We start from the raw sequence: 133,430 nt of genomic DNA on the forward strand, positions 1-133,430 counted from the left end.
TCTTTCTCTCTGTCTCTATAATTCTCAGGGTTAGGGTTAGTTTCCACTATTTCTCTCTCCACCTCTCTATCTTTCACTATCTTGTTTTCCTTGTTTCTCTTTCTCTCCTTCTTATTCCCGATCTCTCTCCCTCTCTACCTCTCCGTAGCTCTCTCTCTGTGGTCTGTAGCTCTCAGCAGCTTGCGGTTCTGAAGGACTGGGAGTGCGACGCAGTCCACGCTTCATGGTATTATCAAAGGGCAATTTCTCGAATCATTGAAGATGCTGTAATCAGCATCAGCAAAATCTAAAGATGTGAAAATGACACAGATTCACATTTGTTTAGCTGAAGAGGTTCACTCGCGGTCTCCTCAACGGAGGGAGAAGGGAGAGGAGGAGGGCATTTGGGACGACAGGAGCCATTCTAAATCATTCTTGTAATCCCCGAGAACATGCATTAATCCCAGCATCCTGGCCTGATCCACGTCTCTCCCCCAGATTGTGCCGTTACTGCTGAAAGCAAGGTCTCCTATCAGTCACACTGTTACTATGCCTGTCTTTGTTTCAAAGCCGCACAGAATTCATGAGTTATCATTAAGTACGCCCCCACCCCTCCCCCCACTCCCTCTCCCTCCCGACCCCAACCTTCCAGTCTTTATGGTCTGGACGTGAGGGAGGTAAATCACAGAGTATTACTGTAGATGCGATGGAAAAGAAATCCAGTTTGCTTCGTTATTATTATTTGAGGCTCTTGTCTCCTGGGATAGCACATCTGTTTTAGGTGTCCTGAGACGACCCTCAGGGCTTCACGGAGCCCTGGAACCAGATGGAAAGCATATCATATGTTAGATGTGTCAGAGTGTCATAGCATTATGACAGCATCTGCCCATGTTGATATTGCCCCCGAAACACTCCAGAGGTTTTGTTTTGTTTACTTGTTTACCCCTTTACAGAAATTATAGATATGGATAACTTTGCTCAAATGGGCATCCAAACACAACAACACACGCACACAAACTGTAACATTACCCATTAGCGTGTCACAGCATATGTGTGTGTGTGTATGTTCACATTCTGTATTCGCTATTGACATCCATTTAGACACCTCTCTATGGAACAAATAGCTATAGTGATTAATTGTTTACGAGATATGCATGGCATAGCAAAAATGTTATCTCCACCATCAATCTTAGGGTACAAACTGATGTTCTCCAGCGATGGCTGCCATGTGACTGATGCCGGTCTGTGATGAAGTTGTAGAGACTCCCAGTGTTGGAGTGGGTAACTGCATGCAGTCCCCAAATGTACAGCTCAATGTTAAAAAAAGCAGACATGGTTTCACTTTCTTGTCATTTGTTACCTTTGTATTGTGTTCAGACTGAGTAATAGGGGCATCCCTCTCTCATCTTGCCTTAATTAACAAGCTGTTGGGGTCCTGTTTAGAAAATTAGCTGTTGACTTAAAGTCATGAGAATGAGACTCTTCCCTGCCGTCACCTCTAATCTAATTGTGCCCCAATTACCTCAGGATTCTGACTCCATGTTAGTCAGTTTGTGATGTGAAATGCCACGTGCATTAAAAGGCATGTTTAGCAGCTGCTTCGACCCCTGACGACCTCCCCCATACCGCTGGCACATGATTAAACGACCGAACCTTCTCCCTGTGACAAGGAGGACTGATAACTGCTCAAACAAAATGTCATAGCGAATGCAAAACTCCATCTCAAGCTGACACGCGCACGCACAGAATTACAAACAGTCCCCAGCACCACAGGGGGCTGTGCACATGGATTAAATAATGCATAATTTACAAGGCACTATTTCAGAATGAGATGCCATGGGTTTGGAGTACCAGCGACGCATGCCAGTGTTGATTTATGAAAGGTTAGGATTCTGATTGCATTGCTTCCCGCTAGCGAGGAGCAAGGTAAACGACCGCGGTGGTGTTCAGGTATTGTAAACCCGTCATAAGCCCCTTAAAAATACTCAGCCGGTAATCCTATCCCATAAAGCTCACTGGGGGCTTAAGGTGTGTGTGTTGACTACCACCATGCGGGTCTCAGCAGACCTGAAAAGGAAAACCGAGTTAATTAATTTATGTACTATTGAATTCATAACATCTGCAATGCATGAGTGTGCGCCCGCAGTAAAAAAAAAAAAAGAAAAAGAATACCAGAAGGATCAATCATAGTCTGGGTATTATATCCCTTGTGTAGGCCTAAATATGCATCTGCTACTCAAGAATCATGTACACCTCACCTCCCACCTCCAGCCTTACATCAGATGGAAATAAGGTCCTTGTACCGATAGAATATGCTCTCTGTATGTAAATAATGACACAAGCAGTGCCGTCAACTTCACCAATGCTGAAAATGTGTGCGTGTGTGCTTTTGTGAGTGTGTGTATGTTGGTGATGTGTTGGGATAGTAGGCTCAGCACTGTATTAGAAAAGATCTATACAGATGGTGTTTATGTTTTCTCTCCACAAACTTCATCCCACCATTAGTATTGTGATAGCCTACAGCGTTCATGGCTGGCTCCCAGGATGTAAATGAATTGGATTGGAGGTGTCAAGGCCGTGGGTTATTTGATTCATGAAAGGTTGTTCGTCAGTGCCATTTAACTAGATCCTAAAACTGATGGAGAGGAAAGCCTAGAGGAATGAGCTGTCTGGAGAACGCATGCTCCACTGGCTCAGACAATCTTGAAGGGGTCCTGACCGCGTGTCCCATCGACTCGTTTTCTTCCACCCGTTTGATATAGGACTCGAGCACGGTGAGAGCTTTACGTTCTGTAAACAAATTATCATACACACACACACCACAGAGAAACTAAAACGTTGCCTTGGTTTTCTGTAGTGTTAGATTGTTTTGCTTTTCACATCTCCAGCTATATCTGTGATGTTCACATCATTGTTTCACGTCCCCTTTGAAAAGGTCATTCAAAATGAACATAACTCTCTATCCCCCATTGCTAAAAAGGTCGACAGTAATATATTTCAACTACAATTGTGTAAAAGGAGGGAAAGGTTATATGAGGTTTAAAGGAGTTGACAGGTTTTCCCGAGTGTGTTTTGAATATCTTCACATTTTGTTCTGATCAATCTGTTCAAGTTGTTATGGAGACAGTTCGCTCCCTTAGAAACACTTCACAGCACAAGGGAGAAATAACCATAAATTGTAATTGCGTTACATGCCTGGCTTTGATTGTGGTCATTACTAACCACTGCCATCTTCTGATTATATTTAGTATTACAGGTTGCGATCAAGAACGATTTTTGAAGGACTGTATGATATGCATTTTGATCTATTTTTGGAAAAGGATAAATCCATTCATATTTTTCAACACCTCCCCCCCCCTACACACACACACATACACACACATATTTCACTCTTGAAATTGAAATGTAATGTGTGCAACAATTTTTACACAACTTTTTACTAATTCATTATCCAGCTTTAATCTAATGTAGGCATTAATATCACAGAACTATCCAAGGCCCCCCATCTATCGTGTCGTCATGAGATGATTTCTGATTGGACGTTTTTTTGACAAGTCGCGCATTGCACGATGGGATATCTCAGTGTTTACTCAAATGGCAGTGAACATTTCGTGACTTGACAGTTCAGGCCCCAAAACAAAAGTACTGTATCTTAGATTAAAATAAAATACCAGTATTATCAGAAATAAAGAGAAACAGAAATCCACATCGAAAGGACACTGGTTCTCAACGTGAATTAATTTGTGGAGGACTGTCAAGGAGAGGACTTACGCACCGCTGTAGAAAAATCAGTCCCCAGTAAACGAAGCTACTGTACTTTGACAGGTCGGTAGAAAAATATAAGCATACAACCTTTCGTTACTTCTCTACATTTGTGTTTGGAACTTATTTAGTACATTAGTTCACACCCCCGCTGTAAATACTGTAGTCATTTATGCCCTCGTGTTGCTTTTTGTCTCATAAATAGAGAGATTTGACTTGGAGGACATCGCTAGAATTAGCCATAAGCGGCTAAAAATGTCATTGCCCCCTTCCCCTCCCCTCTTCTCCCTGTTGACAAAACTGTGCATGTGCGATGTGAACCAATAACCGTAAACATTGTTGCAACATGATGTTCAAGCAGCATTAGCCAAGGCGACAGTGTATCCAAGCAATGCTGAATGTGACAACTAGGGGGGAATTGTGTCAACAAGTCGAGAATTAAGTTTTTAGACCGTTGTGTTGAAGGGCTATGACCTCGTAAGAGGGCTAGATAAATTGAAGCCGTTCAAACGTTTTGCATTCTTCCATCATTCAGTTGGTCTACTGGCACTAGCATCCATATGTATGGCAATGGATACCATGAATTAACATGTTTGGGCCTACCATATTTATGGCAATAGCTTGGATACTGTGGGTTAACATGTAGGCCTAGTACTACACATCAGGAAATGATACCTCTTAAGATTGCTTTCTTGTGATTTCAGAGTACCATCAAATATCACAAGAGACTCTGAATCAAGCCGAATGTAAGTAGTCTTAGTTGGCATGCCACTACTAATTCCAGTGTTGCCATGGTTTCGTACTGTACCATTGTCTTGATGTGCTTGGTCTAGGACACTGGCCCGGACCATCAGTGACAGTCTGACAAGTGTCTGTCGTTAGATGGCAACATGGGCCAGTGAAGGGCATTTAAAAACGTCCTTGATTTGTTTTAATGGCTAATTTGGATGTATGAGGAGAGCTACTATGAATAAAGTCTGCTCTCCGACACTGCATTAAACCTTCTGCCTTCCTGTTTGAATGTTTTGTGCAGGAAGAAAGCGACTGCAAAGCATCTAATCGAGCGCTACTTTCGCCAGTTAACCGAGGGCTGTGGAAATGGGGACTGCACAAATACATTCTGTGCATCGTGTCTTGATTTTCAACCCGTGGATAACAACGCAGCCGCCGTCAGGGCACTGGAGCTATATAAGATTAACGCCAAACTTTGTGATCACCCCCCCCCAAACGACGGTGCCCATCCGGACGGCGGAGCCAACGGAATCCACTCTGCCTTAACCAGAAGCGACAGCGAGATGAGTGCCAGAGAAGACTACAAAGGTAGCCTCAGATGAACGAAACGCCCTGCATGGGTCTTCTTTCACAAATATATATATATATACATATTTATTTAGCAGGTCAAATGAATAAGGGCTTTTTTTCAACATTATTTTAACCTCTCACCCCCATTTACCCACTCCAGGTCCTACAAAAGATTCCAATACACTAAAGAAAATTTAAGTAATAACAATAAATATAGCTAACTGTTCTCTTTTTCACTTACTGCATGACCTATCCTAAAATAGTTTTCTGTTCTTCCAGTCTGTTTACTCACTGACTCTGCTGGATCTGTCCTCAGAGGTGCATTACCTGACTGAACACACGGTGTACAACATCATGGACGCCTGCGAGGTGACGGGCGACTTCTCTCCCATGATCCGGGTGATCGGCAGGATCTTCTCCAACGCGGACGCCCTGGTGCACAGCTTCCGGAAGGGCCGGGTCTTCGGCAAGGACCGACGCGGATCCCGCCTCTCCGGGGACGAGGAAACGGAAGCCGGCGAGGATGAGAAGACGTTGACGGCGGCGGAGGAGGAGGAGGGGTCAGGAGCCTTTGCGGCGGCGGCGGCAGAGGCGGAGCCCTCCAGGGAGGACAGCGTCCCTTTGAGGTTGGGCCCCTTCGACGTGTCCGTGGACATAGACGCGGTGAGGAGGGTCTACGACAAGCTGCTGTCCAACGAGCTGACCGAGGCGGCCTTCCTCAACGCGCTGGTGTACCTGACTCCCAATCTGGAGCTGGACCTGACCTACCTGGACGTGTACGACACCGACCCCAACTATCTGAACATCTTCATCATCGTGATGGAGAACCGGAACCTCCACAGCCCCGAGTACCTGGAGGTGGCGATGCCCGTCTTCTGCAAGGCCATGAGCAAGCTCCCCCTGCCTGGGCTCGCCAGGCTGACGCGCCTGTGGTCCCGGTACACCGGCGCGCAGATCCGCCGCATGATGGAGACCTTCCAGCAGCTCATCACCTTCACCGTCATCACCAACGAGTACGACAGCGACAACCTGGTAAACGACGACGAGGCGGTGGTGGCCGCCGTCAAGTGTCTGAAGCTGGTCTTCTACGCCAACGTGCTGGCCGGCGACCTGGACGTGGGGCACAACGAGGAGGAGGACGAGGAGCTCGAGTCCAGCGAGCTGACCCTGCAGGAGCTGCTGGGGGAGGAGCGCACCCACCGCAAGGGCCCCCGGGTGGACCTCCTGGAGAAGGAGCTGGGCGTGCGCACCCTGGACTGCCGGACGCCCCTCGTCCCCTTCGAGGACTTTGTCAACGAGCCGCTGAACGAGGTGGTGGAGATGGACAAGGACTTCACCTTCTTCAAGGTGGACTCGGAGAGCAAGTTCTCCTTCCAGAGCTGCCCGTTCATCCTCAATGCCGTCACCAAGAACCAGGGCCTGTACTACGACAACCGCATCCGCATGTACAGTGAGCGGAGAATCACGGCGCTCTACAGCATGGTGCAGGGCCAGCAGCACAACCCTTACCTCAGGCTCAAAGTGAGGAGAGACCACATCATCGATGACGCCCTGGTCCGGGTAAGCCTCGGAATGCCACACAGAGTAACAGCATTGGGGTGATAATCATGTCATATTATCCCTTAATATTATATACTATATAATATTATTATTTAATTTAAGAATAATCTAATAATTATTATTATAGTCTGCCTGTAGACCCTTTTCTCCTGAGCAAAATATGGTACAGGGGGATTTGAACCTGCAATTTCATGATCCCAAGTGCTCTAACCGTGTTGCCTGTGTTGCGTGTTTCAGCTGGAAATGATTTCCATGGAGAACCCTTCAGACCTGAAGAAGCAGCTGTTTGTGGAGTTCGAGGGGGAGCAAGGAGTAGATGAGGGAGGTGTTTCCAAAGAGTTCTTTCAGTTGGTTTTGGAGGAAATCTTCAACATTGATATTGGTGAGAATTGTATCTTGACAGACATCACGTGTTAGTTTCTGGGTCCAAACCTCCCTTTTCCTGAACTCCTCCCTCCGTGTTGTCCGTGGCGTTCGCCCCTCAGGGATGTTCACGTACGACGACGACACCAAGCTCTTCTGGTTCAACCCCTCCTCGCTGGAGAACGAGGCCCAGTACACACTGATCGGGATCGTTCTAGGACTGGCGATTTACAACAACTGCATCCTGGACGTCCATTTCCCCATGGTGGTCTACAGGAAGCTAATGGGCAAGAAGGGGACCCATCTGGACCTGGCTGACTCGCATCCAGTACGGTAGCATGCTGGAATGTTCCGAGTCCTCCATTGATATTCCTACCTTCGCACACACGCACTTCACATGCACCGTTAGCTGAAGAGGTGATTAGCTGTGTGTGTCAGTGTGTACGCGTGTATGTGTGTGTGTGTGTGTGTGTGAAGGTGCTCGGATGATGAGTGGCCCCAGAAGAGGCGCGGCTCTGATAAGTTGTGTCGTGCCTTCCGGCAGGTTCTCTACCAGAGTCTGACGCAGCTGCTGGAGTACGACGGGAACGTGGAGGAGGACATGATGCTCACCTTCCAGATCTCCCAGACCGACCTGTTCGGAGAGCCCACCACGTACGACCTGAGGGAGGACGGAGAGAAGATTCCGGTGACGAACGAGAACAGGAAGGTGCGTAGATTCCTGGGCGAACCGGGAAACGTGCGAAACGTCTTATCAGCCTGGCTCATTCAGGTGTCCTCACAGCGGACCCTCACCTCTCTCTCTGCCTCACTTTGTTTCTCCCACCTTTTTCTCTCTAATTTCACTTCTCTCTTTCTCTGTATCTCCATCTCTATTTCTCTCTCCCCTTTCATTCTTTCTCCCTCATTTTAATCTTCCCTTTCTCTCCCTTTCTCTATCTTTTCTCTCCCCCCCCTCTCTCTCTCCTTCTCTTGGAGAGGAATCCAGGGCAGCCGTCAGCTGGAATGTCCTGTTTGTCTTGCTCTGTTTGTGCTTTTGTACCTCGTGTTTTCATTGGCTGGCTGGCATTTGTGTGTGTGTGTGTGTGTGTGTGAGAGAGAGGGCCTTTAAGAGGGGCTGGTGCTGTTTGATGTGTTCCATTGTCTGGGAGCCAAGCTGCTTCCTGCCCCTGCTTTCCCCGATAGCTGAGAGAGAGAAAGAGAGAGGGGGGGAGAGGGAGGAGAGAGAGAGAGAGAGGGACGGACGAGAGACACGGAGAGAGAAAGAGCTAGAGAGAGAGGAGAGATAGGGGGGGGGGAAGTAGTCCGCCTTCGAAGTGTTGACATTGTGTTGTTGTTTTACTGATTTGTTTCTGTCTGTGTTCGTCCGCCAGGAGTTTGTGTGTCTGTATGCAGAGTACACCCTCAACACCAGCGTGGAGAGGCAATTCAGAGCCTTCAAGAGAGGCTTCCACATGGTGACCAACGAGTCTCCGCTCAAGTATTTGTTTCGGCCGGAGGAAGTGGAGCTGCTCATCTGTGGAAGCAGGGTATGGAGAGTCATCTCAGAGAAAGCACTTTTGGTCTTGTTTTTTTCTCCGACGCTATCTTTTGTTAGCATTTGCTAACTGCGACTCCCCTGACTTCATAGAATCTTGACTTCGAGGCCCTTGAAGAGACCACAGAGTATGACGGCGGCTACAGCAAAGACTGCCAAATTATCAAGTAAACATATATGTTATTATTATACATTTCCTGTCATTACACCGTAACATAGCTTGGTTTTTGCTTTGACCAGCAAGTATGGAAAAAGTTTTTTATTTCTTTTTATTTTGCTTGCTTGCAGAGACTTCTGGGAAACGGTGCACTTGTTCGGTGTGGAGCAGAAGAGGCTGTTTCTCCAGTTCACCACAGGCACAGACAGGGCGCCCGTGGGAGGCCTGGGCAAGCTGAAGATGATCATCGCTAAGAACGGCCCTGACACAGACAGGTCAGCTCCGGTCCCTTGTTGACGTGGGCTCGTGGGTTGGTCGTCTACATCTCGGTCTCAGTCTGTCTCTTTTCTTCTTCCACCCCCTCCTCCATCTCTCCCCCCCAACCCTCCCCATCTTCTTCCTCTCCATCTCTCACTCTGTCCCTCACTCATTCATTTACTCTGTTTCTCGGTCTATTTATCTGTCGGTCTCACTCTCACTCACTCTCCCTCCCTCCCTCGCCCCCCTCCCTCGATCTTCTTTCACCCTCCCCACACCATCTCTCTCTCTGATTCACTCCCTCACTCCCATCTCTCTCTCTCTCTCTCTCTCTCTCTCTCTCTCTCTCTCTCTCTCTCTCTCTCACCCTCTCTCTCACCCTCTCACCTCCTCCTCCAGGTTACCCACCTCTCATACCTGCTTCAACGCATTGCTACTTCCGGAGTACTCCACCAAGGAGAAACTGAAAGAGAGGCTCCTCAAAGCCATCACCTATGCCAAAGGATTCGGGATGCTGTGATTGGACAGACGAGCCTGTGAACACTTCCTGGGTGCAGTTTGCTATCTTCAGAAGAGGGAAAAGTCAACGATGGGAAGTACAGTGGGTTGAAATGGAAGAACTGCAGTGATCCTGTGCCTGAATACCCCTCACTGTCCCTACACACACACACACGGACACTTTGGCAACCTACACTATAGTATGATTGCGATTATTTGAAAAGGGAGAACAATGAGCAAACCTCCTAGAAAAAAAGATTGAGAAGTTTAAGATTCAAAATATATATATTTTTACCCAGCATTCAGCTGGTTTTGTTAACAATGCAAAACTGTAAAGCAGCAAATGCTATCGCTGATATGTCGGATACATTTTTTGGTCGGCTGCTTGCCTCCTCGCCCCCCGTTGCGTTTTTGTTGTTGTTGAGGGGTTTGCTCATTGCTCAAACAGGTCGTTCTGTGCCAGGTCTTGGATGACTGTGACCCCAACCACCCCCACCCACCCTACACCCAACCCTGTTACTGCTTCAATGTTTTCCAAAGACAGTCCGCTCCCCCCCCCCCCCCCTTTTCTTTTCAATGGAGTTTTAGTTTTTTGCCGTGTAATATAATTTGAGCAAAATTTCAAGCAGTTTTCAACCGTATCTGATTGTCGTGAAACTGTGAAAGTGCACTTAACTAGCAGGTCAGTGAACGGTACAGTGTACAGTATATATACATATATATATATATACTGTCTGTCTCTCTAGGAACATGTTCTCCTGTAGATGGACCCGAAGTCTTCCCCTTTCTCTTGCCATCGGTGCGGTCCGAGGCATAGGACTGCTGTAATCAGGACACAGACCCACTGTCCCAAGGGTTGTTTATGGTGCTGCTACGCCGGTAATGTGACTTTAGCAAACCAAGCTACTAGCCTTGGCTGGAGTCCTACATCTTACTGTCGTAACGGGCTCCCTGAGGTGATTAGAGTCGGATTCAAACCTATTGTGTGTGTGTGTGTGTGTGTGTGAGGTATTTGTTTAACACCGCCATCAATCCTGGCCAGTGTTTTTTTCTTTTTTTTTGTATTCTGTTTTATGCCATGACAGAATGACTATGCTGTTTAGTTACCACACTTCACTTTACATATCATACTGACGTACTGTAGCAACTGTCTTTGCCATCTGACTTAAGTGGCTTTGCAGTACTTGCCACCACTTCACAGCTGAACTTGAGAGACTGCTTCTTATGCTTGGAAAATGAAAACGTTTTGTTTTCTTCATATTGGTTCGTATTGTTTTTAGATATGTTTTTGTGATTGATTTATTATGTGTTATGCTGCACACATTGAAGCCTCTTCACCCTCCACAAAAAGACAGTGTGTGTGTATTGGTCACAGAATGGAGATGTACAGTTGGTAAACTGTTTTATTCGGTCAAAGCCTATCTCAGGAGAGACAAGAATGTGTATTTAAATCATCATAAATCACCTGTGTGTATAAATGCTGCAAAACGGATTAAAAGTGACTACATTCTTTGACTGATGTCATACAAGTGAGAGAATGAGTGAGAACACCCTCCCTCCATACATTCTAGAACACTCCGAGAACTCCAGAACAAGCAAAGCACTGTATGTATGCAGGAGGAAAACATGACATCATTGAGTCGACTTTTGAAGCCGTCCAGTGTCACATCAACTTTCCAACCTACCTAAAACCACCACACTGTATTCAGAGAGGACAACAGCGAGCCCCGGGGCTTCAGTTGGAGGTATTTCTCTCCCAGTTGCTCTCCACCAGGTTCTCCCTGGTCTGCTGGGTTCTGTAGTGCTCCAGGGCCAGGTACTCCCCATTCACCCTCCTCAGGGTAAGACTCCTGGAGGCCTCCCCCCTGCCCACCGGCCCCCAGTGGCCCAGCTCTTCCTCAACGTCCTGGGCTTCCTTTCTTCTCGGCCTGGCCTCAGCCCGCAGCCTCCGGGCGTAGTAGTCATCCAGGATCGCCCCCTGCTGGCGGTTCTGCTGCCCCAGGACGCTCACCTGCCCTATGAATAGCCTCATCCTCTCACTAAGGTCTTTTGCTGCTCCGCCGTCCTCGTCTGGCCCTGGGTGGATGTGTCCATGGACGGCCGGGCGTTTGTCAGTGCGGCTCAGAAGGTCGCCACCTTCAGCATGTGACCTTCGCTTTAGCGGAGGGATCTCACGGAGGGGCTGAGGGACGCTTCCCACAGCTGCTGTCGATATCCCCGATCCTGCTGTGAAGGGGTGGTCTGGGGCCCGTGGACGACTCCGTTTGTGTGTTCTCTGGAGATTTGACCCTGGCCCGGTCCATTCCTGTGGGCTAGCGCTCCTCCTCGCACAAGAACCAAGCCTCGCGACGGAGGAGGAGGTCGTCGGCGTGAAGCCGACCTTGGACGGTGCTGACCCGCAGGCTCTCCCCCCGGGCTGGAGGCCGCTGCTCGCGGAGGCCAGGGTGGAGGAGGTCTCCGCCTGCCGGCTCCCGCTCACCCCGCCGCCGTGTCTCCGCCGCGTCCCACGCAGCTTGGCGAGGAAGCGGAGGCGGACGGCGCGCTGCTCCGCGCAGATGGACGCCTCCGTCTGCCTCTTGAGGATCTCCAGAGAGCGCAGGTGTTTCTCCAGCAGAGCCGCCTCTCTCCAGTGGAACAAGGTGACTGGGTGAGACAGCTCAGAGGTGGAGGTTCTCCACCCGACAGGCATGGCTCGCAACGCGTCCGATGGTCTTTACAGCCGCGCTGGCTCTGCCTTGAGCTGTGTTGACAACCTTGAAACCAAAACATGATCTGTACTCTGTTGCTGGGGAAGGAGCTGGCCCCGTATCGTGACAACAAGATTGAATAGGCTCCTTTCTCTATTCATACTCATTCTGTATTTACAGTACCTCTCCACACAGGTTAGTGATTACTTATCAGGGAACACCGCAAATGCAGCCCTACACTCTGAGCAAAGAACCCGCCACAACAAACAATGCAGTTTTTAAGTCGTTTATTCAATATTTTGTGATACGAACATCTGCTAAAACACAACATTGCATTTCATACTTGCGTCGTTTATTAGACATTGGCGTGCTTTGATGACACTGTAGCTTAAATTCATGAGTACTGTACAAGCACACAATGTGGGACATACATGAATTGGGAGCCTTTTGTATCTATTGTGTTGTTCCTTCACATCGTTTGACCTTTCCTCCAGTGACCAGATCAGCCCACAGAGTCTGACTATTGTGAGAGGGTAATGAACCCACGTGAACACACTGGCTCAAACACGTCACACGAAATGCATCGACACATACAGGAAATCAATCAATTGTGAAACATTTCATTCATAGAACTAAACTCACATGACAGGAAAACTGTACATTCCCAAAACCACTTATGGTTGTTTGATGGATTTGTCCTTGACGAAGTGTGGGTCCTCTACTCCTCAAAATGTATCTGCCGTCCCTGCAGGTAACGTCTCCACGGTGTGGTTCAGGGTGCTTGGTACATCTTAATCACAGCATACCGCAATGTATATGCACTGCATACATGGTACAGCAACGTTTTGACACATTCTTTTTTTCACACAAAGAATACATATTGCATGAATGATAATATACATACACGGTTTTAATGTATAAATGGATATAAATGGGTACAGTCGAAAAGTATCAAACTAGCTATTTATAGGTATATTAGAAAACCAAAAATCTTTCTTTTTTTTATACTGTTAAGTCTCTGGGTAAACTGCTGTGAAATTACTAGGTCTTTTTGTCCGCGACCACTTCAGACAGATCCTCGGGGCGGACTGACTTGACTGTGGCCTCCATGTCGGTGATTCTCTGCTTGACCTTCATCTGGCTGGCGGAGAACTCCGCCAGGAGCTTGGCGAACTTGGACTGCATGTTGCTCAGGTTGATCTCCAGACGGTCGATCTTCTCCTCCAGGTCCTTGGGGTCGGCCCCGGCGTTTGCCACTGCCTCATCGATCAGGTTGTCCTTCATCAGGATGGCCTTCCCCTTCTCCTCCAGGGCCTTCTTGGCATCCGGGTACTCAGTCAGAGCCTCCACCAGGTCGTCCTTCGACAGCGCAAACAGGTCAGAGTAGCCCACACTTCGGATGTTGGCGGTCCTCCGGTTTCCCGCCTTACTGCCTTTGATTCCCAGGATGCTGATCTCCCCAAAGTAGGCTCCGTCGCTAAGCACCACGAACTGGGTGACCCCGTCGTCCGCGACGACCGCCAGCTTCCCCTCCTTGATGATGTACATCTCGCGTCCGATGTCGCCCTTCTTGCAGATGTAGTCCCCGGGGCTGAACACCTGCGGCTGCAGCTTCAGCACCAGCTCAATCAGAAGACCGGCTTCGCAGTCCTGGAAGATGCGCACTTTCTTCAGGGTGTCCAAATGGACGTTGATGGCGATCTCGGCCTTCAGCTTGTCCGGGAGGTTCTTCAGCACCTCCTTCTCGTCGCAGGTCTTCTTCTCCGTCCACAGGTAGTCGAACCACTTGATGACCCGGGCCTCCAGGTCCTTGGTGACCTTACGGAACTGCATGTACTGCTTGATGGAGTCGATCTTGGCCTGGAAGTCGGCGCGCGACTTGTTCATGTTGGAGATCATGGCGCCGACGTTACCGACGATGGTGGCGAAAATCAGCACGCCGATGAGGAAGTCGGCGACGACGAACAGGTACTCGATGTCCTTGACTGGGGGCGGGGTCTCCCCGATGGTGGTCAGGGTCAGGGTGGACCAGTAAAGACAGTAGATGTATTTCCTGATCAGTCTTCCATGCTCTGGGTGACTGATGTTGGGGTACACCCAAGTGTCTGTGCCGAAACCAATCGTTTTGGAGATGGCGAAGAAGATGCACGCGTTCCAGTGGATGATGATCAGGATGTACAGTACGAGATTGCTGATACGGAAGACGTTGGGGAAACTGGTCCTGGTCTCAGTGCGGTCGAAGAACTCAAAGAGTCGGGCCATTTTGAAAAGGCGGTTGAAGCGTAGCTCAGGGTTGTTGTAGCCGAACTTTAACATCAGGATGTCTGTGGGGACCATTGACATTATGTCGTATTTGAACTGAGGCGTTTCTCTGTATTTTGCCCTCAGTTTCTTGGCATCTTTCACAATCAGGCCTTGTTCCAGAAAACCTATCGGAGGTAAGGGAAACAAAATTGTGAAAACTGTGTGATATCAAATGCACCTCAGTCTAGGCTCAGTTGATCTTAGAGAGGCAGCACGGAAGAGTACCGGACCTGTTCTCGACCTCACAAACGTGTCCATGTAGTAGATGATGTCTGAGGTGAGGTCCAAAAACATCCATAGAGTCGTGTAAGAGTTCTGAAGTTCATTAAAACAAGCCCTGGAAAAGAGGAAAAAGACAATCCCATTGGGGTCACTATGGAAACCTGATAGATGGAGAGATGAAGAGCTGAAAAACGGAAAGGAAAAGAGAAACAAAGATGATACCTTGTCACAAGCATCATCAGATTGTAGAATGTTGGAGCAGCGATGATGGTCAGCCATCTGTAGTAGTTATCATTAGCGGGGTCCATGATCCAAATTTCTTTCCTAAAATCATATTTTGGTGAAATTACAGTCCCAAATCCAAACATTTTTAAGGGTTATTTGTTATTTTGCTGTCACAGATGTCACGTTTAAATGATCCACACTGGAATGTGGAAATCCTACCCTTCACAGGTGTTTTGCACAGTCCTGGTATCGAGCTCTAAGCTACGGATACGGCAGTGAGATACTTACGGGGGCTCCACTTTCTTTTTCTCATCTTTCTTGTCATCCTTCTTCTCATCTTTCTTCTCATCCTTCTTTTCATCTTTCTTCTCATCTTTCTTCTCATCCTCTTTCTTCTCGTCCTCTTTCTTCTCGTCCTTTTTCTCATCATCTTTTTTTATTTCTTCTTTCTTGTCTTCTTTTTTGCTACGGATAACACGTTTTGCTTTTCATCTTGTTGACGAGATAGGGTACCTACGAGGCGTTGTCATGGACTACAGTGGGTGAAATACGGGACCATGCTACAGAGCTGTAACTAGTCAGGATATAGAGGGTATGGTGGAGGCTGGATATTTCTAATCAAGTTTGGTTTTGGTTTTAGCTCAGACATTGTTAGAGCTGTTAGGGTGCCAGCCACACATATGGCCACTAGATGGCAACATGACACCACCTGAGTATGCCACCTACGAAAACATGGCTTTTTTTTCTTGTTTATACTATGGTGACTTTACAGTATAACCAGCACCAACAATGTACTTATAAGGGACACAGAGTCAAGCATCTCTAGCATTAGATAATAAGGTATGGTAAACCTATCAAGCAACATCTTACCATGTCATTTGATAGGTGTTGTGACAATACTGTACTATAATACTAGTATTCTCTATTATGGTTCATAGCTAGCTCTTTCTTGGCACTTTCCAAGCAGACATTAAACTTCACAGCTTCTGGAACTATATGGCTTTTAGAACTACTACACAACTTCCAGAACATGATATGGCTTCTAGAACATTGTCTATAGCTTCTAGAACAGTACCAATTTTAGGATGGCTACATGCCTTCTAGAAAGGTCTATGGGTTCTAGAATGACTCCAGGACCACTACGTTTGGTCTCCTAGTTGCTGACCCAGTATGGGAGACTTACTCATCTGTGTTGTTGCAGTTGTTCATATTGTAAGTGGCTAGTGGCCAGTGACCGACAGCACTTGGAGAAAGATTGAAGAGAGTTTCGTTTAGATAATACCGTGTCACAGATGAGTGAGACATCTGAATAGGATAGGCATTGTCAACCCACTAGTCTGTTTGTGCTCTGTGGTGCTGTAAACACGGTTACACGGCAGGTCATGACTCATGAGAGGTGCAGCGGATCACGAGATATCTATTCCACGTCCAGGGAGGAAGGTTTACTTTGAGGCTCTTGACTATTCACCATTTTGACCATTACGAACTCTATAATCTCCCTCTGAACAGTGTTATGGGCAGTTATGGGAACATTAACAGTTGAAGACAAACATACTTTCTCTTCCTCAGACGATCGGGGTGGCCCAGAGACTGGGCGTTGCTCTCTCGACTGGAGGCTTCTTTGAGCTCGGGGCCCCTGAAGCGCTCCAGGAACGAATCGGGTCGCTCGACCTCGCCTTGCATTCTGTGAGACGCCCAGTTGCGCAGCATGAACAGGAAGTGAGAGAGCCTAGGAGATCAGCAGGAGAAAAAGAAGGTACGCGGTAACAAACGTTGTGGTTTCTGATATGAGTGTGTCTAGACTGGTGGTTGGCACTGGAGGCAGGGGCGTAGGTTTCATTATACACCTTTTTTTTTTGGCAAATCTGTCCCCCCCCCATGTTTCATTAAGAAAGTCATACAATGGCCGCATCATCGGCTATTACAAAAAATCTGTCCCTCCAACATTTGAAAACAAACCTATGCCCCTGGTTGGAGGTGGCCTCAACAAAGCTGCCTGAAATCAAACAACACTGCTGGTGGGATCTGGCGCCTTGCTGAATACCTGGCCATGGCGCCCGCCCCCGCAAAGGAGCTTCTGCGAGACTCTGGCAGCCTGCTGGTGGCCACAGACAAGACCCCCTGCATCTCTGAGGAGTTGTCCTCACACAGAGAGCGCCCCCTGGAGGAGACGGGAAAAAGGAAACACGACAGTCGAGCCACCGTCTACAGACATAACCGTTATACACACGCGTGACCTGACCGTCTCGATGAGGCAGTCCTCCTTGTCTCACACCTCCGCAAACCACAAATGAGTGTGAAATCACTGGGCGCGTTTGATTCGACTGCTGCGGCAGCCCCCGTGGTGAAGTCTGACCTGTAGGTCCCGTTCTCCACGTCGTCCAGCTCAGCATCCGGCGTGCGGATGGATGGTCGATGGCGTGTGGGGTAAGACTGCTCTGTGCAGATCTTGGCCATGGTCTCTCCTCAGGCTCTGTGGCCCAGGGACATCCAGCCTTGTACAACACTGTAGATGACACCAGTCACAGCCCTGGGGTCAACACTGTCACAAAACCCAGCACAATGTCCCAACGTCACATATGATCATGGTTGTAAGTGCCAAAGACACCTGGTAATAGCTGTAAGCCTAAGAGTAAGATTGGACACTGTCTGACATGTAGTTGATGTGGTGGTTGAAACCTATTTCCCCAATGTAGCTATCTGAGAGACTATAAATAATCAGGATGTATTTTTACGTCCCGCTCCTAAAAATACATCCTGATTATGTCCTAAACACTAAACAAGATCAGTGCCCTGTCACTCACAAAGATCACCTCAGCTTTAGAGTAAGTACACTATGGCCCTACAGCATGTGTTACCCCTCTCTTTAGGTTATGTGCTGGGTAACGACTTGTATATCTGACATGATGCACATTGTTGGACGTGAATATGTAAATTATTCAGGGTGTAGCTTTCATTACACATGGGTGGGGCATGTCCCCCCCACTTTTTGAAAACGGCAAATCTGTCCCCCCCACACTTTCTATTAAGAAAGTTATATTTAACGGCCACATCCTCAGTAATACAAAAAAAAGCAGCCCCACCCTCATTTGAAAACAAACCTGCGCCCCTTGCCATGAATACACTTGGTTGAGCTTTTCAGCAGTATGGAAAGAAAGAAACAATGTTTTCAAGTGTGTTTCTTTGTTTGTGGGTGGGCTGTTATGTATACCTGTGTACACCTGTGATGTTCTTGCAAACAATGTTTGGTGCTGTTGTGGTTTGGGATGGGATTAGGCTAATTAATATTGGCAAGCAAACTTTGTAATGTAGCCAACACTGTCTGATTGATATGTGCCCATGAATAAATGCATGAAATCAAGAGGGGCCTACTAGTTATTGTTCTCATTCGAGTTAGAAATGCATTGTTATTGAAATAATTTCAGTGACAATGTAACTGGATTACTAGTAGCCACTAGAACAAAGCAAGGACAATACATGCATTTTTTGTAACTGGCACTAAATCCAACTTCTAATAGGTCCATTTATCAGTTCATGAAGTTGTGTAGGTGAATAAAGTCTAAATTCACACAAAAATACAACATGGTTTATGACGTGTCATACCCTACACCTGCATCAGAGAGGAAGGGAGAGAGAACAAGCAGCACTCCACAGGGAGCCATATTAGCGTCACATTTTTTATAATCCCAAACCCCCTTTCATTGATTTAACTGCTTAAAGTCTTGTTGATGGGACCTTCTATGACACGTCACCATGGCGAGGATGTCTATTTACTTACAGGTTCTGCTGTTTGATTTATGGTGTAACAGATCACGGTTGTAACACGTGTGGCTGCAGATTAGCACTAATACTGTGGAGCTAAGGCCGTCTAAATAAGATCTTGCAGGAATAGTTTATGGAGATGAATAAAGCCCTGCTCATATATAATATTTGCAATTGCCTGGTGTCCTTGTCCCTGATTTAATGTCAAACAATTACTTCTCACAAAATGAAAAATTACTGTAGGATAATTAAAATAACAACACTAACAAAATTAACTATAATGCGATTGTCTCGGTGTACATTTATTGTCAGGGTGTTTTCGAACATTTTGAGTGAAACAACGGATTTGACAGAAAAACAATACAAACTTTTTTTCATCGGAGTCTGAAGCCTTAAACTCACCTGAATGTAGCCTTCTTACGCTGTTTTGCGCATATCGATGGTACAGGTCATTCCTCCCAATCTACAGTTATTCCATTCCGAATACACTTGTAATCCTGTGAATTTCTTAACCGTATTTCCTTATTGTCCGTTGGTAAAGACGCTACTTTTCCATTGCCAAAGTCGTATAATTTGTACGTGACTTTCGGTGTAGCTCACCGGAAAACCTCAGCACCGTGGACACCGGACAGCTCAACGTGTGTTCTCAAAAAGTGGGAGGAGTCCAATGCAATCATGGGCCTCTGCTGTTGAATATTCATTAGCAAGAACTTTCCCGTCTTATCCCTATCATTTTAGGGGGCCACGGAGCAGCTGTAGGCCTTTCAAGTCCAGACTGGATTATTAACTACATTTTGTACATGATCCATGTATATTTGCTCAATTTACTCTCTTGATACTATGGTAGATAAGTTAATTAAGGAACGTCCACACTAGATTGATTTATAATATCCCACTGCTATATTAACACTCAGAAAATGATTTATTTTTGAATACACAAAAATATGTCATCATAAACAGACCTTATCACTACCACATCACAATATGTGAATCACAGACCCATGTAAATATACTAAAGGTATCATTTTTATAACATCTAAATCATAAGAATAACTTGTTATGGTAGAGCTGAACCATAGTCACATTTACATTTAGTCATTTAGCAGACGCTCTTATCCAGAGCGACTTACAGTAAGTACAAGTAGGGTGAAGTGCCTTGCCCAAGGACACAACGTCATTTTTGCACATTTTTGCATTTTCCCTGACACACATAGTCACACATAGTATTAACACTAACTTGTCTAGTTTTTATGATTTAGTGGCTCAACTCAGATGAGCTGGTATTAACATCCGCCGACTCCATTTCCTCCTCTATGTCCTTCTCCTCTTCATCCTCCTATTCACCTATCGCCTTCCTCTTTTCCTTCGCCTTAGTTTGTTCACCCCGCTGCTTTCTGGAAGGCAGGATCTGGTCAGAGGCCATGAACTTGACCTCAACTTCCTGTTGGGAGCCCTCTTCTTCAGGTGTGTTTTCCTGTTTTCTTGCCTTCCTCCGAGTCTTCATATAGCTGATGTTCCCACCCTCAGCGGCCACGGAGCCTATCAGTGCACAGACACAGTCTGTCAATCATAATCAGTTCAGCAGATAGTACTATGTAATCTGTCTGTCCTCAGGGATCATAATCGTAGCCAAATCACCTGAAGCCTTGATATAGTACATATGTAAACAACATCTGGTTGTTTGTATTTATTTTTTATATATTTAATTATTTATTTTGTTCATTCCTCTGTAAAGCATCCTCGGGTGTGAGAAAATAGGTAAATATAGAACTACTTTAGGTGTTACAGCCAAGAAATAAGATGACAGATTTTGGCATCCTAGAAGTCTAAGAAAGACCTCTTAGCACTTCATCTTCAAAGGGGTTAAGATAAATCGGAAGTATTCTATGTGAATCACATTTCCATAGGTCTTGAAAATGAAAATGCATAGACCTTTTCTTTTCTTCCTACAAGCAATGTCACAGAGGGCTTCACATATACCTACAGATAAACACTTGTGACCAACCTACACCCTCAGCTCTCTGGATGTGACTGTAATGCAATGCCCATATTTAGGCTGTCAACTGTTCAGTGCAGCCTGCTTACTGTGGCTGCTGTTCTTATGGCCAGCTCACACATACCAATGAAAGAGCTGTGAAAGGGTTAACTTCTTTCTTAATCAGTCGGCGTGTATTTCCCGCAATCTAATACTGTGACAAAAAGTCTGAAATGACTAATCTTCATAAACATCGCAGGTTCTTTTTGTAAATACCGGGCTGTTTATATTTAGCTAAATAACCTAGCTGCTAGGTCATTAGCATTGCTTGTCGAGTAGTGATGAAACAGCTATCTGGGCCTGAGGAGAAAAGCACCATTTGTCTCCAGGCCGGTTTCACAAAGTATCACCTGTTTTGGCTTCAACACAGCAACCCCCTGTCATCCCAGAGAGACCTGAGCAATCCCCTTGGCAATCTTCTGAGCTTGCACTTCTAATCCCATCTTAGACCTGATCGCCTATCTGAGCCTGCTAACGCCCTTCCCCCCCCCCCCCCCCACCAGCACACAGGTCCGTCGCCTCGGGGAATCACAGCCCCCTCGACCACATCACCAGAGTCAGGATGAGATGGACAGGCTTGCGGTGGAGGAGGAACGTAAACAATGGTGCCGGTAATAGAGCCTGGGATCGTCTCTCTGGCTTGAGGAAAAGGGCTCAGCTGGACTAAGAATAGAGAGTCTGTCGGCCAGGGACCAGATTTTCTTACCTCGGACTAACTGGGGACGGAAAGACAAAGAGAGAGAAAGAGAGAGAGAGGAAGGGAGAGGAAGGGAGAGAGAGAGAAAGGAAGGAAGGGAGGGCGAAAGAAAGAAGACTAATGGAGGAGAAGAACTACACTATAGCCCTTCCTGCGGGTCTGAATCCAGCATACCAAACAAACACACTCATAAAGACATTTAAATAGTAAATAGACACAGCAGACCAGTATCTCCCCGAATTAAATCGAAATGTTCCCCTCTGATCTATAAGCCCCTTAACCCCAAGGCCATCTGTCATGAGGAGGGCTTTTTGTTGTGTGCTAGAGTGTGTGTGCTATCAGTTGTCAGCATGAACGCCACCTATATTTAAACACAGGTACAAGTGTATGATCATTTTGTGTTGAAAACCGAACTGTAGCTTCAGCTTGGTCTGCTAACCTGTCTGCAGTTTTTGGAGAGGAGCGAGGCTTAAGACCAGAATGCATTGCTTCCCTTAGCTAGCTCGGGGGGGCGGGGGGGGAGAGATAATCATCAGCAATTAGATTGCTGTTAATCTTTCGATGTCATCTCGACAGTAAATGAGCATGGCCCAGCAACTGTGGCTAGACAATGGGTAGCAGTCCGCACCTGGTTCCACCTTAACTATTCAAATCAGTCCAAAAGGCCACCAATCAAAGTGCATTATTACAGCGTCATAGGTATAGAATATGGAGGTTGGATTCATTGCATGTTGCCATGGTGAAGAATACTGAATCGAGCCATACACACATACACACACACACACACACACACACACACACCCTCCTCTACAACCTGTGTTGATTGGTTTAGGACAATGTCCAGGTGCATTGAGATCTATTGAAAGCCTCTTTACACAGACAGAAAGCAGGCCAATGGTAATTACTTTATTCAAAACCTAGGCTTACTGAGGTGTATCATTTATCATGAGCAACTCCTGTCACAGTACAGCCTCTCTCTCCCTTGATCTTCCCTCCATCCCTCCCTCCATAAAAAAGTGACGTTGTCTACTCCACACATTCCACAGTATGACAGAGTGTGAGATGGGGAGAGAGAGAGAGAGACTATGATGCTGAAACAGACATGCTACTGAGGTATGACTAAAGCCTCTCCTGCTTTCTTTCCATGTGGGTCAGAGGACGCAGACCTGCAGCTGTGGACGTCTGGCCCAGATCTACCACAGATAGAGCAGGCTGCTCACAGATACTCTTGTATCAACGATCAATTAAAAAAAATTTTTTAACTGTCAACAGTGAGGTCAGGAATGACACAGTGTCCTAAATGATTCGTGAGGAGGGAAACAATGAATCATATAGAATATAGATTGTATTGCGTTTGGTCGCTGGGACTTCATATTGGCCTTTAATCCAATGGTCTTTAATGATCTGGCAGTGTGTGATCAATTCCCTCAGGTCAGGTTTGGCTGGGCAGCTTTCACTGTATGCTGGAGGGGAGAGCCTAAATGCCTAAATGGCAGAATTGACCTGCTGTGAGTCTACAGGGTCTGCAGTACTGACCTGCTGTGTGTCTACAGGGTCTGCAGTACTGACCTGCTGTGTGTCTATAGGGTCTACAGTACTGACCTGCTGTGAGTCTATAGGGTCTGCTGTACTGACCTGCTGTGAGTCTATAGGGTCTGCTGTACTGACCTGCTGTGAGTCTATAGGGTTTGCAGTACTGACCTGCTGTGAAGTCTATAGGGTCTGCTGTACTGACCTGCTGTGAATCTATAGGGTTTGCAGTACTGACCTGCTGTGAGTCTATAGGGTCTGCTGTACTGACCTGCTGTGAGTCTATAGGGTCTGCTGTACTGACCTGCTGTGAGTCTATAGGGTTTGCAGTACTGACCTGCTGTGAGTTTATAGGGTTTGCTGTACTGACCTGCTGTGAGTCTATAGGGTCTGCTGTACTGACCTGCTGTGTGTCTATAGGGTCTGCAGTACTGACCTGCTGTGAGTCTATAGGGTTTGCTGTACTGACCTGCTGTGAGTCTATAGGATCTGCAGTACTGACCTGCTGTGTGTCTATAGGGTCTGCAGTACTGACCTGCTGTGAGTCTATAGGGTCTGCAGTACTGAGCTGCTGTGAGTCTATAGGGTTTGCAGTACTGACCTGCTGTGTGTCTATAGGGTTTGCAGTACTGACCTGCTGTGAGTCTATAGGGTTTGCAGTACTGACCTGCTGTGTGTCTATAGGGTTTGCAGTACTGACCTGCTGTGAGTCTATAGGGTCTGCAGTACTGACCTGCTGAGTCCCAACTCCCCTCAGAGGTGCTGGTATTGGAGGGCCTCTGGCTGGATGGTGGGTCTGAGTAAGACCTGGACTTGGCTGACAGGAGATGCTGCTGCAGGTCCAGGCAGGCCTGCAGGTACCTCCTCTGGCTGATCTTCACCATGCTGATCCTCTGACAGTGAACCTGGACCAGACATGCAGGGATGAGAAAACTGCAATTTTTCAATACAAAATGGAAGCGGACAACCTTGTCACATGTGAACCCCTTGAGTTGATTTTCCAGTGTGTGCATAACAAGCGTATTCGCTTTGCCTCATCAGGGAGAGTGAGAGTGGCAGCGTAAGGGGGCCCTGGATGTCAGGCGCTGGACTGGGTCCCAGCTGAGGCAGGGATGGTAAGTGGTGCTGGATCCGCCAGCCAGCCTCTCGTCCCCCCCCCCAGAAGCCCTCCACGCACCTTCTTCCCGTCGGGCTGGAGGACGGAAAACAATCTGTCCGCCCGCTCCAGGCGACAAGGGGTTGCTATGACAACCCCGGGGAAGAAGCGTCCGCCTGAGTCTTCGTCCGCCACCAGGACAAAGTCCCCCATCTGAGGAGACACGGGGGTGGACAGGAAGTTCTGGATGATGGGATTCAGATTTCTCTGTTTATTTAGGTATATAAAAACACACATTTTTCATGCATTTATAAAAAGCATCTGTGCCTGTCTCACTGTTAGACGAGGACACGGCTGGGCCCCTCCCACCAGGAAGAGGAACTCGGGAGGCACGATCTCAGAGCCTCCGCTGGTGAACTCCACCACCGCCCTCCTCCTCACACACTCTCTCACCGTACCTACGGCAAGCACGGAGGGACATAGCAGGAGCCAGAGAGGAAGCACAGTCCAGGAGTATTCAAGGTGTGTTCCGAATTGTTACGAGTAACATGTTGGTCAGACACATTCATTACATCCAGGACATTTTCAGTTCCCGTTCAAGAGGGATGGGGATGGGGGTCGCTTACCAGAGTTGTAGTACCCATCAACCTCTGACCTGGCGATTACCCTTTGACCTCTGAGAGGGTCCGGGGGTCTCCGGGATGCCTTCCTGACTGGGGTGTTCGATGAACTGTTCGTGTCGCGTCTTGCGTTCTATGTAAACAGAGGAACAGAGAGAGAACTTTCTGGAGAACAAACCATGCTACTCTCCAGCTACTTCCTCCTCGCAGGATTTGTAAACAAATAAATAAAACAACATGCAACTAGACTGATGTCAGGACATTTGGAATAAACAGAAATGACCAAATTACTGTGAGGTTTAAAGCATCCTGAAGCAGGTCTAATTTCCCATTGTACTTCAATCACCAGCTGATTACAAGAGAGATTGTGTCTTGTCCGTGTGCAAGTGTGTGTTTGTGTGCGCGTGTATGTGTTTGTGTGCAAACCTATATCAGAGGCTTAACTGATACACTGTTTGCCTTTGATTGCACAGCTGAAGAATGATTGGATTTATAACCCCCCCTCTTGAACTGCTTGTGTGACTTCAATGTCAGACAAGGTGAACAGAGTAATCCCGACAGTCTCCAGGCTCCGTTTCAGTCTGCTGCTGTCACCTTGTCGTCACCTGGCCTCAGAACCTCAGAAGCACAGAAGACGAGGAGAGCAGAAACAAACTCGAATCTCACGGGAAGGTTTCAGATTCCACAGAGGCAACGGAAGTGACTCTAGAGTCCGTCGTGAGAGTGTTCTAGAACGGCGTGACTCACGGTGTGAAGGCTCCTCCTCTCCTGGGCGGCCCGCTGCAGGTCTGAGGCCTGCTGGAGGAAGGAGAGGCCCATGTGGATCTGCTCCTCCAGGAGAGTGACGTCCTCTAAGGCCAGGGGCCAGCCCAGCCGCTCCAGGGCCCCCAGCAGGGGGGACCGGTGGACCCTGAAGGAGACCGGCTCGTCGCCACCAAACCTTCGGGTCACGTCACACAGCCAGGTCGGAATGAGATTCTGATTAGCTAGTTCTTATTCTAGCTGTTCATCAACCACCAACACAGAAACCCCAGTCTAAATACTATCGTCATAAATTCAATTAACTTTATTGATACCGTAGGAAAGTCAAGATTAGGTTTAATCCACTCATATGTAGTGTACTCACTGATCTCTCTCCTCTTGAGTCAAACATCTCCACACCATCCTGTTCAAACGCCTGATCAAGGAATGAAGAACAGCGGATGTTTAATCTTTTAGGATGAAGAAACCAACGACGCTGTCGTCAGTCACAATACAGGATGTGGTGTTCGTGTGAGGTCCACACAGAAGGGCTGGGCTTTCAGGACCTTTCATATGCATTCAGAACCTTCTGGAGCTTGATCTTGTAGCCCTCCAGGTTCAGGGCCAGAGGGTTGATCACAGCCATGCGCTGCTTGCTGCCAAGGCTGATGTGCAGGAGAGGACAGGCCTGAAGTGGAGAGAAAAGAAACGGCTCACACACACATCATCCCAGGGAGTGGTGAACATGCAAACAGAATGGTGTGCGTGTGTGTCAATAAGACGAGAGCGAGCGAGAAATTATTTTACAATTCCGAGTCCATCAACACTACACTACACATTGTCTCCAGTCTGCTCATCATGGCTCCGTTGCCATGGCAGCGTGGTTTGTCATCCTTCTAGGCCATTGAGCCTTAAGAGTGTCATCCACGTGAACCCACACCGCCATCATCATCACGCTACATACTTGTGCGCTGCTTCTAGAGAGCAGGCAGACACAGGCGCTTGTTTGCAGCCAATTGTCTCTGCTCGGAATGAATAGGAGGTTTTGGACAGTTAGTTGGGCTCATTTGAATAGAAATGGAAGAAACCAAACACGAGGAATGCTGTGTACCTCAGGTGGTCCTTCTACTCTCTCGGTGGAGGACAATAGCTGAGTGTGGACAATGGGAGCCGTGCAGCCGTGCTGCTGCAGAAAAACACCAGAGTGTTGAGTAGCACACAGAGGCTTCATCCACACTGAGCACGTGCGCTGGGGCTGTACACCCAATCAGGCTCGGCATAGACGTCAGGAAACACCAAACTCTGAGTAGTAGAGCTGACTGAGTTGTTTGGATTACTGTCAAGATGTATCTTGTGGTGTTTCTGTTTCATTGGGATAGAAAACCGTGTAGAATGACAGGAAATATAAGGTTGAGAGAGAGGGAAGGACATGTAGGAAATGGCCCGGGATGGAATCGAACCTGGGACCCTGTGGTGAGGCCTTTGTGGTTTTCTGCGTGGATTTCTTGGTAAAATATTTTTTTTTATCTTTATATAATATCTGATTATAGCGTTGATGAGTGTTTGCCTTGATTTGTTCCAACTTTTACTCATCCTCCCACTCTGAAACACTGAATCATCTGTGGCAACCGGACCTATTTCAATCACAACGCTGCCCCCTGCAGGATCTCAAAGGAAACACGGACATAGAAACGGAATAGCTGTTGGCCGGGTTACCGACAGTGAACCAATCATGACCAGGCGGACACACAAACCCATGTAGCTGTTCAGATCCACTGGCTTGGTGGTGGGTGGCACACTGGCAGATGACGTGCAAGCATACCTCATCGAAAACTTTGGAGAAGACCTGTTTGTCCAGCAGGGGGAGGTGTTTGGGGGTGTGGAGGATGGAGGCGGGAGTCACGGCCTCTCTGAAGGTGAGTCTCCTGGCCTCCAGACTGTTGCTCTTCAGCCACTCAGCGGACGACACATCCAGGGACCTGGGACACACGTGTAGGTTTAATGTGAGCCAACCCCCGTGACCGTTTGGGGGAAACCCCTTAAAAGTGAGAAGATGTTGAACCAAAGGGGGTCCTTTATTTTTGGTGTTACCCACTCCTCAGCCCTCCGTCCAACTTGTGAACCATCCATGACGCTTCATGCAAAATCAAGCCCCTCACTTCACCCTATATAATTCCTATCGTTTTTGGTTTTAGAATAAGTTACTAGGATACAGAGAGAACGTAGAATATAACAGACCAAAAGGCACCAGACTAGACCAGTCAAAAAGGCAATCCAAACCCCCAAATGAATCAGCTCGACACATAATACTCACTGCCTTGGTTTGATCTTTTCCTGACCTGTTGTGTCCCCATCCGAGGACCCCAACCTCAGTTCTGTCAGGAAATCAGGAAGGAACACTTCAGGTAATCAACAAAACTTCTCTCCAACGCTGCACTCACCTGAAATTACCGCTCATTACATTTCAAAAGGAGCCTCGGGGAAACTTCTATTTTGAATTATCGACTATTACAGTCAAAAGGATGTTTTAGGAATTACAGCCAATCGTGGGTCTCCTGGAAACCGCAGTACATGATTGGATGTTACAGAAGACCCTGCTCATGAGTCTGATTATAGCCTCTCTGTGCCTCTCCTCCTCACTGTATAGCTTTACTTGAAAATGGAAACACAAAAATGGCTTCCAGGAAAGTCATTTATTTGGGGGTGGGGGAGTCCATCCCCAGGTAGGCCTTGTTATTGTAGCAGCGTGCTGACTCACTCTGGAGGACTTGCTCCTGCTTTTCAGCGTTCCTCTGGAGGAGGAGCTGGGTCTCGGACAGCATCCAGTCCTGGGTGGGGCTGGGGGGCCTGTCGGTCAGGGTGGGGTCCTGGTCACTCCCAGCCAGACCGCTCCTCACAAGCCCAAGTATGCCGGCGGCAGTTTGTCCTTTGCAGGTTAAACAGACACTGATGATGGGATTCTGAGAGCTGCTTGTTAGGTACGTTTGTTTTGTTGCACTTTGTTGGGGTGAGCGATGGTTGGTTTTATAATAACCTTTATGTTCCTCTGGTTTGGGTTGGCACCTCTCCGAATGTGGTCGTTTGACGGCACTTCCGAGAGGTTCCTCTTTTTGGTGCCGTGTGCTGTTCTGCCAGGTGGGGGCGCTGTTACCCTTCTGACGTGCTCTTCCACTGTAGAAACAGCTGGGAGATTGTCTAAGCTTTTCCCTAAAATCACAGTGTCAGGGGTCAAACAGTTACGTCGACAAATAACGATCTCACCTATTGATTTCTCTCCTGCTCTCATGGTGGAACGCATCCAACATCACACACTCTGCCCGGAGACTCCGGACCCGTCTGAGGTCTCCCTCCCCTCTCTTCATCTCACACTTCAAAAGGTGGATATCCTCACTCTTCATGGGAAACATATGACAACAAACTATTCGTTGACCGTTTTGAAATTTTTTTCAACGTTTGTTTACCGTCAAACCGATCTAGGGGGCTATGGGACCGTGTCGTCGCTCGAATGAGCTGTGTATCAGAGTGTCACTGTCTGGTGATGATTTTAAACAAAGACAACTACAGCCTGCTTGTTGTACAGCGTGCTAAACACAAAGCGTACGCCGCTCAGAGGTTTCGATAAAGGCTGTGACATCGAAACGATGTGTCTCTGTTGGCTCACCTCATAGTGCTGGGGGAGAGGGGAGCCCTGAGTGGCAGGGTGATAGCAGTGGAACCTTCCCTGTGTCTCCCTGGCCAGATCAAGCAGGAAGTCGTTGGCCTCCTGGTCATCACAGTTAAAGGAGATCGTGTGCACTGGTATACTGGTAGGGCCCCAGCGACGAACCTGCTCCAAGATGCTCCCGATTGGCTGAGAGGTGTTAGTGACGAAACGTTACACTCAATGGGCTGAGGTTAAACTGTTATGACCTTTGAAAGGCTGTCGGCCCCTTGTGTCGGGGCAGTTATCTGCTCCATGCAAAGAATCACAGGCCAACAGTGACAAGGGGTGGCTTTTGATCTTTGACCTTGCGGTAAGTTAAGCCTGACAAACTGATCTCCTGCCACTGAGATAAGGCCGTACCTGGTCAGGCCTCCCATCTGTCAGAAGGTAAACAGCTTGCATGTCCCGGTCAGTGAAGGCCTGACCTAACGCTTCCAAAGTATTGGTTGAACCTGCAGCCTAAAAACAAGATTTTGTTTGAGCCATAATAGTAAACATGCATGATAAATGAAGAAAATTTGCTAATCTAATGTAGTTAAATGCTTTACAGTTATATCATTATCTAACTGAATTTCCCCTTTGTAATTCCATCCACTCTGAGATAACTCAGTTTGCATATTTCCATACAATACCGAAATGGAAGTAAACACAGGCTCATTTATAATGCTCACTCATCTGATAAAGTCTGTATCTGTGTCGACATAAAGCCTGTTTTACTGGTGTAGGTTAGAAATAGGCTACCTCTTCTAATTCTCCACACTGGGAAATCCAAAGCAACTGTTAACTTCCTGTTATCTTTGTGGGTGAGCACCAAGCTTTAGCAGATCTACAGCAGCTGTTTTTAGAGTCGGACCTAGCTCACCTGCAGCCCTTTGATCCACCAACAAACACTGTCCAGGCTGTGTGGGTTCACGTCTGTCAGCCTGCTCCTCCAACACGCTACCCGCGACCCGAAGGCCACAACGTTAATCTTTGACTTATGACAAAGTTGTTCCTGCAAGGATGAAATCCACATTGTTATGAACTCTGAAACAATGGGGGTGTAACTGTACCATTTAAAAAAATATATTTTTAAAATAAATTGTCACTTTTATTAGTTGGTGGATCTTGTCTTTAAGCAGAGGCAGGTGGTCTTTCATTGACTCGGAGGTATCGATGAGGAGGTAGAGGTGATCTTCTAGAACAGTCCCAAACAAGTCTTTGCTTCCACTTCTTAGCTCCGTTAATCTGAGCAGAGACCAAACATCTTTCCTTCAGAAAACCCCTTGTTGACCAACGGCAGATGGGACCTCGTGCCGCTTTATACTCTACCTCCTCTCGACGTTTTGAAGGAACGCGGCCATCCTCTCTTCATACCGCCGGAGCTTCTCCGCCGGGACGTAGACGTGAACGAGAGAGCCGTCACGCCACTTCGTGTGAGCGAAGCCTTCACAGTACTTAGCGTTCACCAGCATCTTTCTCCTTACCTTTTTGAGAAAAGTATCAGAGTGGAGGAAGGGATGACGGGTGATTGAACTATAATAATGACAAGCTATTCCATCGGGCGCAAATAAAACTGTATTTATCGATAATAAACCAGTTCACTCACGGCATCTGATTGGGTGGTCTTGTTTGTCGGTTGGCATTTGACGTCAACGACACCGTCAGAGTGGCGGAAGGCACAGTCTGCCAGAGCCCCGAAGACATCTAGTTTCTGAGGGATCAATCCAAACCTCGACAGCCACTCCCTGGAGCTGAGGCTCTCAACCGGTGAACACACATCTGGACACATGGAGTCTGTTCATATTGAGGTGAAGTTCAGTACTGTGTAAAAGTAAGGCTTCCAAGATTTTTCACATGAATATTGTTTACGTTTTTGGGGGCAGTATAGAAGTGGAACACTGAGAAATTTTTGGTAAATTATTTTCATTTTGTGATTATTTTTTGACAAATGTTTTTATCTGTGCCTAAGACTTTTGCAATGTGATGTATGTGGGCCATTTCCATTTGCTTGCTAGACCACTAGTGACGCTAGGCAGAGATCTCACCAGGGTGTGTCTGATCGGCGATGGTCTGTCTCTGGATGTCCAGAACCACGTCCCTGGCTCTTAGAGCCTCCTGTCTCTCCCACCACACCAGATAAACATCCTCTCTGACCCCACCTCCTCACACACACACACACCCACACACACACACGTGTTTTCAACACCCTCATGACATTCCATAATATGAAACTAAATGTATTTGAACTTGATTCATAACGACCTTAACGAAGAGGGACATTCAGCGGCCAGGAGAGCAGAGGTACCGTACCTGGGGGACGGCCTGCAGGCTGGGATGCTACCTCACTGCTTCCCCGCTTCTCTGCGGAGACTAATGGCTCGCCTTCGCCCCCTCTCATCCCTGTGTGAGCATGAAACCTCCAGGAAAGGACAGAGGCAAGGTCGATGGTGAGGATCCCCCTTAGGGATTCAGCTGAGGGACCTTCCGTCAACATTCAAAAGTCGACGGTAAAGATCCTTTCAGGTTTGATTCATGAGTTTGGTGCTCTTGTGGTAAGGCGGTAAATCCCAATGATCATCTTGTTTAGGAAAAATGCTTTTAGCTGCAGTTGTCCTCATAGCTGGACCACTCAGCACAAACAACAGGACATGACGAGTCAATGTCAAGTAATCTGATTGACTAACCTTTTCTTCAGTATTGATTGGTGGAAATTTGAGGAACTTACTTTATTGAGTTGGTGGGTTATTAGCAATGCACTTCGATCGAATGCATTAGAAAAGACTCAAGAACAGGACAGTGCAAACTGGGTACAAATACATAACCGAAGACAATGTTGCATGAATCATAACATTGCAAAAATAAAAAGTGTTGTTATGGATGGTTTGACCCCGAGTGGAGGTTCAGGTCTTTACCTCCCAGCAGTGAGCTGTGATAACTCTCTCAAAGCAGCAAGGGTTTCTTCCTCTTTGGACAGGAACAACACTGTATGAACTGGTTTCATGTTCCCTGGAGGTCTGTTCCGCAGCACGTCTGTGACACTGCCTTCGAAATCTCCAACAACAAACAAGTAGACTGCTTGAATCTGTTGGAGAAAAAATGGAGAGCTATATGTTATGTTACGTTTTTCAACTCTGGTACACAAGTGGCAACAAATTGAGAGCAGTGCTCAATTTGAGGGGGTGGTGGGGAAGGGCTGGGGAGGTCCTGTAACCGCCGTAAGATATATGGGGGAGTACAAATTCCAAACTGGGGGGTACCATGCTATTGTTATTCCCATCAACCCATCCACCATCAGGGACCCCCAGGGACCCAGGTCACACACCCACCGTCGGATCCTCCATGGCCTTCTGCAGGGCAGCAGTGGTGGAGGCCGGGCAGGACGGCTCCGGGGCTAGGCCACGCAGCCACCTCTCCGCAGCCCGGATGTGGTACTCTGAGGCGGCCACAGCTCTCCTCATCCACGACCTCACAGTGATGCCAGAGCTGCCGACAAACAACGTCAGGGGCGTAGGTTTGTTTTCAAATGTGGGTGGGACAGCCCCCGAACAGTGTGACAGCTAGGCTACGATTCAGTTACATCACACACAGAAAAAGAAAAGAGAAGAAAAAAAACTAGCCTATTTTATGTGAGGTTTTTTTATAGGTCTAGTGATTCATGCAACAATCCTTTTCTAGGCCCTGTTGATAACAGGTCTACGGAAGCACTAACTCAGACATGGTGAAGAGGTTCCTCACCAGATCAGGTTGAACTTGGCGACCCGTGACACCTGCTCTTTGAGGACCCTGCACACAGCATCCTTCCCCAGCTGGTCCTGAGACCCAATCCCACCACCAAGGTCCAGAACCAGGCTGACAGCATCTTCCTGGATCACCCCAAACACCTGTCTGCTGCCTGTGGTGAGCCAGGCCACCCTGCAGTGGTACAACTGGGCTTTTTCCTCCAACAAGAAGCACAGTTCCTGCAGTCGCTCTGGAGTGGCTGTCAGCTTAAGAAGAAGAAAAAGATACTAAACATGTTCTGAGGCCATCAGTTACAACTATACAGTTAGGCTATGAATTAATTTACGTTGTAACAGCTTCCATCTTTGTTGAACTGGGGAAATAAACCTTCGCCATACTGAGAAGCTACAGACTTCCTCAGAGACTGGACATAATCTGGAAGGAAACAACACGAATTACAATGAGGGATAGGTCAATACACCTTGTGTTTAATGTATGATATGAGATATGATGTTTTGCTACCTTCGCTGTGCCTAAAGCTGATTTGGTTGATGATCTTCGAGAGACAGAGTTTGCCTTCCTTTAGTCCGTGTGTCTTCAACCACACAGGCGAGGAACTCATCTGTTCCACGTCCTCCATAAACTCGTCCATTTTCTACGAAAGCTTCTCAAGTTCCTACATTTTTTATTTGCACTGAGAAACAAGTAATCAGCCGGCCTGTTGTTGACGCTAGAAACAGTGGAGTTGCTAGGCTTTGTCCAATCACCTTTCACTCTACTTCTGACCACCCCCCCCCCCCTCCCCCCCCCACACACACACACACACACACACAAACCCCAAATACACACACACACACGCAACATTAACTTTCGCCAATATTTTCAAAGTAATAAACATTTATTATTTTTGCCCAAAGTATTTCAGATGGCATTCCCATTGAGTAGCTATAATGGAAGTCAATAATACATTTTCACAAAAATTTAAGTTTGTATACTGATTTGGGTTATAAATTATGTAGCCTAATCCTGTTTTATACTTGCAAAACTAGTTGCATCAATTTGGAGACAAAACTGGATAGGATTAATATTGCGTACTGAAGTGCCAGCATAGCACATCCGACAGACAGCGACTTTCCACAGCTCTAGTAGGGAGGACAAACCCGTTTGAGCGTTTTTCCTGAAATACGTTTTAATAGTTATTCCTGGGGAAATTATGGAATTAAATTACATATTAACTATACTGAAATACGTGTGCACAATAATATCAACAATATTTGCTCAATTTAGACGTTTTTAAAGGTTTTTAATTTTACCTCGAAGCTACTTCCGTTAATCAGCTGTTTGTGAAAAAGAGGCTAGTTTTACGACAGTGACTTTGGATGTAGCCTACTTTAACATGCTAGCTGATTAGCCAGTACGAGTGAGATATGTAAACAGCTACGTTAACAAACATCTTGTTTGTAAAATATGTAGTCTTAAATACGATGGGAACACATCACATAAACAACTCTAAAACGTCCGACACGCCAAATGTTGTCATTTTTTGACAAGCGTCCCTGAAGCTCAAATTCCGAGTCAGAGTTCCATGAAGCTTTTCATTGCAGTGAATGGGGCGGAGAAGCGTTTCTTCTCTTATCTGTACTCTTGTATTGTCCAGTCGATTTATAATAACATGTTATCAAAAGTGGACCTCTAAATTACTTTTTGTTGTCTTTATTCAAATGAATGTAATTTTAATTAAGTTATTCCATTGAAACATAATACATGTAATATAATAATGACACGACTTAAATTTGTTCAAGAACAACAATGTTTAATATGCATATTTAATAGGAAACCTAACTCATTTTCCAGAGGGAATCAAAAAACCAGTTAACCCATTTTAGCCAATATGGGATACTGGAAAATTATTCCCCGACCCCTAGCAAAAAGGCGATCGAGCAAGCTCCTGGAAAATGTGTAGCTAATTGAAGGCACGTTCATCTGAAAAAGAGAGAGAAAAAAGTGCACATTTGTAACATACTTATTGACAATAAGTTACTTATAAACATATTTATGAAAACTTCATTTTACTATACAACCTCACTGCAAACGGAATGTGCTGCTACTGTTTCATTTTCTCTTCATACCTGAAATTAGAAATACATAAATTATTAAATATCAATATCAAACCTGATCAACAGCCTTACTAGAGTAAAACTGCCAATATTTAGCTATATAAACATCCTATAAGAGATACGAATATATGCAGAGGGAACTATTTACATCAGAAATCTTACATGAAAGAAAAAGATTATATTAGATACACAATAGTTACAAATAATTATACAGCTAACTTCAACCTAAAAGAAAAGATTAATATTAGAAGATACACAATAACTACAAATTATAGCCAATGCCCTACTCTATACTGTTGGCTTTTAAAGCCCGCTCAACAGTCTAACTGCCAATGCCCTACTCTATACTGTTGGCCTTTAAATCCCGCTCAACAGTCTGCCAATGCCCTACTCTATACTGCTGGCTTTTAAATCCCGCTCAACAGTCTGCCAATGCCCTACTCTGTTGGCTTTTAAATCCCGCTCAACAGTCTGCCAATGCCCTACTCTATACTGTTGGCTTTTAAATCCCGCTCAACAGCCTTGCTTTACAACCTATGTAAATCTGACTTCATGATTTAAATAATCATCTAAAAGAGGACATTCGTAAACCCCCTCCTCTTCGTCCTCACCCTCGTACTCTACAACAAGTAAACTACCTGTGCTACAGCCCACTACTCTACCTGGATACCAGCACTCCAACCCATCATCACTATCTATGTACATGTGCTTTATTTTCCTGCCTATCATGTCTGCAGCACTGACAGACAACAACTCCACATACCCCTCCTGAAAATCGGACCATAAATCAAACCACCACAGTCTCTTTTCCCCATCATATCTTACATGGGAAATGGTCTTACCATTTACCTCCTTTTCCCCTATAACTGTGGCTCTGTACCAGACTTTAGTCCCATCTTCATCAAACCCATGTCTGATGATTTTACCAAGGAGCTGGTCTGCCGACTGCACATCAGGTACTATGACCTTTGAGAGCCCCCCCCTCTTCCTACCTGAATCCCGAACAAGTGCCTGCTGCTTCTCAGCAAGGCGTATAAATTCAGCCTTTGCCTCTGCAAAAACATGTGCTGATGCACACCCATACTGCCTATCCTCAGTGTCCTCCAACTCTAGAGGTGCCTGAACTACACTCATAAGATTCCTAGTGAGAGTCTCTAAAGGCAATCTTCTCCTGTCCTTACTTAGATTGAAGACACCATTCTCATTTTTCATCCCTAGTACCACCCGTCTAAACCTCAACTGTGCTGATACAGCTAACAGTTTGGATCTCTCACCTAAACTCTCTAGTTGCTCATCTATTTCATCTAAAGTTGTCCACAAGCCCCCATACTTACCGATCTCCAATGTCAGCTTTTGCTTTGTGGCAACATCCCTAACTTCCCTCTCTCTCTCTTTGACCCTAGACGCCTGCAAAATTCTAAGTCTCTCATCCCTAATTTGTCTTTAGACTTTACTTACCAACAATTATGGAAAACAAACTCCAACTCCTTCGAAAGCCACGCGTGTGGATAATCGGCAGCTCGCTGATTTACTGGCTTGAACGCCACCTGACCGCCACGGGACACAGCCACCCTCGGCTTGATGTGCCAGATTGAGTGGATGGGGAAGAGGGGTATGAGATGGGAGCAGCTCCTGCCTCTTCTCCAGAGAACACCGGGTCCAGGTCCCGACGTAATGATCGTACATCTAGGCGGAAACAACCTGGCCTCTCAAACGTCGTGTTCTCTGATGATCCAAATGAGGAACGATCTTGGATGGTTACTGCAAAAGTACCCCAGTACCAAGATCATATTTTCAGATATTATCCAGCGATGGGTCTATCGGAACCATGTACCTGGCACCAGTGTGTATGGGATTGAACGGGCCCGAAGGCGTGTGAATGCCGGCATAGCCGCCTTTCTGGCTGATAGGGGCATGTCTGGCATCCGAAACAGCAACATCCATCATAAGGATGATTGTTATTTTAGGGACGGCGTTCACCTAAATTTCAGGGGAAACGAAATGTTTCTTTTGAATGTCCACTCAGGTCTGAGCAAGATATTGTGAAGACTCCCGCCTAAAAGCAACAAAGGCTCTTTTAAGAGCCACCTAAATAACCCCAAAATAAACTTTCACTAATGCACTCAGTGAAAGTCACATTGAGCTGATCACTGTCACTCAATACACACAATAGCCTACTTAAATTTGGGATTGGCTAAATTTGTTGTTTAATCTATGTGATATATAATTGTCTCATTATGTGCTGGTGATTGAAGATAATGCAGATCAGTTCACAAAAAAAGTCACTAGATGGCGGAGTTGAGGGGAATATAAAAACGCGCCTTTTTACGAGTATGAACATACTTTTTTTTTTAATAGTAAACCTTGCAAGATACAAGTATACTCAAAATACAAATGTTATATGAAGCCCAATGTACCAAAAACGTCAAAACGCAACCATGTCATGCCACTTAGGCACTGTAAAACTAAAACAAAGCCAGTATACCATCAGTCTGTCGTGGGCATTCCAAGCTAGGTAGCTAGCTACTGTCAGAATTCAGTAAATCACAGGCACTCCTCGGACTTAAGCTCGATTATAAAAAAACCCCCAGCTGGGAAATGTTAGAGGTTTTCACAGTCCTGTAGAGGAGACCTTCATGAACAGAATGACATCAAATTGAGGCTGTGGCATTGAAGTTCAGGTTAGTAGCCAATGGCTCAAAGTACTCTCAGCCCATTACAGACGTCTTAAAATGGGAAAACCTCTGTGCCACATACGGGATGGTATTGGCACAGGGATTGGCTCTAATTTGAGTGACAGGTTGATTCACCAATTGAAAAACTCATCTGGGAATTTTGATTTTTGTAAGGGGAGGGCCGAGATTTTACTGTCGCCGTTTGGCTTCCTAAACAGCAATAGAATTACAAGTTTCTCTAAACCGCGTCGCGTACAGCATAACAGTGAGCTACACTGGCTTAAAACTACAGGTATATAATGATAATTGTACCCATTAACTGTTTACTAGTAATATTATCTCATAATAAATCATAAAACGTTCATTGATATGTGAGCCATGTTTATTATTTTAACGATGGAAAACGGATGTATCACAGACCGCTATCGTATATGTCGTCCAACAGAGGCTAATTATGCTAACGTCTCAGTCAACAAGCAAAAATTGACTACTGTTTTCGAAAGTAAATGTACTAATAATATCATCGTACATCGTATTGTACATTAAATCTCACAAGTGTGTTTTTTATGACAATTTTAAATGAGCAATAAGTTCAGTTTAGCATTTGTTGACGCTTGGAACTCTCCGTTGTGATTACATTGAGAGCAGAACGTTTGTCCTCCCTAGCTCTAGTTGTCGTGTCATCGGACTGAGCAGTGTTTATAATATCGGCATGCAATCAGCCGCAGCAGCATTCTGATAGCCAGCGACCGAACAGAAGCATGAGCATGGATAGCCAGAAAGGAGTACAGAGTTTACTTCAGTCATCAATAAGGTCAAAAACAGTATGTATTGGAATCGTGCGGATTTTATTTATTGCCTTCGTTCACGCGGCGCAGGCAAACAAACAAGGTTCGTACGTTTTCAATTGGCATAATTTTCACTACTGTACTGGCGTGTGTAGACAGCTAGCTATATAGCTGGCATAAAGTCTCAACTGAACTGGCTTGCTAGCGAGCTATGCAAAGACTAGTACTACTGTTTCAGGCTGCATTGTGTAATATGTCCAATGGCCTATCTGCCTAGCAGGTTGTTTAATTAAACAGACAGCTCAGTTAACTTCTAACTTAAAAACCGACTTCTAATATTTGACAGCAAATCACTTATTTCGCCTGCCATTAAGCAGAGTACGGCCTTTCAATGGGCAGCTGAGCTAGCTCGCTAACTAGCTCGCTAGTAGTCTTTGAAGAACTGCATTGCCAACGCGGACAAAACTATACGTACAACGATAACATATCTTTATACATTTTGGTTCTATGGGTTGTTAGAGCTCGGGCTAAAATGTGACACCTGGTTCAGGGTAACATGTGTTTCAAATCAATTACACGCGTTAATTAGTTCTGAAATGTATTCAGCAACATGACTAGCCTGCTAACTAGCTAGTAGTTCAATCTGTGGGGATGTTTTTGTCTTGAGCTAAGTGGGTACAGAACCTTTTTAGATAGTTCGTTAAATATAAGTTTCTTTAAAAATAATTAAACAGGCTATGCTGGTTAGGGACATTTCCAACTATGTTAATCTGGCATTGGTTGTTGCATAGTTAGCTAGCTGTCAGGACCATCCAAAGTCATGCTAACATCTTGATTGACCGTCAGGATCACCCGAATACCGACGCAGCCATTCAATTTACAGCCTTGTCTTTAATGATCTAAATAGGCTAAAACAGAAAGCTAAACCAGTGCTTTAGGTAATTAGACAGCCAGCTCAATTGCGAAGTCAATTGTATCTTGTGAGGTTGGAGCAGCCTTCCTATCAGTGTTGATAACGGTGGTCGTGTCGTGTTAACTAATGAATAGCAGCTCCCTCTGGCTAGTGGACAAATTGACTGAAACTGCCAAAGCATCTTCGGCGGTATAGGAAAGATTTGGTTATATTCGTTTAGAACTGTAATTTTTTTGTATTCTGTGCTCTTCTCTCTGAACCTTCCTCTCGCATGTTGTATGGAGTGTACAGTACTAGGTTTTGACGTTCATTATCACCAGGGGAAACCTGTCCTTATCCTTACAAACTATTATTTGATTCTCTTGTAATAGCGACAATATGGTTATTTGGTCTACTACAACATGTATGATTTAAATGTTACATTGCATCCTGTGAACTTTAACACCTACCATTTGAATATACTGTACCCCCCCCCCCCCCCCTTTCTCTCTCTCTCTCCAACCTATAATTTTGTATCGTGTTCAAAACTGTGGCTGGTCTTGTAAAACAGTGTCGGAGTTACAGGCGTATCCATTGTGTGCTGTGCACTGTATCTTTGACCAAGAATTGGGTGTGATCCTTGCCCTCACCACTGTCACTGAATGGCTTAGTCCGAGCAGGATTAGGCTGACTGTGACTCATGTCCACCTTGAGAGGTAGCTACCTCTAAGCATACCTTGTGTGGGAGTGCAGGCCTATCTTGGTCCAGGATTAGGCTAGTGCCTGCCCAGAACATTATTCTACTGCCATGTAAGATTTTAAGAATCTAAAAGATAGAGTAGTCCGAGATGGCAACCATACATCATGATTATGACCTTGTGATATGCTATTCTTATAGAGTTTTAGGGCTTTGTTAGCTCTTAGTTTGTTGGTCTACTGTCAGCCACACTAAAACCCAAGTGAGCTTAGATTCACACCCATGTCTGAGGGACAAGACCACAACTTCCTGATTTAACTGTGGTGTGTTCAAATACAACGTACACGATTTGAGTTGTTTTGTCCTTCACACAATCTGTTTATTATATGTTCATTTAAAAACGTTTCTTAAAAAAATAAAAAAATCTTAAGATGCAATGATTTGTGGGAGCGTTGCCATGGCATTGGCCCATGCAGCCCTGTCACACAGTGTACTTATTAGATTAGAAGATTGTCCTATACAGCATAAATTCAAGAGAAAGTACATTCAAAGTTCATCCTCACTCCTGTTTCAATTTCACTTTAAACATGCTGAATTCTGTAGGCTGGAAAGTGTGAGTGAGAGAGTGTGTCTGGCTGTAGAGTGTTAATGTGTAAATGTGATAACCATTAGCAGCATGTGGAGGTGATTATTAATGTTGGACTGTTGGAAGGCGTATTAGGAGGGGCAACTAGTTCAGAGAGTCTTGAACAGAATGGAATCTCAAAGGTCAGAGGGCAGGGACACGTTTACATTTGATGTTGACGTTACGTTTGATTCGTTTAGCAGGTGCTTTTATCCAAAGCAACGTACCAAGTGGTGCATGAAAAAGTACAGCCGAAGATCAAGGATCAGAAGTTTAACAGCACAAGGCCCATGTTTATCATCAGGTGTTAGAGCAGATAGCAGGATTGTTATCAGGCTGACAATTGAATATCGTCTATATTTAACTTTGAACAAAATAATCATTCATATCACGTGGGCACATTTGAGTTCAACAACAACTTAGTAATTCGATTGAAGTACCTAATGTCTCTGTAGGGCCTGATTTTATATTTATATAAAATATTTTTCTGACTGCAGGTTACAGTACAAGCACTGTTTGTCTATGCAAAGCAACAGTAATATTGCTGTCTATGGGGGTAGTTCCAAACCAGATGACTCACAAACCACCCTCAGGCAAAATTGAGTTTCTTGTTTCTCTTTATCAAAGGCAAACGGCTAGTATCAATAACAAGCAGATCGTAGCCATGTGGAAAAACACAGTAGATTCCCATCTAATACTCCTCTCTGCAGTGGGTTTGATCGGTGGGTAATCAATTACCATGCAGTCAATCGATTTAGTGGCTAATCGATCATCATGACCTTTTCAGATCCATGTCCATGAAGCGAATTATTGATATCCAAATGGCCCCTAGATCACTGTCCGCCCAACAGGGTTGTCTGGTTGAAATCTAACCAGAAAACAAAAATACTTTCTACTTTTCTTCACAGCATTTATTCAGTCGGACACAATTCTAGAAGTGCTTCATTTCGGTGAAGGAGAACTCTTGCAGGTAAGAGGGACATTTTAGATCTCATATTCTCTTTTTTTTTTTTTTTTTACTGGTTTCAACTGCCACACCAAACTGTTGAGCAAACGCTGGGTGTATTTTGTTATTGTAGTAGTGTAGTGTTGAATGCTTATAAATACACCAGCAGCACGGTGCTGCGCCACCACCCGGGCTAATTTTAGCCCTGTAGAAGTGTGGGGGGGGGGATGTCTTGTACGCTTGTCTGTGGTGAGGGTGGCTTACTTGGCACTGGTGTAGCTAGTACAGGGATTTCACTGCACAAGATGATACCACACACACCCACACACGCGTGTGCCACACACACACTGTACCCATACTGTCAGATGCCAGAAAGTTGCCTCAAACAGATCTCTCTAAAAGTCTCTTATTTCTGCTGCCTAATGTGATGGCTAGATCCAAAAGGACTCTTATCTATTTTCCACCAAGCCCACCAAATCCTGCACATTTAGAATAGACGGTATAAATTTTAGGATGTTCATTGTTTCCTCTTTGCTTTCACAGACAGAGTCCGACATTGATCTTAGTTTATATCATCAAAAAAGGTATGTGTTTATTTGTCATACTAATACCTATAATCTCGTAGACTTTTATATTCAAATGTAAGTAATGTATGTGGTTTTCCTTGTCTCTCTCCATGTAATTCTTTAAGAACACCTTTTAGTGTCGTTTACAAAAAGACAGATGGGACAAAATGTCCTTTTCCTGTGTCATGCCTGTGGATATTCTACTTCCTCCTTATTTCCCTAAAGCTATTTTAACAACCACCGTATATAATGGCTTTCCATTCAAATCCATCAACCAATCACAACCTCCCACCACGTTGGAACATGGGCTGTCATTCCACACCTGCTCTTTGCCCTGCTGTGATTGGCCGGGTGTTTACAACACGCCCACCCGAACAAGGCCGCGCTCCTCAAGAAGAGAGACTTCCGCTGTCATGTCAGCGGAAAGTCTTTCAAACTCAACACAGCCTGTGTCACCATCTTTAGCCCCTACCCAGTTGAGGAATAGGTCTTCTTGTGTTTCCTACTTTTCTCTTGTCTGCACTGCCATCGTGGGGAAATTCTGCTGGGGTGCTTCCTTGCTTGGGTCATTATCTGTGTGTGAACAACAGTGTTTGTTGTGTGGCCCCATACATTCACCCTATGTCATACTGCGTCATAATCTATCAGTGTTCTCCTTGTCGTGGACGTGACAGCGTTTTCCCCCAGCACTGTCACTGGGTGTCGGCTCCCGGGGCCCCGAGGAGTGAGGCGTGTTCAGGTGTGGCTGCCGTAGGTCCTGGCCTGGGCTTCCTACTGGAGCTGGTCCCTCCACACAGCTGGAGGGGGGAGGGGAGGGAGGAGACATCTGTGGGTCACTCCCTGTCAACGAAGGACCTCTGCCCGTCAGGCCGTCGTCCTCCTGTGTGGCCGTCTGGCACCGTCGCCCGGAGAGACGAGCCCCCGCTGCTGAGCGGTGACGCAGCGCTCGCGCCGGTCTGGACGCTGATGCCCATTTGACAGCAGCAGCCGCCTCGTAACGGCAGTCAGCCACTTCTAACATTCAGCTCTGTGGCGCGAGGGCCTGTAATCAAAGCACTTTAATTGGGCCAGACTCACTTGATGGACACTCGTTCTTCGTTTTTTTTTTTTTTTTTAATACCTTTTATTTACTGATGTAGGTGGACAGAGAGGGGTTAGACGGGGGTCACTGGCAGGGGAGAGCCATGGAAGAAGGGAGAGTAGGCCTGCAACAAAAACCCTTTGCCGGCACGCCCAGCGTGTGGTGAAGGGCAGGTGTGGAGGGTGGCTGTGTGAGTCAGGCTGCCATTCCCAGGAGACGCTAACCCATACTACCCTGGCTCTGTCATGACTGGCCCCGCCGCTACATCAACACTTTCCCCCCTAAACTGGGAACACTGAATCTGTGCTACCCAAGTCATAACACCCCAGGGGAAAGTTGGAGTCATTAGCTTTGATTGTGCTAACCTGAGCCTGAAATATGAAGCATAATTACTGTTATGAGGGGGGGGAGGGGGATGGTATGAGAGGACAAATGACAGGCAGATAATCAGGTTTTCTCTGTTTCGGATTTCTGTCCGCTGATCTGATTGTGTGTGCTCGGACTACAACGAGAGTCTGAGCAAATCTCCCAACACTGTTTGCCTTGCGGTGGCCTGAGGCCTAGTCATGTTTCCCAGCCCAAATCACTTACCCTGCTCTATTTGCATGTCGTATTTCCATAATGGGACACCAGACACCTCCACGATGTGTGTTCTGTCTCCCCAGACACGCCCGCTGGCCGATTCACACTGAGACAACCTACCAAACACTGTTGTTAGGCGTGTTTGCTAGGCTCTTCCTTTCTTCCCCCTTCTCTCCCTCCTCCCCCTATCACCTGCATATCTCCTCCCTCTCTCCCTCACCTGTTTCTGTCTGTCCCTGGCCCACACCTGTGAACTTGATGCCCACTGTTGTTTCTGCCATGTGAGAGAGAAACACTACACGCTAGGGTCTCCCGGCGTGTGTGTGTGTGTGTGTGTGTGTGTGTGTGTGTGTGTGTGTGTGTGTGTGTGTGTGTGTGTGTGTGTGTGTGTGTGTGTGTGTGTGTGTGTGTGTGTGTGTGTGTGTGTGTGTGTGTGTGTGTGTGTGTGTGTGTGTGTGTGTGTGTGTGTGTGTGTGTGTGTGTGTGTGTGTGTGTGTGTGTGAGACACTAATGAAGCAGGGCTTCGCAAGAGCCATCCTTTGTCTGGCAGACGGCCTCGTGTTTATGAACCCGCATGACTCCTCCATGTGCTAGCTGTGGTCCACAGACTGTGGTGGGACTCCTCGGAGCAGCCCCAGCACTGTGTGTGCGTGTCTGGGGGGGTGGTCTCAGCATGGCCCCCAGGCTGGGTGGCCTGCTGGTGCTGCTGCTGGCTAACCTCTGTGCTCTCTGTCTCAGCTCGGCCCCACACAGAGGGAACTGCCGGCCCATCCGCTTCGAGCCCCCCATGCTCGACCTCCACGAACAGTGAGTACCACTTCCTCCTCCCCCTCCCCTCCTCCTCCGCCTCTCTTTTCTGATCAGGATATGGTTTAATAGTCAAGCAGGAACAAGGAATTAGCTTTTGGTGCATTCCAGTAATTCCATCTGTTGTCAGGACGGTCTGACTCATCTCCTGCGTACGCGTTCCTTCATCTGTGTCCACTTTCCTGAGTCGTGTCTGTGGAATGTGGTTGTGCCGTGCCACATGGTGACGTGAGGGGTCTGCTTGGGTGTCCAGGGCCCTGGAGCCTGGCGTGTGTGAGGGGATCTGCTGGGCTCTCCAGGACCCTACCAAACACTGTTGTTAGGTGTGTTTGGTAGGTTCTTCCTTTCTTCCACATCTCTCCCTCCTCCCCCTCCCCCTCTCCCTCCCTATCACCTGCCTATCTCCCTCCCCCCTCCTCCTCCGCCTCTCTTTTCTGATCCGGATCCGGATCAGGATATAGTTTAATATCCAAATAGTTTACGCGACAAGGAATAATCTTTTGGTGCATTCCAGTAAACATATCTGTTGTCAGGAAGGTCTGACTGGTGTGTGTGAGGGGTATGCTGGGGTGTCCAGGGTCCTCGAGCCTGGCGTGTGTGAGGGGATCTGCTGGGGTCTACAGGGTCATCGAGGAAGCTTGAGCCTGGGTGTGGCTGCTTGGGACCCAACTGCAGCACACTGATTCATATCTCTAGACGACATCAAAAGTTCATGACTAGATTAACCCCACCCCCCCTCCACAAACACACACACCGATGTTGACAGAGGGAACGGCGCCTCTGTCAGTCTCGTAGCCTGCGCTGCCGGGGGAGACGAGCTGAGATTTAGGATCGCAAAGTTGGGGACCTTCAGCCCTTCCCTCCACACACACACATACAGCTGTCTTTGACCCCCACCTCCCTTCCCCCTGACTTCCTCAATAAACAACCCCCTTATCAGCTGTGCTTGTTTGTAAGGAATCAGCGGGTAACCTTGAGAATATCTCAAGCTCCAACCAGCAGCACTGTCATAAAGACCAGTGATTCCCCCACCATGAATCAGTCTGACGGTGCTAATCTCCCCTCAGATAAGGCCTGCTTCCTGCAGGGAGCAAGGAGGGGTGGTGTTTGGGGTTTTGAACAGCTTGAGGAGGAGGGGGGGCGTCTGAGCCCAGCGCTGACCCCGAACAGCCCCTGATTGGGTGTCTGCACCTGACCTGAAACCTAACTCCCCCCTGACCGCTTGTGACGGGTCAGAGAAAGACTCCCCGAGTCTACAGAAGTTCATCTCGATGCTTTTTATGGTGTTTTTTAAGGGGGTGTTACCTTTTGGTTGGATGATGAAAGCAAGCTCTTGACGTCCTCTCAGTGTCCGAACAACAACAACAACAACAACAGGACCTTCTGGTGCCTGTTAGCACCAGCTCTTTGATGTGTCAGGGTTAGCAGGCCCCCAGGCTGCTCCCCCGTCCCAGCCCTGTGCAACGCCTCCCCCCCCCCTCCCCCTGATAGTGGGACGTCTGCCTCACATGTAACTTTAATTCGTTCAATTTGGGTGCCTTCTTTTTGTTTGTTTCTTTTTTTTTTTTTTTTTTACCTCAGATTTGACTTCTGTGTTTTGGGTTTGTCTGTAGATGTGTAAAGATATTTACCCGGCCCCTTTCATACACTGATGTTGCTCATCGTGTAAACTCCTGTGCACCCTGATCCTCTCTCTCTCTTTTCCCTCTCCTCTAGGCCTGTTGGGATGCCAAAAATGGAAAAGGTTTATTTGCATAATCCGAGCTCCGAAGAAATAAGTTTGATATCAATATCAGCAACAACTGCACATTTTCACGCATCTTTTTTTCAAAATAGGGTAAGCATTTTTATTTTATTTGTATGTATTCATTTACTTTCCCTGGAGTCGACTTCCTACCTTGGGTCTGCCAGGGAAGGTTCCTGTGCTGGGAGAGTGCACTTTTACAGCCCCTGTGTTGTGTTGTGTGTTAGGGTGTTAACAGTGTTGTTATGGGGCGTGATACTTACTTGTCATCTCAGAGTTAATTAGGGCCTTAAAAACAAAGTGTTCGTCCCCTTCAGTTTAAGAACAGAAGAAGAAGATATGTCCTATTTAGTAGTGAGGCTGGGTGGTCACCTCCTGAGGAACAGCTAATTAAAGGAGTCCAGAGCCGGGGCTTGTGACACTAATAAATTACACCCATCACACCTGTTCCTGACACACTCGTAAATTGCAGCCTCAGGGTGTGTGTGCGTGTGTGTGGAGGGTCAGGCTGGCCAACAGATACACTAGATTAGAATGTCACCAGACAGGTCTTCCTTAAGATGACAGTGTGCAGTTTGTGTACATCATTAATCAAACTGAAACATTGGGAAGATGATTGCTCTGACAAGTGTGCTGTTTCTGTTTCATGTCTACTTTCATGTAGTGTTTCGGCCAGCTCCCTGATGAGTGTTTCTGTGTCGGTTTCAGGTGATTCCTCCGGGGGGAAACACATCCTTCGACGTGGTGTTTCTCGCCCGGGTCGTAGGGAACGTAGAAAATACTTTATTTATTAATACATCACACCATGGGGTGTTTACATACCAGGTAAGCTACCGAACTCATTAAACACGAACAGTGTTCCATTTTTCCTCTGGAACATGATGCTAATTGGACTGGGTGGTTTGGTTTTCCCTCTCGTCACGGCTGCTGCAGGTTTTCGGTGTTGGGATCCCCAACCCCTACAGACTCAGGCCCTTCATAGGAGCCAGGGTCCCAGTGAACAGCAGCTTCTCACCACTGATAAACATCCACAACCCCCACAGTGAACCGCTGCAGGTGAACCCCCTCAGATCACCCCGTCTGTCTGTGCTGTATTCTGTCTGGCGGTTCAATACCTGACTGACTTCAACATCGGTGGGATGGCGTTTACTGAGGGTGCGTTTGTTTCGACTCCCCTCCAGGTTGTGGAGATGTACTCCAGTGGTGGCGACCTGCATCTCGAGTTGCCAACAGGCCAACAGGGAGGCACCAGAAAACTCTGGGTGAGTTTCAACTCATGTTCCCTCCGCTAACGCTAACCCCGTGCCATGTATCAGGGGCCTGGCTTTGTTTTCAAATGTGGGTGGGACGGCTTTTTCTGAGGATGCGGCCGTTAAATATTTGCATCAAGAGGTCGAGGTTGTTGCTGAGGCGTGTTCCGGTGGCTAACCGCGCTCCGTGCACGCCTGTGTGCGCCGGCCGCTCGTTTCAGGAGATCCCCCCGTTTGAGACGAAGGGGGTGATGCGGGCCAGCTTCTCGTCGAGGGACGCTGACAACCACACGGCCTTCATCAGGATCAAAACGAACGCACCCAACCAGGAGCAGTTCATCATCCTCCCTGTGGAGGTGGAGGTCACCTCAGGTGGGTCCCCCTGAACCCTGACCTTTGACCTTTTGTGTGTGACTGGGGACCCGTGGTGAAGACATAGTATGACCGTGTAGTTCAGTGGTTCTCAATCCTGGTCCTTGGGACCCCCTGCCCTGCATGTTTTAGATGTTTCCCTGCTCCAACACACCAAATGAATGGTCGTTAACGACCATTCATTTGGTGTGTTGGTTGGTTGTGTGTCTCATCTCTGAACTCCTCCTTCGCCTGTTGCTTCCAGCACCTGGTATATACTCGTCCACAGAGATGCTGGACTTTGGTTCGCTACGGTCACAAGGTACGTGGTCGTACGAACGCCCCAAAACACTTCCCACCCAGGACCGCCTTGTCGCATGTCCATGACCATGCACTTCTATTTCCTTTATTCTCTGTCTCACTCTGACTCTCTCTCTCTCTCTCTCTGACTCTCTCTCTCTCTCTCTCTCTCTCTCAAATCAAATCAAATTTATTTGTATAGCCCTTTTTACACGCAAGCATGTCACAGAGGGCTTCACATACGCCCATAGAACTGCCCCTCAACCAACCTAAACCCTCAAGGAAGACAAGGAAAAACTCCCAAAAAACTCTCAACAGGAGAAAGAAAATTGAAGAAACCTTGGGAGGAGCAATTCAGAGAGGGATCCCCTCCTCCAGAGACTCTCTCTCTGACTCTGTTTCTCCTCTTGTTTTGTTCCAGATCGACCAAAGCAGCTAAATTTACACCTGCTTAATTCGGGAACAAAAGACGTCCCGATCACAGTAAGTCGTTCACTTCCTGCTCCGGTCGGCGAGGCGACGATGACACGACTCGGTTCCCTACCGGAAGGTGACTCTTGTGTTTTCTTCTTCAGAGTGTCAGGAGCACACCGTCAAACGAAGCAGTCTCGATAGACTTTAAAGCCATCACGCTGAAAGCAGGAGAGAACAGATATACCAAAGTTGCAAGTATTAGTTTTGATGGTAAGTCCTGCACATGAATACTCCAACCCAGAATGTTGACCGTGGCATGCTGAGGAAGAGACAGTCATTTCCTGTACCCTGGCCCGGCTCCAGAGGAAAAGATTACGTTATTTCATTTACAAATTGCTAACCTCCACGAGCACCCCTGTATGAAAATCACATTAAATGATCTGATATGCACTCTTTCAATTGTTGTCACGGGTCAGAGACACATTGTCGTAAGGGAAGTTGAGGAGAGAGAGACTTGTGTTTTGCACAACTCTGGAGTCTCCACTGTGGCAGTCTTTCCCTGATGAACTGAATTTCTGCTTCTGTTCCAGCTTCCAGGGCACGAAAACCATATCAGTTCACTGGTAAAATTACAGTGAAAGCGAAGGAGAAAAGCTACTCTAAACTAGAGATCCCCTATCAAGCAGAGGTCCTGGAGGGGTGAGTGTCAGAACCAGGCCGTCACACCAGGGGGTCGTGTCAAAGGTTTAGGAGGGGACAGCTCTAGTGCTGGGAGTTGGCACTGGGGCAGTGTAGTTTGGCCTGTTAAATCGGGAGTCAGTTGGCTGAGCGGTGAGGGAGTCGGGCTAGTAATCCGAAGGTTGCCAGTTCGATTCCCGGTCATGCCAACTGACGTTGTGTCCTTGGGCAAGGCACTTCACCCTACTTGCCTCGGGGGAATGTCCCTGTACTTAGTGTAAGTCGCTCTGGATAAGAGCGTCTGCTAAATGACTAAATGTAAATCCCTGAAGGTCTGGTCCCGTCTTGGCAATTATTTAAACGTCCTTCGAGGTGAAGGATTGAATTTCAAAAGCAAGCCCAGGTTGACGGTGGCTCCTGTCCTGGGTCTGGGGTAGGTACCTGGGCTTCGACCACACGGCCACCCTGTTCCACATCAGGGACAGCCCCGTGGACCCCGTGGACCGGCCCATCTTCCTCACCAACACCTTCAACTTTGCCATCCGGATCCACAACGTGACCCTGCCTGAGCTGGCCAGGACCATGTTCAGGGTGAGTACTGCAGCAGCTCCGCCAAGGCCACACTCACACAGTCCTCCTGGAAGACCTTCTGGTGACCTGACTCTCTCTCCCCCTCCCCCCCCCAGGTGCACAACTTCAGCGCCCCCATCCTCATCCCCCCTCAGGAGTCGCGCTACATCTTCTCCCTCCTCTTCCGGCCCGTCCGGCCCTCCATCCACATCGACAGCAACATCCTGCTCGTCACCAACGCCTCCAAGTTCCACCTGCCCGTCCGCGCCTACACCGGCTTCCTGGAGGTAGGCTTCGCCACCGACCACCCGCCACGACACACAGGAGGGCGGGGGGGGGGGGCACTGACTTTGGCAAACTATCTCTGGAGAACAGCCTTCCAACTCAGTAGTTCACAAACTAAATACACACTAGAGGTCTAAGTACACTGGCATCTTTCATACGCACTGAAAGCATCATTCCTGGTCAAATGGGCAGTTTTTCCCTTGAACTGGGAATCCTTCAAATGAGATCTTTTGAAATGTTTGCGTATTTGGGGGTTAAAGGCTTTGTTCTGTGCATCCAAGGCCGTGGTATCTGACTGGTTCTCTGTCCCCTCGTTGTGTGTGTGTGTGTGTGTGTAGCCCCTGGTCCTGTCCCCCAGCCTGAAGGAACACCAGCTGGACTTTGGCATCCGCAGCGTGACGGACACCAGCAGCATCGTGTTTGTGGTGATCAACAGCAACCCTATAGAGGTGAGCGTTCTTTCTGACCACCCCCCTCAATGAGAACAGCCTCCCTTTGACCCGACGGTCAAATCGAATCTTTTCTCTCTCTCTCCTTCCTTTTTTTTGGTCTTTCCTTCCTCTTTTCTTCTTTTTCTGAAATGTTTTTGTTCTCTTTTTCCTGTTTCCCCCCCTCCTCTCCTCGCCTGCCCCCCCCAGCTGGAAATCAAGTCGTGGCTGGTGACGGGGGACAGTCTGTCCATGGAGCTGCTCAAGACGGAGCGGGGGAATCGGACCGTGGCGCTGGGGCGCCTCCGAGAGCTGCACAACAGCTCCGCGGCACACCACAAAACTGTGAGGGCACACACACACGCACACACAGTGAACAGAAACACTGGTAGACTCGGGGGTTGGGTCTGCCATCCTGTGTGCATGGATGCACGGCGTATGTAAAGCCTCCTGCTGTCTCCTGGTCCAGGCGATCCTGGCGTCGGGCTACTACGCTGCGTTCAGGGTCACCCTGGTGGCCAGGGCCCTGGAGGGGGTCTACGACGGGGCCGTCCACATCACCACAGACTACCAGGTACGCACACCTCCTGGCCCCTGCAGCCCTGCTCTGCAGCCCTGCAGCCCTGCTCTGCAGCCCTGGAGCCCTGCTCTGCAGCCCTGGAGCCCTGCTCTGCAGCCCTGGAGCCCTGCTCTGCAACCCTGCAGCCCTGCTCTGCAGCCCTGCTCTGCAGGCCACCTCGGCTGCAGGGTTGGATCCCCGACTCCTGTCCTTGTCGACGAAGTGTCCTTTAGCAAGGACTCTGAGCCCCTAGTTGTTCCTTATTATAGCGTGTGTGTGCTTGTGGGAGAGTAGAGAGCGTGTGTGCGTGTGAGAGGCAACCATTTAAAGCCCTTTGAGTAGCACTAAGGTACTAAAGCGCTGTATAAATGCAGTCTCATTACCGTTCACCTTCTGACAAAGTGTCCCTGTTTCTGTCCCAGATATTAACCATCCCCGTGAAGGCTCTCATCGCCGTGGGAACGCTGAACAGCGCGCCCAAACACATGGTCCTGCCGCCCTCCTTCCCAGTAAGTCGGAATTGCCTGGTCTGATGGTGGCGCTGGCCTGTCATGGCAAACAAACAGACCCTTATGCTTTGGTTTGTTTTTGCTGGTGGAGAGTTCTCTTTACAGCGTGGTTGAGTTGATGAGGACGCCTCAGGATTTTGGAGGCCTGTCGGACTGGATTACATGTGGAGGAGTGAGGGAGGGAGGGAAACGAGGGAGGGAGAGAGGAGGAGGTGGGGGAGAAGGGAGGGAGGTGTAGACGTGAGGGTCCAGTTCCACTGAGCCAGCTCCAACAGTGTGCAACTGATCCAATGTCAGACATGGCAGGAAGAAAACAAATATTCTCTGAATAAACTGGACACAAAAAACCCCATTGTTCCGTATGCCAGCCACCTGAGGGCTGTGAACACCTGTGTTTGCCTGCCTGTGTGGGCGTGCCTAATTGTGAATGCACCTGTGTGTGTGTGTGTGTGTGTGTGTGTGTGTGTGTGTGTGTGTGTGTGTGTGTGTGTGTGTGTGTGTGTGTGTGTGTGTGTGTGTGTGTGTGTGTGTGTGTGTGTGTGTGTGTGTGTGTGTGTGTGTGTGTGTGTGTGTGTGTGTGTGTGTGTGTGTGTGTGTGTGTGTGTGTGTGTGTGTGTGTGTGTGTGTGTGTGTGTGTGTGTGTGTGTGTGTGTGTGTGTGTGTGTGTGTGTGTGTGTGTGTGTGTGTGTGTGTGTGTCCCCTTCTGCCTCCAGGGAAAGATAGTCCACCAGAGTCTGGGCATCCAGAGCTCGTTCTCCCAGAGGGTTCGTTTACAGCAGATCCGCTCTCTGACAGAGGACGTCCGGTTCTACTACAAACGTCTCCGTAGCAACAAGGACGAGCTGGAGCCCAGGAGAAAGTCCAAGGTGTGTGTGTGTGTGTGTGTGATCTCAAACTGTGCCCTGCTGTCTTTTGGTATTCACTAAGAATGTTGACTGGTATTAAGTTTCGTCTCTAACTGTGTGTGTGTGTGTGTGTGGGCGCGTGCAACGGCTCGTTCCCTTCCCTCCACACAGGTAGCAAATATTTATTTCGATGCCAGCTTGCAGTGTGGCGACCACTGCTACGTGGGCCTGCCCTTCGTCTTGAAGTGTGAGTACCCTGGAGGCCCACGCCTGTCCTGGGTGGGGCCACGCCTCCACCTGCCCTGTACCTGTGTAGTGTGAGCGAGCAGCAGGAGGATGTGGGGCAGTAGACATGCTGGCCTGTTGCAGATAGTCAGGGTTATGATTGAGGCAACGTAATAGTCATGTTAAGGTAACGTGGAGGCAAACGCATTCGGCGAACCCTTTGAGGTGACGCGGAGGGTGACGTGGAGGGTGTGGCTGGTGTGTGTTCCCAGCGGAGGCGCGGCCCCACGGCCTGGCCCTGCAGGAGGACATCTGGGACGCGGACGTGGACCTGCACCAGAAGCTGCTGAGGCGCTGGAAGGAGCTGAAGGAGCGCTCCAGCCACGAGTGAGTCACATGACGCCGGGGTCCGGGGGGGGGGGGGGGGGGGGGGGTCACACAGCGCCTGCTTGTTCCGCTCACACATCAGGGGTATGGTTTTGTTTTTTTGCAGGATCGAGGCCGTGTTTGAGGTGAACACGGACCTGCAGAAGAGCGTCCAGGCCAGGGTCACCGCCCAGCTGACCTGGCCGTCGCTGGTCAACTCCTCCCAGCGGATCACCTTCCCCCTGACCAACACCAACAGTTCCTCTGTGAGTTTGGAGATGAATAAGCGCACGTGGGACATTTGTCCCGCGTGCACGCAAGCTGTAATGTGTGTGTGTGTGTGTGTGTGTGTGTGTGTCGTGCAGGAGGAGGAGGTGGTTCTGGAGAACCCTGCAGATGTTCCTGTCTACGTACAGGTTCTCCCGCTCGCCCTGTTCCCCAACCCGTCCGTGTTCACTGGGAAGCTGGCTGACAGGTAGGAACCACAGAACACTTCGGTCCTTCTCTGGACCAGTCCAGACTCAAGCCTGGTTCCACCTGGTAACACACCCTCTCCTCTGGTAACACCTCTCTCTCGTGTGCCCCCGCTAGGTTCCCACTAGGGAAGCTGTCCAATATCAACATAGACACAAACACGCTGGAGTTTCAGGTCAACAGAAACATGGTAGGAAGGATCCTCAACATCTTACTGGCTCACTGTTTCAGCTGTAGTTCATTGAGAAACTCGGATAGAAGTCATATCTTGTTTAAAAGTGATTCTGCAGGTAACACAATTCTTACTGTGTGTGTGTGTGTGTCAGAACTCTGTGTTAAAGAGCAGTGCAGGCTTCGTGGAAGGCTCCTCCAAACCCTTCGTCTACAACCTGGTCCTGCTGCCCGGCGAGGTCAGATCCTTCAACCTGAGGTTCACGCCTGTCAGCAACCACTCAGTCTCCTCGCTGCTCATAGTCAGGTATGTCTCTCTCACACACACACACACACACACGCACACACACACAGTTTAACAGCTCACCCCCAGTAACCTCCATGTCTTCTTAACACACCTCCTGACCTGTACTGATAGTTAACCTCAGTGTTAAACTCCTGTTCTGTTCGGTTGTGGTGAATTTGCACCTGTGCACTCCACGGGTGGGGAACATTCAGAATGTCTGTTAAATGCATTTTTTTTCCCAGGAACAACTTGACGGTGATAGATATGATCATGGTCCAGGGCCAGGGGGCCACAGAGACCCTGAAGGTGGCGGGGAAGGCCCCAGGACCAGGCAGCTCCTTGAGGTTCAAGATGACTGAGGGCCTCCTCAAAGACTGCACAGAGAGTAGGTTCCTCCAGAGCAGCGTCCTCACAGACTGCAGAGAGTAGTTTCCTCCAGAGCAGCGTCCTCACAGACTGCACAGAGAGAAGGTTCCTCCAGAGCAGCGTCCTCACAGACTGCACAGAGAGAAGGTTCCTCCAGAGCAGCGTCCTCACAGACTGCACAGAGAGTAGGTTCCTCCAGAGCAGCGTCCTCACAGACTGCACAGAGAGAAGGTTCCTCCAGAGCAGCGTCCTCACAGACTGCACAGAGAGTAGGTTCCTCCAGAGCAGCGTCCTCACAGCCTGCACAGAGAGTAGGTTCCTCCAGAGCAGCTTCCTCGGTCTGCACCAGCAGCTTCCTCACAGACTGCACACAGTGTTCCCCCCCCCTCAGCTCCTAATGTAAACAAAAATGTTCTGCTCAGTGAGTTTTCTCTCAGCCTGACTGAGGACCCCTAGTTCCAGACCTGGGGGGGGCGGGGGGGTGGGGTGGGGGTTTGGTGGTTTGGGGGGTTGTGGAGTTTGGAGATTGCAGGCGTGGGGCTCCACGGCAATGCTGTAGGCATAGAGCAGTACAAAGAGCAGCTGTTACTGGTACTGTAGATGTAGCTATGGATACGGTATATATCGTATATCACACACTTGTCCATAAGCTCTACTAGAAGGAACCAAAACAAACCATTAGTATTTCTTTTCGATTGCTTCACTGTTCTACTGTTTGTAGTGTTAAAGGTATCGACGTGCCTTTCTGAGTCTTTCCACTGCATGGGCATGGCCCGTTCAGGTCGTCCTTAGACGGGGGAGATCCTCAGGATGTGTCTGTGCTGTCATCTGAGCAGCCGTTTCCTCTTTTGTCTCGTTCAGAGTCGAGGACCAAGGAGCCCAACTTCACCCTGCGGAGGACCTTCAGGGTGGAGAACACCGGCCTGCTGCCCATCCACATCCAGCCCGCTCAGATCAACGGGAAAGCCTGCGAAGGATATGGATTCAAAGTTCTCAACTGTCAAGAATTTGCACTTAAGCCAAACGCTTCGAAAGACCTTGTCATATTGTAAGTGGGGAGTACAACGGAATGGCGTTTTTTTGTGGCGGGGGGGATGCTGGGTAAATGTGATGCCCACAGCTGGCTGGAGTTTCAGAAGTAGGCCAGCGCAGGGAAGGAAGTATCGCAACAATCGTGTGTGTGAGGCCTCACTAGTAGCAAGAGGATAGATGGCCTCTCTGTTTCCCCTCCCCACACGCTCTGAGCTCTCGTTTCACTTCAACCTTTTAAACACCCAACACGCACCTTGGAAGGCCTGGAGCCTGCTTCTGCTGCGAGTCCTGGGTCTCTGTGGACCAGGGGGATGAATAACTGCGATTGAGACGTAGGAAGAAAACGGGCTCTGTGTCCTCGCGCAAAGCCGCTAATGTCTGCATTTCCCTGAAAAGACGTTCTGGCTGGCTTGTATAACTGCGAGTATTAGTCACACGAGCTTTAAGGGGCGGTCGGCAGGGTTTTCACTGATTTCATAAACTAGGGTGTATCTGTCTGAAATAGTCCTGGCCTGGCTCTCGAAAATGAGCAAAGACCGCTTGCAACATCCGCGATTAACACCCACGTGTTCACACCATTTCCTGCTACTGTAGGGCTACGGGTCACGGGTCATACCAGTGTAGTGTGACAAGTTATTTCCGTGACAGTGTTGCAGATATGAGTGTTTCAATGTATAAGCAGTATGTCCGAGCCCTTCCTCATGTCTCTTTTTCACATTCACTAATGGAGTGTACAGACTCGGTCACGCCACCACTAAATAACCTGGTCAAATTCTTTCTCCTCCGCCCACTCTCTCTCTCCTCCCCCCACTCTCTCTTCCCGCTTCCTCCCATCCCCTTCCTTCTCCCTCCCTCCCTCCCTCGTCTCTCCCTACCTCCTTTCCTTCTCTCTCCCTACTTCCTTCTCTCCTCTCCTACTCACTCCCCTCTTCTCTCCCTACCTCCTCATCCCCCTCTCTCCCTCCTCTCCCGTCTCCGTCCCAGGTTTACACCTGACTTCACGTCCTCCCGGGTGATCCGGGAGCTGAAGCTGGTGACGGCGGGCGGCTCGGAGTTTGTGTTTGTGCTCAACGCCTCGCTGCCGTACCACATCCTGGCGGCGTGCTCCGAGAGCCTCCCCAGGCCCAGCTGGGAGCTGGAGCTCTACGTCATCGTGTCCCTCATCATGAGGTCAGCGCACCGGCCACATGGCTAGCCTGGCGGCCACATGGTCAGCCTGATGGCCACATGGTCAGCCTGGCGGTCACATGGTCACCCTGGCGGCCACATAGAGGCTACGTAGCATGCCTAGCTAAACTGATACATAGAGGCTACATAGCAGGTATAGAGGCTTGCAACTCTAGATGTGAAATCCTTTTTGTCTTGTTGATGGTTGATTATTAAATCCAAGACCACAGCTGTCATTAAATTCTGTCGATGGCATCAAGCAGGATTAATTGATACTATCTACAGGAGTTAATGGCAACTGCTGCCTTTTGATTGAATAATCCTCTGTCCTGTATGTGGGTTGTTTGTAACCCCAGGCCTGTGTCTCCCCAGCTCCATGTTCCTGCTGGTGATAGCCACAGCCTACCTGGAGGCCCAGGGCATCTGGGAGCCCTTCAGGAGACGCCTGTCTCTGGAGTCCAACTCTCCCTTGGAGACAGGCCGCCCCTTCGACCTCAGGGAAATCGCACGCATTCAGAGCGACACAAAGTGAGTGATTTTACTGCGTCACCTATATAGACCGCAGAGGGAAAGCGTCAGTTGAGGTGGTGGTGGTACTGAGCACCAATGAAATGGATGACAACACAAAAACCTGCTTCTTCTCGTTTGTGGTTGTGTAAACAGGAAACCCTCTCTGTGTCTCGTGTGTTTCAGCTTGAATGACTTCAGCGACTCACAGCAGAACCCCTCGCGGGGCGTCTATGGGGCAGGGGGGCCCTCGCGGGGCGGGGGCCGGCAGGGAACCAACCGGGGGCCCCCAGACCCCGACAGCCAGAGAACCAGAATGGGCTTCGGCCGCTCCACTATGCAAGCCTCCTCCTCCTCCCAGCCTGCCAGAGGAGGAAACCCCCCGGGCCAGGAGGGGGCCGGGGGGTTGGTGGCCAGCCAGCTACCCACCCGGAAGGCCCGCAGCTCTAAGCATCCGGTTGTGGGGGTCACGGAGCTCCAGGCTCAGGGCTCGACGGGGTCGCCGCTGCCCCAGCACAGGGCTCTCTGCACGGACGACCCCGACTACGCCAGCCTGCTGGGGGCCATGGACAACGACATGGAGCGACCAGAGACTCCGCTGCCGGAGGCCTCGCAGGAACAGGGCTCTCAGCCAACACAGAACAAAGGTGAGCTCACAATCCAGCTGCTACCTCCTCCTCCTCGATCACAGCCACCGTGGCCTAGGTGGTCTCTGGGAAGATGAACGGGCTGCAAGGAAGGGAGAGAGGGAGTGTGTGATAAAATCACTTTTGATCAATTATGAATGGGAATAAATTCCCATTCATAAATGATCCAAAAATTATTCTGTGTCTGAGGCAGAGATCCCAGGTAAATGATACCAATGGTTCTTTGCGTGTTTGTGTGTGTGTTTTCCCGCAGTGCCGGAGTCTAAAGGGAAACTGCGGGGTAAAACTAAAGCCCAGAAGAAGAAAGAGGAGAAAGAGAGGAAGGCGAAGGGAAGGACTCAGGGAGACGAGCTCAAAGACCCGCTGGCTGACAACGACGACAGCTCCTCCACCACCACGGAGACCTCCAACCCCGACACGGAGACCAGCACCAAAGAGGTTGGACACACACACACACAACGTAAACACACACACACACAAATTGGGCTTACTTGCGTTACGAGGTCTTGCCCTCCTCCCTCCCCTTTTTTCAGGAACCAGTGAAAAAGAAAGGGCGAACAGTCAACTCAGAGAAACAAAAGGAGGACATTTCGTCCTTCCTCGCCAAACCCCAAATCAAGAAACAAGCGAATGCGAAGAAGGAGCCCCAAGTTGAGAAGTCCAGGTTCGTTTGCCCTCGTAGCGAGAGCCAAGCCTCCCTGTTACCTCTGATAACCTCAATGTCTTGATTTTGCTCTTGTTGCTGTCTATGGCCCTCTGCTCACCGTGACCCTCTTGCTGTTGTCAGTTCCCTGGAGCTGCCGTACGTCACGCCGCTGGAGAACAAACAACGCAAGACCTTCATTTCCAAAGCCCTGGTCCACCCGGGTCCACCCAATGGCCCCAAAACAAGGACCCTGCAGAAACAACGCCGTGAGTTCCCTACTATCTCCCCTACTTCTCTTCTTTGTTTTTGTTTTTTTTCCTCACCTTTTGACACTGTGGAGTTCTCTGCGCCGCAGTGCACTGTGGGAAGGCGGAGGAGGGGCGTCCGGCGCCGCTGGTGAAGCTACCGTCTGCCGGTTCTGTCCCAGAGCTGCACCACAGCAGCAGCTCCGAGGGCGAGAAGGAGTTTGCTGCTCCGGAATGGGACGTCCCGCTCCCCAAATCCTGCAATCGTGAGTCCCATATCCCCTCCCCATATCCCCGCAGGAGAGGAATGGTTAGTCCCCTACTTCCAGGGTCAGGCTTTAGGGTGAACATGAAGGGTTAGTCCCCTACTTCCAGGGTCAGGCTTTAGGGTGAACATGAAGGGTTAGTCCCCTACTTCCAGGGTCAGGCTTTAGGGTGAACATGAAGGGTTAGTCCCCTACTTCCAGGGTCAGGCTTTAGGGTGAACATGAAGGGTTAGTCCCCTACTTCCAGGGTCAGGCTTTAGGGTGAACATGAAGGGTTAGTCCCCTACTTCCGGGGTCAGGCTTTAGGGTGAACATGAAGGGTTAGTCCCCTACTTCCGGGGTCAGGCTTTAGGGTGAACATGAAGGGTTAGTCCCCTACTTCCGGGGTCAGGCTTTAGGGTGAACATGAAGGGTTAGTCCCCTACTTCCGGGGTCAGGCTTTAGGGTGAACATGAAGGGTTAGTCCCCTACTTCCAGGGTCAGGCTTTAGGGTGAACATGAATGTTCCCCTGGCTTGTAGGCCACCAGCCACCTAGATTTGTAGACCCACCAGCCTATCAGACAACCATAAGCCTATGAGCCTCTCTCTACTAAGTGTTATGCGTGCGGATGCAGAACTTCCCAGGCTGTATGAATGAGTCACAGCGCTGCTCTCCTCTCGCTCAGCAGAGGCCGACAGTCTGCAGCAGATCTCCATCCGCACCATGAACGCGGACTCCTTCCTCAAGAGACCCCTCTCAGCCAGGACGTGCTCCCCGCCCCCGCCCTCCTCCCCCAGCCTGGTCCCCAGAGGAACGTACAGCAGCGTGCTCAACGCCAACAGGTACTGACCCCACCACTCTCCTTCCTCCCATCCTCCATCAGGCCCGGCCTCCGCACACGCCCTGGCCTGGCTTGCCAGATGGTCTTGTCACACATGCCCATCTGGGAAGTCGTCCTTGGAAACTGTTTTGGAAAAAGGTCACTTTGAAAAAAAATACTTTGGAGGTGATTGGAAGAACCATCTGTCTATCACGGGCTAGATGGATTTCTGAGTGGTTGTCATCTTAGATACCCGCCTTGCTTCAGCCACAATCCCCACCTCACCAAAGTCCTCTCTGCGTTTCTGTTCCAGTGAGACCAACTTGAAGAAGGCTCCCGGGAACAAGATGAGTAACCCTGCGTCTCTCCCAGGGAAGGATGGCAACCCCACGTTTGCAGCCGTTGCCGCTGGATACGACAGAAGTCCAGGTGATCTACATATATCACCTCTGACCTCACCTTGCCTTACTTGGCACTCGATAAGATGTCAAATAATAGCAATGTATTTATTTAGCAGGCGCTTTTGTTCAAAGCGGACATGCAGGGGGTGATTAGAACTGGTGATCTCTAGTGAAACGCTCTAATCACGGAGCCATACCTATCCCATTTCTTACCTCACCTCGTCTGCAGCACTGTTGAATAGCCTTTGCAGCTGTGGCACACAGACTTGAGATGTTGACATGTTTGTGTGGTCGTCAGGTGGCTCTGGCCCTGGTAAGCCCGAACCCCAGGTGAAGACTCTGGGTCACATGACGTCCGTCGAGAGTGACAGCTCTGACAGGTAACACATTCCGTGTTCATGTCATCAGAATAATAATAATAATTTAAAAAATGGTGTAGTGACAGTTTTTTAGTTTACAACAAATATTTTTCTTCACAGCTCTGGATTGTGGAGTCCCATTGATAGTGCCAACAGCCCAAGCTATAATTCTGTCAACTCCTTTTCGGCGTTTGGACCCAACAACTCCTTCAACCTGACAGGGGGTGAGTAACTGGAGTCTTGTGAGGGAGAACGTATTATATAATCGCTTGCTGTGTTGTCGTGGCTGTGGGTGTGGGTCTGAAATACCCAAACAAATACTGTCAGTCCATGAATCCGGCCCGTATATAAACAAATCCAAACTCACAGCGACTCCTAACTCAAAATAGAAAAGCCACCTCACCGCTCTTTATTTGACGTCCTCGTTGACTTGGTGTGTGTGTTTACTCGCTGCCTGATCTCTCCGTGTGCGCTTGGTTTAGTCTTCAGCGGGATGTCGTTCCCCAAGCCGCCTGAGCCTCAGCAGAGCTGGTCCGAGTTCAGCCCCGTCTCCTCCTCCATCTGGGACGTCCCGAGCAGCGAACCCATGCACACCTGGCCAAGCAGCTCCCCCACGGTGCCAACCACGGTAGGACCCACCCCCCCCACACACACACACACACACTTGGACGTCCACTTCCCACAGTCCACATGCAGTTAAATATAAATAAATGGATGATGATGATGCCAATGGCCGCCCTCTAAAGACTCCTCTCTGTTGTGTGCTTGTTTAGTCCATCCTGGGCCACACAAGGAACCCCTGGTCCACCACCACTCCCTACAGCAGCTCCATCTGGTCCACCAGCCGAGACCCAGCCCTGCACTCCTTCTCCGCGCCCTCCGGCCCCCCCTCCGCCCTGCCCGACCTGGGCAGCGTCCCGGCCCCGCCGGCCCCCCCCGGCCCCCCCGAGATCAGCCGCACCTTCAACCCCTGGAGTATGTGGGGCCCCACGCCGGGGAGGCGGGGCTCCGAGCCCTGGCCCAGCAACTCTGACCAATAAGAGAGCAGTAGAACGTCCACCCCAACGAACACGGACATGTTGTCGTCAGGATTACTTTGTTAATCGGTACTTCCGTTCACTCGGACGTAGATCGCATCCTCTTTTGAATCGTTCGGAAACGGTGGATTAAAGATTGCGACGTCCACGTTCAGTTCCCCCTCAGTAAAGGTGCTTTGCATTCAAAGCCGGGAAATAAATTTAAAAAAAAGATATATATATTTGGATTTGTTTTAGCAATAACCTTTTATATGTATGAAGCTTCTTGAAGGTTGGAAAGTGACAATGCGAAGCTGTTCCTTGGTTCCATGTACCCCATGATGCTGCACTTATGTTTGAGAGGTTTATGTCATGGTTCTGTAGGCCTCTGTTTGAAAAGGGCCCCAGGTGGACATCCACACGCACTCTGTTTTATAGGTTGGTTCCAGTTTTTACATAGTCCTGGCATCAGTATATTTTGAAAGTTGAGGAAGAACATCCAGGAAAACTTTTTTCCGTGATTATTACGCCAGAAATACAATTTTATGATCAGGATATCGTTTAACAGCTGAGAGCTTAAAGCCCAGATGTTTTTTTCGTCAAGATCACCGATTGGCCGCGGATCGGGAAGACATTGTGTTGATGTTACTTATTTTTTAATTAGGTTCTGCTGAAAGTGAGGAGAAAAAAAAAGAAGCTTTTTGTTGGAATTGATATTAAGTTGGTCATGTTAAAGGGATTAATGAACTTGATTACGTTTGGGGTAACACTTGACTCTGATTTGACATTGTTCTTGCATAGTAATATCTGTAGTAAATACCTTGTTATTGTTAAGTTACATCCATATCGTGATATGGTCTTTAGGTTACAAGTATAACCAGTTATATGAGGGGAGGGCAGGTTCCTGCAGAGTTAGGTGGAAGTTGTGTAACATCCACCCTTTCTATTATAAAACAAGATCAATGCCAACAACCATTTACCCCCTTTGAGTGTCCACCCCACAAAGACTTGTTTAGTTTCGGATAATAACCTATGCAGCTCAACTGTTAGACCATGCAACTCTTGTGTGATGACCATGTTGTGACACTGAAGTTACTATGTTCTAATGAATGTCAACCCCAGGTCAAGTGTTACTCATGTTTGTACTGTTCATCACTTGCATTTGTCACCCAGTTGAAATAAAAAGGTATCTGACTGGAACAGGAAGAGAAGTAAATGTAATGCAAAAGAAAAAAACAATTTGTATCCTTTATACATTTAGAAAATGTGTAGTTTATATGACCCTTGCCAAGTAAGGAAACTTTTCATATCAAGCCATAGTACCACTTAGCAAACCATCCCTACTTCCTACAGGGTAGTACCACTTATATAACCACCACTACTTCCTACAGGGCAGTACCACTTATATAACCATCACTACTTCCTACAGGGTAGTACCACTTATATAACCACCACTACTTCCTACAGGGCAGTACCACTTATATAACCACCACTACTTCCTACAGGGTAGTACCACTTATATAACCACCACTACTTCCTACAGGGTAGTACCACTTATATAACCACCACTACTTCCTACAGGGCAGTACCACTTATATAACCATCCCTACTTCCTACAGGGCAGTCTAAGGGAGGCCATGAGTAGCTTTCTGAACTTGTCAAGATCGCACGTCTTCATCACAGACACCCGATGGCTCTTCTTCAGCATGTCGGTCTGATCCAGCGCCATCATCCCTCGGCACAGCGCCCCCTGCAGCTCCACGCGGACGGGGCACTCGACGCTCTCCGTGACCACGCTGCCGTCGACGCACGCTGCGACGGCGTAGGCGTCGTAAGACACGAAGCCGGAGCCGAATAAGACGTCCCTCTTGGTCTTCAGGGCCTCCTTGCAGTAGGCCCAGCAGCTGGACGTGATCTTCTTCATGAAGCGTGCGGCAGGGGCATCCTGGTTGACCAGCTCCTCGAAAAACTCCTGCTCGATTCCAAACAAACATGACCAGATTGTCTTTTTAGGCATTTTTCATGCTTCGTTGGGTAATTTATTAGTGAAAAGCGAGAAGAACAATATGATATTATCATATGACGTATCACCTTGCTGGTCGGTTTATCTTACCCAAGTGAGTTTATTTCTGCAGCAATATTCCCATGATGCAATGTGTGTTGGGCAGAGATACTCTTCCAGCACTACGTAGGCAGATTCTGGGTCCATCACAAAGTTAAACTCTCCACACAGACTGACGTTTCCTTTCCCTGCAAGATGAAACGGTCAAAAGACAAGTTCCGTAGGAGACGAAGGAGGTAGACAACATTTGTTATGATCACTAGATTCAAGGAAACTGGTAGGTCAGCTTTCAAACACTTCCATTCAAATGTCTTTTAAAGTTCAAGAACCATACCCCAACAGATAAACATATTTTAGTTTGTGATTACCTTCCATATTCCCTCCCATTATAAACAGATCCTTCAGCTTTGCAGGAAATGTAGGATCCAGTCTGACTGCAAGAGCCAGATTTGTCAGTGGTCCCAGGGCTACCAGAGAGACCTAAAACACGGTAAGTCAAAGAAAGTAGTACAATTATCCTTTTGACCACAAGAGGGCGCCCACACGCTAAAGTAACTGGTTAGAAGGAGTAAATCGCACAGAAGGGCATTCATGTTACCTGCTTCTGGTTATCAGACACAAGTCGGATCAAGGCGTTGACAGCGCTCTCAGTCTGGATCTTCTCTTTCCACAGTGGATCTCTATCTTCTAACACATCCCCAAGCCCATCTGTACCAAAGTGGTCCTTTATGGCGTTGGTGGCCCCAACCAAGGGACCTGTTGAACCTTTGTACACCGGAATCTGGGGGAATTGAATTACAGGTCCAGCACCACAACTTGGTCAAATAAAACGAGTGTAATAACATGAAACAATGCAAATCCTCGAATTACGTTATTTTCAACACATGGGGTGCCTTTGGCAGATTATTTAATCGTTAATTTACAGGTCACACTGATTTACTTGAGAGCGTTCGCAGACAGAAAGCACGCGTAGCACGTTCTGGCAGACGTTGTCCACATCCGTATTCCCGAAGCAGCAGGTGATGGCGAGAACATGAACGTCCGGCACAGCCAGAGCCATCATTATCGCCTGGGCGTCATCTATGCCACAATCTGTGTCAATCACCAGCAATCTCTTCGTCATGATCAGTTTTTTTTTTCTCCAGGAGGTAGAAGAGAGGGAGCTCTTTGACAGTAGATGTGTGTCTGATCTGTTGTGGGCAAGTTGCAGTTGATTACGAAGTTACTTGAAAAAGTTAAATCGTGCACATAGATCAATCATTGACCACTGACAGGAAATCAAGATAAACTTTGCACTTCAATCCGAAACGTTTATAGCTTATAACCGAGGCTTCTTACGTGACTGTGATTTAATAGCAGTTATGTTTTCATAAACTGAAAACTGCGAAATATTGTGTTTAATATGTGTTCACGTTTGTTTTCTCACCTAGCAGAAGAAATTGTACTGTACTTCTGAACTTGACCGTGGCATTGCTCTAGTCGAGAGCACACCGCGATCATATAATTTATTCTACATAACTACAATGGCACGCTCTGATTGGTTTAGACATTATAATGATTGACTAGGCTGGCACAACAGTCATGTTTAAGATTTGTATAACATCAGGTAGAATGCAAAGATAAATTCAGTAGCATATTCAAAATTGTAATACAATTTACAAAACGTTTGTTTTTTACGTTTTCCTCTATACGTGATGCGGGAATTTGAGAATCGTATTTGACAGAAATATTGTACACCCCTGTTTTACGGAATGGTACAGCCCAGTCAATGCCGTGCAGCGGAAGAAGATCCAAGCCGTCAGGAACTCAACTCATCATCTCCATTTAATGCTCGGCATACACATTTGTTGAATGTGTAGGATTTCATATCAATCAATATCGATGTGATATCAGCGGCCATTGAAAGGTATGTGTAACATGCATACCAAGACCTTAGATTTTTGACATGCGTTAATGTTAGATGGTTATTATTACACCTTAAGCCATCACTGTCCACTGTCCAGTGTTCATCGAGCTGACAGGTCAGATTTTGTAATGGTTGTCGCAAAAATTATTACAGTTCAATTGTATAACTATTGTTAGCTAGCTGGTTTTTGTTTACATGCCTGGTAGCTTTATTATAATGAGTGGTGGACTAGACAAGGCTTTCGAATCGTCCCTTCCTCAAAAGACGCAAAGGTGCACCGCCCATAAACCGTTTCTTGATGTGATAAATGGGATAAATTGCTTTACGTTACATTCCTATAAATAGACAACTACTGTGCACTTTAATAACAATAATGATTAAGTTATTATATGTTGTTTGCCACCAAGGCTATCTTGAATAATTGCATCCTTTAAACGTTTTGATGTATAGTGACCTATTGATACCATAACAGGATGGAGGGTTTTGATTCCACAATTTGTTGTGTTGATCGACGTATCTCTTCTGCAGAGTAGACGGCCAGTAAACACACGTTCCTAAAACGTCCGGCTGCAATTCTCATTTTCAACATCCTAGCTTTCCGTTCAATGCCTAACGCTGCAGAAGACCAGAAAACAAACCAGTCAGGGCCCGACGACACGGGCAAGATGCCCCAGCACTCCACGAGCAGAGAGGATGAGCACAGCCTGTTGGGCCCCCTGGGCAAGGAGGCCCTGAGGGCCCGGCGGGCCTCCAGTGCCGAGCTGCAGCTGCCCTGGACCTGCCCCGTCACTCACTCCCGGGAGAAGTTCTACACCGTCTGCTCCGACTACGCCCTCCTCAACCAGGCAGCCTCCGTGTACCGGCCCTCCGGGAGCTCCAGAGAAGGGCTGCCACCCAGTCAGCCGGACAGCCGAGCCCCCTTTGGGATGTCCAACTCTGGGGACGGCTACTCCAAAGGCCAGGCTGGTGGTGAAGATGGGGGTGTGGATGGCGACTGTGACATGGAAGAGGTGTCTTCAGGCGGCAACATGAAAACGATTTTGGCGTGGGAAATCGACACTACAGACTTTGATGCGGTGCTCACCCGGAAAACCGGAACAAGTAAGCAAGGTCTTTAAGCAGCACTCGTTTTTCAATACCTGTGGCTTGAGCTGAATTTATAACACAGCCTAATTGAATGCAGGAATGCCCATTATGAACAGTATTGTTGTTGTTTTTCCTGCTCTTGTGCTAAGCGAGAGATGCCAGGTATATGAGAGCTGGTGACCTGACCCTCTGTCATTGATGATGTAACTGTAACTCTGCCAGTGACAGCAGAGCTGTTCAGAGAGCAGAGAGATGGAGCACCAATGCAGGACGATACTCATCTATCTGTCTGTTCAGTTACCCAGCAGCACTTTGCCTTTTCATTTTGTGGCCTTTTTACAGCTTTTTATTAATCGATAAGACAGTTTGAGAGACAGGAAAACAGGGATAGATCAGGAAATGGCCTCAGTCAGATTCACACCCAGGCCCCACCTTAAGACCTTTTTATTTAAGTTTTAAAACAGTGGTTCGGCAGAACCGATCTGAATACAACAGACTACACAAACACTCGAATGTTGGCCGTTATATTGAAACCTGAGATGGTACATTCTGAGATGGTATGTAAAAAAAAACAACAACAACAAAAAACGTCTCTCATGTCACATGTTGTTTCTAGGCAACGTAAAGAAATCAGGTTCTAAGAAGATGAAGTCGCAAGACAGACCCAGCCGAAACCTGCAGGACGTTCCTTTACACACCTCCCCAGACGACATCAAGCAGAGGAAGGTTCTCGACCTCAGGAGATGGTAATTCTTAGCTTTTTATAACGGTTCCTTTCCATTTCATAGTTTAGTCCAGTTTAGCAGACACTTTTATCGAAAGCAATGTACAAATAGTGCGTGTAGAAAGTGCAGCAGAAGGATCTGTTCTAACAGTATTTCGGTCGTCTGAGTCAAGGAACTGGCATCTAACGGTAATACACGACACTGTAACTGTAAAACAATTGTACCCCAATATTAATCATCTCAAATCATTGGTGTCATCATAGAAATGCAATCAGAGCTTTTCGCTCTGTCTCTCCTCCAGGTATTGCATCAGCCGCCCCCAGTACAAGACCTCATGTGGAATCTCTTCTCTGGTGTCCTGTTGGAACTTCCTGTACAGCACTCTAGGAGCAGGAAGGTATGGCCTGTGATTGTAGTAATACTGTCGGTAACCTGTAGTGTCTGAGTTGGTAGCACTACTGTGATTGTAGTAATACTGTCGGTAACCTGTAGTGTCTGAGTTGGTAGCACTACTGTGATTGTAGTAATACTGTCGGTAACCTTTAGTGTCTGAGTTGGTAGCACTACTGTGATTGTAGTAATACTGTTGGTAACCTGTAGTGTCTGAGTTGGTAGCACTACTGTGATTGTAGTAATACTGTCGGTAACCTGTAGTGTCTGAGTTGGTAGCACTACTGTGATTGTAGTAATACTGTCGGTAACCTGTAGTGTCTGAGTTGGTAGCACTACTGTGATTGTAGTAATACTGTCGGTAACCTGTAGTGTCTGAGTTGGTAGCACTACTGTGATTGTAGCAAGTGATATACTGTGAGTAACCTGTGGTGTCTGTTTCTAAAGCACTCAAGGAGGTATAAAAGAGAGTAGCCGTTTATTGTTCCCCAGTGTGTAAATTGCTTGCGTCATTGTTTTGTTCGGCTTTAATAATGTATGAAATGCTTCAAACAATAATCGTTCCTGTTTTGTCTTTTGCAGCCTTCCACCCATCTCACAAGATGAGGCCTTGGAGATTCTGGGATTCCAGCCACCTTTTGAAGAGATCAAGTTTGGCCCTTTCACAGGAAACGCCACTCTGATGAGGTACCGAGAAAATCTCAAACTCTATCCAGGCCACTTACTTCTGAGCCTATCAGGAAACTGGATCCCAATTAGCTGAATGTTAATTTGTTTTTGTAAACAGATGGTTCAGGCAGATCAATGACAACTTCCGAGTCCGTGGATGTTCTTACATTCTGTACAAACCGCACGGGAAGCACAAGACTGCTGGAGAAACGGGTGAGCAGGCCACACAAACTAGCCTCGGTTCTCTCTCTGTCTGGATGGGAAGACGTCACTAACCACTGTGTTGTTGTTGAAGCCGAGGGAGCGCTGTTGAAGTTGACCCAGGGGCTCAAGGACGAATCCATGGCTTACATTTACCACTGCCAGAACCACTACTTCTGTCCAGTCGGCTTTGAAGCTACACCACTCAAAGCCGCCAAGGCGTACAAGCAAGTTCTTGTTGTTGGTTGGCCTGCTAATGAAGAAATACTAGTATGTTTCTTGGTTTAAAATGCTAAATATGTATTGTCTTTTCTCAGGGGTTCTCTGCCAGTTAATGAAACGGAGCACTGGATTCTCATTGGGGAACCAAGCAGGAAGCACCCAGCTATTCACTGTAAAAAGTAGGTTTGATACCAAACGTACGCTTTTGAATTCAACATTTTAGACAACGGGGGATTTATTTAACTGCCGTGTCATTGGCCTTCTTCCTGCTTTAGATGGGCTGATATTGTCACAGATCTCAACACGCAAAACCCAGAATACCTGGACATCCGACACACAGAGAGGGGCATACAGTGTCGCAAAACCAAAAAGGTACAAGTTCACTAAAAACACTCAATGACTGCATGTTGTTTAAAAACAAAAGAAAGTCAGGCTTGGAGGTTGTCATTTGTTGTAGAGTGTTGTCATGCCAATAGAACCATGCCCCTTTCTGGCAGATTGGAGGGAACCTGCACTGCCTCATGGCCTTTCAGAGGGTAAACTGGCAGAAGCTAGGACCCTGGGCTCTGAACCTGGAGAACCTGCGTCACGACCTCCACCACCAGGGCGGCGACAGGGCGCAGGGAAGCACCGCGGAGGGCTCGGAGGAGAAGTCCTCGGCCAGGCACCTGTCTTGCCTGGGTCGGTCCCACAGCACGGGGAACCAGAAGGAGGTGGCGTGGAAACGCCTGTCCAACACGACCGAGTACCGGCACCGGAGCTCTCCAGAGAGCGACCTGGAAGAAGACATCACTGACTGATGCCGGCTGAGTGTCTCGGCCGTCATGGATGGATGCCGAGTTCTCCACGCTGCTGAGTCGCTTTTCTAGATCAAGAGGTTTTGAACGCGCTACCACATCATGATGTAAACCAAAAATAGGGGGGAAGGTCTTATCGTGCCCTTGGGTTGCATTCCTAGGGCCTTCAAGACTTTACTTATCTGCACATGGATTTTGTGGGTCGCTATATAGGGGCAGGGTAGAATGATGATACTGATAAAGTGCAATGCACTTCATAAGTCCTTAGAGTGTATTGCTTTTAATCATTTAGTAGTGTTTAGAAAACCATTATTAATATCAATGTCTGACATTGTTGCATATACAACGAAGGAAGAACTATCCTAATTCATTACTGTTTAGGAAACATAAGTCAAAGGCGTGTGTTTGAAAACGTGATGAATATACAGTACGGTGACTTTTTTATAAGGTCTTTTAAACGAATGACTGTGAGCGGCTGACATTCAGTGTCGGCCCCTTTGTGAACCCCGGGGTGTGCAATACCGAGACAATCTGTTCTAGAACACTGAAAGAGAGAACCAGAATGCTATGTTTGAATACGAACGTCCAGTAAGAGGTCAGGATGATAGGATCAATATGATGTATTTCTATATATTGGTATATTCGACCTTGTCGGGATGCAGGAGCAGAGGATTGCATGCTTGCTTCTGTAGTTGGTGTGTAGTTGGTTTCTCTCCCCACTGTAAACCTCTGGAGAGCTGACTGGCCCCAGCTCTGCTGTGTCTTTCCAGTGAATCTACCATAGTCAAGCCTCCTTTTTTTGTTTTATAAATAAATTAAGATTTCTATACTTTTGTGAATCCTTGTTATTCTTTATTGACAACGAATGACTATAAATGCATTTATATGACTATCATTTCCTAAATAGCCTATTGGAAGTTTGTATTCATATTGTCGAATATAACTGGTGCATGTCTGTTTACAGTTTTATTCCACATAATTTTTAATCACGCCCCGCTGTCCTGTGAGTCTCCAGTCCTCTGTGAAGCTGTTGACGCAGCTCTGCTATTTGGGCCGGGCGAATACGACAACACCCTCCTGTGGAAGAACCAATCACAGGACACGGTCAGTGAACAAGGAAGAGTACTATCGGATTCCTAAGCCTATCGTGTTTCTTTCGTCTCCCCGCTCACGGCTCAGTTCTGCCAGAGAAGATAAAAGTATCCATCGATGGATCTGTGTTTCCCTCCCTGCATGGCTTACCTATGAGTGACGCTCCCTGTGTCATCCACTCGACACACAGCTCTGCTATGGGCACAATGTTTTCCAAAGGCCTCCACCTTGACGTGAGAATTGGTTAAAAAGGTCTGATGAACATCAATGTTCTATCTACACTAGCCTTTCTCAATCCTGGTCCTCGGGACCCCCCTGCCCTGCATGTTTTAGATGGTGTCCTCTTCCAACACAGCTGATTCAAATGAATGGGCCTTCATCAGGCTTCTGCTAAGCTTGATCATGGGCTTTCATTTGAACCAGGTATGTTGGAAGAGGGAAACATCTAAACCATGTAGGGCAGGGAGTCCCGAGGACCAGGGTTGAGAAAGGCTGATATCCAGTATTGCCAGGCGTGTGTTGGGTGTGATGGGAAAATATTTGATTTCTGTCAGCCTCACCCAGACTCCACATCCCACCCCTCTCCACTGTTGGGGTAGGCCACCCAGCCAAAGTCTGGAGTCTTCTGGGTCACAGCCGAGGCCAGCAGGGGTGTGACCAGGCCAGGAGGGCAGCAGTTCACCCCCACGCCCACCACTTGCTTGGACCTGCTGGCCACCTGGACGGCCTCTGTAAACCGTCTGCCGTCGGACACACGCGTCTCGTCCTGAGGGAATCAGTTACATATGTGATTGTGATATACGATCAGCCATGTCCCTCGTCATGGCAACTTGTAGCTTGTTATCAACAGCGGCGACGAGTACCTTACAGGAGAACGCGAGCCAGGCCGCGGCGTTTGGAAACTCTCGGAGAAGCTCCACCAGAGCCTCGGCCTCTTTGACGCTTGGGATGGTTTCCATGGCGACCAGGTCGGCCCCTGCCGCAACCAGGCACTGAATCTGAGGCCGATGCCAAGCTTTCAGCTCCTAGGGGTGGGGGGAGGTAAGGGCAGGACAGGAGAGATATGTGCTTTCAGCTGTAATTACCCTTCATCACCTTTGGGTAAGTGTCTCCCTCTCTCTCTCTCCCTCTCTCTCCTGTCTTGTTGTTAACGTCTTACCGTAACGTCAATATGTTACTGTCAGTCTGCCAGCCGCTCACCTCAACACTCATCTCCTCCGCGTAAACTCCTGTGTACTCGGAACCGTCATGGAGATAAGCGCCGTACGGCCCGACTGAGCCCGCCACCAGAGGAACCTGCCGCTCTGAGAAGACAAACCAGAACGTTTGGCTGACATCCACCCAGATTCTCTCCTTGAGCTTCAGCTGTTCTCCTGCACTAGCAGCTGCAGAGTCATAGTATGCCATAGAAATGCCCCTATCAATAATTAGAGGCAGCGCATGGGCAGTTAGCATATGATTATAAAAAATGCTCGTCCCTAGTCCCTACCAATATTCAAACCAAATTGACACTCTTGCGTCATATGGCCTACTGTAGTAATTGCTGTTTTTACAGCCTGGCCAACCCAGATCGCTTTGGCAGTGCACAGAGCTAGGCTTCTTCAGTGGTGAGGAATAAACTGTGCAGTGAACCTCACCAGGTGAAGGGTTGTCTGTTGTGAACTGTTGAACCGCCTCTCTGGCCAGACGTACTCCTGACATGAGCAGTTCCCCCGCCTGTTCAGAGTTCATGCCCAGGTGAGTGATAAATCCCTGTATGCTAGCTTGGTACGTAGCCGTGGTGATAACGTCTGCTCCACTGCAGAGGAATCTAAATCCAAGACGAGTAACAGGAATTTGTGGTTCATGCGTATCGCTTCAGGTAAAAAATATAAAGTCATGTTCAGCAGATCTCATTGAGCAGATGCTTTTTATCCAAAGCAACATATTTCAGTGCCTAGCCTGACCCTGTGTTGTACTTGACAATAAAAGACTTGAACTTGAACATATGGGGATTCAAATCTTCATCTGCAGTCAGATGCTCTACAACTGAATTATACCCTGTACCCGCCCAAAAATCAAACTGTAAAGATGAAGTGTGGTTCGTTCATTAAGGTTTGGTTTTAAACTTACCTAGAATGAGCATCTTTTACCGCCTGTGGGTTAGTATGCAATATTCTTGCACTCCACAAAGGATCCCCCTGTGCAAGAACAACATGAAGAATTATGTAAATTGCCCAGCTTGCATTGCACATTAACTCACAGTTGAACCAAGGTACAACGAATAAATCCGAAATCATTATCACAAGTCATATATAGATCATCTTTTCTGAGACATCTTACCTGCAATTTCAAACCTGTTGCTTCCAGTTCAGTTGCCAGGCCTCCATCCAAAACAAGCGGTCCACCACTGACAGATTTAATATGAAACGCCATGGTCACTGGCCGACTGAATCAGTAACTTGTTGAGATATAACCCTACTCCTGCAAGGGCAACGCCCAATGCGCAGCACAGGTTTATTTAAGAAGTCTAAAGTCCAGACATTTTATGGTCCAGCCACCTTTGCACAGCTCTTAGGCATCAACGACTTTCCATGACAAAACGCACTTCCGTCCCCATGTTTTTTTCCAAAATAAAAGTCTCAGAACAAATTCATGCGCCGTTCTTGGTGTTGGAAAAGTTGCGTATGTACGTCCCCTTCTTACCACTAGATGGCACTATGTCTATGTGCATTTATGAATAGTGACTGGAGTCCAAGAGAGTTCAATCTATTTCGTCACAATTTTGAGTACAAGATACTCTAGCATCGCACATTCCCAAATTATCAGTTTTTTTTCCTGTCACAATCATTTTGTACAGGATTTGACGCCTTAACTGTTGCCCTTTTCTTGTTCTGCATTAGCTGGTTATTGTGACTTACTGTGTGACCACAGTACCAAAACCCTTAGGGTTAAGGGTTTGGTACGGTAGGGTTTGGTACATTATAGCAACACCGTTAGTATACCAGAACGAAACCCACCCAACTCCCACAACATAATCAGCCCACCTGCTAGAACCCTACGGGGAATTGTATCGAGATAACAATAGGATAGTGGGTGTGCGGAGGATTCAGAAAGGACACATACTGCGCTGACTTAAACTCAAATTCCCACTGGGATTTGTCTTTGTCTATGCCCGATATATATATATTTTTTTAAAGATCTATGGACCCAAGCTGAATCAGACTAATTGCTCATATCAACCGTTTTTACCCCCTCGGTAATTGTCTATTGGACACGACTGCACGGGAACACAGCTGAGTAGGAGGAGCGAGCTGGAGCAAGACAGCACGGAGTAGCGCGCACAGCATTCACTGTTCCACCACGCTCCAAGAACGTGTTTGGCAATTGAATGTCTACGAAGAACTTCGTAGAGGATATTCGCGTTTACTGTCAGATCTGTATCAACGCGAACGAAACAGATGGGTCACCAATTTTCAGGCTTGCTAAGATTTATAAAACAGCTTGAATTTTGTTTTCTTAAGATGAAAGTCATTTTAGCGACTGTGTGAACAAAACAACTGCTGCAGAAGTTGGAATTCCATCCATCGGTGACTTATCGCGTTTCTGCTTTGCTGCGCTAGTTGAAGACGATTAAGGTAAGGAAGATGATGATTTAGAAGGCTATCAATCGCTAAGATACGTGCTTCGATGCTTCCGAAATGTTACTAGTAGTTGAAGCTTACATCCGATCCTTTGATCCAGCCCTTGCAATTGTTGTCGTGAATGTTTGCCAGGCTAAGTTCGGAAGAAAACTGAGCCCAAGCATGCTTGACACGGTTTACATTTACTGCACCGAACGAATTAGATTTCACGCCTTGTAGTATTCCGATCCCCTCTCGGAAGTCTCACCTTTCAGTGTTCTTGTCCAAACCCGTAAATTATAATTGATAAATGCATCATACTTGCTTTTTTTGTTGTTGACTTAAATGTTTTTGTAATCTCACTGTTATAAAGTTTATTTTGTCCATAGTTTTTGTACAAGTCAAATTTTCAAACGTACTTAAATAAAATGGTTTTATAGAAAGAGAGAAATGTTTGAAGTTATGTAGCAGAGTGAAATTTGTAATTCGATTACACAGGGTGAAGTTAATCAAATGCATATCATACTTCTATATTGCACAATTCCTACAGTACATCATTTGGCCTTCAAGCACTTGTTCGGGGAGGTGTCAGGTTTTACACTGGATCATCAAAGCTTTGCTTAAGGCGCCGTCAAACGAGTGCTAGCCAAGCAAAAGTTTGACAGTGATTCATAAATTGGAAATGCGGATAAAGGTCAAGGATAGGGGGTGTTATGTACATGCAGGTGCTTTCACATTCATCACCATCAATCACTCAAATGAACCTCTTATGAGTTTTGAAATCAGCAGTCTTCTCGATTTTAAGGTGCAATCTGATTTGAGAAATGACATGCCAGAGCGACTGTGTACATAACATCAGCGCTTGTTACTGAACAGCTTATCAGGTTTTCTTTCATCTCTGCACAAGTCCAAAGTCCATTTCCTGTTTCGCAGAGCGTTCTGATAAGATTCAGGGTTTATAGCTGCTGTGTTGCCTATGTTCAACCAATTCCAGATCACAGGCACATGACTTAACAATTTAAATGTTACACAATACTAACATTCATATTTTATAGTTTGCTTTTGACCGGAAGTACAGCCTATTATGTGGAGTGTTACTTGGACTTTAATAGCTGCAACAAACTACTGTTGCAGCTTTCCATTCCCGTTCTCTGCCATTACATCACACAAGCCACCCATTGTACCAACCACTAAAATCTACCCGGCTCCTATGAATTATTCATTGTTGTTTTTGTATTTTGTGAAGGTCCCAGGATGTCTGTGAGCAACCACGAGAACCGCAAGTCCCGCTCCAGCTCCGGCTCCATGAACATCCACCTCTTCCACAAGACGTCCCACGCCGACAGCCTCCTGACGCAGCTCAACCTGCTCCGCAAGCGCCGCGTCTTCACCGACGTGGTGCTGCGCGCCGGCAACCGCTCCTTCCCCTGCCACCGCGCCGTGCTGGCCTCCTGCAGCCGCTACTTCGAGGCCATGTTCAACGGCGGCCTGAGGGAGAGCCGCGACGCCGAGGTCAACTTCCACGACTCCCTCCACCCGGAGGTCCTGGAGCTCCTGCTGGACTACGCCTACTCGGCCCGCGTCCTCATCAACGAGGAGAACGCCGAGTCGTTGCTGGAAGCCGGCGACATGCTCCAGTTCCACGACATCCGCGACGCCTCGGCCGACTTCCTGGAGAAGAACCTGCACCCGTCCAACTGCCTGGGCATGATGCTGCTGTCGGACGCCCACCAGTGCCAGCGGCTCTACGAGCTCTCCTGGCGGATGTGCCTGGCCAACTTCGCCGCCCTCCACGGGACGGAGGACTTCCTCAGCCTGCCCAAGGACAAGCTCCAGGAGCTGATCTTCAGCGAAGAGCTGGAGGTGGAGGACGAGAGCCTGGCGTACGAGGCCGTCATCGACTGGGTGAAGGCGGACAGCGAGCGGAGGACCGCCGACCTCCCGGAGCTCCTGCGCTGCGTGCGCCTGGCGCTGCTGCCCGAGAGCTACCTGCTGAAGAACGTGGCGTCGGAGGAGCTGGTCATGGGCCACAAGGTGGGCCGGGAGATCGTGGAGGACGCGGTGCGCTGCAAGATGAGGCTCCTGCAGAACGACGGCATCGTCACAGGCTTCTGCGCCCGGCCTCGCAAGGTGAACCAGGCCCTGCTCCTCCTGGGCGGCCAGACCTTCATGTGCGACAAGGTGTACATGATCGACCACAAGACCAAGGAGATCACGCCCAAGACGGACATCCCCAGCCCGCGCAAGGAGTGCAGCGCCTGCGCCATCGGCTGCAAGGTCTACGTGACGGGGGGACGGGGCTCAGAGAACGGCGCCTCCAAGGACGTGTGGGTGTACGACACGCTGCACGACGAGTGGTCCAAAGCCGCGCCCATGCTGGTCGCCCGCTTCGGCCACGGGGCCGCCGAACTCGACCACGTCCTGTACGTGGTGGGGGGCCACACCTCCCTGGCGGGCTCCTTCCCAGCGTCCCCGTCTGTGTCTCTCAAACAGGTGGAGCAGTACGACCCGCAGACCAACAAGTGGACGCTGGTCGCTCCTCTCCGAGAGGGCGTTAGCAACGCGGCGGTGGTCGGCGCCAAGAACAAGCTGTTTGCCTTTGGAGGCACCAGCGTCAACAGGGACAAGCTCCCCAAGGTGCAGTGCTACGACCCGGGCCAGAACCGGTGGACGGTCCCGGCGTCGTGCCCGCAGCTGTGGCGCTACACGGCGGCGGCGGTCGTCGGGAACCACGTGGTCGTGATCGGCGGCGACACAGAGTTCTCGGCCAGCTCGGCCTACCGCTTCAACAGCGAGACGTACCAGTGGTCCAAGTTTGGCGACGTGACGGCCAAGAGGATCAGCTGCCACGCGGTAGCTTCCGGAAACCGCCTCTACGTTGTCGGGGGTTACTTCGGGGCGCAGAGGTGTAAGACCCTGGACTGTTACGACCCCTCGACGGACACCTGGGACAGCGTGACCAGCGTCCCCTACTCCCTCATCCCCACCGCCTTCGTCAGCACCTGGAAGTACCTCTCGGCCTAGCGACTCACGAGAGCTGGTAGCGGTCACTGGTGAGTACCGTCAAGGCTCCTCTGGTCCTATCTGGTCTGTTAAAGTGGGGTTTAATATATTCCTCTATTGATTTTAGTCGGAAACTCGACCCTTATGCATATCTCATGAGCCATGGAGGCAGTGAAACGGAAAGGCGAGTGGAGAATGCGAACCACACTTCTGAATCCTCCCAGCAGTGTTATTAATCGCGGACAGGAGACACAGCCTGTGTCCAGCTTTGGCTTCATTGTATTCCCTACAAAGGCCCAGCTCAGACTATGGATATTAGAGCGTAGGAGCTACTATTGGCCAGAAGCCCTGTCCGTCCCTGCAGACCGTAGGGGAGTTCTGCAGACCCGTTGACGGGCAGCTGAGATCTCTCTTCTGATTCATGTCCTCTAAAATCCCACCCACACAAACACTGTAATGAGTCTACATCTGCTGTTAGGGGTAGGTACAGCTCAGCTCACAGAGAGGGTATAGCTCAGTGGTTTGAGCATTCAAATGCAGATCAAGAAGTCTTGGGTTCGAGGTTCAAATCTCCCCCGGTACTGTATGTCTGTTTGAATGAAATCATCCGCTAAATGAATGTATTATTATGTACAAAGTCAGTGTTTTGGTTGTCTCTCCTTAATCGCTGAGGTCCGTTCTGCTTCGCTGGACCTGGACACTTAAATCCCCTGACTGTTGTCACGGTTGCCAGCGGTTACGGTTACACATGATCTTATGGCGTCTGCAGGGTGTTGGATAAACAGAGCGAGCGCTCCGGGCCGACTAGCGTAGCTTGAGGAATGTCGGAGGGGTAATTACAGAGCTGCCCCCGAACAGGAAGACATGGATCAGGTCTGTACTTGCAGGACAGGCGGCAGCTTAGCTCAGCTGGCTGGCTGATTACCTGGCTGGCTGGTTTGTTGGCAGGCTGGCTGGTTTGGTTTGTTGGCTTGCTGGCTGGGTTGGCATGCTTGCTGGCTGCCTGGTTTGGTTGGCTTGCTGGCTGAGTTAGCTGGCTGGCAAGTTTGCTGGACTGGTTGCCTTGCTGGCTGGCTGCCTGACTGGCTGGTTTCTGCAGCAGATCCAGTTGTGCTGTCAGGCCTTGGGGTAGAAACCTCCAACAGCAGGTGTCTAATCTCACAGCTCTGTCACCCTAACACTGATAAGTGCTGAGACACAGTCTCCTCCAGGACAGGGGGGGGGGGGGGGGGCAGAGGGGGGGATGTTGCACAGACTTGAGCATGAAGCTAGTTCAGATTTCATGACTGTTGGCCTGTTCGGTTCTCTGGGGTGGGGGAGGGCGGGGTGGGGGGTCTGTACTGTCAGAGAGCTGGATTGAGAAACATGATTTGCAGCGCGTGTTGTCAGCTGACAGCCCTGAACTCTCACGATGGGTCAACTGCATCTGCTGCCGGATCATTCTGTTTCCTTTGGGGAGACGCTGTTTTTGCTAATTCTCTGTATTCGCATACACGGGTAACTAAACAAGTCCCGGAGGAGGAGATGGATTGTGCGTTCACAGAATGCCCTGTGTCCTCCCAGGGAAATGGATGTTGTCAAGCTTGAATCGTAAGTGCCAAACCTGCCAAGTCATTCCTCTGTGCAAACAAACCTCCAATCTGGGACCAGCATCCATCTCCTGTCCTGTCACCGGAGCCCAACCATGCTCGATTAATACACCTAGACACGCAGCCACTCCCTCAGGGAAATGGAGGTTCCGCTTTGAAGAGAAGCTTTTTACCATTTAAAGGATGTTGTCTAACTTGGTTTGTTGTGGGAGTAGGAAAGACAGTGTGAGGCCTTTCTGGGCTGCAGAAAACAGCTGGTTGAGAGCTAGATGGAGAGAAAGAGAGACAGACTGGCTGGAATAGAGAGAGAGAGAGACAGGCTGGCTGGCTGGCTGGCTGGCTGTGGACTGGAGAGAAAGAGAGAGAAAAAGAGAGAGAGAGACAGGCTGGCTGGCTGGGCTGAGCTGAGGTCTCTAGTCACCCAAGCCTTTCCGAAGCCCACAGACTTCAGTTTGCTACTACTCTCTCTTCTGGCCTTTACGTTTTAATGACAGTCTGGATCCTGGAAAAAGACTCGGGTTACTGGCAGCTTGCTCTACCAGCGTGGATCTCAGCTTGGCACTGAAGCACTCAGACCTTTCTGTGGGTCCCTGGGTCATGCCAGGGAACAGGAGGAGGAGGAGGAGGAGGGGTGTCGAGAGAGGGATGTGAGAACGAGGGAGACAAAGAGAAATGAAGCGAGAGATGGATAGAACAACAGGAGAGAGAGAGAGAGAGAAGTTGGCCTATAATGAGACAGAAAGAGGGAGGGAGGGGGAGGAGGGAGAGAGGTAGAGGCTGTATTCTGCACCGTTTGGCAGCGTAAGAGCGCCAACTAAAAATATTTCTGCTGCTCCCAAGGCTGTCAACGTTCAACCTGGGTCACAGAGAAACAAGCGCTCTGGAAAGCTTGTGTGCGTGTGTGTGTCTTATCTTGTGGGGTAGCGAGTCTGAAACTCTGTCAGCTGCTGGTGGTGTTGTTTTATAAGTTTTGTATTGGGTGTGAAACCACCCAGTTATTCTCTTGCAGCATTTACTCAAACACACGCTCACGCACACATGCACTCACACACACACGTGCACACCCAGGCGTTGCATAGCTGGCATGACTCCTTTAAAAAGCCAGCCATCCTCATTCTAATTTAAGGAGGAATGAGGGTGTGTCATAGACCTCTATTAGTAATGATTTGTAAACGTTATGGTTTGTGGTCGACCGACTTTTGTGGTCTTGTGCGTGTGCGTGTGTGAGAGAGAAAGAGAGAGCTCGCACAGTCTTTAGTCCTAAGAGCCAGGCTTCTTGTCACCACCTTGTCCTGACCTCTCCTCTGTGATTGGACCCACCTGGGCAGTGTGTGTCCACAGACAGCTGCTGTCAGACGGAGAGGTCGTCGAGGGCGGAGGAGGGAGGGGTATGGTTGTGTGAGGGGGGGGGGGGCGGGGGGGGGACTGGGTGAAAGAGGCTCGCCACTCAATACTAATGTTTTATTAATGCCCGCCCTCTGAGACCACCAGGAACACACACTCAATGAGCCTTTTATAGTAGCATCTGTGTACTCTCCACACACACACACAGGGGGTGAGCACGTGCATCTCGAGTCTCCAGAGTAATCAATCGGTCCTGTTCTGGGCCTCAGTGCAGCCTCATTAGCATAAACCTAATAGAGTTTTTATTGCTCTTTTCTTCGCATTGCCAACACAAAAGAGCAAAACGGAAAAAGGTTCTCATAAACCGTTGAATAATCACCGGGAAAATATAACTCGATTAACTGTTTTTAAAAGCACATCAGCCACCGTGACGGGGGGCCTTTTCAGCAAGCGCGCGCGCAGACGACGCGGGGGGGATTCATCTGAATGGCGTCAGTTTGCACTCCTGAGGAGTGAAGGGGGCCTTGTTCGGGCACAGCGGCGGCCTTTGTGTCGCGGCGTGTCGCAATCTGGCTCTGAAGAACCTCGTTGTTGTTGTAGGAGTTGGAAGGGGCCACAGCTGACGACGAGACGCCTAATAATTGGCTGTGGACTGTTGGTCTGTCAGAGATGGCTTCCTCTTATGTCCATTCAGAAGCTGGAGAAAAGGGCCTGTCTGTGCTGTGATTGATGCCCGTACAGTCATTAACCCTGGTTGCTAGTTAGTAGGGGTTTGTTAGACACGAGGGACTGGAGCTTAGCCTAGGTGTGGTGCGTTGTGGGTATAATTTTATTTACATTTTTTCATGTCTCTAATGAGCAGTTCTGGTTGAAGGTGTGACTCTGCTATCAGAAATGGGACAGTTGGTGTGTGTGTGTGTGTGTCCCAGTAAGGCCCGGCTGTGAGGTCTGGTGTTGTGCAACGTGAAAGCTCCTGTAATGGAGAGCAGTAACAGGAGTGTTACTGTGACAGGAGCCAGCAGCAGCGATGGTAGTCAGCTACTTCAGCTGGGTACACGGGAGAGATTAAAAACAGCAGAAAACATGCCCTCATGACACACACATACAGTACATACTTACACTGTGTGTGTGTGTGTGTGTGTGTGTGTGTGTGTGTGTGTGTGTGTGTGTGTGTGTGTGTGTGTGTGTGTGTGTGTGTGTGTGTGTGTGTGTGTGTGTGTGTGTGTGTGTGTGTGTGTGTGTGTGTGTGTGTGTGTGTGTGTGTGTGTGTGTGTGTGTGTGTGTGTGTGTGTGTGTGTGTGTGTGTGTGTGTGTGTGTGTGTGTGTGTGTGTGTGTGTGTGTGTGTGTGTGTGTGTGTAGCCCAATTCATGTTCTGGGCCTACTGTTCCCCTTAGTGGCCCTGCTGTAGGTTACTGTGTCTGGAGCCTATTGTTGTTGTTCTATTGAAAACTAACGGACTGTGTTTGGAGATCCTTTTGTCTGTGTCTTGCCCAAGCGTACTGTATAGTGTAGTGTATTGTTTGGAAAGCCGAAGTTATTGTTGTGTGTGGCAGGTGGATCTGAAGAGACTCTTCTATATTATCTGCTGCAGGCAGCTATGCTAATGAGCTCTCATCAAGCTTCCCAAACAGCCCCCAGCAGAGTCTAACTGACATTTCTGAGTGTCTTTATAAAGAGGCCACACACGCATCCAGACGCACTCACACATGCGCGCACGCTCTCTCCCTCTCATAAACACGCAATTGTGGCAGGAAGGGCTCTTAAATCACAGTGGCATTATCTCCAAAATGCTAATTCGGCATATTTCACGTTCCCCCTCCCTTGACAGCTTCCAGAACGTTCCATCTGAATAAAGATCTTGAATATCTCCTGAGGGCACAAAACCCAGGAATATGTGCAACAAAAATCTCTCCAGGATCTCACAACTTAAATATACTGCAGTACAAAAAACCATATGGAGGCAGATATAAAAAAAAATATATGTGAATATATATGATCTTAATAATGTAACAATATAAGAATGGTAGGTGATACATTTCAATGTATGTATTTCTCAATGTAGAAATGTCTCAAGCTCATAAACCAGAAGGCTTAATCCTAAATTGTTGGGAGGATTTGATGTGAATAGTTCCCTGTCATTATTCATTGTTAATGGTATGTCTGTAAGCCTGGTAATATGGGCATAGATAAGCTGCTCATGACTGCATTCTTCGACAGAAATCTCTGGTCATGTGGTCCCTCTTCACAGTACTGAGAAGAGTGCAGAGAGTTCAGCTCAGAGTTCTTGACATGCCTAACTAACATTATTTGTCTCTCTCCTGTTTCTCTCCTTCTGTCTCTCTCTCTCTCTCTCTCTCCTCAGATCGGCGGTGGTGTCTGGAATGCAGGCGCGCGTCTCTCTTCTGAGTCTGCAGAATGCCGGGGGGAGGGGGGAGATATGTCGTCTCCGCCAACTGGACTCACGGACGGACAGGAGTCCTGGAGCTGAGTGCCTGGACAATGAGCCACCGCTGAGGAGGAAGACTGTGGACTCACCTTGGTCTGGCCCTGGTCTGCCCACCTCCTGGTGTGTCTTGTGTAACTTCCCCATGTAGAGACTGGTCAGAGCTGCACCACTGTGCCTGGCTTAACTGCTCAGAGAGAGAGAGAGAGAGAGAGAGACAGAAAGAGAGGGGCTGGAATGTCTGGCCAGCCTTGGACAGAGGAAGGAACCTTCTCTCAGTCTCTTTTCCAAGGCAACTGTCCCATAAACAGGAAGTTCTGCTTCGGCCCTGTCCACCCCCGCCACCAGAACCAGGAAGCCAGTCTGCAGATAACTCCTTTTATCAATCACGGAAGGACCCGTCATTGAGCACGCACCCTGACGGGCTGGTTCATGTGCCTGGCTGGCTGGTTTATGTCTGGTTGGCTGACTCGTGGCTGTGGTTGGCTGGTTCTACGCCCTGCCTGTGTAGGGGCATTGCTGTGCTGCTCAGGTGCCGGAGAGGAACTTAGAAATGTCTTCTCTGGTTTGGAGTCTGGAGAGTTCATTTTGGGAAGTGCATGATTTTAGTGCACTGAACAATCTTCCTGGTATTTTTAGACTTGGACTCCAACTTCCCTCAATTTTGGTCAACTAAATTTGTATCTTCTTCCTCAATTTAACTTGGTCGGCTTAAAATGTGAACCATGATTTGAAGATGCATATTTTCACTATATATTTTTTTCTCTCTCGAAATATGTTTGTTTCTGTTTTTGTACCGTGTGTTTATTTTTGTCTCTGTCTGAGGGTTTAAGTTATGTAGAGTTCTGAAATTCCTGTTGATCATTTGGTGTCTGCGCTGTTCGTCTCTCCTGTGGCCTCAGAGATGTTTTGAAATGTTGAGCTTGATCTTCTGAATGTGCTGCACCAGTGTTACCGATGGCAAATTCATGTGGAAGGTACGTTGAAACGCGTAACAGACGATCTCTACACAACCAACTGATGCTTTGCCAAATGACAGCACACCAACCAACCATTAGGTCGCCCATTACAACGCAGCACCTGTACACTGAAACATGAGTCTTGCCAAAATGGATACAAACAATTCCTTTACTGTTAACTGTTCTCAGGACTGGAATGTTCCTGGATCCTAACTGATAAAAGAACGTACGCATCTCTAAACGTCTTGGTAAATGTCATTTTAGACGGACGGTAACATATTTTTTACTCTTCGGTCTCTCTGTCTATTGTTTCATCTAATGATAAGTCCAGCCATTAAGCGTAATTATATCAATTTGTATGTTTTGTAGAAGCCTTTGATTTGCACATTTGTATAAAGTGATTGTCTTAAATTTGTATTGCTGTCCTAATGTTCTAGGCAGTGTGGATAATCATAGCCTTTTTTGTAGCACACGTTTAAATTCTGCCTATTCTATAGTTATACAATTTAGTTATATTTCTTTCGATGTAAGTAATAAACAGAACCATTTAGAACCGGTCATACAGACCACTAGACCCATCTCGCCAACTGTTACATGTCTACACAATGCTTTTCTACTTTGTTGTGATGTGCCATTTGTTACGAAACCTATTCCATTGTACATTTGTCAATAAATTTCATCAGGATGCTAAACTTCAGTTCAGGTGTGCGTCGTCTGTTGTCGTGGGAATGTTGGGTACGTTCTGCTGTGTCTCTAGAGCGCTGTCCGCAGAGTCATCTCAGAGCACTGGTTTGGAAGTCTGGATATGCGTTTCAACATCCATCGGCGCCTTTTACCTCTAATCTCTACTCTAGGTCAGTGGTTCTCAATCCTGATTCAAATGAACGGTCGTTATCAGGCTTGGATAACGACCGTTCATTTGAATCAGGTGTGTTGGAGCAGGGAAACATCTAAAACATGCAGGGCAGGGGGTCCCGAGGACCAGGATTGAGAACCACTGCTCTAGATGACTATGTTCAGGCTCTAGTCTGCACCTCTGTCACCCTCGCTCCTCCTGAAGGTGTTTTCACTTTCTCTTCAGTTTTCCTGGGAGTTTCTTTTCTTGTCTTCTATGACGGTTTAGGTGAAAGAGAGGAGAGAGAGAGAGGGAGGAGAATGAACACAGGGCAAAAGGAGAGAGGAGAAGGGTGGTTTTGAGGCGGTTTTCAGTGTGATGCCACTGGAGGGAGTGAGATGTTGATTTGTGTTTGAGGTGGGGGCAGAAGTGTGGGTGGACTGTGGTTGGCGCTGCTGACAGCCAGGGCAGACAGGGAGGAGAGGAGGATAAGCCCCGGCAGGACAGGGCGACCCTGTGGGAAAGATTCAACGCCCCCGTGTAGTCTGGAGCCGGGCACCATAAGTCAGACTGGAAAGTCTGTCCAGCTGAATTCTTCTGTGGCGGGAGAGATATTAAACTGGAGGATCCGATCCAAAACAACATCTGTTGTATTTCATCCTCGTCTCCCCCTCTCTTGTTTTTCTCCGTTCTCCCTTCCTCTCCCACTGGCTGTGGTGGACTGAGGCTGGAGCCCCCAGGGGTCTGCGCTGGGTCAGGGCAGACAGTGGCTACTCTGCCCAGGCAGTGAGGCCTGTCCCTGGAGTGTGGGGTGAGGTGGGGTATAGGCCTTCATTCCTCCCCTGGTGATGGGGATGGAGGAGAGGGTGACCAGGGAGAGGAGGTCCATGGAGGAGCTGCCAGATGGGGAACCCCCCCAGAAACAGCTGAGCCCTTGGCCCTGGAGGAAAGACAGACAAAGACAGCAAGAGAGGGCTTTTTAAATGTTCACACGAAAATGTGAAAATAATACATGGACATTTATGGAAAACAAACTTGTTTACATCTATCTGGGTTAATCACAGTATTATTAATGTCTCATTGAAACACACAGACACACTCTGAAGCACACTTTGTCTCCTGAATGTTGTCAACATCAACAGCAGAGCACTGAGACAACGAACACTCATGAACCGTGCCGACATAATCGAATCATCATTAATTCTTTTCAAAGCCGACGGAAAAACTTCAAAGGGGCTTTTGTTATTCCATGTAAACAACGGACGGGCAAATAAAAAAAAAAGAGGGGGAAATGACATCATCTCCTGTCTAGTCGTGCATGGACCCAGACGGGCCTGTGTTCCTCTCTGGACCTGGTCAGACACAACGCACCCACACATCAAAGACAGGAAGCGTCTCTCTCTCGCTCTCTCTTCAGGGCGGTGTTGGCGCGGGCTGGCCGAGCGGACAGGCTTGGTCAATAGCCCATTGTCATGCAAAACAGGAACGTTTCAAACAGATTCTGCCGACGACACAATTAAACCGCCGCACAAAGTTAGACATGAGAGAGTCAGAGACCCAGAGACAAAAGAGACTCACTCACTGGTTTCAGAGAAAGAGGGGGGGGGGGGGATTAAGCTAACCGCCACCCAATCTGGACCAAGGAGTGAGCGTGTGTGTTATTGAGTGTGTGTGTGTGTGTTTGGGAGTAAATGTGTGTGTGTTAGTATCTGTTAGTAACCGTGAGTGTGTATGTTAGTGAGTTGATATGCGTGTGTGTGTATGCGTGTGTGTGTTAGCGAGTCGGAGTGTGTGCTCGAGCGTACGTGTGCATCAGGAGGGAGTTCCCGCTCCCTGTTAACCCAGGAGAACAGGCCCAGTGAGGTGGAACTGGGGGGGGGGTCTTCCACCTCTCCTCCCAAACGCTGGCGCGTGTCTATGCCCTGCTCCCCCCAGCTGTGAAGCCTCCCTCCACACAAAGGCTTCAGGAGAGTCCAGACTGGCCCCTCAGGTCCCCTGGGAGTCAAGCCCCTGCACGCCTGACCTGGAAGCCCCACGGGGGGAGGAGAGGGGAGGGAGTCGAGTGGAGGCAGATCGATGGACGCTTAACTCCCTCCAAGCTGGAGAGAACAGGCGGTGGTCTATTGTTGTGAGGTGAAGAGGGCAGATTGTGGTGTGGAGTCGAATCTGTCCGGAAGAAGCCGACAGTGGTGATGGTGGTGATGAACATGATGGATGGCAATGGGGATGAGGATGAGGATGACATGGGTTAGCCCACAGCCACCTCATGCGGCTGGCCTGCTCTGAGGCCTGGGTCTGGTGTCCCAGGTGGTGCTGAAGTGTCTGGATGTGTGGACATAGGTGGTAGTTAAGGTTTCAGTTGTGGTGGTGTTGGATTGAGCACCTTCATTTGTCTGTCTGTGGATCCACACCCAAACAGCTACAGTCTCTTGGTCTGCTGACGGATGTGACAGGGCTGAGGCAGCAGTGAGGCAGAGGACAGGGTTGAGGCAGTAGTGAGGCAGAGCTGTGCCGGCAGGTGGACGTTGTGACAGGGTTGCGTCTGCTGCCAGAGACAAACAGTCTTTAGATGGGGTGAATCTCTTCCCACACCCGCCACACCTTACCTAAGCAACGCTCTCAACTTAATCACTGTCACAACACGCGCTCTCCACACACACACACACACACACACACACACACTTTGCTGTTTTACTGCTATTGGCCTCCAGTCCCACATTCCTACAGCCTCTTTGTTACCACAGGCGTTGGCCAGTGTCTGTCGGTATTTGTCAACGCACACACATCTTCACACACACACACTGTCCGTGTGTTTATCTTGCGACCCCCCACCCCCCCCTTCTCCGAGGCGCAGGGCGTCTTCTTTATAGAGGGTCCTGAGGAGGGTCCAGCAAGGTCTGTTTGGAGAGGGACAGCGGCGTGTCGGGGAGAGTCATTCTGGGGCCACAGGACCAGGGGGACAAAGGCTCCTGAGGTCAGACCGAGGTCGGGCCGCGGCAGGCAGAACCCCGCCGGCGGACATTCCTCACACGCCGGGCATACTTGGACTCTCGTGGCATGGAATTTCTCTCTTCCCATTGGCCGTCACGAAGCCACAGCGAAGGCCTTTGTTCCGGGATGAGGAAGGCTCTGGAATTGACATTTCCTTCCAGTCTCACAGATTCATTAATAAAACAGAAATATATTCCCACTGGAAGGGGGGGGAGGAGGGGGGGGAGGGGGGGGAGGGGGGGGGAGGGGGGGAGGGCACAGAGGGAAGGCTTCACAGTCTTGCCTGAGAACACAGCTAAACACACACACACCCACTCTCTCTCTCTCTTTCTCTCTCACACACACACACACACACACACACAGACACACACACACACATATCTTCTTCCCCATCCATAAAAAGGTTCAAAGACTAGCAGCAGCATGACAGATGCACCCCCCCCTGCCCCCCCCCCCCCCCCGCACCCCCAGATTCTGGAGGAGGATGATGATCAGAGTGCAGACCTGCCACCAGGCACAGTAACTGGGGCCACTAGGCACATCTTCTCTGCTGAAACACTGTGATCTGAACTGACACCCAGATGAATAATACAGCAGGCTGAACCAAAGATGAGTGTGTGTGTGTGCAGCAGAGAGTGTGTTTGTATTAGTGTGTGTGTGTGCAGCAGAGGAGAGTGTGTGTGTGTGCCGCAGAGGAGAGAGTGTGTGTGTGTGTTCTGCAGAGGAGAGAGCGTTTGTGTGCTGCGTGTCTCCGTGCTGTGATTGTCCTCCTGCCTGCCTCAGACTTCCTCAGCTCGGACGCAGAACAAGGCAGACACACTAACGAGGTGTGTGGTGTGTGTGTGTGTTTGTGTGTGAGATGGCTTCACACACACTCACAAGAAACTCCCGGTAATTTAAATACTTCCTCGGAGGCAGGAGAGACAGGAGAATGCCCTGTTCTCATTGGCTGCCTACTGAGACTCCCCGGGGGCCGAGTGGGATGCTTGAAAGCCAGGGAGGGGAGAGGGAGGGGAGGAACGAGGGAATTGTAAAATAATGAAGACACCCCACAGAGGAATAGAGGCAAAGGGCCTTGGTGGAGTTCGGCGAAGCGGGAGAGTGACAGAGAGAGAGGGAGGGAGGAAGAGATTGAGGGTGGGAAGAGAGGAAAGGGGGCGTACGAGGCTGGCGGCCAGTCCTGCTCCAGGGAACACGATCCATCCCTTACATCAGGGCCGATCCCCGGACAGCCACACCTGGGAGGTGCTGAGTGTCCCGGCTCAGAGACAATCTGGAGAGTGAGTGGCCAGACTCTCCAGCGGCCGTGTGTTTGCTGCTGCTGTTTGGAGATCTGAGAGCTGGCAGGCAGCCATGATACTGGCTGGCCCTGGTGTGTCATCAGACTGTTACCGTTTGGTTTAGGAGACACTGAGGGGGCTTTCATCTGACACACACACACACACACACACACAAACACAGTACAGACACACCTGCTGTTCACACACACATACTGGCAGTTTGTACACACAGTACACACGCACACATACTGCACACACACACAGGAATCACACACACACACTGTAGACACACACGCACAGACACATTCCCCTGCTGTTGTGCTGTTGTTTTGGCAGGCTGTGGTCTTGGCTGAGGCTGTCAGAGGGGACGTCGGCCGGGCCGCTGTGTGAGGCCGGGAGGGGACTGATCTTTTTCAGTCCCCACGCCAAGACCCCCCCCCCCCCCCCCCCCCGCACCTCTCCTGAACAAGAGGGCCCCCCTGGGGAGCGACTCGGCCTCTGGGAGCCACCCTCGTCTCTGCTGATGAAAGGAGCTCCAGCCAGGGGGACTGGGAGTGCGACGGGGGGGGGGGACGACCGTTACTAACGCCCCAGTTTGCCTTTTGGGAGCTCAGCTCGGCTCAGCCGTCCGGGGCCCCTGGAAAGACCCGACTCCTCGGCGGAGAGCCTCACACGCTGCAGTCGTCGGGGACTGAGTCACCGTTATTGTTTGGTTCTTCTGAGGCAAATAAGCCAGTGTGGTTTCCTTAAAGAGACAGGCACACCCCGAGACAGGCGTTAACTCACACTGTCGACGGTTCGCTCGCAGGTTTTGTTGGTGGTGGTCGGTGGGTTTGTGCTGAGCCGCGACCAGCTGACCCGGTTCGAGGAGAAGGATCCTGCTGGAGGCCCGCGTGATCTGAGCAGCGTTACCAGAAACGCACGGCCAGAGAGACGACACAACAGCAACTAATTTTTAGCTCGGGGGGGGGGGGGGGGGGTGGGGGGGGGGAACAGATTCTTTGGAAGACAGTGGTTTCCATCTTGACTTCCAGGAGGCGTTTTGTTTTGGCAGCCTCTGTGTTTGGCTCAAGGTACCGACTTGTCTTCTGGAAATTCTACCAGTGGGGGGATTTTATCTGCTTCGACGGCCACAAAGACCTCCCACACAAATAACCTTGAAGAGAGTGAATTCCCAGGATGAATGAAGAGAATATTTGAGACTGCTGTGAACCGAAAAGGCCTACAGGAAAAGTATCACGTGAACAAATATACTTTTGACACTTTATAGAACGCTACTTCACGCTTTGACGCATACTACATACACTGTTCTTATAACAGACGGTGAGTGCGAGAGCTGAGTGTGTGAATGACCTGCAGAACCCAGGCAGGACTGCTGAGGTATGTGAAGGGAAACTTCTCTGTGTGTCAACAAACCATGTTTGCTTTTCTCAGGAGAAAGCTGGTCACACAATAGCGTCCAGTGACTGATCCGAATGTATGTGTGTGTGTGTGTGTGTGTGTAGGAAACTGGACCAACCAGCTCCACTGACTGTTCACCTCTCGAGTGATAAATGCAAACCTTGTGCACACACACACACACACACACACACACACCCATGAGTGAGTCAGAAGCAGACTTCCTCCTGGATCCATGTCCCCTCTCTGTCCTCCTGTGCTACTGGCCCAGTGTAGCGCTGTGCCACACCTGATATTTCCTGTCCTCTGGTCCTCCCTGTGGAGGCCCTGAACAGGGCCCTGCATTGTGTTCCCTCCTCAGAGATCAGGTGAACGGGTCGCCGCAACAATGGCATCCATTCACACACATTCCCATGACTACCAGGCTTGCTTTATTGCCTACCCCAACAACCATAAAAAAGGGGTCGGCTGTACAGTTGCTTTCAAACTAAATACATCCGCAAGTAACTCATTACACACGTAGGTTTACAGCACCCCTAATGAAATCAAACTGTAACAACGACTTCAAAGGTAAACAGACTTGAGCTGCCAGGATTGGGGAGCTGGAGCAAACAGGATGGTTGTGCAAACCGAACCTGCAACTGAAGACACCTTCTCCCCTCCTCCTCCTCCCCCTCATCCTCCCCCTCCTCTTCTGCTCTGCAGTGCGGCATGTTTATACAGTGTGTTATCGTTTGCTATCACCCGGAGTGTTGCCAGAGGAAGCGAGAGAGAGTGTTCTTTGTGTTCGTCGACAACAGCGCCTTTGTGTGTCACCTCGTCCCAGAGACTCCTGCAGAACATCAGCAGGGGTAGATAGGCTCGGGACAGATCCGGGTCCAGACAGCCCCCAGATAACCTTGTCTAGGACCCCCCCCCCCACCGGTCCCATGTAACCCCCCCCCCCCCTCCCTCCTCCCACCAGTCCCCCACCCCCCCATGTCTCACCCCTCGCCTGTTCCCCTTGGACTTCACAGATGAAAGACACCAGACAGTCAGTCAGGAAACTACGTTGCCCACTAATCATACCAGACACTAAAATGGAGGCACCAACCAGCAGTGTCTTCTCTTTCACAACAACAATCACCAACTGGTCATGTCTCCCCTTCTGTCATGGTTAAGCAAAGGCGCCCAGACCACAACACCTGAAAATAGCCCTTTGTCTGCCACTAGTCAGCAATTAAGAAGTTTAGTACAAACAGTGGTAGAGGCATGTCTCCTATTGGTCTGTCAGTCCCTGTCCTCAAGCCAATCATAGCCCAGACAGTGGACCAGAACAGGAAGTGCCCGGGTGGTCAGAATAGTTTTCATGCAGGGTGGGATTCACATGAAGGATGTTGCCGGTAAAGAATCCAGAACCATAACTCAAGTCAGCAGGGTCCAGCTGTGGGAAAACTTGGACGAAAAACAAAAAAAATAAGGTGACGGACTAGAAGGGAAGTTAAGTTGAAAAAAGGAAAAATTGAGGTGAAGTTGCAAAAGCAAGGACGAGGACATTTTACTCCTTAAAAACGATGTCTCTAAGATATGTGTGCACAGATTCCTAGTTCTGTTTGTGAATGAAAGGGTACAAGGGGACTGGATGGGGGCTAGGGGCTGGGGGCTGGGGGCTGGTCCACTGTCCGGAGGACTGACAAGATCTGTGGAAGAGACATTCAGTCAGCTAATCAATCAGTAAGTCAGTCAATTAAACAGTCAGTCAGCCAATGAACCAAGCAATCCGTCAATTAAGTACAACAACAGTCAGCCAGCCAGCCAGCCATCCAAGTCATCCAAAGAAGTCAGATGAGGCAAAGCTCAATGCTCCACTTAGAGCTGGCAACAGAACAGTCCTGGCAGATTCTGCCACATCTGCAGTTCAGCAGGCCCTTGAAGACCTGTAGTCATTCAATCAGCACAGTATTCAATACAGAACCAGGAGTGATTAAAAACAGTCTAACCCTTGACCTCATGGCCATTGATTCATTGGCATTGTGTGTAAAGCTGCAACTAGCTAACAGAGTACAGTACAGCATAACTAGCTAGCTAACAGAGTATGGACAGTGCAGCATAGCTAAATTACTAGCTAGCTAACAGCGTTTGGATGCTAATTTAAGAATCCAAGCCTTTCTGCTCGGACTTCACCGAAGACCAGTGCACTCTTTGAATACAGCTTTACAGTCTGAAACACAGGAGACATACACACACACGCTGGACCGCAGGAGGGTCACACACACACGCTGGGCCACAGGAGGGACACATTATTCGTCATAGTAACTTGAAGCGCAGGGCCCTGTAGGAAGCCTAGAATGCCATGCAGCAGTATTATGGGGTGTTTGTGGGATAAAAAGACAGATCAGAAACACATGCTGCTCTTTCTGCTTACACAGCATTTTGAAGGCATATGTTCTCAGAGGCTCTGGGACGACTCCGACACACACACATGTGCACACACACACACATGTGCACCCACACACACGACACATGTGCACACACACACACGACACATGTGCACACACACACACGTGCACAAACACACGCGCATGCGTGACTTTAATCCCAACACCCTTCCCCATAACAAATAAAGGTGTGACTCCTTGTTCTCACATCACAGCAGCAGCAGGCTGGAGGAGAAAGGCTGCGTGTGTGTGTGTGTGTGTGGATCTCAATGTCGTACAAGGCCAACCCTGGGTATCATCCCTCTGCTTCTCTCTCTCTCTCTCTCTCTCTCTCTCTCTCTCTCTCTCTCTGTCTGTCTGTCTGTCTGTCTGTCTCTCTCTCTCTGTCTGTCTGTCTGTCTGTCTGTCTGTCTCTCTCTCTCTCTCTCTCTCTCTCTCTCTCTCTCTCTCTCTCTCTCTCTCTCTCTCTCTCTCTCTCTCTCTCTCTCTCTCTCTGTCTGTCTGTCTGTCTGTCTCTCTCTCTCTGTCTGTCTGTCTGTCTGTCTGTCTGTCTCTCTCTCTCTCTCTCTCTCTCTCTCTCTCTCTCTCTCTCTCTCTCTCTCTCTCTCTCTCTCTCTCTCTCTCTCTCTCTCTCTCTCTCTCTCTCTCTCTCTCTCTGTCTGTCTGTCTGTCTGTCTGTCTGTCTGTCTGTCTCTCTCTCTCTCTCTCTCTCTCTCTCTCTCTCTCTCTCTCTCTCTCTCTCTCTCTGTCTGTCTCTGTCTCTTTCTCTCTGTCTCTCTTTCTCTCTCTCCCTCTCACTCTGTTCCCCTCTCCCAACCATCATCCCTCCCTACCTCCCTCATTCCCTCTCTCTCTGACAGATGACCCTGTGTTCCCAGTCCAAGGTGCAGGTTCTGAACCAGTCCTCCCATTCAGGCCAGACCAGAGCCCAGGATCGGAGGGCTGTTAGCGACAGCAGAGGAACGCTCCGAGCTGGTCGCCTACCAGCGCGTGATGACAGGGTACTGCTGGGTAATGACACCCTGCGGTTTCTCTCATCCCCCCCAGAGCTGCGTGGATACGGAATTGTAAACACTCCTCTTCAAACACAGCCCACTCTCTCACAGGACCGGGATGTCCCCACCGATTGGTCAAGCTCTGAGGTTGGCACGGTGACAATAAACAAAGAGGTTAAGCACATGTTTTAATGAACCCATTGTTGAATCTGTTCGTGCTACAGGGAGTCAGCCAATCAGCCAGCCAGCCAGCCAGCAACCCACCCAGCCAGCCACCCTCTAACACTGAGGCATGCAGGCAGACAAACAGCCATCAGGCAGACAGATGCAGATAGACAGAGGTCTGGAGAGATTGGAAACATCTGAAATGGGATAACCAGATCAAGAAGAGATCGTCATGCTCCTGAAGGCCTCTACGCAGCCTCCTGAATGACCTGGATTGTTGTCAGACCAAGTAGAGGGACGCACATCCAATCACAGACAACCGACAGGCGTGTGTTGGCCAATTAGGGCTGGCGGAAGGCACACAAAGATGTGTTTATGATGACATCACCGCCAGATTGGCGACAGGGCCAGTCAGACAGTCCGGGAGGTAAACACACTGAAGCAACCAACCAGAACCAGCTCCTCAGGCTTGTCAATAATGCAATCAACTAATCAATAACAAAACCAATCAATCAATCAATCTGATTCCAGTGGTCAGAGGTCACGATGGAGGACGATGATAACATTTGTGTAATCAAGCATGTGACTGGAATCCAAATGACTCCTCCTTGTGGTAATGTGATATGTTTAGAGGTTTGTGAGTGTATGTGTGTACGCATGGTTTGTGAATACATGTGCGTTTACAGGTGTGTGTGCACATGTTGTAGATGTGTGTGTGGGGGGTTAGTGTGTGTGTTTATAGGTGTGTATATCTTTGCATTACACCCATTATTACACTGTACTACTGTAATACATCCACAACAGGTCTGGAAACAACCTATCAAGTGTCTGCTAACACCAATCACATGGTCCTGCTGAACCAATAGGAGCAGAGATAACCTGATCTTCCCCACCACACTTCTCCCAGACACATCTGTTCACACACTAGCTGAAATTATAGTAGCTGGCTTCCTCAAACCCTCCCGAACTGAAACTCACAACAAAAGCACACATTGTACTGTGGGAGAGAGATAGAGATGGATAGACACGGAGAGCGAGACAGGAAGAGTGAAAGTGAGAGAGAAGGGGAGAAGGAGGAAGATGGATGGAGAGAAAGAAAGAGGGACAGAGAGAGAGAGAGAGAGACAGCGAGAGAGAGAGAGAGAGAGAGAGAGAGAGAGAGAGAGAGAGAGAGAGAGAGAGCGAGAGAGAGAGAGCGAGCGAGAGAGCGAGCGAGAGAGCGATGTGTCTGTGTGTGGGAGACTTGCTGGGTGACTGGTTGAGCACAGTATCATGATGTCAGGGGTGAGGTATGGGGGTATAAGCATGTGTTTCTTCTCTGGCTGGCTCTTGCTTATCATACAGACCATCTGTAAACAGGTTCTGGGAACAGACGCGAGGGGAGGGAGGGGAAGACAGAGGGGGTGGACGGGAGGCTGGCAGCAGGCTGCAGCCGGCTGTGCCCACATCAGGCCAAGGAAGAAGAGAGCAAGTCAAACACGGCAGGGTAGTTCAGCGTTGTTCTCCTGGCTGTAAGTTCGAGTCAGGAGGCCCTCAGACTGCAGGCTGGTCTGTCGAAAGAGAGGCCCCTGACGTTGTTCACCTCACCCAGCCGAGCTCCACCCGGGAGCAGCTATATGGTTCATTTTACATTTAGCAGACGCTCTTATCCAGAGCGACTTACAGTAAGTACAGGGACATTCTCCCCGAGGCAAGCAGGGTGAAGTGCCTTGCCCAAGGACACAACGTCATTTGGCACGGGCAGGGAATCGAACTAGCAACCTTCAGATTACTAGCCCGCTTCCCTAACCGCTCAGCCACCTGACTCCCATTTTAGGACACGGATTTGAAGGTTTTAAACTTGATCGGGTTTACCCAACCCTGACTCAGCCACGGGCAGGCCTTTCCACTTTGTGTGTGTGTGTGTGCGTGCGTATGGTAGGTGTGTGAGTGTGTGTGTTTGGTGTGCAGTATGAGTCTGTGTGTGGCAGGCGTGACACAATCCCAGTCAGTATGCCTTAGCAAACACCCATAAGTGCTTTCACATCATGGAATTATATTGAAGGTAGATTGTGATGGTTATTATCAGTGACAACATTGGCACGGCTCCAACCGCCCAAGACAGAGTTGTGTGAGGGGGGGGGGGGCAGTGGAAGACTCACTCTTGTGTCTCCAGAGCTCCTAGCTAAATAGGATTGGCACAACAGCCTCCCCTGCTGTCCATATAGTGTACTTCCCCCTGACTCGCTCATGAGAGAGAGAGCGGCGCGGATATGTTGTGTACCTTGGGAAGGGATAAATGTGTGTGCAGAAACAGATGTACACATGAAGCCTCACAGCCGGAGCTAGTCTCACTGGGGCCTGGTACTGGAGCTAGTCTCACTAGGGCCTGGTACTGGAGCTAGTCTCACTGGGGCCTGGTACTGGAGCTAGTCTCACTAGGGCCTGGTACTGGAGCTAGTCTCACTGGGACCTGGTACTGGAGCTAGTCTCACTAGGGCCTGGTACTGGAGCTAGTCTCACTGGGGCCTGGTACTGGAGCTAGTCTCACTAGGGCCTGTTACTGGAGCTAGTCTCACTGGGGCCTGGTACTGGAGCTAGTCTCACTAGGGCCTGGTACTGGAGCTAGTCTCACTGGGACCTGGTACTGGAGCTAGTCTCACTGGGGCCTGGTACTGGAGCTAGTCTCTCTAGGGCCTGGTACTGGAGCTAGTCTCACTAGGGCCTGGTACTGGAGCTAGTCTCACTGGGACCTGGTACTGGAGCTCGTCTCACTAGGGCCTGGTACTGGAGCTAGTCTCACTGGGACCTGGTACTGGAGCTAGTCTCACTGGGGCCTGGTACTGGAGCTAGTCTCACTAGGGCCTGGTACTGGAGCTAGTCTGGTCTCATACGGCACACCTGTGCATGTTGTATGAGAATGAATGAATGAAGGAAGAAATTATTGAATGAAGGGATGAAGGCATTAATGATTGTCCCTCCACACGTGTCCCTGTGCTGACCCTTGCTTGTTTTTGATTCATTGTACTTGTAGACAACCTGCCTGGATCCCAGTACTTGTCTTTGTCCCATGTTACACTTACCTCTCCCTGTACAGAGACGGCCCAACGTGAGTCCTAACAGAAGATCCAACACACTTTGTGAAATAAAGGCTATTTATTATAAGGGGACCCATTTAATAATTTCATTTCAGAAAAATCAAAGAAATAAAAAGGCTACTGATAAAAAATACCCACAATGAAAATTTGATTTCAATGTATTCGTTAATAAAGCGCCCACATCCAAAGCGAGGTACAAACTGAATTTATAAATAACATCCAAAATTCAGACAATATGACAAATTCGCTCTATGCCTTTAAGACGCTCTCATTGGACGTAAGTGGTCTTCCGGTGTAGTACTCTTCGCAGTCTTAGCTGCTGTTAAAATTGTTCCTAGTATAATTTAGTTAATATCCACTCATTTAGCATAGTGAGGGATGACAAGATACAGTTGTTTCATATTTATATGACTGCCACCACACAGACCTCGCCCCCAACTAATCAATTGCGCTTGCGGCTTATTAATTACAGCGCGGGATTACACGTGTGGACAGTGTTTAACGACTGACGGTTTCATGCACTGGTACAGTATATATTATGGACTATTTTGAAAACGCCAACTAGCAAGCTTTGAAAGACCTAGAACTCGCTAACCGTCTACCCTGCAAGGTTTAGGGGTTATATAGCAATGGTTAAAGCCTCTTTCGCTACATAAGTCAGCTATATTTATCCAAGCTGTCACACAGCCTAGCTTGCAGAACTGGTTCAGAAACGAGTTTAAGAGCATACATTTTGCTGCTAAAATAGTCCGTAAACTTTTAATAGGAACATACGTTTTCAGGAAATGGTACGGAGAAACCCGTACTGCAGTTTGTTTGGAAGTTAGCTAGCCATCTTAAGAGCTAGCTCTATCTGGGTAGCTCTATACAGAAATTGCTAATGGCCTATCCCTAATGTAAGAACTTCACTGCCTAACCCCAACCCTAAGAGCTCAATGGTGACTAATGTTATTCCATGCACTCTTCACAGGAAAAGGAGTACTGAGCCTGCAACCAATCTACTAGTACACAAGAACCCAGGATGTTGCGGTCAGGATTCTTCTTCATATCGCCCCATACGTGACACATCACCATTTTAGCCCCCTGCTGGAGTAGCAATGGGCATCCTGAGAGCTGTCGCCAGCACCATGGGCAGGATCAGCACGTTCAGGTCCTATCAGATGGTTCTGCTTCTCGCAGCAGCGCTGGCCGTCGTAGCTTTCTACTACTTTGGGTCTGAGAGGCAGAACTTCTCCAGCACCACCAAACGCATCAAGCAGACCCAGGCCAGTCACAATGCCAACAGGAACGACGCCGACCTCTCCCTGGACACCAGGCTGGAGCGCCCGGGGGAGGGAGGAGGAAAGGAGGAGAGAGAGGAGGATGAGGAGGAGGACGGGAGCAGGAGGAACAACAGCGGAGCGCACGGGGACGGCCGCTACCACGTGCTCATGATGTTCACCAAGGTAGACAAGAGCCGCAGCCTGCAGGAGAAGTTCCGCGTGGCCATGTTGTCCCTGGTGAAACACGGTCGCTTCCTGGAAGGAGAGCGGCTGGTGCTTCATTTTGTCACGGACAAGCTGAGCAGAGAGCTGGGGGAGAGGATGCTTCCGGAACTGCTCCTGGACTCGACCTTTCAGTACGAGGTGAGCTTGCGAGGCCAGGGACGTCAGTCACCGTGTGACAGGGGGTCTCCAACCCTGTTCCTGGAGATCTTCCTTCCTATAGGTTTTTGGCTCCAGCTCCAGTTTTATCTAACTTGATTCAACAAGTATTAGAATCGGGTGTGACAGATTCATTCATTCATTTTCTGAGGGGAAACCCCATAGGAGGTAGCTCTTGTGGAGCAGGTTTAGAGACCACTACTAGACAGATGGATGGACAGATTAGTTACAGTACTTTATTCAGTACTATATCAATGACCACCGGTAGCATGTCGAATTCACTGGGTTTGCATTGTTATAGAACGTTGAGCGATAGGTGGACCTGACCGTATAAACACGGGTAGTCTCACTTAATGTACCAATCCAAACTCATTCAAAACGAACCATATACAAAATCATTCATCATTTTCAACACCAGAGGGCAGTGTTGGCCATCAATCAACAGCTAAAGTAAAGGATGCGATTGTGATGCAACTGTTTGTTTGTTTGTGTCTAAAGGAAGGACATATGCCAGGATTTGTATCCCTAGATGAGTATTGTTGATAGGATTATTGTTAGGGATCTCATCTCTACAGAGGAGTATTGTTATGTATTGCATCACTAGAGATGCATATATGGAGGAGTCAGGTGGCTGAGCGGTTAGGGAGTCGGGCTAGTAATCTGAAGGTTACCGGTTCGATTCCCGGCTCTGCCAAATGACGTTGTGTCCTTGGGCAAGGCACTTCACCCTACTTGCCTCGGGGGAATGTCCCTGTACTTACTGTAAGTCGCTCTGGATAAGAGCGTCTGCTAAATGACTAAATGTAAAAGTATATTTATGTAGTACATCTCTAGAGAGGAGTATTGTTATGGACTACATTACTAGAGAGGAGTACTGACTACATCGCTAGAGGAGTATCTGTTACAAGACCCCTGTTCTATTGAGGTTGTTCACTGTGTTGGGCTTATGTATCTATGGAACAAAACAGTGCTCTCCAGGTGCTGTGTTACAGGAAGCTACGTGATGTAGCGGCCGTCCAGAGCCCTGGTAGTCCCATTCACTTCCTGTTTTCTGCCCCGAAGCAGGCGAACCAGAAAGGCCAGAGGAAATGCTGTTGATGATGGCTTCCCTTCCCAGGCCAGGGAGCTCTCTGCTGCTCAGGGTTAGGGTCAGCCGTCGTATCTGTGTGTGTGTTTAAATCCTGTACATGTTACTTCATAAAGTGTGGAGTGAGATTAGGAGTGAGTTTGCATGTAGGCAATGTCAGCCAGAGAATCGCTTTCTTTCAACTCTTTCTTTCTTTCTTTCGCTTTCTTTCTTTCAAGGCTGATGTTCCGCTGTGATTTGGAAATGGAACTGGATATTCTCAGACTGAAAGATTAACAGGATGTCCCTGTTCTCACGTGTGACTCACTTGCTGTGAGGGTTGAACATCTATTCCAGGCCACTCGCTTATTTATTTATTGAATTTCTCTAGGTTTGATCTCCGTTTAATGTTGACTCCCGTCATCCCCATAAAGACAGAGAGCCATCTAATTCAGAGTTTGAAAGAGATCAATAACATTTAGCCAACTAGAAATAACGTGAATTTTTGCACATTTTGTACAGCTATTTTATTTATGTAAGCAACAGTCATATTGTACACATTTAATTTTATTTCTTTATTATAATTTATTTCCTAATTCTTTTTGTCTACGTCTCATCTCGTCTACAATTCAAGTTTACATGTATTACACTACATGTATTACACTACTATGACACTAAACCAGATTCTGATGCTGAAATAGAACTAGAAATAACTAGTAGTAATGGGCCTGTTGATGAGAAGGTAACCATCAACACAGCATCCACCTCTTCTCAGACCTGTCTAGTTACGCCACGTTCCCAATGTTTCCCCTACCATTATATAAATTTACCCAACGGCAATTTTTTTTAATATAGGGCCAGATCACAAAATAAGTCCTTTAAGGTAACCTTTCCTATAAAACAGGTGTCTAGCTTGCTGTTTTATTAAACAAACTAAATGGCCTTATGTTATTTCTTATTTACACGACGGCATGTCATTTCTGTCTCTACATGGTCGCCCCCCCCTCCCAAAGCTGTAACCCTTTGGGGAAACACTGCGTTCCCACTGCAGAGGATTGTAACCGACTGTGCCGTGTGTCTCCACGCGGTTCTTCTGGACGAGTGCGAGATCCTTGGAAATGGCCGAGGCCTTGTGTGTTTTCCCATCCGCTCGGAAGGCGAACGTCAAGTAAAGCAAAGCTCTACTTTCCACAGGCCGCCAGTGCACGCTCGAATGCCGGGTTCTATAAGAGTAGCGTAGCCAAAATGAAATGCTGTATATACAGTATATGTGTATATGTATACGCAAGAATTTACACCGTGTGACACCTGGCACCATAAGGGACTGCTTCCCAGGAGGTTCATGAATACCATACACATTTTGTGATGACATGGTAAAATGCATTGTATGTAAAGCACTGGTACCTTATTTCTGTATCAATGGAAAAGCAGCCCAGTTTTGGGGGGTTTATCGAACAGTAATCTCTGTACTACTGTTGCACAATGGAAAATCCCCAGCAGGATTGTTGTGATTCCAGACATACTGCAGGCGAGGGGCTTAAAGTAATCTTTTATGGAACATTAAATGTTGTCTGCACATTGCAGACACGTGGTGTCATTATTTGTTCCCCATATCGATGAGGATGTCTCTTAACGTGCTCTGTGGGATCTCTAAGGAGTCTATCTAGAGAACAGTAACCAGGGAAACTTACTTTTGTTGACAGGGTTTATAAACCGCCCGCATAAGAGCCTGTGGTTACTGCATTTCTACAATCCTCTTTCAGTAAGCCAGAGAGAGATCGTCCAGATCAGCTTCGGCTCTCCACTGAGCACGATCCGATCCACACTTCCTGGAGTTAGAGCTCCTGGGAGACTCGTGAGAGATGTAGGGGGTCACCTCCTGTAGTGGTCACCTCCTGCAGGGTCACCACCTGTCGTGGTCACCTCTTGCAGGGTCACCTCCTGTCGTGGTCACCTCCTGAAGTGGTCACCTCCTGTAGTGGTCACCTCCTGCAGGGTCACCACCTGTCGTGGTCACCTCCTGAAGTGGTCACCTCTTGCAGGGTCACCTCCTGAAGTGGTCACCTCCTGCAGGGTCACCACCTGTCCTGGTCACCTCTTGTAGGGGTCACCTCCTCAAGTGGTCACCTCCTGCAGGGTCACCACCTGTCGTGGTCACCTCTTGCAGGGGTAATTTCCTGTATGGAGGGGTCACATGCTGTACACCCCCACCTATAGGGGGACAACCTGTAAGGTCCTGTAGGCTTTTAGGGGTCCCCTCTTCGAGGGAGGGTCCCCTCCTGGTGGGGTCACCTGTGTTCCTGAGGTTCTGATGTGTTGGGCTGCAGGCGGTGTTCCATGACGTGGAGGAGCTGACCCAGAAGCTGTTCCCCATCGTGGAGGCCATGCAGAAGCACTTCAGCGCCGGCTCCGGGGCCTACTACAGCGACGCCATCTTCTTCCTGTCCGTGGCCATGCACCACATCATGCCCCAAGGTACACGCCCGCCCTGCCCCACTGCTTCCCCTGCTAACACAAGCCTCACATCTGCAACGTCTGTCATGCAGATTTACGAACATTGGTTTTGAAATATTTGTATGTATTTGAATGTAGCTCTCCAATTGAAGTGTAAAGTATGTGTACGTGTGTGAAAGAGGGTGCGCGTGTTAGTGTGTGCTAGAGAGAGCGAGAGTGTGTTAGAGAGTGCGGGAGGGATGGCCAGAGGGAGAGCGGCAGGGGGGCTGTGCACAGCTAGAGAGAGGAGCCCAGGCAGGTGCCTGACAGACACGTGGCGTGGAGGAGGGGCCCCGCAGGGAGGATGCTCTCCTGCCCCAGCGATGACCGCAGCGATGACCGCCTCACTGTGTGCTGGTCCTAGCTGTTCACTCGGTGTAGCGCCTCTCTCAAGCTCCTCCCACAGTGTAGTAGCTCCTCCCTCAGTGATGTAGCTCCTCCCACAACACAGTAGCCCCTCCCACAGTGTAGTAGCTCCTCCCTCAGTCTTCTAGCTCCTCCCCCAGTGCCATAGCCCTTCCCACAGTGTAGTAGCTCCTCCCTCAGTCTAGTAGCTCCTCCCACAGCACAGCTGCTCCTCCCTCAGTGATATAGCTCCTCCCACAACACAGTAGCTCCTCCCATAGTGTAGTAGCTCCTCCCTCAGTGATGTAGCTCCTTCCACAACACAGTAGCGCCTTCCATAGTGTAGTAGCCCCTCCCACAATGTACTAGATGTTTCCTCTGTACTGTCTGTGCTCCCTAAGGGCTGGTAGTTGCTATCTCAATGATGGCAGCTGCCACATCTCCAAGTAAATTTTCCACTCCTCACTGTAGCTGATCAGTGTCTGGAAAAACAAGTGTCAGAAGCGCAACTGATACGGAAAGGATAGTACGTAATGGAAATGCACTTCGGTGGTAATTTGTTTATTATCAAAGCCTTGCAGAGATGCAGCACATGCAACAGTACACAGATGTCTCATGTTTTTAGGCTCCTGTCAGCCCCTGGAGGTTCTGTCAACAAGTCTGGACCTGACAACCTCCTGCCATCCCTCCTGGACCCCATCTTACTATAGATTCTTTGAGAGACACAGATGCGTTTCAGACAGTCCGGTGGCCTGCAGACACACAGTAGTTCATACATTCAGCTCATTTTGAGAACATGTTTGGACCTGGACAGCGATTGGAGGACAGATCTGTCGCTACCTGATTCCAGCGACCCTCCCTGATTTGTTACCCGGCAGTGAAGGACCCCTGTTATATTGCATATTCACTGCAAGATCCATACAGCCCGTGTGAGAATGTCCTTGCCCCAGAATGGGCTGCATGGTCTGGGTGAAGCTATGCCACATAGGGCTGGGTTAGACTGGACTGGGTTGAGTTCGGCTGAAATGGACTGGGGCTGGGTTAGGTTGGACTGGCTTGCGGAATCTTACGTACAACATTTAGAATGCATGTTCACAACTATAAAAGATCTGGCACCTTCCGGAAACGTTTAAATGTCACGTTTTAATTTTGTCATGCCCTAGATGATTCTGGTCGACGGTTGATTGTGAGGATGGTTCTAGAAGATCGACATTCCTCATTACGAGGACTACTGGACAATACCACTATGAAAGAAGCCTCAGAACTATCTCTGCATAAACTGCTGTTTGTACGTCTCTGACAAAGAGCTATTCCAATCCTCAGTGTGTCAGAGGCATTGCCACCTCACCCAGAGGACAGCAGGAGTGAATGGGGAAATTGGTTTTCCAACCTCCATCACTGCACACAATAAGGAAGCAGGCAGCAGAGTGTCACGTTTGGTGACCTACATACAGTCTGCTCTCAGCCCCCCCGCCGCCGCCGCCGCAGGAGAGAGGAAGAGGAGCGATGGAAAGAGAGAAACACTTGCCGTGAGAGAGAAAGAGCGAGGGGAAGGGAGACATGGAGAGAGAGACCTGCCATAAGAGAAGGGGAGACATGGAGAGAGAGAGAGACACACCTGCCATTAGCGACAGACAGAGGGGGGGGGGGGGACATGTGACACTTTGACATGTGATAGCCAACTCCCCGAGCTCAGGCGAGAGACGCGTCATATCTTTGAAATCAGCTGACAAACTCCACCACGGCCTCCCAAACCGGTTTTGACCTTTTGGATCACCCTCAGGCTTCCCGGAACAAAACCCAACCCTACCCCCATGCCGCCGTGAGCCCGCAAGGGTGGGGTATTAAGGTAACAACCAGGTTGACCTACTTTCCGCTGGATGTGAGGGTGTTCGATAACCCCCCCACATGGCAGTGTCTAGGGCCTGACGCAGGCCCAGCGCCAGGGTGATCGACGATGCCTCAGGCTAACCCCGCTAACCCTGTTAGCTCGCTGGTCCTCCACCTTCCCCTCAGCGCCACACGGTGTGAGCCCAGATGGGTTTGAGCTCGTCTACTGTTCTGAGTGCTTATTTGTATGCGGTACGTGAGTCATAACCATGGAGAGGGTTGTGCGGATGGTTACTACATCGCTACAGAAGAGAGTTGGGTCCTACATCACTACAGAAGAGTGTGGTTGCATCTCTACAGAGTGCAATGTCTCTGCATTTCAGCCTTACTCTGGGTGATAGCCAGGCCCTCATTGAGCATCCTTGGGCGTTTGCGCACTTGCATACGTGCACGTATGAAGCTGGAGTATGTCGAGGCACTAACCCTTGATGCCTTCTCCAGCATCTGAAGCACTTCCTGGTCTTTCATCACCATGCCAACCAGTTACAGGAAAGCAGAACAATGAACAGGTCAGTTTTGTAATGACCTGGTGACTGTAACTGCCCATGCAAGCTGTGCTGAACCGGCCTGACTACGGCTACGCCCTGCATCGGATTAGAACAGCTACACCCTGCATCGGATTAGAGCAGCTACACCCTGCATCGGATTAGAACAGCTACGCCCTGCATCGAATTAGAGCAGCTACGCCCTGCATCGGATTAGTACTGCTACGCCTGCATCGGATTAGTACTGCTACGCCCTGCATCGGATTAGTACTGCTACGCCCTGCATCGGATTAGAACAGCTGCAAGACAACACTGCCTCAGGGTTCTAATGCAACCCTGAATCAGATCAGAACATATATTTAACATGTATCAGATTAGAACAGCTACACCCTGTATACGATTTTATTAGATATAACCTGTATCAGATTAGAGACCGATGCTGCTTATTGGTCCTTTTCACAGAAATGTCTCTGCCATTCCTTTTTGAATCTGCACTGTAGCATATTAGGCATAGAAAAGATTGGTAGTTGTGCTTTTCCTAAAAGGAGCGTTGTGTGTTTCAGAGTTGAAGCGTATGGTGCAGTTAGACCTGGACCTGAAGTACAAGACCAACATCAGGGACCTCTTCCAGGAGTTTGGCCGCTTCCCTCCAGGAGCTGTGATCGGCATAGCCCGAGAGATGCAGCCCGTCTACAGGTACTGGACACACAGCACACACACTCTCTCACAGACACACCAACCTGTCTACAGGTACCGGACACACAGCGCACACACTCTCTCACAGACACACCAACCTGTCTACAGGTACTGGACACACACAGCCTCACTCACTCTTACCACACACAGACCGACTTGCCCACTGGTACTGGACAAACACACGCACAAACCCTTTTTCTCAGCTTCGGAGTCCTTACAAATTAGTCTGAAACATTTGCCCAGAAAATTTATACAAATGCTCAAGCACTTGTAGATAGGAATGGCATTCAAAGCGCTCTGCTCAGTACACTGTAGTGAGTAGCGTTGGGCAGGAGGGAGGGAGGGAAGGTTGTTGTTAGGCAGGCTTGCTCTAGAGGAAACTGCTGTTGTGGGTCAGGATCAGGCTTGCTCCTGGTCCTATTGTGACGTTCCGAAGGTCATCACTGCAGCCAGTGGAAAGCCTTCGCCGTGCCCATCCATGTGACCTTGCTTTCTCCCTCGCTGTCCTTTCTCCTCTCTCGCTCTCCTTCTGTCTCTCTTCCTTCGCCTGTCTCCTCTCTCTCTCTCGCTCTCTCTCGCTTTCGCTCTGTCATGTCTCTCCTCTCTCTCTTGTCTCTCCTCTCCCTCTCCTCAGTCTCTCTCAAACATGAAACCTTAATTTACCAGGAAGTGTGGTAACCGAGTGCTGGAAGATTTCCCTTGAACAATTTCTGCCAATTATGTTGTCCTTGGCACTAGTGTTGACAGTGTTAATAATTCCTGCGAAGAACAAGGTTGCTGCTCTCAGATAAACCAGGTTGGCTCCTATGCACACATGTGATTGTACAAAATGACGCATGCTTGTGTGTCCTTGCAGTAGGGATGGTCTGGTCTGGATGGTCTTTTATTCATTCAACCAGGAAGAGTTCAAACGATTTGAAATCATCCTGAGATTTAAAGTAGATTGAATTAAAGAGATTGAATATTTGAGAGCATTCTGGCCGCGATAGGCAGCACCAAATCCACCGGTAGAATGTGACATCACTATGCCGTGCACACACTTCTGTAAGGGCGTATTGAGTCCCACCTTGGAGGCGTCTTGGTTATTAAAGGCTTCTCGCTGATATGGCCCAGTCTCTATCTCCCCCGACCTGCCAGACGAACACCAGGGGGCACTACAGACAGCTCGGACCTGAACCCGTGAGCTTGTTTGTTTCCTCCTGTCCTCCCCTCCTGTCTTCCCCTCCCCTCCTGTCCTCCCCTCTTCCTCCTCCCCTCCTGTCCTCCCCTCCTGTCCTCCCCTCCTGTCCTCCCCTCATCCTCCTCCCCTCCTGTCTTCCCCTCCCCTCCTGTCCTCCCCTCTTCCTCCTCCCCTCCTGTCCTCCCCTCCTGTCCTCCCCTCATCCTCCTCCCCTCCTGTCCTCCCCTCCTGTCTTCCCCTCCCCTCCTGTCCTCCCCTCCTGTCCTCCCCTCCTGTCTTCACCTCCCCTCCTGTCCTCCCCTCATCCTCCTCCCCTCCTGTCCTCCCCTCCTGTCTTCCCCTCCCCTCCTGTCCTCCCCTCCTGTCTTCACCTCCCCTCCTGTCCTCCCCTCATCCTCCTCCCCTCCTCCTCTTCCTCTCGTCCTTCCTGTGTGGTACCGCTGGGCTCGCGGAGACCTAGCGCCGTCCTCCCAGACCCATTGTTCTACCTCCGCCACCGTTTCAAAAACAGATGTGTCATGCTTCAGAAGTGTGCGGGGCCGCCGTGCAAAACAAGCACATACCAGACGAGGTCCAGTCAGAGGAGGATGTTTGCTTAGGAAAGATAGAGAGGCACTAACACATCTGGTGTCCATGCGACCACTGTGTCCACTGGCAGACCTAGAAAACTGGGTTAGGATTAGACTGGTCTAGGGTTAGACGACTGGGTTAGGGTGTGAATGCTGGGCTTATTAGAGTAAGGTACGAGAGGAAAACTGCACACAATGAGCTTCATTTACAAAGGTTGATCTGGCCACACGTTCAGTAACAGATCTGTGAACACCTCATTTTCATAGGCTCCAGAGCGAGAGCAGTCCACGGGAACTGTCCTCCGTGTATCCAACTCTCTGTTTAGGCCAGGCTGTCATCACACACAGGAGGCCCTCTGCTTTCCCACCGAGAGCACATGCAGATCCCGGGGAGAGGGCCTCTTCCTGGGTGTGACAGGGGCTCACGCCGTTGAATAATGACGAAGCCCCGGCTAGGATAAACAGGCAGTCAGGGTAGTATTCCTCAACCTTAATGATGGGGGGGGAGCCCCTGACTTTGACAAACAGGCCCGGCGAGATTGGTGATTTCCCCGGCCCGTGACGACAGTAAGCCATCGCTGGACCTGTCCGCTGAGGGTTAAGGCTGAGGAGCGGAGGATGTTGTTGGGTTCCCCCCCCCCCCTTCTCCTCCTCCCCCACCAGCCCAGCAGAGAGATTACGTGGTCAATGACGTGAGCTTCGCTGCCTGACGGTGTGTGTGTGTGTGTGTGTGTCAGACGGACGGGGGAGGGTCCGGAGGGGGTGGGGGGGGGGGCTTGCCCCCTGCACGGCCCAGGGAACAGGCACACAGGCAGGGCTCAGCGCGGAGCACAGATAGGGATCTGTTTGGAGAAACCGGAGCCTTCCGTGGCATAGCGCTAAAGCTGCTCGGGATGAGTCTGTAATCACTTCCCCTGGAGGGAAAAAAGCTGCAGACAAAAAAATAAAAGATGCACACACACAGGTGCACCCATCCGCTAATAAGCACACACACACACTCGGGGCATGAACGCACAGCTCTAACGGATGTAGGTTTTACTCACTCAACAGGAGTGTTGCCGCGCTACTAGTGTTCAGAGTGAACTGGTTGCAGTGGGGAAGAATGCTGAGAAGCTAAATCTGATACTTTCTCAGTCTCTTAGCTTTCGGCTTGATACAAGTGATTTGTTTGTATTTTTTTTTTTCTTCAATCAAGCCTTGCTTCGAAATACAGTTTATTCTGCCAATGAGAGAGATTTAAAGCAGTGCAATAATGACTCTGGAGAGAGCAGGGACGAAGACAGCACCAGAAAACCGAAGTATTGTCGCTGATAATATCCCACTATGCTAAGCTAACAGAGCCGTGCTGACACGCCATAGTCACAAGCAGCTTGTGTCTGTGTCTGTGTAGGTGCGTTTCATGCATAAGGCAGTGTTGTCTAAAACGGGGACGTTTAGATAAGCCCAAAGGCCCAGTTATATTCCTGTCATCTCATTTTCTTTCCAATAACATGAAACATTATGTGCAGTCCCCTTTCAGGTCCCTGATGAGGTCAGATGTATGTTTATAGCAGAGAGCAGCTGCACCACAAACCTTTCCTGGGAGTCCAAACAACCTCCCTCTCCCCCCTCTCTCTCTCCCCCTCCCTCTCTGTCATTTCCTTCCCCCCCATTCTATCCTTCTCTTCCCCTCCCACTCTTTCTCTCCCTCACTAACAGCATGCAGTGTTGTTTTGATGCAGGACCTGGGTGACATAGGCCAGTCTTGTTGGTGTTTGCAATAAGTAAAGTCAGACTGTCCCTTGAAACACTGTTAGAATGAATGGAAGTGTCTGCTGAATAGAATGAATGTGTTGCTACCTCCAACTACAACTTGAAAATCAGTCCAAAGCAAATACAGAAAAATAGAAAAATGAACCTACCTGAATTGTATGTAACTTGGACTGACTGACCAATTCAACCTTTGTAAATGTACATTATTATTATGTTGCAATCTTTCTCTCTCTCTTCTCTCGCTCTCTCTCGCTCTCTCTCTCGCTCTCTCTCTCGCTCTCTCGCTCTCTCTCTCTCTCTCTCGCTCTCTCTCTCGCTCTCTCGCTCGCTCTCTCGCTCGCTCTCTCGCTCGCGCTCTCGCTCTCTCGCTCTCTCTCGCTCTCTCGCTCTCTCTCTGTTCATCTTCTTCTCCATGTGAGTATTTAAACTGCTCTGAGTTAACACGGTGCTCTGACTAGAAGTGGAGGGCAGATTAATGAAGTTGGAGTGGCACACATTGTCCCTGGCTGATGCCCTGCCAGAGGGCCTGGCAGAGCAGAACATCACACGCTGGCTGGCTGGCGACTGGCTGGCCGACCACAGCCTTGCCAACATGCCATAGATGCCTCACAACCCTGTAGCAGCAGGCCGCAGGGACAAAACCTTAGAAAAACGACCCCACGTTGTCTCATTAAGCCGACGCTCTGCAGAACCTCCTCACATTTCCCAGCGCACAGGAACACTGCTGCCATTTGTTTGGAAAGCTGAATATCTGTCCCAGTTCTGGTGTGGTTCAGTACATCGGATGGCTTGGATAAAAATGCGTCTGCTAAATGAATACATTATCATTATTATTACAACTATTATTATTAGTATTAGTATTGGTGCAGCTTCTCATTCTATTACTAGTATTATGGCTTCCCTGTACTACTGGCATCTCATCTCTAAGCTCCAGGTCTAGTTTAGCAGTAGTAGGTACTTGATTGACCTCTGAAGACCAAAAGTCCAGTATAGTAGTAGGTGGTATAGCTCCTCCATTGATCCCCCATAGCGAACCTGCGGCGTTGCAGGGAAGCACGACCAAAGAGAGGAACTCGCCCACCTCTCTCCCCCCTCCTCTCCTCCCCAGGCACACCTTCTGGCAGTACCGCAAGGAGCACCCCGGCACCAGGGTGGGCTCCCCCCCTCCGGACGGCCTCCCCGGCTTCAACAGCGGGGTGATGCTCCTGGACCTGGAGGCCATGCGGAGCTCCGCCCTCTACAACCAGCTCCTGCAGCCCGGCAGCGTGGCGCGCCTGGCCGACCAGTACCGCTTCCGGGGTCACCTGGGAGACCAGGACTTCTTCACCATGATCGGGATGGAGCACCCGGGGCTGTTCCACCCGCTGTCCTGTGGCTGGAACCGGCAGCTGTGCAGCTGGTGGAGGGAGCACGGCTACGCCGAGGTGTTCCTGCTGTACTCGCGCTGCGACCGGCCCGTTTACATCTACCACGGCAACTGTAACTCGCCCATCCCGGACGACTGAGATCCGGTCCAGACCGGAGAGAACCACGACATGCGGTCATGTTGGGGAGTGCCCAGAAGAGACGCTTGGATTGATCTCAAATGGAAAGTTTGGAATATTCTTTGAGATTTCTCTTGATACTGTGTGCCCTTCTCTTTTTGTCATTTTCGGGGGGCTGTGCGCTTCATTTGCCCTCCTGTGGGCTTCTGTTGGCCTGTTCCACACACACACACACAAGCCTGTAGCCCATACACACGCCTGTCCCATACACGCACACACACAAGCCTGTACCACATCAACACGCCTGTAACACACACACACACATACACACATCACTCACACGTCTGGACCAAAGATAGACTTGTGGCAGCGAGCTGCAGTGATGAATACACTGACCCACTTTCTATGTCCCTACTCTGACGGCATAAGGGACGAGCATGTTCAGCGTTCACGCAGGAAGAGGAAGAACGAAGCTGACCTCGCACCTCTGAGAATCCGTTTCTGACATTCTGTTAAAATGTGCAAAACTAGTGTCGAGTGAGTTTCTGAAATATGCGTACGCGTAATTTATTCTCAGAGTGCAAGCTTCAACCGTATCTGCAAGGGTTGAAGATGGGGGGGAGGGGGGGGGGGCGGTTTAAATAGTCTTTATATGACAATTGTAGAGTATACAATAGTCAATGTACCGTGGCTGTCCTCTCTCTACACAACACCTGCTCCAATCTGTGGTCCCTATGTTGACCCTTGACCCTATACCAGGTCAGACCAAGATAGTATAAATCCACCGACCTCTGAGTTGTCTCTGTACGGGTTTGGGTTGACTTCTTAAAAACACCTTTGGTGGCATTTGTTTGTTTTTCGTTTCGTTTGATAGCTTGTATAAAGCTTGTTCTCATGTGACTGTTTCTGGGTGTGGAAGCTGTGTGTGGTTGCTGTATCCATATTCATCTTTTGTGTTTGTCTGTCTTGGTTTTGTGTAGTGAGGCTCTTCTGCCCCGTGTTGTGTCGACGGTGAGCTTGTGTGCTCATCATATTGACTGAGCGATTATTAGTTTTCACATTCTGGAGGAGTATTGACAATCCAGTTCACTCTCAACTCGGTAGAATGAGGATCAGTCCACATCCAGGACGCATGACCACTGTCCAACATCCAGGCGACCAAAGCTTGCAACTGTATAGTATTTACAGTGTATACTGTATGTTGGTGGATTTTCCATTGAAAGGGCTTCATATCTAAATAACTGACTTTCAGTAGGAACACAATGTTTTTGGGGCTATATTTTGTAAGTCATACGTCTTACCCATAATGCCATTGTATTCTTTAAGAGTGGACGGCATCTGACAAACACAATCTTTGTTTATCTGTGGATGAAATAAACGATCATAAATTGTTTTGTTTGTTTGTTCCCCCCCCCCCTTTGCTATAGAGTTGGATGAAAAATGTGCAATTTGAACAGAAATCCCTTCAAATCCACTGGAGGAGCTGAAGGACAGTTGACAGTAACCATGGTGTTGGTGGACTCTCACACACCCCAGCTGTGATCCCCAGTTCTCTGTTTGAGCGTGAGGGGGCAGTGGGACCGTAATGAGTCGGTCTGGTTCCTTTACACGGCTGCCACCACTCTGCTTCTCAGATAAATGGAAAGAAAGAACCCAGGCAAACACAATTATATGCCCAAGGTGTGCTTACGAAGCATAAGTACATACTTATGATCAACACTTCACGTATCAAGTTGTCATTAAGTACGTGAATATACTAAATGAGTACATTTTTTTGTACGCTTCCAACTTTGTAGAGAAATATGAATATAGTGCAAATGTATTGAGCGCTCTTTAAAAGGTTCATGGGCTGTAGAATCGGGGTCAGATTTGAAGAGGCCACGGGCGATGGCGTAAACACCACTGTGCCCTCTGCCACCGAGGGATATTCTTTATCCCCTTTAACTGTGTCGTAGAAGTACAGTAATGATCTGCATCAGGTAAGGTTCCACATCAGACCTGCTGGACAGCCGGTAATAAAAACATGATCGAATGATGACGCCGTGGGTCAGCACTAGCACAGGGGGCTTCTGCTGCGCCTCTCCTCCCCTAGCCTCGCTCCTCTGATGTGGCGGCCGCAGGAGCAGGCCGAGCTGCCCCCACGGCTCCTTTATGAGGCTGCGTGTGCAGGCTAAGCCGTAGGACTCCCCTGGTGACTGTCTGGTCTGTACACACACACCCTGCCGGCAGCTCCGCTGGCAGGCGAAGAATAAGCAGGTCAGAAAGTCTGGAGAGGCTGTCTGTGTGCCAGCTCCTAGAACCAGCCCCAGCATGATTATGCAAGGATACTGTGATGGGGCCAGAAAACAGACTGTTCTTGGGTTTGGTACTATATCAGTCTCTGATAGGTTAAGTACTCTATAAGTACTCGGTTAGGTTTCATACTATATTAGAGACCTGATGGGTCCAGTACTATATCAATACTGTCTGTCTAGTGCTGCATGCAGTCCAGTACTATAATAAGTCAAGTGCTATTTCATATTGGTTCTCTGCCAAGAGAGCTGAGCAATTGGGAGTCAGGTCGCTGAGCGGTGAGGGAGTCGGGCTAGTAATCAGAAGGTTGCCAGTTCGATTCCTGGCCGTGCGAAATGACGTCCTTGGGCAAGGCACTTCACCCTACTTGCCTCGGGGGAATGTCCCTGTACTTACTGCAAGTCGCTCTGGATAAGAGCGTCTGCTAAATGACTAAATATCACAATAATAAAATATATAATTATGCCACCTCTGCTCTCAGAGGGTTTGGTTTGCTCATATAGAGACATCAGAACAATAAAACCGATGTAAAGCTGTGTTTCTGACCCATTGTTATATATAACATTTATACATAATACAAACAATATACACTCAAACCGGACCAACCACCATACCGCAGAACACCCCAGAAGACTAAGCCATCGGAAACAATCGCAACTCAGATCGGTTCTCAAATGACAACGGGACTGTCCACAGCAAATCCTTTCTAAACAGAGGTTAGGGATCAAATGGAAATGAAAAGCACTTGGACGCAGACAGCGGTTGAAGCAGAAGTGGGTCACATTCAACACGTGAAGCCACCTGTTGCTAGGCAGCGATCGCTGCAGCCTGTGACCCCTCCCGCTCGCACCCCGAGATCGGCCACTGTCACACAACTATCCACGGAGACCAAAAAGTCGAAGATCCACGCGTGCGATGGTTCTTTGTGGCGCTCTATAAAATAAAGGCTTATTTTCAGGGAGGAAGAAGGCCTGATCACATTAAAACGCTGTGTATGAATACTGAAGCAGAACTTAACGTGTAAACTCGACACGCTTGGTCGTGACTGGTTGAAGGACGCATCCGCAAGCAGGCGGGAGGGGATGAAGGTGAGGCGTTGTGAGGCGGAGAAGTGGGCAGCGGAGAGAGAGAGAACCCTCGCAGCACTCAGGAAACATCTGGCCTACATTCCTCACAGTGGGGCACTGTGCCAACACACACACACTCCCCCACACACAGGCATACACACAACACCCCCACGGAACACAGACACACACACAGACAGACCAGTATCAAACACGTACTAACACAAAACAAACACAACACAAGGTAAGAACACAATTTGGATGGTCTTGGCCGAAAGATCCCTACAGTGTGACACACAAAATCAGTTGATGGGGTTTGTGCAGGTGTGTGTGTTCTTCTTTCTGGACTATCATGGATCTGCTCATGTACCGTATGTGTGTTACCATGGAGACTGCCTTAGGGTGTCTTAGTCTTATATTTCCAGTAGGTCATTCATGACACATGACACAAATTCGTTTTGTATATTTATATTTATTTGTATTTACTTGCATCCCTTATATACACCTTTTCCTCATGTAGATATGAGCTGTTGGCTCTTATTACAGTTACTGAAAGTAATTTCTGTTGTGGTCTTTAGTCACAGCCTGGATTCATTGTCCACACAGCTCTGAGAGACCAAAATATCATAGAGAAATGAAAGGGAGTATTGATCTGCCAAGAGATGCTTCACCTTCACCTACTTCTGTTCTTTTGTCTGCCCCCCCCCCCCTCCCCCCCCTGACAACTACTGTCTTTTGACTCCTTTGTTTCTCTTGTTGCTTTTTTCTTCTTCCGAGTCTTGTTTTCATTGCTGGCCTCTAGTTTCATTCATATTTTCTCTTTCTCTCTCTTTTTTCTCGCTCTTATTCAAAGCTAGTATTTACGTTGTGTCTCAGGAAGTGAATCATCTTTCCTCAATAGCAGATTTATCAATCGTTGACCTACATACTGTCCACTGGCCTTTTTAAGGCAGTCCTTTCTATCTCCCCCTTTCTTCCTCTCTCTAATGCCTCCTCTGCTCTCCTCTCTCTCATGCCTCCTCTGCTCTCCTCTCTCTCCAGTGGGTGGGGGGAGGGGGGGAGGTTCCAGTGGGTGGGGAGGGGGGGGGGGGAGGTTCCAGTGGGTGGAGAGGGGGGGGGAGGTTCCAGTGGGTGGGGAGGGGGGGGGAGGTTCCAGTGGGTGGAGAGGGGGGGTTCCAGTGTGGTCCTACTGATTACAGAGTGGACCCCTTGAGTATGGGATTACCGAGGGGCTTTGCTTTAAATGCAGTTCTAATCGCTAATGCTGATAAATTGCGAGAGGAGGACGGGGAGGGATTCCATAAAATATACACTGTGTAGCATTACGTTTTTGTCTGTGTGTGTATTTAAAATCTAAATAATCCATAAGTAATGGTCCCAACCTAAAGCTTTATTGAGTATTCCAACCGTTCTGACCCTCACCTTAGTTTTATATTCATGAAATTACTGAGGGGATAATCTGTTTGGATTATCGGCTGCATAGGAAACACAGGGAGTGGTAAGTGTATGATTATTATGGGATGTCATGCACAATGCACCAGCCAACAACATGTCACCAGTAAACTGGGGGATCCAGCAAAAAAGAATTGGCACCGCAATCTCCCCTTGCTAAAATATATATATTTGTACATTATACTATATTTCATTCAATAATATTAATATTCTTATTATTGGCATTATTGAAACGACAATGTTATAATAATTGATGGTGGCATTGGGTCACACCATATTTCCACGCCTCCATGCCACCCTACAACTGAACCATGCATGTGTTACAAGCGTTAGAGATTATTCAAATGAACGGCAATTTTAACTAGAGAGGGTACAATTTCTGGGGAAATTGTACGGTGTGCTTGCTTGCGTTTTTCCCTTCTAGTTATATTTTCAAGCATTTAGCCTACTCATATTGCATATTTCATTAAGAACACCCTTTGAAACAGCTGCGAACCCCCTTTGAAACAAGCTACTGTAACAACGTTGTCACTGGCAGTATAATTCAGATGGAATCGCGATTCAAACAGTACCGTCTGCTAACTGAATATATGCCCCCCAAAACGTAAATAAGTTTGACATTAATGTAGGGGGAAATGGCTAATTCAAAATAAGTTTGCTATCGGCAAGCTAGCTGCTGTTGCTCCACATTTCACTGATTGTTTGAAAGCGCCGGAAATGAGAACGTTTCTTTTGACATAAAGTTTAGCTGTGTTCGTGACGTTAGTGACGTAGGGACGTTAGTAACGTCAGTGACTGTTGCTAGCAAATTAGCCACAAAAACTTAAGTTGAGCCTAAACCATGCAACGGAACGTACATCCCAATAGAAGCAACTCAATCGCTACCAAGACGAACCTTTTGACACCTAGGTTGTCTATGTAGGCCAAATATTGACTGAGTTTTAGGGGGGCAAAAATAAATAATAATAATATATATATGTGAGAGAACAACGGTTGTGCCCTTGCCGAAGGCAAAGCACACCCAATTATGTAAATATACGGAAAGGACCCTTAGTTTCCGACCAGAATGTGCCTTCAAGATTGCTCTTCCTAGATTCACTAATGCTCACACACATCTAGCCCAAAGCAGGGGAGGACGTACAGCACCCGAAATACCTGCACGGTACAATCTCCTCAACTCTCCTCTCTCCCCTCCTCTCCTCCTCTCTCCTCCTCTCATGTCCTCCCCTCCTCTCCTTTCTTCTCCCCTTCCCTCCTATCCTCTCCCCTCCGGTTTTCTCTCCTCCCTCTCAGATGAAGTGAGCGTATTAAACACAGTGTTCACGCCTCAATGGGTCTCTCTGCCTCAACAGGACACCTTCAAAGGCTAGAAAATAAGGCTCCGGGAAAGTGTAAAGTGTGGAGGAAGATTGTCTCTTTGACAAAAGGCTGTTATGTGCTATTGCAGTATGGTCAAATCATAACCAATAACAACCCCTATTCTTCCTCTGCGTCAAGACCTTTCCAGCACACTGTTAGCCTACAATGCTAACCATCACAGAGTCGCCACTGGGGAGTGGTGTTGCTATGCGTCAGAGGGACAGAGATGAGCTTGCGCTTCACAGTCGCCATGTCCGGTTCCCTGACTTAAAACCGTATGCCTGAGGTGGTGGGCGCACTTGTTTCAAGGTTTTGTTTTTTGCCCTTTGAGGATTTCTGCTGATTCAGTCATGATTGACACTTTGTTTTATTGGAGCCAAAAGGGAAACGTTGAAATGCAGTTTGGGAAGTGAAGGCAAAATAAGACGCTGCTCTTCTGCGGTCATGTTGCAAGTGTCCTTGTGGGTCAGGTCCATTTTGAGGGACTTTATTAATCACCCATCAAGGTTTTAGTGAATGTATATAATGAATGGAGAATGTATTTAGTGAATGCAGAATGTCTGTGTATGTGCGATATGTTTCAATTGTTTTTTTAGTTTTCTATTCTTATTGCATCGGTGTGTGTTGTACTTTCTGGTTGCTAATCTGGACAAAAGCCCAACCCTCACCCAGAGTACTGTGAGGTAATGTGTAGACCTACCTGCTCCAAGCACAACTCCCGCCCACAGCAATATCAGCTCTGTCACTTTCAGCCCTCATCCTTTCTCAAATCTTGCTTGCAAGAAGGGGTGTGTGCCTGCTTGTGTGTTTGTGATATGTGTGCATGTGTCTGTCAGTGTGTTTGATGTGTGTGTGTGTGCGCGTGTGTTTGTCCGTGTGTGAGTTGTGTATGTGTGGTCTGTGTTTGTGTGTGTGTGTGTGTATGTCTGTGTGTGTCTATGTGTGTCTGTATATCTGTGTGTGTGTGTGTGTGTGTGTATGTGTGTGTGTGTGTGTGTGTGTATGTGTGTGTGTGTGTGTGTGTGTGTGTATGTGTGTGTGTGTGTGTCCAATAAAGATCAGTTGATAATGCAGAGGGGGATAATGCCCCCGTAGACGGCCCCAGCTGCTCTGAAGGGATTCCTAATGAGCTTTAGCGGTGGCAACCTGGCAAGAGCCACATCCAGGACTGGCCCCCCCAGATCCCACCTCCCCACAGCCCTCCATCCCAGCACAACCTGGAGGGCACTGCTTGGGTAGAACAAACAACAACAACTAAAACAATGTTTTAAGGCGGAAGTTAGTGTTTGTAAAAAACTTGGCGAAAAAAAGAAGGAATTTGATTGAATTGAAAGATTCTTTTAATATTTCGTTTTGAGCGGCAAAACCACTTGGTTAAAATTGGTTAAACTCTTTATGAGACTACTCTTCCCAGAAACCAACAGTGATGTGGCCCTCAGGCCCATGTGACAAGTGGGCCCATTAGCTACCTGACAGCAGGCAGCAGCAATGAGATTAGTGGGACGGGCTAAATTTTGCTCACAAACAAGAACGGCTGAATAACAGAAACACAGGAAAACGAGAAGCTCAGATGACGAGCAGGCAGGGTCAGACGGGACACGGAGCACAAACAACAAAACCACACAGACAGTTGGCCATTCAGGAACAGAAGCAATCACCTGCTTCTTCTTCCTCCTCTCTTCTCCACTCCTCCTATCTACTTCCTCCTATCCTCCTTTCCTCCACTCCTCCCTTCCTCCTCCACTCTCCTCCACTCCTCCCTTCCTCCTCCTCCTCTCTTCCTCTCCTCCTCCACTCCACTCCTCCTTTCCTCCTCTCCTCCTCCTCCTCTCCTTTTCCTCCTCTCCTCCTCCTCCTCTCCTCCTCTCCTCCTCTCCTCCACTGCTCTCCCTGTTAAGGAGAGTTAGCAAATCGAGGGGATCAGTAGCTTGTGAGCTTAACCAGCTCTACCACCTTAAGACAGCAAGCAACTCTTAACACACTAAATAACTTAACTCTAAAATGCTTATCTGGAGCGTGATCTAATTACCAAGCAGTAAAACCAGCAACTACTTGTGGTTACCCAATAGCTTTGCCTGTTACTGAATACACTAGACAGCATGCTGTATTTCCTTGTCCCTGTTCTTTGCTGCAGGTGTGTTTTCACTTCCTGTCAGACAAATACTGGCAGTGGCCACAGAGGAAGTGGCCCGAAGGGTCAAGAGTTCTAGGCTGTGGACGGTGGTTAATCGTGTTTTCACTTTGTCTTTACTTGAATGTGCTCAAGTTATGTCATGTCTGCGGTCTCGCAACCTTTTTCGCTATAGAGATGGGAAAAGTCCAAAATATTAGCAAACTAACTTCAAAGCTAGCCGAAGTTGGCTGTTGTTTATAGTAGTTTGTGAAATTATTTTTGGCTTAGGCAGTTTGCAGGCCCTGAATGGGAGAGTGAGGACAGGGAGACTTGATGCTCCAGGTGGGGTATCACTGTTGCCCCTGGAGAGTCCAGCCTGCAGAGTGACCCCCCCCCCCCAGCTCATATCACACCGGACGAGGCTAGGCAGGGTGACCCTTGGTAACCTCCTCAACCACCACCCACTTCCTGCTCACAGTGCCTGAAGTCAATGTCCTTTCAGCCTCAACATGCTCCATTTGTCGATAAAAGCGTTTGAGAAGCTGAAATGAGTTTCTTTGAAGTTGGGGTAGGAAGGTTGACTGGCGGAGATCAGCTGGAAGCTGAAGCATTAGTCCCCTCAGGTTGGTGCTGCTTCTGAATCACCTCTGAAGCTGGTTTATATCCCACTCAGGGCTTAGCATAAATTATTCATCAATCATTTTATAGCCACATTAAAGACCAGACAGCAAAATGTATTACTTGATGCATTAGATCAGTGCCTTTGCTGGCCCAGGTCCTGTCAGGGTTGGCTGTATTCATCTTTTTCCTCCCTCCCTCCCTCCCTCCCTCCCTCCCTCCCTCCCTCCCTCCCTCCCTCCCTCCCTCCCTCCCTCCCTCCCTCCCTCCCTCCCTCCCTCCCTCCCTCCCTCCCTCCCTCCCTCCCTCCCTCCCTCTCTCCCTCCCTCCCTCCCTCCCTCCCTCCCTCCCTCCCTCCCTCTCTCCATCCTCTCCTCTCTTCCTCACTCCCTCCATCCTCCCTCCCTCCATCCTCTCCTCTCTTCCTCCCTCCCTCCCTCCCTCTCTCCATACTCTCTTCCTCCCTCCCTCCCTCCATCCTCTCCTCTCTTCCTCCCTCTCTCCCTGTCATGGTGCCCGATCACTGTGGCAGGAAGCCACAGAACAGCACCTCAGCCCATGAGCTTGTTAGCTAAGCTGATGCTTACCACAGCGTTCGTGTTTGGATAGTGTGTTCATGCTTACATTTGTGAATATGTGTGTGTATATATCGCGTATGTATGTGTTGCGTTTTGTGTGTGTTCGTGCTTACACTTGTGATCATGTGTGTCTGTACTGTGTCTATATTGCGATGTGTGTGTGTGTGTTTGTTTTTCCCTGGCGGTGTGCAAGCTCTTCAAATATGTATGAGAGGTCCCTTATTTATAGACTGAATGCACCGGAGTCATTCCTCACAATACCGTTATACTGGGTCAAGAGAAGAGGAAGAAGCTGAGGGAAGAGGGGTGGGGAGAAGAGAGAGTAGAGAGAGAAGGAGAGAGAGAAGAGAGAGAGTGGAATGAGAGAGAGAAGAGAGAGTAGAAGGAGAGAGAGGAAAAAGAGTGTGGAAACAGAGTGGGAAGAGAGAGTTGACGAAGAGAGAGGGAAGAGAGAGAGTTGAAGGAGGGAGGAAGGAGAGAAACAGGAAGGACAAGAGAGAAAGATGGAGACAGCGTGTGGAGGAGGAAGGGACAGGGGGGGTGTAAAGGAGTGAATGGTGGTACATGCTGGCTCACCCACAAATGCTGTGCAATGTTCAGCAATGTTCAGCACTGCATCATCTACACACTACTTTCATACTGTCTAGTTTTATATTTGTATTTTATACTAGAGAAGTTCTGGAAATTGTTGACAGACTGAAGGATGTTTAATTTATTGTATTCTATAACTTGTTTGCACTGTTGGCAAAGCCTGAAAGTCAAGCATTTCAGTACAAGTAACTGTTGTGTGCATTTGGTGGCCAGATGTTCAATCTCCAAAAAACACCTCTTAAAAATGTTATATGCCCGAGCTATGATCTACAGTACCAGTCAAAAGTTTGGACACATTTTCCAACATTCAATTATGGGAAAATGTGTCCAAACTTTTGACTGGTACTGTATGTTTCTGTGGTGGATCCTGGTCACAGGAATAGTCTAACGAGACATAAACAGAACGGATATATCTAAGTGGTTAAAGCAATTGACTGCAGATCATAGGTTCAAATCCCATACTTGTGTATTGTGTGGATTAAAGCAGTTGGGATTGTTGGGATCTTTTAATATCTGGCCCTTCCTGACCACGACACTCGCATGGTTTAATGTCTGTGGCCTGGTGAGTCTCACAGCGCAGACATGAATCCAGAGGGGTTAGGGACCCCAGATGTAGGATGCATTAGGGATCCTAGATGTAATAAGAACATATCCCTTCATCAGGCGCTTTTATCAAAAGCGACGGGATTTGAACCTGCGACCTCTTGATCGGCGGCCAAACGCTGGGAGATGTATGTGGGTCAGACGTGCGTCACCGTATCCAGCAGCCATGTTTGTCTGAGCGCCTCTATTGTCCTCGGCCGCCGAGTAGAAGCCCCGGGAGGCGTCGTGCTGGGAGCTGAGCCGCACACGGCCATGCTGAGGGTTTGTTTCCGAGTCCGAGAGAGAGGCGGGCGGATGTTTGTCCTTCGTTGTTGGCTGCTCACTTCCTGTCCTGTCTGGGGTAATGGGTCTCTCTGAACCCTCTATGAACACTGTCCTGGCTGAACCTAATCTCTGCAGACATGTTTTCCCAGTTCCCACCTTTAAAAGGTGTAAGCTGCCCTCTGCCACCCCTGCCTGTGTACTACTATACTATGTACTAAATACTACACTACTAAGTAGTATTGTATTAAGTGCTACTATACAGTATTTTGTACTATTGGACCACTAGACTATGTACTATTGTACTATTGTACTACTGTACTATTGTGCTATTGTGCTGTGTACTACTGTACTGCTGTACTGGTCTCCTGGCCTTTCTGTTGAACTCGCGTCTCCCTGAGAATAACTCCCCCCGGCTCATAAAACACACGTCTCTGCCCTTGTGCTGCCTCCGGGTTATTGTGACCCACCTTTTGCACCACGGCGGTGGGTCACAATGACCCGGAGGCAGCACAAGGGTTATTAACTGATCCAATAAGCGCTTCACAGTGTCATCCCCTCCCTCGTCGACACAGTTAGACTGAGGGCTTAAAGCACTTATCCCCTCGTTGAGCCGGTCACGACGCCCTCCACTGGGTCTTCTTCAGGCCTGTCTCCCCCTCCCCCCCGGAGACAGGACATCTCCCCAGCTTCCACGAGCACACAGCTGATCTTGCTGTCCGGTGTTTAAGGTTGTGCTGTTTGGGCAACAATATCATTAAAGTCGGATCATGAAATCGGTCCTGTTAGAACGCGTGACTGTTGATCAAGATGTCGCAGGTGCAAATCCTCCCCTGTAAGTCGCTCTGGATAAAAGCATCTGCCACATGAACACAGTACGTAGAAACGCAATGTCATGTTTGTTCGACCCACGTCACCACCCAGTCACATATGTGGGGATAAACCCTTTCCTGGTTGGTGTCAAGGCTGGTGTCTGTCCTAGATGGTGTGAGGTGGGCAGTGTGGTCGACTGGCCTGTCAGGGCCCAGTCTGGGCACCAGACCTGTGTCGACATCACCCACACCCCCCAGCTTGGTTTGCCTCCAGCGCCTCTCGCTCCGTGTTCATCACGCAGTGCTCCTCCAACAGCTTACTCTGCCGCAGGAGTTTAGAGAGCTAACAATATCGCAGAGGGCCAGGCTAAATTTAAACGTTCCTGAGACTCGGTCCAGAGCCGGCGCGGTGTGAGACGATGATTCACATCCTCCTGCTCACCCAGCCCCCGAACCCACATGCACCACAACAATCCCCTGAACTGACGGATGGTGATTGTTTGTGCCCAGGTGTACGCTTTCACCCCTTAGCGTACGCAATCCTGAAGGCCATCGGGTTGTCCTTCTTACTGGTACATCCAGAGAGAGAGAGAGAGAGAGAGAGAGAGAGAGAGAGAGAGAGAGACTGAGGGAGGGAGGGACACAGAGAGAGATAAAGAGGGAGAGACAGTAAGAGAGGGGGGAGAGAGAGAGAGGGACAGAGAGAGAGAGATTACTCTCTTCCCTGCCTTCAATCAAGTCTTCCCCACAGAGGAAGGTGAGGAGGCGGGGAGGGGAGAAGGTGAGCGGGGGACTGATCTGGGATGCCTCCAGTCCAGTGTGAGACCGTGCCATCGTCTCCTGTTTCTCTGCTGCTGTGACGGAGCTTGTCTCCTCCTCCCGAGTCTCTCCCAGGAAGGCAGTTGGAGGTTAGTTAGATTAGATTCGGCCTCTAACCCCCAGGATTTACAGATGGGAGCATTACACAGTGGCGGTACTCTGATGCAATATGCTGTCATCTTTAACTCAGAGACATGTCTACAACAGCCTTTCTTACCCTTACTCTGGTGTTGTCATTCTAGCCAGCTTGTTTTTACAAAATAAACCAGTCAAAGTGACAATACTGCAGATGTCCCGCCCCCAGGCACTTTCTGTCCCACAGCTGCACTCACTATTGGCTGGCTTCCCTGTCTGTCAAGGAGCTGGGTGCTTGGAGCTTGACTGTGTTATACATATCCTGGCTTTCCCTGTGATTCCTGCCATATTGTGCCGGTATTATTCCTGTGCCTTTCCAGCATTCATTTGTTTCAGATTCCCGTTTGTCAACCTTGATTTGGCTCCTGTTTTTGTTTTTTGATCTTCTAAATTGTCCCTGGAATCCGAAAGTTCTTGATGTATTGCCCCTGTTTGTTTGCTATAGCAGATAGCGGAGGATGAATGGAGACAGACACCTGAGCCAGGACACTGCTGTGTTGGCAGGGACACAAATGCCACACTGACATTTATAAGTCGATATCTGAGAATTAGAATTATGACGAGCTGGTATCAGATAAAAGCAGTGTGTATTCTGCGTGAGCTGAGAGCAAGATAAAGTCCTAGAGCAAGATAAAGTCCCAGATAAAAGAAAGCTGCACTAAAGCCCAAAGTGCATCAAATATAATAAATTCCTGATGTGGAACACAATAGCGCTGGCACATTTCATAATATTATTGAACATTGCTCTTTCTCCGAATCTCGCATCTCACTTCCTGGGTTAGTTATTAGCTTTCGCACTGCAAAGGTTGCCCTCTTTCTCTCTCACATTATTATTATGTTGCAATCTCTCTCTATTTCTCTCCCTCTCCCTCTCCCTCCCTCCCTCCCTCCCTCCCTCTCTCTCCCTCTCTCTCTCTCTCTCTCTCTCTCTCTCTCTCTCTCTCTCTCTCTCTCTCTCTCTCTCTCTCTCTCTCTCTCTCTCTCTCTCTCTCTCTCTCTCTCTCTCTCTCTCTCTCTCTCTCTCTCTCTCTCTCTCTCTCTCTCTCTCTCCTCTCTCTCTCTCTCTCTCTCTCTTTCCCTATCGCTCTCTCTCCCTCTCTCTCCCTTGCTCTCTATCGGTCCCACACCTGTAAACCGTCAGGTGATAAGGATGAAAGCCGTAACAGTAGAGGAAGGTCAGCGGGCTTTCAGCTCTGACAATGCTGTGTTTTCCTGTGAGTTGAATCAAAGCCTGCAGTGTCCTCATTGTGTGTGTGTCGGTGTGTGTGCGCGGGTGTGCGTGTGTGTTTTGGTATGTGTGTGAGGTCCTGTGTAAGTGTGTGTGTGTGTGTGTGTGAGGATGTAACATTCCAGTGATTGCACATGTGATTGTCTTCAGTCAATAGGCCAGGAATGTAGAGCATGGGAATGTTTATGAGCGCCCTACAGTAGGAACTACCAACAATGTTTACTGTGTACCAGACAATAACAAAGGTAGAATAACGATACATTGTTTGTTTTATGAAGGAACAGAATTTCATAGCACTTAGATATGCAGTGCGATCTTAATAGCCACTATGAATCAATAAGCAGCCTGGTTTGGGGTTAAGGTCAGGGTTCTGGCTGCAGGGTTAACTGAGTTAGCAGTACGAGCCGAAGTTCCGCCAGGCAGACAGTGACGCATGCGAGGTGCTGTTCGATGTCCGAACCATCTGCTCTCAGACAGGTCGAGGGGTAGACGCTAGGCCGGACAGGACATTCGATTGTCCCAGAGAAACGCTGGGCCCGAAGCAGAGCGCCAGTGATGGGTTTGGCTCCTGTTGTCCGACAAACTCAATACCTCCACCCTAGGGGGGGGAACATTTCACACAGGGACGCTGAAGGGACGCAGTGGGCCCAGTACACCACAGTAGACCACAGTGGACCCTTTACACAATAGTAGACGCACACAGTAGACCACAATGATTCAAGGACGACCTGGATCTTATTCAACAGGTGGCGCCAGTGCCCCTCGGATGACCTTGGGTATTGAGGTGTTCCTCCCAGCCAGGAGTCTGATGAATGCTTCGCACAGAGGTGAAGCTCCCTGCAGAACAAGGAAGTGGACCATGGCAAAGAAGTGTCTGCTATTGATGACTGACGACGGTTGATGCTAATCTAGAAGATAAGAAATGTCTTGCCTTGCAGATTTAGGTTAGGGTACACTTAGGTTTGGGTTATGCTAGGGTTAGGTTAGACGCTAGCATTAGGGTTAGGGTTCAGTCTCTCCTCTTCTATTCCCCCCTCTATCCTCCCTCTATCCTCCCTATATCCTCCCTCTATCCTCCCTCTATCCTCCCTCCATCCTCCCTCTATCCTCCCTATATCCTCCCTCTATCCTCCCTCTATCCTCCCTCTATCCTCCCTATATCCTCCCTCTATCCTCCCTCTATCCTCCCTCTATCCTCCCTATATCCTCCCTCTATCCTCCCTCTATCCTCCCTCTATCCTCCCTCTATCCTCCCTCTATCCTCCCTATATCCTCCCTATATCCTCCCTATATCCTCCCTATATCCTCCCTATATCCTCCCTCTATCCTCCCTCCATCCTCCCCTCCCTTTACATCCCAGCAAAGTAGGGCATGTGGGCCTCTGTCAGACAAATGTTCTCAACTCTCTATAGGTGTGTTTGTGTGTGTGTGTCGAGAGCATCCTCACCACCATAATGAGGATTAACGAGCTTGCATGAGAGGAATTTACAACCATGCAAACCTATCCCAAGGTGAGCTGAAATCACCCTCCTTGGAGTAGGAATAGAATCCATAAATGATCCCCCCCTTCCTGCGGAGTGCTGGGAGAGGATGGGGGGGGGGGTTCTAAAGATAGGACATCCTAACTCTTGAATAACGAGCTGGGCTCGTTCTGGGCCCGGCGCAGAAACGGGGACAGTCATTCACTCACTGTCGCCCCGGCAACACATGGGGCCCACGAGGAACAGGCTCTCCAGGCTGGTCATCACCAGACCACCTGGCGCATGGCAAGTCTATCTGTTGATGAATACATTTACAACACAAAATGTGCTAAAAGTGAAGGGGCCCAGATATTTCGTGAAGCCACTGTATGTGGTGTGTGGGTGGTGTAAATGTATGTGGTGCATTCATTTACATTACATTTACATTTAGCAGACGCTCTTATCCAGAGCGACCTACAGCAAGTACTTCTCAGTCATTTCCTCTTAGGCCCACCTTTATATAACTTTTACATCTAATGAGGTTTCAAGAGCATTGCTAGGGTCTGATTTAGCACTCACAGTGTTAAATCATCTCTGGTTGCTAATGGTTTCTGGCCTCATTAAAGGCTCTTAACCCACTGATACAAAATAACATTCTGTTGGAAGGACATCAGCTGATATGCATGCACAGTGTAGCAGCTGTGTTTGTGTGTGAACGAGTGTGCATGTGAGTGTGCAGAGTGTGTATGTGTGGAGGCTGTACAGCACATGTGTGTTATGTAACGGTGGCGTTCTGTGGAACATTACTGGAGGCTACGTGTTGTGCCCAGCTGTGGACACACACACAAACACACACAATCACACACACTCACAGATACATACACCACGCGCACACGTACACTCACACACACGGACGCACACATACACACGCCCCCTCACACACATGCTCTCTTTACATATTATCTTTCACTGCTGTAACCTCGCAAAGGACCAAAAAGACTTTGTTCCAAAACAAGAGTCACACAATGTAGATACTAAACATGTAAGATGCTTGTACTGCAGACAGGGTAGACAGGCAGGGTGGTAGGAGCCCCCTGTTTGTGTAGTGTGTACCTGTGTGTATGTGTGGAGTATATCTGTTTGTGTATGTGTGTGGAGTATATCTGTGTGTGTGTGTATGTGTGGAGTATATCTGTTTGTGTATGTGTGTGTGGAGTATATCTGTGTGTGTGTATGTGTGGAGTATATCTGTTTGTGTATGTGTGTGTGGAGTATATCTGTGTGTGTGTGTGTGTGTATGTGTGGAGTATATCTGTTTGTGTATGTGTGTGTGGAGTATATCTGTGTGTGTGTGTGTATGTGTGGAGTATATCTGTTTGTGCATGTGTGTGTGTGTGTGTGGAGTATATCTGTGTGTGTGTGTGTGTGTGTGTGTGTCTGTGTGTATGTGTGGAGTATATCTGTTTGTGTATGTGTGTGTATGTGTGGAGTATATCTGTTTGTGTATGTGTGTGTGTGTGGAGTATATCTTTGTGTGTGTGTCTATGTGTGGAGTATGTCTGTTTGTGTACGTGTGTGTATGTGTGGAGTATGTCTGTTTGTATATGTGTGTGTGTGTGTGTGTGTGGAGTATATCTGTGTGTGTATGTGTGGAGTATATATGTTTGTGTATGTGTGTGTATGTGTGGAGTATATCTGTTTGTGTATGTGTGTGTGTGTGTGGAGTATATCTGTGTGTGTGTGTGTGCGTGGAGTATATCTGTCTGTCTGTCTGTGTGTGGGTGTGTGTGTGTGTGTGTAGAGTATAAACGGGTTTAGGGATGGGCCGTCCGGTGTACGACTCTCTCGGCATTGATGACTCATGCTGCCAGGAGAACAACATGCCTGGGCAGAGACCGACGGCATCGCCCAGCTAGATCCTCCTGACCCACTGACCAGCCGGAGCCTCCAGGACCTGCTGCAGCCTCTCCTCCTTACCCTCCTCCTCTCCTCCTCTCCCTCTTCTCTTCTCCTCCCCCTCCTTACCCTTCTCCTCTCCTCTTCTCCCCTTCCTTACCCTCTTCTCCCCTTCCTTCTCCTCTCTCCTGGCAGGGACAGTGCTCTACTGTCCTTTGTGAGAAGGTCCTATAAGCTGAGCGGCCTCTGACTCTCTGCCATCAGAACCAGACATCTTATCTGTCTGGTATTATGGTCAACTGCGTGTGTGTGTGTGTGTGTGTGTTGGTGTATGTGTGTTCAGGTAAGCAAGAAATGTCCCACTCTAGAAACTTCCCTAGACCGCTCCAGGCCCAAGGCAGGTTTTTTCCAGTCCGTTGAGTACAGACAAATATCCCTCAGAGTGATTCATGTTCCCTGTGTTAGACGCCACATTGCTGCTTATGGTCAGGTGTGGGGAAGTGGATTTGGCGGAGACCAGGAACATTAAATCACTGTCACTGTTGACGTTGTTTTTGTGTGAACGAATGGAATGAGGTCACCGTGTGCACTGAGAAGGGATGGTTATCATCTGAAAAAGATCAATGTAATGATAATGTTTTTGAGCTCTCGTTTAGAGGTATACCGTTTTTCCGCTCGGGTATGGCATGGCCTGGCCAGGCATTCCTGAGCTGCTGCTCTGAGGGGGGGGGCTTCCTGTTTACAGTTCCGAGGCTGGGGAGTTATTCTGGACCGCTTGAGGTACTCAAGTAGACCTCTTCATCTGCACAAAAGCTGCACGAGTTCAAAGGGAAGAGGGAGAAAATGAGGTGAAAATACGTCTGAAAAGTTGTTTTGTTTCGACAAGATGTTTTGACCCGGAGAACCGTCTTCTGCAGTCTCACGCCAGGCAGGCAGAGTGAAGGAGAGAGGCGGACAGTGAGGAGACGCACACACACACCGTCTACACACGTGTGCACACCAACACACCGTCGCTAAACACGCACTCGCACGCACTCGCGCGCACATCCATGGCTCTGCCCTGGCCCACGCTCTGTCTGCCATGACGCCTGTTTATCTTACTAGCATCCTGTGTGTCTGCACTGTGGTGTGCACATGTGGACTGTGAGTACCCCCCCACCCCTCTCTCTCTCTCTATCACACACTCAATTTTCCTCTCTCTTCAACACCGAGGTAGTTACTTCCAATGTTCCCCTAGGATCTGGTCTCTCTCTCTGTTTCTCTCTGACTCTCTTAGACAGTCATGCGTTAGGCACACTCACAAACACACACACACACACACACGCTTTCAGTACACCCACACACTCACCCACACCCATACACTCAGCCCAAACCAGACGCTGTAAGGAACCACCCCTCAGAGTGCAGATGTCTCCCAGGGCTATTATTAGCTCTGAGCTTTTGAATAAGCTTCAAGCTTCGCTTCGACTAACTTCTGTTTTTCTGGGCACTGAAAGCAACACTTATCAGATCATCATTTCCTGTGATACCTTCGACTGTGTCCCGTCCCGGCCCTTTGCATTAGAGATCCTGCTGTTACACTATCTAGTACAAAATGGCACTCAAGAGTAGTCGATGTTGCACTTTGTGTTGTTATTTCTGCCCCAGTGTGCTACACCCTGCACTGTACCAGGTTTTACTGTAATTGAGACCTCATTATAGACTGCAGTTAAAGAATTGAGGCGTTATTATTGCACTGAAAGATTATTGTTTTAGTTCACCTTACATTAATCAGCCAGCTACTGTAATAAAGATATTATTGTTGCTATGTATTTAAGCAATTCAGATGTTATTGTTGCACTGTAGTTGCACTCCAGTATTTTTGTAGTATTATTGTGATGTTGTAGTACATTGTAGTATTATTTTTGTTCATCATGTCTGTTAGCTGAGATATGGTTACTTTACGATGCGCCTGGTACATACATATTGTTCCTTGACTCTGAAATACTGTAGAACTATGCTTATGCGGATGGTTGATCTTCTAGGGTGCTTTCTATATGCACAATTTGAACATCGCTTTGAATAAAAGTGTCTTCTGAATTAATCAAAAATGAATGTAAATGTATGAGGTTTAGGATTAGCATGTATGCTGTGCTGTGGCATGCAAGAACTTCCTGGTGTGACCTCACCATACACCACCTGACCTGACCTGAGCTACTGCTTAAATAGAACTCTTCCAGAGAGACGGGGTACATTGTGTTAATCTTATTCCTGCACGGTACTGTTTCGTCAGGTTAGGGTTAATCCATACAATGACCTATTCCACCAGGCCTTTCCCTCTCTGTTCCCTCTCTATCCATCTCTCTCTCTCTCTCTCCATCTGTCTTTCGCACCTTCTCCCTCTCTCTCTCTAAGAGGCGGGAAGAAAGATGGAGATGAGAGGAAGAAGTGAGGGTAGAGGAAGAAGAGAGAAAGAAAGGGGGGAGAGAAAGCTGAGAGAGATGAGGGGGGAAGAGGGAAAGGATAAAGTTAAGGAGAGAGGGAGGGGAAGGAAATGAAGGAGAGGGAAACGAGGGAGAGAAGGGAAGAGAGGTGAGGAAGACGAGAAGCAGGTGTTTGAGGAGCCCTCCCTGCTATTCCAGTGAGTGTAGGAATTGCAGAGTGAACGTGGATTAAGGTCAGCCCTTGGAGATGATGAGTTTCTGGGAAATATCAGGTGTTATAAACCTGCATCAGATGAGCCCTAACGTGGGCTAAGTTGGAAGCTCCCAAAGCCCCATCACATCAGCCTCACCAATCCAGACTTATTTGAAGAAACTAAATGAATTGTTTGATGTTACATTCGCACCGTTGAAGTCAGGTTCACGCCCTTTTACTTAATCGCTCCACTGTGCCTGGTTATTGAGTCATTTCCCACACCTGCTGGAATGCTTCACCTGAAATTCAACATTGTTATTGTATCACATTCCAGTTTTAAATATGACACACACACACACAAATTCTTTGTTTTGCTTTAATGTAGTTAAAGATCTGGGTTTCTAGATATTGTGTGTGTGTTTCTGGTATGGGTGGATATCACGTGTGTTTCTGATACAAGTGAACATTGTGCGTGTTTCTGGCCTGGGTGAATATTGCGCGTGTTTCTGGAATGAGGTTCTGATAAGACAGGCCGATCTACCGGTCGAACCTGTTCTCTCTGTCAGACATGCACATCTCTTCAGGACGGCCGGCGAGTGTCTGAGCGCCAGTGTGCCTGAGCGCCTGTGTGCCTGACTGCCTGTGTGCCTGAGCGCCTGTGTGCCTGAGCGCCTGTGTGCCTGAGTGCCTGTGTGCCTGACTGCCTGTGTGTCTGAGCGCCTGTGTGCCTGAGCGCCTGTGTGCCTGAGCGCCTGTGTGCCTGACTGCCTGTGTGCCTGACTGCCTGTGTGCCTGAGTGCCTGTGTGCCTGAGCGCCTGTGTGCCTGAGTGCCTGTGTGCCTGACTGCCTGTGTGCCTGAGTGCCTGTGTGCCTGAGCGCCTGTGTGCCTGAGCGCCTGTGTGCCTGAGCGCCTGTGTGCCTGAGTGCCTGTGTGCCTGAGTGCCTGTGTGCCTGAGTGCTTGTGTGCCTGAGCGCCTGTGTGCCTGAGCGCCTGTGTGCCTGACTGCCTGACTGCCTGACTGCCTGTGTGCCTGTGTGCCTGACTGCCTGTGTGCCTGAGCGCCTGTGTGCCTGACTGCCTGACTGCCTGACTGCCTGTGTGCCTGACTGCCTGTGTGCCTGAGCGCCTGTGTGCCTGAGCGCCTGTGTGCCTGACTGCCTGTGTGCCTGACTGCCTGTGTGCCTGAGTGCCTGTGTGCCTGAGTGCCTGTGTGCCTGAGTGCCTGTGTGCATGGCTGTGAGGAACTGAGGGTGTTTGAGCAGCGACTATCTGTGTAAGACGTGAGATGGAAGCGCAGTAAACAGGAAGCCGTGACAAGGTCTGCGCGTCAGATCTCTGTGGACAGACAGATAGAGAGAGCGGGAGAAGAGGGAGAGATATAGAGACAGAAAGGGAAAGATTGAGAGAGGGGAGAGAGAGAGATTAAGAGACACGGGGAGAGGGAGAGAGAGAGTGGGGAGAAAGAGAGAGACAGAAAGAAGGAGGAAGACAAGAGAGAGGTTGCCATCACTGTCACTGACTTACATGGAATAAAGGTGGGGTCAGAGGTCATGTGAAGAACGTCATTAGTTTTCTTGGCATCCTCAAGCAGACAAAGAGCAGACATAGACGTAGACTAATTTAATTGTATGAAATGAGAGCTTAATAAATTGTTTATCGCATTTATCTTTTTTCTACTAAAATGTAAGGGCACCTATAATGTACTGATTTTGTACATTCACTTACTTATTGTTAACTTTAATAAATGTAAGTAAAATGTAAGTATACTTTAATTACAATATTTTTCACTGGGGTCAGCCCTGCATTACAAACATGATTATTATGATTATTATCAACAGTCTGAAGGGGGGTTCTCTGTCTGGTTTTCTCCCAGCCTGTGTCTCTCTCTCTCCCAGCCTGTCTCTCTCTGTCTGTCTCTCTTAGTCTGTCTCTCTCTATGTGTCTGTCTCTCTCCCTCCCACTCTTTCTCTCCCTCTCTCTCTCTCTCTCTCTCTCTCTCTCTCTCTCTCTCTCTCTCGGTCTGTCCCCTCTCGGCGTCAGTCAGCCCCGTCCTCGTCTGTTATTATTCCATTTCCTGTCCGGTAACGGAAGGACAGAAATAACTCCGGCTGGATCCTACGACTCTCCAGGGGAAACCTTTTGTGTCAGAAACACGGAAAACAAGAGTGGGTGTTTGAACGGGGGGCTGAGAGGGCAATTTAGCTACACAGGCAGCCTCACGCGAACACAGGCCTCGTTACCCAGACAGGAGAATCATTTCCTCAGCAGAGAGATATATTTGCTTCTGTTGGGAGGAAAGTGGACACTTCATCAGAAAGGTTGAGATAGACCATCTTGGGCAAAGAGTTGATTGTGTTATCCGTGTGTGAATTTCACCGGATTTAGCCAAGTACTGTATGCTTGGATCGCTAAAGGGGTTTAACATCTCTCAAGCAGAATGGTGAGCACAGGCAGACACACACACACACACACGCAGACACACACACACACGCAGAAACACACACACACACACCATGAGTATTATCTCCACTTCACATACTGAAAACATTCCAGTGTGCATCAGAATGTTTTTGTCTGTGCCAACATGGAACTGTTGGCACACCACACCGACTAAACATATCTGATCATACCCCTTTAGCTTCTACCTGGAAAACCTCTTTCCCTGCACCCTGAGAGCCTTGCCTGCAATGGACAGATGCAGGCCCAGGCACACTGCATCCCCCCGGTCATTGGCTCTGATCGGAAGCCCAGAGGGGTTATGTGTTCCACAGAGTCAGAGGCATGGTGTCTGGCCCAGGCAGCTGTAAACCAGGCCAGTGTTTTGTTGATGTAACCAGAGCTCTGGCCTAAATGGGCCTTGCTGTTCCGACTCCCACATGCATTATTGAAGACCAGATTGACTTCCTGGTCCTCAGCACGTCTGACAGCGGTGGCCTCGCCATGCATGGCTCCCGGCTGTGTTCCATACTCTGGTGACTAGCGACCCTCCAGATTCCTCTGGGATGACGGTCACAAGTGATTTGTGATGATGCAGTAATAATAATGATCCAATATGAACGATCATGCGTTTTTATTTATAGTGCACCCTAAATGATCGAGCTATCTCAGTGCCCAAAAAAGGAATATATCCCATCCATCAAAGGTGCAGAAATGCAATTTAATTTGAACATGAAAGATGTTGTGCTACTTCAAGGTGGGATAATATCACAGGTGGATTCATGACAATGTTATCATTTTGCAAAGCAAGGAGGCAAA

At 48.6% G+C, this 133,430-nt stretch overlaps 9 protein-coding genes across 12 annotated transcripts; 5 read left to right on the top strand and 4 right to left on the bottom strand.

Annotated features, from left to right (window-relative positions):
- The first annotated feature begins 3,660 nt into the window (after positions 1-3,660).
- On the top strand, positions 3,661-10,928 carry ube3a (ubiquitin protein ligase E3A). Of its 2 annotated transcripts, none has more exons than XM_067229904.1 (11): positions 3,661-3,804; positions 4,446-4,487; positions 4,775-5,061; positions 5,360-6,603; positions 6,841-6,985; positions 7,089-7,294; positions 7,511-7,675; positions 8,340-8,495; positions 8,597-8,670; positions 8,792-8,935; positions 9,318-10,928. In XM_067229904.1, coding segments are annotated over exons 2-11 (2,544 nt in total). In that variant the 5' UTR covers positions 3,661-3,804; positions 4,446-4,485; the 3' UTR covers positions 9,439-10,928. The 2 variants fall into 2 exon arrangements, with proteins under 2 accessions (XP_067086005.1, XP_067086006.1); XM_067229905.1 differs by lacking the exon at positions 3,661-3,804 and adding an exon at positions 4,272-4,303.
- Positions 10,929-13,144: 2,216 nt separating this feature from the next.
- cnga3a (cyclic nucleotide gated channel subunit alpha 3a) lies at positions 13,145-17,476 on the bottom strand. The gene is made up of 6 exons (XM_067229831.1): positions 17,211-17,476; positions 16,899-17,015; positions 16,410-16,583; positions 14,852-14,953; positions 14,638-14,744; positions 13,145-14,532 (listed from the first exon to the last, which is right to left on the bottom strand). Exons 1-6 carry the CDS (start codon positions 17,309-17,311, stop codon positions 13,145-13,147), a joined length of 1,989 nt encoding a protein of 662 aa, XP_067085932.1. The 5' UTR covers positions 17,312-17,476.
- A 2,519-nt stretch (positions 17,477-19,995) lies between these two features.
- Positions 19,996-33,392, bottom strand: vwa3a (von Willebrand factor A domain containing 3A). The gene is given in 27 exon segments (XM_067229458.1): positions 19,996-20,043; positions 20,046-20,155; positions 23,627-23,783; positions 24,056-24,187; positions 24,311-24,432; positions 24,601-24,727; positions 25,342-25,534; positions 25,721-25,771; positions 25,902-26,023; positions 27,158-27,314; positions 27,650-27,710; positions 28,094-28,261; positions 28,370-28,506; positions 28,597-28,727; positions 28,997-29,185; positions 29,399-29,497; positions 29,901-30,032; positions 30,127-30,265; positions 30,350-30,504; positions 30,627-30,814; positions 31,066-31,182; positions 31,331-31,437; positions 31,933-32,102; positions 32,347-32,503; positions 32,756-33,006; positions 33,087-33,175; positions 33,263-33,392. Coding segments are annotated over 27 exon segments (3,639 nt in total).
- A 4,892-nt stretch (positions 33,393-38,284) lies between these two features.
- Positions 38,285-62,640, top strand: tmem131 (transmembrane protein 131). The gene is made up of 41 exons (XM_067229648.1): positions 38,285-38,423; positions 41,443-41,504; positions 42,024-42,064; positions 44,448-44,516; positions 46,233-46,353; positions 46,969-47,085; positions 47,194-47,316; positions 47,442-47,522; positions 47,732-47,882; positions 48,127-48,183; positions 48,583-48,644; positions 48,737-48,845; positions 49,166-49,274; positions 49,691-49,844; positions 49,940-50,110; positions 50,447-50,557; positions 50,747-50,881; positions 51,006-51,110; positions 51,518-51,604; positions 52,318-52,470; positions 52,621-52,696; positions 52,947-53,061; positions 53,168-53,306; positions 53,406-53,515; positions 53,632-53,704; positions 53,841-53,992; positions 54,214-54,356; positions 55,199-55,385; positions 56,354-56,539; positions 56,909-57,064; positions 57,230-57,690; positions 57,944-58,128; positions 58,224-58,354; positions 58,478-58,602; positions 58,692-58,847; positions 59,517-59,670; positions 59,962-60,077; positions 60,348-60,429; positions 60,529-60,632; positions 60,891-61,036; positions 61,182-62,640. Exons 1-41 carry the CDS (start codon positions 38,294-38,296, stop codon positions 61,446-61,448), a joined length of 5,412 nt encoding a protein of 1,803 aa, XP_067085749.1. The 5' UTR covers positions 38,285-38,293; the 3' UTR covers positions 61,449-62,640.
- Positions 62,641-62,674: 34 nt separating this feature from the next.
- On the bottom strand, positions 62,675-64,641 carry si:ch211-201h21.5 (uncharacterized protein LOC555526 homolog). Its single transcript, XM_067229649.1, has 5 exons — positions 64,427-64,641; positions 64,085-64,267; positions 63,855-63,966; positions 63,538-63,674; positions 62,675-63,396 (listed from the first exon to the last, which is right to left on the bottom strand). The coding sequence occupies exons 1-5, from the start codon at positions 64,607-64,609 to the stop codon at positions 63,031-63,033; spliced, it is 981 nt and encodes a 326-aa protein (XP_067085750.1). The 5' UTR covers positions 64,610-64,641; the 3' UTR covers positions 62,675-63,030.
- A 626-nt stretch (positions 64,642-65,267) lies between these two features.
- Positions 65,268-70,292, top strand: LOC136936339 (basic immunoglobulin-like variable motif-containing protein). Its single transcript, XM_067230141.1, has 10 exons — positions 65,268-65,392; positions 65,987-66,493; positions 67,095-67,224; positions 67,505-67,600; positions 68,176-68,280; positions 68,381-68,475; positions 68,558-68,690; positions 68,781-68,864; positions 68,961-69,057; positions 69,183-70,292. Exons 2-10 carry the CDS (start codon positions 65,998-66,000, stop codon positions 69,483-69,485), a joined length of 1,539 nt encoding a protein of 512 aa, XP_067086242.1. The 5' UTR covers positions 65,268-65,392; positions 65,987-65,997; the 3' UTR covers positions 69,486-70,292.
- Positions 70,293-70,323: 31 nt separating this feature from the next.
- Positions 70,324-73,143, bottom strand: zgc:172121 (uncharacterized protein LOC337599 homolog). The gene is made up of 8 exons (XM_067230142.1): positions 72,897-73,143; positions 72,687-72,754; positions 72,212-72,384; positions 71,775-71,878; positions 71,438-71,599; positions 71,135-71,340; positions 70,725-70,801; positions 70,324-70,559 (listed from the first exon to the last, which is right to left on the bottom strand). The coding sequence occupies exons 1-8, from the start codon at positions 72,987-72,989 to the stop codon at positions 70,465-70,467; spliced, it is 978 nt and encodes a 325-aa protein (XP_067086243.1). The 5' UTR covers positions 72,990-73,143; the 3' UTR covers positions 70,324-70,464.
- Positions 73,144-74,055: 912 nt separating this feature from the next.
- enc3 (ectodermal-neural cortex 3) lies at positions 74,056-84,212 on the top strand. 3 transcript variants are annotated; one of them, XR_010875051.1, is made up of 4 exons: positions 74,056-74,191; positions 75,423-77,229; positions 82,476-82,679; positions 83,382-84,212. XR_010875051.1 is itself a non-coding variant. In XM_067230119.1 (3 exons), exon 2 carries the CDS (start codon positions 75,431-75,433, stop codon positions 77,198-77,200), a length of 1,770 nt encoding a protein of 589 aa, XP_067086220.1. In that variant the 5' UTR covers positions 74,056-74,191; positions 75,423-75,430; the 3' UTR covers positions 77,201-77,229; positions 82,476-84,212. The 3 variants fall into 3 exon arrangements, 2 of the variants coding, with proteins under 2 accessions (XP_067086220.1, XP_067086222.1); XM_067230119.1 differs by having other exon boundaries at positions 82,476-84,212; XM_067230121.1 differs by lacking the exon at positions 74,056-74,191 and having other exon boundaries at positions 75,421-77,229; positions 82,476-84,212.
- Positions 84,213-96,993: 12,781 nt separating this feature from the next.
- On the top strand, positions 96,994-110,889 carry xxylt1 (xyloside xylosyltransferase 1). The gene is made up of 5 exons (XM_067229858.1): positions 96,994-97,197; positions 97,644-98,298; positions 101,710-101,857; positions 105,159-105,291; positions 109,901-110,889. The coding sequence occupies exons 2-5, from the start codon at positions 97,771-97,773 to the stop codon at positions 110,295-110,297; spliced, it is 1,206 nt and encodes a 401-aa protein (XP_067085959.1). The 5' UTR covers positions 96,994-97,197; positions 97,644-97,770; the 3' UTR covers positions 110,298-110,889.
- The last annotated feature ends 22,541 nt before the right edge of the window (positions 110,890-133,430 follow it).

Source organism: Osmerus mordax, chromosome 26 (genome assembly GCF_038355195.1).
Source record: "Osmerus mordax isolate fOsmMor3 chromosome 26, fOsmMor3.pri, whole genome shotgun sequence".
NCBI lineage: Eukaryota > Metazoa > Chordata > Actinopteri > Osmeriformes > Osmeridae > Osmerus > Osmerus mordax.

Bases quoted from the DNA above. Each gene is read 5' to 3' on its own strand.
- LOC136936339 (XM_067230141.1), top strand. From the start codon at position 65,998: ATGCCTAACGCTGCAGAAGACCAGAAAACAAACCAGTCAGGGCCCGAC. The intron at 66,494-67,094 runs GTAAGCAAGGTC...TGTTGTTTCTAG, and splicing joins CACCCGGAAAACCGGAACAA to GCAACGTAAAGAAATCAGGT. The intron at 68,691-68,780 runs GCAAGTTCTTGT...GTCTTTTCTCAG, and splicing joins AAAGCCGCCAAGGCGTACAA to GGGTTCTCTGCCAGTTAATG.
- enc3 (XM_067230119.1), top strand. From the start codon at position 75,431: ATGTCTGTGAGCAACCACGAGAACCGCAAGTCCCGCTCCAGCTCCGGC.
- ube3a (XM_067229904.1), top strand. The intron at 6,604-6,840 runs GTAAGCCTCGGA...TGCGTGTTTCAG, and splicing joins TCGATGACGCCCTGGTCCGG to CTGGAAATGATTTCCATGGA. The intron at 8,671-8,791 runs GTAAACATATAT...GCTTGCTTGCAG, and splicing joins AAAGACTGCCAAATTATCAA to AGACTTCTGGGAAACGGTGC.
- tmem131 (XM_067229648.1), top strand. From the start codon at position 38,294: ATGAGCATGGATAGCCAGAAAGGAGTACAGAGTTTACTTCAGTCATCA. The intron at 51,605-52,317 runs GTAAGTCGGAAT...TTCTGCCTCCAG, and splicing joins TCCTGCCGCCCTCCTTCCCA to GGAAAGATAGTCCACCAGAG. The intron at 56,540-56,908 runs GTCAGCGCACCG...GTGTCTCCCCAG, and splicing joins ATCGTGTCCCTCATCATGAG to CTCCATGTTCCTGCTGGTGA.
- zgc:172121 (XM_067230142.1), bottom strand. From the start codon at position 72,989: ATGGCGTTTCATATTAAATCTGTCAGTGGTGGACCGCTTGTTTTGGAT. The intron at 72,755-72,896 runs GTAAGATGTCTC...GTTCTTGCACAG, and splicing joins CAACAGGTTTGAAATTGCAG to GGGGATCCTTTGTGGAGTGC. The intron at 70,560-70,724 runs GTAAGCCATGCA...GTTCTTCCACAG, and splicing joins ACAGGGAGCGTCACTCATAG to GAGGGTGTTGTCGTATTCGC.
- cnga3a (XM_067229831.1), bottom strand. From the start codon at position 17,311: ATGGCCAAGATCTGCACAGAGCAGTCTTACCCCACACGCCATCGACCA. The intron at 16,584-16,898 runs GTATTCAGCAAG...CTGATCTCCTAG, and splicing joins GGGGCGGGCGCCATGGCCAG to GCTCTCTCACTTCCTGTTCA. The intron at 14,533-14,637 runs GTCCGGTACTCT...TACCTCCGATAG, and splicing joins GTTTGTGAGGTCGAGAACAG to GTTTTCTGGAACAAGGCCTG.
- si:ch211-201h21.5 (XM_067229649.1), bottom strand. From the start codon at position 64,609: ATGACGAAGAGATTGCTGGTGATTGACACAGATTGTGGCATAGATGAC. The intron at 63,967-64,084 runs GTAACATGAATG...ACCGTGTTTTAG, and splicing joins TGTCTGATAACCAGAAGCAG to GTCTCTCTGGTAGCCCTGGG. The intron at 63,675-63,854 runs GTAATCACAAAC...TTCATCTTGCAG, and splicing joins AATGGGAGGGAATATGGAAG to GGAAAGGAAACGTCAGTCTG.
- xxylt1 (XM_067229858.1), top strand. From the start codon at position 97,771: ATGGGCATCCTGAGAGCTGTCGCCAGCACCATGGGCAGGATCAGCACG. The intron at 98,299-101,709 runs GTGAGCTTGCGA...GTTGGGCTGCAG, and splicing joins ACTCGACCTTTCAGTACGAG to GCGGTGTTCCATGACGTGGA. The intron at 105,292-109,900 runs GTACTGGACACA...TCTCCTCCCCAG, and splicing joins GAGATGCAGCCCGTCTACAG to GCACACCTTCTGGCAGTACC.